This window comes from Urtica dioica, chromosome 9 (assembly GCF_054948205.1).
Source record: "Urtica dioica subsp. dioica isolate 48M chromosome 9, U.dioica_male_clone48M_v1_H2, whole genome shotgun sequence".
NCBI lineage: Eukaryota > Viridiplantae > Streptophyta > Magnoliopsida > Rosales > Urticaceae > Urtica > Urtica dioica.
In genome coordinates, this window is record NC_142764.1 from 24,298,998 (window position 1) to 24,413,993 (window position 114,996).

At 38.2% G+C, this 114,996-nt stretch overlaps 9 protein-coding genes and 1 pseudogene across 15 annotated transcripts; 7 read left to right on the forward strand and 3 right to left on the reverse strand.

The window, feature by feature from the left end:
* Window positions 1-28,264: 28,264 nt before the first annotated feature.
* Window positions 28,265-33,095, reverse strand: LOC149386038 (internal alternative NAD(P)H-ubiquinone oxidoreductase A1, mitochondrial-like). The gene is made up of 9 exons (XM_089627476.1): window positions 32,651-33,095; window positions 31,760-32,306; window positions 30,234-30,450; window positions 29,848-30,008; window positions 29,721-29,786; window positions 29,475-29,638; window positions 29,074-29,188; window positions 28,799-28,978; window positions 28,265-28,689 (listed from the first exon to the last, which is right to left on the reverse strand). The coding sequence occupies exons 2-9, from the start codon at window positions 32,288-32,290 to the stop codon at window positions 28,534-28,536; spliced, it is 1,590 nt and encodes a 529-aa protein (XP_089483602.1). The 5' UTR covers window positions 32,291-32,306; window positions 32,651-33,095; the 3' UTR covers window positions 28,265-28,533.
* A 3,723-nt stretch (window positions 33,096-36,818) lies between these two features.
* On the forward strand, window positions 36,819-39,689 carry LOC149386039 (folate synthesis bifunctional protein, mitochondrial-like). 5 transcript variants are annotated; one of them, XM_089627049.1, is made up of 6 exons: window positions 36,819-37,040; window positions 37,189-37,222; window positions 37,365-37,472; window positions 37,583-37,907; window positions 38,006-38,780; window positions 38,959-39,689. In XM_089627049.1, the coding sequence occupies exons 4-6, from the start codon at window positions 37,826-37,828 to the stop codon at window positions 39,644-39,646; spliced, it is 1,545 nt and encodes a 514-aa protein (XP_089483175.1). In that variant the 5' UTR covers window positions 36,819-37,040; window positions 37,189-37,222; window positions 37,365-37,472; window positions 37,583-37,825; the 3' UTR covers window positions 39,647-39,689. The 5 variants fall into 5 exon arrangements, with proteins under 5 accessions (XP_089483175.1, XP_089483173.1, XP_089483172.1 ...); XM_089627047.1 differs by having other exon boundaries at window positions 37,153-37,222; window positions 37,365-37,907; XM_089627046.1 differs by having other exon boundaries at window positions 37,365-37,907.
* An 844-nt stretch (window positions 39,690-40,533) lies between these two features.
* On the reverse strand, window positions 40,534-44,117 carry BFN1 (bifunctional nuclease i). The gene is made up of 9 exons (XM_089625417.1): window positions 43,862-44,117; window positions 43,516-43,696; window positions 43,332-43,439; window positions 43,192-43,247; window positions 41,930-42,013; window positions 41,737-41,832; window positions 41,578-41,642; window positions 41,403-41,476; window positions 40,534-40,886 (listed from the first exon to the last, which is right to left on the reverse strand). The coding sequence occupies exons 1-9, from the start codon at window positions 43,976-43,978 to the stop codon at window positions 40,762-40,764; spliced, it is 906 nt and encodes a 301-aa protein (XP_089481543.1). The 5' UTR covers window positions 43,979-44,117; the 3' UTR covers window positions 40,534-40,761.
* Window positions 44,118-44,266: 149 nt separating this feature from the next.
* On the reverse strand, window positions 44,267-46,855 carry ENDO4 (endonuclease 4). Of its 3 annotated transcripts, XM_089625416.1 has the most exons (9): window positions 46,600-46,849; window positions 46,338-46,512; window positions 46,107-46,217; window positions 45,955-46,010; window positions 45,416-45,499; window positions 45,230-45,322; window positions 44,951-45,018; window positions 44,790-44,863; window positions 44,267-44,592 (listed from the first exon to the last, which is right to left on the reverse strand). In XM_089625416.1, exons 1-9 carry the CDS (start codon window positions 46,717-46,719, stop codon window positions 44,468-44,470), a joined length of 906 nt encoding a protein of 301 aa, XP_089481542.1. In that variant the 5' UTR covers window positions 46,720-46,849; the 3' UTR covers window positions 44,267-44,467. The 3 variants fall into 3 exon arrangements, with proteins under 3 accessions (XP_089481542.1, XP_089481539.1, XP_089481541.1); XM_089625413.1 differs by having other exon boundaries at window positions 46,107-46,512; window positions 46,600-46,855; XM_089625415.1 differs by having other exon boundaries at window positions 45,230-45,499; window positions 46,600-46,854.
* Window positions 46,856-48,209: 1,354 nt separating this feature from the next.
* On the forward strand, window positions 48,210-50,577 carry LOC149386042 (oxidoreductase, zinc-binding dehydrogenase family protein). Its single transcript, XM_089625179.1, has 6 exons — window positions 48,210-48,613; window positions 48,790-48,969; window positions 49,414-49,495; window positions 49,568-49,675; window positions 49,949-50,107; window positions 50,207-50,577. The coding sequence occupies exons 1-6, from the start codon at window positions 48,359-48,361 to the stop codon at window positions 50,401-50,403; spliced, it is 981 nt and encodes a 326-aa protein (XP_089481305.1). The 5' UTR covers window positions 48,210-48,358; the 3' UTR covers window positions 50,404-50,577.
* A 14,338-nt stretch (window positions 50,578-64,915) lies between these two features.
* Window positions 64,916-67,549, forward strand: LOC149386043 (organic solute transporter ostalpha protein (DUF300)). Its single transcript, XM_089625180.1, has 5 exons — window positions 64,916-65,029; window positions 65,531-65,842; window positions 65,929-66,051; window positions 66,459-66,749; window positions 67,105-67,549. Exons 2-5 carry the CDS (start codon window positions 65,579-65,581, stop codon window positions 67,309-67,311), a joined length of 885 nt encoding a protein of 294 aa, XP_089481306.1. The 5' UTR covers window positions 64,916-65,029; window positions 65,531-65,578; the 3' UTR covers window positions 67,312-67,549.
* Window positions 67,550-70,485: 2,936 nt separating this feature from the next.
* LOC149386044 (uncharacterized protein At4g26485 pseudogene) lies at window positions 70,486-72,485 on the forward strand (annotated as a pseudogene).
* An 852-nt stretch (window positions 72,486-73,337) lies between these two features.
* On the forward strand, window positions 73,338-75,553 carry LOC149386045 (uncharacterized protein At4g26485-like). The gene is made up of 4 exons (XM_089626456.1): window positions 73,338-73,494; window positions 74,338-74,536; window positions 74,730-75,385; window positions 75,459-75,553. Exons 1-4 carry the CDS (start codon window positions 73,338-73,340, stop codon window positions 75,551-75,553), a joined length of 1,107 nt encoding a protein of 368 aa, XP_089482582.1.
* Window positions 75,554-76,364: 811 nt separating this feature from the next.
* Window positions 76,365-76,955, forward strand: LOC149386046 (uncharacterized). The gene has a single exon (XM_089626457.1). The coding sequence runs from the start codon at window positions 76,365-76,367 to the stop codon at window positions 76,953-76,955; it is 591 nt and encodes a 196-aa protein (XP_089482583.1).
* Window positions 76,956-79,677: 2,722 nt separating this feature from the next.
* Window positions 79,678-82,121, forward strand: LOC149386047 (heavy metal-associated isoprenylated plant protein 41-like). The gene is made up of 3 exons (XM_089626747.1): window positions 79,678-80,005; window positions 80,723-80,921; window positions 81,015-82,121. The coding sequence occupies exons 1-3, from the start codon at window positions 79,849-79,851 to the stop codon at window positions 81,880-81,882; spliced, it is 1,224 nt and encodes a 407-aa protein (XP_089482873.1). The 5' UTR covers window positions 79,678-79,848; the 3' UTR covers window positions 81,883-82,121.
* The last annotated feature ends 32,875 nt before the right edge of the window (window positions 82,122-114,996 follow it).

Sequence of the window (114,996 nt, forward strand, 5' to 3'; positions counted from 1 at the left end):
CTTCTCTCCTACGAAATTGCTTTGTTTTATTTTGTAGTCGGTGATTAGTTCTGTTGTAGTATTTAGTTCGCCGGAGAAGTTCGTTTGGTGTACCGTTCTTCTTATCTTCCGCCGTTGTATCCTGGGAGGTAAATTGCTCGTCGATTCCGACACCCGTGAGAGGACAATATTACTTTAAGGAGACCGTCGAACGGTCATCGTTCATAATATTATTTTGTTGTATTTCATTTATTCTAATATCAAAGTTGTCGTTTATTTCCCGAAAATAAATATTATTTATATAATATTTCTAACAATAAATAATGTATTTTTTCTTAATTATTCTTGTACTAAAGGGGTTCAACTTTCATGAAAAAAATTAGACCCACTAGTTAATGACAATTGAAATATCTACTAAACACATATTTTGACACATCAGATTATTTTTAAGCCTAAAGTGCTATTAAACTGGTCTTCTTCCTAGAAGGCTGCTTGGTAAGTCCAATAATAAGACAAAAAATAATATAATAATCCTTGCATTTTTAAAATTTCAGGAAGATCTTACAGTTCTTTTGTGTTTGATTTTGGTCGCTTGAATTAGGAAACATACAAATTGATTTCGTACTACTAATATGTACTTTTATGGTCCATTAAATCGTCACTTTTAGATATTGACAAACGTAAATTTTAGATAGATAGTCACTTTTATTTGTTAGATCACGTCATTTTTATGACTATTTATTTAAAATATACGAAACGTTGACTATATAACAATTTCAAACGTTTTAGTTGGTTATTTACCTAATTTTTTTATTTACGAATACGGTTAATATATTCAAGTTATATTACAATAATTATCTCTATTATCTTTTAATTTAGATCTTTTGTAAAAACTAGGATCTGAACATTTTTCTTAGGAGAACAAAATTGACAGGATCTTAAGAAATATATTAAAGATAGAATATCAAAATCTAGGGAGCACTGAGACAAGCCACTGGCTTTTTGAGGTTCATTGAACGAGCACTATATGAGTACAGCACAACAAATAAAATATAACAAAAATCACGTGAATCATATGCAAAGTGACATTACCATTGAAAAAAATATATATATGCCTTCAAATTCAGGTGGACCCCTTAAAGCACAAATTAGCAGCCTCATAATTGTCATTATTTTATTGGCAAAAATTGCTGACAAAATCACCGATTTGTGCTTACCTAACGTCACTACACCATTGTGACTGACTACACATTTGGGAAATGACAAAATTGTCAATAAATTGAATTCCCTTACAGGTCAAGCCTTTATAAAGAGATCCTTTGGCCAATGTATTTTTCACAAACAAACTAATAGCGCAAAAGACTTCTACAACTCTCTCTCTCTCTCTCTCTAGAAATTTTGAGGTCACAGGAAATTCAAGTGAAAACAAAAGAAGACATGGAAGGATCAAGGAGGAACATGATCATCAACGGTGGGAATTTGTCGCCGAGATCTTCTACTGGCCGTCCGATCCCGAGGAGAGGCCAAGTGAAGGTTGGGATCGTGGTCGGATTAGCCCACTCTGTTGCTTCCATCTTCTCTCCTAGCCGTCGATGAGGATGCACTATCGGATCTATTAGCTCCAATATGTTATCAATCTCATCAATCAAAAGACTCAATTTTATATGGTTTTTTTGATTTGTATAGAGAATTTTGATGTTTGTAAAGTGTACTTTGCCTTTAGTCTTGAATGAAAATTATTTACTTTTTATGCCATCTAGTTAATGTCCCTTTTCTCAGTAGTTCTCTAAGAACATATGTTGTGCTGGAATGGTAGTCTAGTTTATTTATGGTAAAGAAAAAGCAAATCTGGAAATTACTTTAATAATTTTGGTTCACTTGAGCTCAAACAGCATGATTGTCATGTCCGAATCATTTCTTAGTTGTAATGAATAAAACTCATTAAATTTACTTAAACGAATTGGTGATAGAAGAGATTATGAGGCAGTTTTATTAAGAGAGAGAGTGGAGTCGTTCACACGCACATTTTTTTTTTCTTCCTCTCTTCTTTCTAAATTGAATAAATGCAATCGGACAAAAGTCATGTTGATACATGTTAATGATAAAATCTCGTTTTTTTTTTTTTTTTTTGAGGACAAAACAACTTTATTGATTAATGAGAAGACGCGGCGGACTCCGCCAAAATAATATCCGCAATACAACTCGGGGGGACCGAAGTCCAAGTAGCAGGAAAATTAAAATTAAAAGAAGCTTGCGCTAGAGTATGAGCTGCTTTATTGCCTTCCCTCTTAATAAAGCTAAGTTTCGACCCTGACTCCCGAAGTAATCTTGAAATGTCGGCTATGAGAAAGCCACTCTCGTCCTGAACCTCGGTCTTACTGAGAACCAGCACAGTCGCAGTTTTGGCATCTGTCTCCAACTCACACGGCCACATCCCCCACTTCGAAGCGAAGACAAGCCCCGCTCTGATCGCCTCTAATTCCGCCTGGAGGACAGACCTCGCCTTTGGTTTGACTCTCGTAAAACCAGCAACAAACCTGCCCGTCGCGTCGCGGCCACAACCTCCCAACCCCATTGCCGCTCCCGATTGGGGAAAAGCAGCATCCACATTGATCTTCCACTGGAGCCGTCGAGGCGGGGTCCAGGCGTCGCCGACCGCCTCCTTCTCTCTCACTGTCGCTGTAGAACTGAGGCGCCGGAAATCCTCCAATAAATTCACCGCCCGCGTGAACACAGAGGTAAAGTCACCCCGACCCTCGTGGAGAAGCCTGTTGTGCTGGTTCCACACCTCCCAGATAAACATCCCTAGGAGAGCTAGGGATGGTTTCCCGATGGCTTCCAGAAAAAAATCTCTCAGCCCTTGTTGTGGGTTCCTGTCTCGGAGGTGATCAAAAGGTGTGTTTGACCACGCCTCGTCTACCGAGGGGCAGAAGATGAGGGCATGGCTGGAGGACTCCTTCTTACAGTTGCAGAGGGGACAATCGGGTTGGATCGGGACATGACGGCGTTCAAGATTCGCTCTCGTCGGAATAATGTCCTCACTAGCCCTCCACAGGAACACTTTGACTTTGGGGGGAACCTCTAGTCTCCAAATCTTACTCCAGAGCTCATCGGGTGAGGTATTAGACGGGCCAGCCTCCTCCTTATTATCGCCGTTTGTTCTTGCAAAATGGTATCCGCTGCGGACTGAATAAACTCCATGAGGCCCCGCGTGCCACACCAGACCGTCTTTCTGCTGCAAATTGGGTCGTGCCATGGCTAGAATGGCCTCTGCTTCGAAAGGTAAGAACACCTCTCTGATCAGTTGGACATTCCACTCTCCTGACTCGAGCAGTAACTCACTGACCTTGGCTTCCGGCCTAAGTCGCCGTGGTGACTGGACAGCGAAAGAAGATGGTGTCGGTAACCATTTATCTTCATAGATACGCAGGGATTTACCATCTCCGACTCGCCATCTGCATCCCGCTTTGAGCAGCTCCGCCCCCCACACGAGGCTTCTCCACACATAGGAGCACCCCGATTTAACTTTCCCATCTAGAATCGAGGAATTGTAGAAATACTTTCCTGCCATGACCCTCGCCGCTAAGGTTTGTGGCTCACACGCCATTCTCCACGCTTGTTTGGCTAAGAGAGCTTGATTGAAGTCGGTGAGTTTTCGGAAGCCCATCCCTCCTTGATTCTTTGGTCGACATAGCTGATCCCACCGTTTCCAGTGGATTTTATTCTTCGACCCCTCCATTCCCCACCAATAATTGGCGCACTCCTTCTCAATTTCTTCACAAACTCCTGTAGGAATTTTGAACGAGCTCATGGCATACGTCGGAATGGATTGGATTACAGACTTGATTAAAGTCTCTCGCCCCCCCATCGAAATCAACTTCTGGCTCCACCCCCCAATTTTCCGAAGGGCTCTCGTCCTCAGATAGCCGAATTGGAGATTCTTTGATCGGAGAGTAAAGGTGGGTAGTCCCAGGTAGAGCTCGAGTCCCTCGGCCACACGCACCCCAAGCAACTCTTTGATCAGGCCAATGTGGTAAGGGGAAGTGTTGGGCGAGAACGAGATCGTCGATTTGTCGAAGTTGACCACCTGCCCCGACGCCTTCTCGTACTTGGAAATGCATTGGCGGAGGGCTCGGCACTCATTAGCTTCCGCTTGGAAGAAGACCAGGCTGTCATCGGCGAAGAACAGGTGCGACACCTCCGGTCTCCTACTCGATACGCGGATGCCATGGATAGCCTCGGAGTTGACCTGTTGGTGAATCAAGGAGGAAAAACCTTGGGCGCATAGCAGAAAAAGATATGGGGATAAAGGATCACATTGGCGAAGGCCTCGGGTAGCGTAGAAGGACTCGGAGGGCTGTCCATTAACTAGAACCGAGAACTTAGTAGTGGTAACACAGTCAAGTATTCTGCCGACCAGCTTTGGCCCAAACCCCATGGCCTCCATCATTCTTCTTACATAAATCCATTCTATTCTGTCATATGCCTTGCTCATATCTAGCTTGAGGGCGGCGTAACCCACTCGACCACGCTTGCGAGCCCGGAGCCAATGGTTGCATTCGAAACCAACCATTATATTATCCCCAATGTTCCTCCCTGCGATGAACGCACTCTGATTGTCGTCTACGACGAAGCCTACAGCCTCCCGAAGGCGGTTAGCAAGAGCCTTCGCCACTATTTTATAAAGAATGTTACATAGGGAGATAGGACGGTAGTCTTTGACGTTCGTGGCCTTCTCTTTCTTTGGGATTAGAGATATGAAAGTATCGTTCCAAGCCGCGACACTCACCCCATCATTAAGAATCCGAAGGCAACTTTGGATAACTCTTTTCCCCACCAAATCCCAGCAGGTCTGGAAAAAACCCGCTGTCCAGCCATCCGGGCCCGGAGATTTCGTTGGGTGCATGTCGAACAAGGCCTTTTCAATCTCCTCCGGAGTGAAGGGATTCTCCAGCTTCTCTTTTGTCTCCTCTGGCAGCTTCGGGACTGAGCTCGGTATCCCCTCAACAAGATCAGCCTCCCCCGGCTCGGTCGATGTGAAAAGCTCGCTGTAGTGACTCGAAAACACTCGCATGATTTCCGAGTTCCTTGAGCGATTGACTCCCTCCGCGTCCATAATCGATGTAATGGTGTTCGTTTTGCGTCTCTGGTTGGCCTGGGTATGGAAGAACTTGGTGTTACGATCTCCGTGAGCAAGCCAGTTGACCCGGGCCCGTTGCTTCCAATGTATCTCCTCCGCTGAGAGAAGCTTTTCGAGTTTTGCATTGAGAGAATTGATGAGGGGAATGTTCGAGGCGTGCCTCCGGTCCGTCTTCAAACTCGCGACCCGTCTCCGTAGCTGAACTATTCTGCGGGGTAGGTTCTTGAACCTCTCTCGGTCCCACTCAGTAAGGGCGTGACTCGTGCGAAGAAGATCAGCCGATACTTCCCCTGGCATTCCGCCTCCCTCTGCGACCCTCGTTTGTCGAATCTTTTCTTTGAAATCGTCCTCTAGCCTCCATTTTTCCTCAAAATGGAATCGGCGTCTGGGTCGTCTCTTGGTTCTCTCCTCTCCCCTTCCCAGCCGTAGACGGATCGGGCGGTGGTCCGATCCATTGAAGTCCAGGTTGAAGGCTTCGAAGTCCGGGAAAGTCTGCACCCATTCCACGTTGGCGCAGAATCGGTCGAGTCGTTCTTGGATAAAACCCGGGGGAGCCCACCCATTGGCCCACGTGAATTTCTCTCCTCTGTAGCCCAAGTCCTCCAGCCCCGCCTCGTTAAGGGCCTCGTGGAACTCACTCATGAGACTCCAGCTCCTCCGCGCTCCCCCCTCCTTCTCTCCGTCGTATAAGATTTCGTTCCAGTCTCCTCCTACAAGCCACGGAATTTTTTTATTCCCGTGAGCCCCAGCCAGTCTCTTCAGAAGTTCCCACGAAAACCGTCGTTCGTCAGATTTTGGGTTCCCGTAGAATCCCGTAAATCTCCATTCTTTTTCCTTTTTCCTGATGGTGGTGTCGATGTGCCCTGTGGAAGAGGAATGGACCGTAACCGATACCCCCTCCGCCCAAAGAAGCATCAAGCCTCCGCTTCTTCCCCGACTATCAACAACAAATAATCCAGACATACCAAGAGCTGCCCTCCACTGCTTACATTGCGTGGACCTCAGTCTTGTCTCGGACAGGAATAGTACTTCAGGAAACTCGTCCCGGACGAGCCTCCGAAGGTCGCGGAATGCACCGGGGTTGCCCAGTCCCCGGGCATTCCAGCAGAGGAGATTCATAATGACCGGCGGGTCTGGCTCACCTTGCCAGTCCCCGCCGATCCCGAAGAGGCACCGCTCTCCGATTCATTTCTCTCCGATTTGTCCTCTTCCTTCCCCGTCTGGATTTCCTCCGATCTGGATGCCCCCTCCTCCGTAATACCCAGGCCGTGGAGGAGGCCTGTGCTTGGTTTATTCTCCACCAAGCTAGTTGCCTGAGTTGATTTCTTCGTGAAGCTACGCCGTGCTGCCTTTTTTATCGACATTTTCTTCCGGTTCTGAGGTTGTTCCCGACTCCCTTCTCCTTCAGCGTCCTCAGACTGAGCCACCAGGCGTCTCTTCTTAACTCCAGCGCGGTCCAGGCTTCCCGACGAACAGATCGCATTTTCCCCCTCCGATGGTTGCAGAGTCGTGGGAAAAACAAGCTCATCGCTGATTCTTTTTTCAGGAACAGCCTTATTTGGGTCTGGGTGGAAAATCGGCCCATTTTTATTTTTAAAACCCAACTCTTTGGGCTTGGCGGTGCTGGGAGCCCGAGGCCCATATACTGGAGGTTTCTCAATATTAGGCTCCGATAAAATGGAACCCGCCCCGTTGACACGTGTCTCCTTTGATCCTGGGATATTAATTCTTTTTTCGGGAATTTTAAAATCGTCCTTCTCTCTCTCCAACTTCCCAGGAGACTCATTAATGATATTCTTGGGTGCCTCGGGACCTTCCACCTCTTCTGTGATTCCCGATCCACTATCGTTCCCGAGCCCGCCGGCTTGTCTGGGGTTCTGTGTTGAAACCTCCCCTTCGAAACATGAGCGCCGCCCCACCTCTGCTCGCATCCACGATCCCAGCGGGGCATGGATATTTCCCGACGAGTCCTTGACCCTCACCACCGGCAAATTGCAGGATTCTGTCCCATGATTTAGCCTTCCACATCTAAGACACACCATCGGGAGTTTCTCATATTTGAACGCTATCCAAACCGGTTTTCCTCCCACAGGAATGAAGCGTCCTGGGCTAATAGGTTGATCGAACTTCACCTCCACTCGACAGCGAAAGAAATCGCTGAGGACCGACCGGTAAGCGTTGTCCCATTTGAAGTCGACCACCATCCCTGCAGACGCCGCCAACCTTCGGAGATTTGCCTCACTCCTGGCCTGAACCGGGACCCCGAACACTCTAAGCCACAGTTTTGCCGATGAGAACTGACACTCCTCCCATCGTTGAGAATCCGGCCATTTCTCCAGCAGTAAGACACCCCCGTTGAACACCCATGGGCCCTTATCTATCATCTTCTTGCAGACTTCCTCAGACTTGAATTCCAGGCCTACCGTCATATTTCCTTCTGTCTTTTCTAGTAGTTTAATTCGCCACTCCGTCTCGTTCCACCAAAGTCGTTTAAGGATTGAGGAGAGGAGTTTGGTGGATCCAATCTTAGTCGCCACGACCTTCCCTACCGCCGCATTCCCACAGAAAGAGGAGAGCTCCTTCCTATCCATCATTTCTAACTCCGTTCCCCAGTCTTCTTCATCCATGTTGAGCCCCTCAGCAAGGTCCACCAAAAGGTCTACCTCCTCATTGCTCATCTTGCCCTCTTAACGCTGGCTACTCTCTTCCACGTCCGTTGTTGCCGCCGTCAGACTCTACCTGCCCAGTACTCTTCCACGAAAAGCGACAAAGGACAGGAAAGGGATGACAGAGACAACACGTCCAGAATAATAGCTCGAGAAAGTGTCTGAAAAGACAGGTCCACAGAGGAAGGGCTCTTCTAGAAGCTAGAGAGCATTCATAAGCGTTAATGATAAAATCTCGTTACCATAACGATTACCAGTTAACATAACAACCGAGGAAAACTAGAATCCAGGTCGAATTACCTTTACATTATATGTATCTAACTATAAAGAGAAGAAGTAAACAAATTGTGAGTTGATGATAGATGAATAAATAAATGGTCAAATTGCATATGTGTGTGTGAATGAGAGCGTCATATATTTATCTTGTTATTTTGCCTTTATAGTGCTCGATTTTGTCGGGATTGATCATACTCATGACTCGTCCAATGTTGGATAAGCAGCTATCTCATGCGGTTTAAAGAGGACTCAGCTCGAAGATTAGTCTCTATCGGACCTATGAGCTCCAATTTGTTATCAGTCTCATTAAACAAAAGACTCGATTTTTATATGGTTTTTTGAATTATGTACATGATTTTAATGTTTGTAAATTAAGTGTACTTTGTATTTTGTCTTGAATGAAAATTTATCTACTCTCAAGGCCATCTGGTTAATGGGCCTTTTTCTCAATACTCCTCTAAGAACTTATGTGGTCTTGGAATTCTAGTCTATATGGTATATAAAGAGCAATGCTGTAAATAATTTTAAATTTGAATTCACTTTAGCTCAAACGGCGTGATCCCCATGTCTATTATTTCTAAATAGTAATGAAAAAAAAAACTCATTAAAAGTACTTAAAAGCTGTATCGGAGTCTCACTTAAAAGAATCCTAGCCATTCTCTCTTCCCATTAAAAAAAAAATACTTGAGTTATAAAATTTATAGTGCCGCCACCTCCCTTGGAGCTTGAGACTCGGGTGGTCTTAATTATCAAAGGGCTCTTGTTTTGAAGGGAAGTGTCTATCTTTTTTCTTTTCTGTGTCTTCATCGATTTTCGTCAAATTCGTTGTCATATGGAGCTTCTTGACTCATCACGCTCGCCGTCCATAGCTCAGATTCGTAGCCATTCTCACCACTGGTCTCTGCCATGCACACCAATCAATAGAGGATTTTTATTGATTTAGTTTTCTCTAATTTTTATGTTTTAATAATTCAGAATTGAATATGAATTTTGTACCACCGGAAATTTGATAAGAATTGTTTTTTATGGGTCCGTTAGATATATATATATATATATATATATATATATATATATATATATATATATATAGCATTATTTACATATCTGGTTTGCTATTTAGCCAAAATTTAGTAATTTTTTTTTATAAATAGTCATTGCCATTATTTATACGTTCAAAAAGCTTAACTGCAAGTCTGCAACAACAAAAATAGAAATAAAAATGTGTAAATATGTCAAAGTCTGTGGTTATTTATCTAATATTTACTGAAAATTTGCTAAATATCAATTTCGAAAGTCTAAGTGGCTTAGTTCATTTATTTATTAATTATTTAAATCTGAACCTTAGATCTGAGATATAATTGTTTTTTTTTTTTTGCGTAGATCTCAATCGGGCAAGATCCCCTAGAACGCAATATGCAATATGTGGTGATCCGTGTTACTAGAAAAGACTAGTAATCCACTATTCTTAGTGTATTATTGCGATTATATTTGTATTTGTGATCCACTTTCCATTTTCTTTTTGAATAAATTTTGAATTTTTCGTTGAGCTTAATTTTTGTAATCTAAATCTTTTATGCTTTTATAAAAATAAAAATAAAAAGCTTTACCGGAGTTTATCCCAACATATTGGCTTGTTCCTTTTAACATATAAAACATAAAATTTATCCTCTAGTACTGGTTTATAAAAACACATTTATTTTGTTACGAATTATTATATATACAAACCAATCTCAAAATGAGGCAAAGTCTTAGTCTAAATTATTTTAATTGCTTTTTGTTTCTGTGTGTGTGTGTGTGTGTTTTTTTTTTTTAATTAAACCTTGTAGGTTGTTGACTATTGAGTTTACATCTGTGTATTTTGTAACTCTACCTTATTTAATTGGTCAATCAGATACTCAGTTTTGATTCCATAAATTTCTCATTCCATGGAATAAATAAAATTATTTTGTTTAATCTTAATTGTGTTCAATTTTAAAGGATATAATTTTATTTTTTTAATTATTCTTTATTCAAAATTAGAAAAGGTATATTAGTTGAATTATGAACGCTATTTATTAAGTCCACTATTGATTATTCATTTAAAAGTAAAATATTATGACTATTTCGCAATAACCAAAAGCTAATATTGCTATTCTATTAATCAATTTCATTTTGATTTTGATTAGCGAAGAGAAGACTCAAATAGTCTATGATCAGCTTTGAATGTCGATTGCAAGAGACGGAGCAATAAGATATCTTGGTGCGTATGACAAAGTAGTTTCTCAGTTTGTGCACTTTTTTTTTTTGGTTGAGAAAATGGCAAGAAGCTTTCTATTAGATATAGGTTAAATCACTCATGAATACAAGGGAATAACATCTTAGTACAAAATACACCACATAACTAAGTCGAAGTGAATATAACACTAAATTCAGATGATTGTTCATCTTGTGCATACATCCATCAAAAGGAGTGGCATAAAACACATTAAAATTTGAGCACACATAAGACTCTTTCAAAATATCTGTGATGGTTGATTGAGAGATACAAACAACCGTGGTCCGATAATCATGAAGAAGATGATACTTCAACTTATATAGACAAAAACCTAACAAGAAATCCACAATGAGATGGTGGAAGACAGTTAATCCATCTCCAATCCGAAACAAAACAATCAACATATAACAACAAAACATGATGTTAACAAGCACCATAAAACCATAAAAAAAAAACAAAATTAAAATAGGATCTCGTCACCAATTGGACCGCCGCCAATAAAAGGGGTGTCAAAACACGCAGCACCACGAGCGCAGACATCCTCCCACTGATTTCTACGATGTCCACTGGTGTCGATCCATTTCTGCGCCATCGTGGAACCCCATTGAACCTCTGTCGACGACCCTCGTCGGACCTTCATCGCCGGTGATTGCCCCCTCGCCTCCACCAACATAGAACCTTGACTTTCCATCGTAATATCTCGCTGCACCACCTGTCTCGCGGTAGCCGACACACTTCACCACCGTCACCACACCTGAAACAAAAAAAAATGGCAAAACCTATACCGAGAATTCGTTTTTATAGGTCGATCTGTTAATAGTTTAATACCTGACAACTGTCTATATCTTCAATAAATCAATCCGAACACTGCCTCTCAGGCCCCCGACTGATTCTACGTTCAAGATTTAAGAGGACGTTGGACAAAGTGTACCTTCGGCCATTGAGAACCGTCATCGTCTCCGCCAAAAAACACCCAGAGAGACAAGGGCCCAATGAAGCGTGACGGATGGGTATTTTTTATGCCGTGAACTACACTTTCTTTGTTTAAATCAACGCCGGAGAAGGAAATGATTCCGATAAAAGTAACACAAGAGTAGAAATAAATAAAAAAAAATATAAAGATACAATAAAAAAAATTAAGAAAATCATAATAGAAAATATAAATTTCTTATTCCGCTCTCCGTGAGGTGAGAGAGGACGGCTTGAAGATTTTACATATCACTCATTCTTTTTAAATTTACTAAACTGGTTTTGTTGTGCTAAAACAAATTGCAGTCACACTATATAGTGTTTTGATCCTGCAAATTTGTTATAAGTAATCTATGTGGAACTTTATTTTTACATATTGTATATTATTTTTATTTATCTAAAAAAAGGGTTTATTTCTAATTATATGTGGTAATTTATTCCAAAGGCTTTTACATACCTTCTTTGTTACACATAAAATTAGCAAGGTCAAGAATGTACTCGGACCCTTGTGCTCGGACCCATGTGGTCGGACCCTCCGAGTATGTGGTCGGACCCTCGTCGGAAGACTAAGAAAATGTGGTCATATCATTATTTAAAACCACCTGAGAACACGTACTCGATGGTTACTCTAATAAAAATAACTACAAAGCGGTTATGCATGATAACCACCCACTCACAAGGATAATGGGGAAGTTACAAAGTAACTTCTAGATCATGGGTTTGAACTCCCCATTATCTCCAAACTCAACTCTATAAAAGGGAAGCAAATCAACAAAGAAAGGGAGAGGAGTATACGCCGGAAATCTCACCTATCCAAAAGCACCCTCATCCACATTATTGAACTACGTCATGACCTGATCCCGCAAACGCGGGTACGTAGGCAGCTCATCAAGAGCACGGTCACCCCTGCTCTCTTGTACTAGATTCGTCTGTATATAGAGAAAATCCTACCTGGAACCTATGTGTGGTCGGGGCTCCCTACTCGGACCCTAGTGTTCCTCGCAGGACAATTGTTGTACCATTTTCGTATGTCAACATTTTGGCGCTAGAAGGAGGGGATAGCGTTGAGATTAAAGGCAAGTACTTTTTGAACATCGTAGACCGTGTTTAGATCAACATCTCTTCGTGAAAAATCATCGAAAACATTAGGGTCCGTCGAAACGTTGTCTCTCCGTCGAAAAAAATGGTTTCTAGCACGTCTAGATGCTTGGATGACTAGAAAAAACAAAAAATGCCTAACACGCACCGAAAGGCTGGAAGGCTTTAATATAGCATAATTTAAGGGCATCTGGCACATTAAAATGGCTAGATGGCCATAACATCAAAACAAATGCAACTTATAAAAATAAGGAGCATGGATATGGATGTCGAGAAGAGGGTCCGAGCACATGCTCTAACCCACGAAAAACGCATAAAAAGGTACTATTTTAAATATATTTTCATTAATTTACAATAGTCTAGATATATGTTTCTATAACTTGTAGGTATGGACGGATAGATCTCGCTAAATGAAATTTCAAGTTTGTTCTCGGCCTCGGTACCTTCTACTCGGCTCGGTACGAGAACAACATAAAAGAAATTTTCAAAAGTCATAGTCTTTGCTCATAAGTTAAGAGCAAAAAGACATTAATAAAATTTCAAGTTTGTTCTCGGCCTCGGTACCTTCTACTCGGCTCGGTACGAGAACAACATAAAAGAAATTTTCAAAAGTCATAGTCTTTGCTCATAAGTTAAGAGCAAAAAGACATTAATAGAATATTTCAAGTTTGTTCTCGGCCTCGGTACCTTCTACTCGGCTCGGTATGAGAACAAAATAAAAGAAAATTTCTAAAATAATAGTCGTTGCTCATAAGTTAAGAGCAAAAAGACATTAATAAAATTTCAAGTTTGTTCTCGGCCTCGGTACCTTCTACTCGGCTCGGTATGAGAACAAAATAAAAAGAAATTTTCTAAAATCATAGTCTTTGCTCATAAGTTAAGAGCAAAAAGACATTTCAAGTTTGTTCTCGGCCTCGGTACCTTCTACTCGGCTCGGTATGAGAACAAACAAAAAATAAATTTTTTAAAGTCATAGTCTTTGCTCATAAGTTAAGAGCAAAAAGACATTAATAAAATTTCAAGTTTGTTCTCGGCCTCGGTACCTTCTACTCGGCTCGGTATGAGAACAAAATAAAAATAATTTTTTTTAAAATCATAGTCTTTGCTCATAAGTTAAGAGCAAAAAGACATTAATAAATTTTCAAGTTTGTTCTCGGCCTCGGTACCTTCTACTCGGCTCGGTATGAGAACAAAATAAAAGAAATTTTCTAAAATAATAGTCGTTGCTCATAAGTTAAGAGCAAAAAGACATTAATAAAATTTCAAGTTTGTTCTCGGCCTCGGTACCTTCTACTCGGCCTCGGTACCTTCTACTCGGCTCGGTATGAGAACAAAATAAAAAGAAATTTTCTAAAATCATAGTCTTTGCTCATAAGTCAAGAGCACGGACCTAAATGAAATTTCATAAGAATAATAAGTGTTAACTCAAAAAGTATGAGCATACACGAATGAAATTACGGGTAAGAACCGCAACGATTCACTCTCGATAAAAGCAAAATGACACCGTTAACAAAAATATTTGTTTTAAAAGATTCAAGCGAATCTCTTCTCGGCCTAAAGTTGAGGAAGAAAATAAAACGTTCTATAATGAACAAAATTACTTCTCGTGCCGAATCCGAGGAATGAATAAGGTAAAAATGAACACAGTTGAGTTGCAGCGAAATCAAACTGAAATAGTTCCTTACCATTTTTACTAAAATACTAAGAAACTGGAAGGCTACTGTTACGGGATTAATTTGTCTAAGCCGAGTAGGCTGGTCGGAATCCCGAGAAGACGCAAGGAATCCAGCACCGAGCTCAGGAAAAATAGGCATGAGAGCTCACTATTGAGAAGGAACGACCCGTTCATAAGTTAAGAACGAACCCTATCAATCAGAACTTCGAAGAGAAGATAAGATAATAGGTCAAAGACTAGTCAAAACAAATCAAACACGTGTAAATTCCAAAACAAAACACTCGATGAAATAACCACCCATTACGCACAATTCAGGGAACGGTTACTTAATATCTATCAAGGATGTAGGACTGATCACCCTACATAACTGACCATTACACATAAGTAAAATTTCAAGTTTGTTCTCGGAGGCATGAGAACAACATAGAAGAAATTTCATAAAATGAAGTCTTTGCTCATAAGTCAAGAGCAAAAAGACCTAAATGAAATTTCATAAGAATAATAAGTGTTAGCTCAAAGGGTATGAGCACACACGAATGAAATTTCAAGTTTGTTCTCGGAGGTATGAGAACAACATAGAAGAAATTTCATAAAATGTAGTCTTTGCTCGTAAGTCAAGAGCAAAAAGACTTAAATGAAATTTCATAAAAATAATAAGTGTTAGCTCAAAGGGTATGAGCACACATAAGTGAAATCTCAAGTTGTTCTCGGGAGTATGAGAACAACATCGAAGCAATTTCATAAAATGTAGTCTTTGCTCATAAGTCAAGAGCAAAAAGACATAAATGAAATTTCATAAAAATAATAAGTGTTAGCTCAAAGGGTATGAGCACACACGAATGAAATTTCAAGTTTGTTCTCGGAGGTATGAGAACAACATAGAAGAAATTTCATAAAATGTAGTCTTTGCTCATAAGTCAAGAGCAAAAAGACTTAAATGAAATTTCATAAAAATAATAAGTGTTAGCTCAAAGGGTATGAGCACACATAAGTGAAATTTCAAGTTGTTCTCGGGAGTATGAGAACAACATCGAAGCAATTTCATAAAATGTAGTCTTTGCTCATAAGTCAAGAGCAAAAAGACATAAATGAAATTTCATAAAAATAATAAGTGTTAGCTCAAAGGGTATGAGCACACACGAATGAAATTTCAAGTTTGTTCTCGGAGGTATGAGAACAACATAGAAGAAATTTCATAAAATGTAGTCTTTGCTCATAAGTCAAGAGCAAAAAGACATAAATGAAATTTCATAAAAATAATAAGTGTTAGCTCAAAGGGTATGAGCACACATAAGTGAAATTTCAAGTTGTTCTCGGGAGTATGAGAACAACATCGAAGCAATTTCATAAAATGTAGTCTTTGCTCATAAGTCAAGAGCAAAAAGACATAAATGAAATTTTATAAAAATAATAAGTGTTAGCTCAAAGGGTATGAGCACACACGAATGAAATTTCAAGTTTGTTCTCGGAGGCATGAGAACAACATAGAAGAAATTTCATAAAATGTAGTCTTTGCTCATAAGTCAAGAGCAAAAAGACTTAAATGAAATTTCATAAAAATAATAAGTGTTAGCTCAAAGGGTATGAGCACACACGAATGAAATTTCAAGTTTGTTCTCGGAGGTATGAGAACAAAATAGAAGAAATTTCATAAAATGCAGTCTTTGCTCATAAGTCAAGAGCAAAAAGACTTAAATGAAATTTCATAAAAATAATAAGTGTTAGCTCAAAGGGTATGAGCACACACGAGTGAAATTTCAAGCTTGTTCTCGGAGGTATGAGAACAACATAGAAGAAATTTCATAAAATGTAGTCTTTGCTCATAAGTCAAGAGCAAAAAGACTTAAATGAAATTTCATAAAAATAATAAGTGTTAGCTCAAAGGGTATGAGCACACATAAGTGAAATTTCAAGTTGTTCTCGGGAGTATGAGAACAACATCGAAGCAATTTCATAAAATGTAGTCTTTGCTCATAAGTCAAGAGCAAAAAGACATAAATGAAATTTCATATAAATAATAAGTGTTAGCTCAAAGGGTATGAGCACACACGAATGAAATTTCAAGTTTGTTCTCGGAGGTATGAGAACAACATAGAAGAAATTTCATAAAATGTAGTCTTTGCTCATAAGTCAAGAGCAAAAAGACTTAAATGAAATTTCATAAAAATAATAAGTGTTAGCTCAAAGGGTATGAGCACACATAAGTGAAATTTCAAGTTGTTCTCGGGAGTATGAGAACAACATCGAAGAAATTTCATAAAATGTAGTCTTTGCTCATAAGTCAAGAGCAAAAAGACATAAATGAAATTTTATAAAATTAATAAGTGTTAGCTCAAAGGGTATGAGCACACATAAATGAAATTTCAAGTTTGTTCTCGGATGCATGAGAACAACATAGAAGAAATTTCATAAAGACACCTCAGTCGAATCTCGGCTTTTAAGCCGACAAATAATCAACCTCGGAACATCACGAGGAATAATCCAAGAAGAGCATTCCATGAATAATTAAATCAAAGATTGTGCAATATAGTTACTTATCATTTTTACCAAAATAATAAGAAACTGGAAGGCTGCTGTTACACATAAAATTAGCAAGGTCAAGAATGTACTCGGACCCTTGTGCTCGGACCCATGTGGTCGGACCCTCCGAGTATGTGGTCGGACCCTCGTCGGAAGACTAAGAAAATGTGGTCATATCATTATTTAAAACCACCTGAGAACACGTACTCGATGGTTACTCTAATAAAAATAACTACCAAGCGGTTATGCATGATAACCACCCACTCACAAGGATAATGGGGAAGTTACAAAGTAACTTCTAGATCATGGGTTTGAACTCCCCATTATCTCCAAACTCAACTCTATAAAAGGGAAGCAAATCAACAAAGAAAGGGAGAGGAGTATACGCCGGAAATCTCACCTATCCAAAAGCACCCTCATCCACATTATTGAACTACGTCATAACCTGATCCCGCAAACGCGGGTACGTAGGCAGCTCATCAAGAGCACGGTCACCCCTGCTCTCTTGTACTAGATTCGTCTGTATATAGAGAAAATCCTACCTGGAACCTATGTGTGGCCGGGGCTCCCTACTCGGACCCTAGTGTTCCTCGCAGGACAATTGTTGTACCATTTTTGTATGTCAACATTCTTGAAAAAAATTCCCTTTAATATTATTATGTGAAATATCTCTTGCGCTTATTAGTGTCGAGTTTCCTATTTTCATGTAAATTCGTATTTTGTTGACAAGTTTAGGCATAAGCAAGTAGATACATAGAGTAACTACATTAATGTATCTTGATTTTTGAATAAATTAATATATCTTTATTAAGTGTAAGGAATTTTTAAAAAGAAATTTGTTGATTCTACTCACTTCCGATATTTATTCTAAGAATGAAAAAAAAAAAGAGTAAAGACTAGAGAGATGAGTGCTTGAGAATTGTAGTGTTGAGTAAATCTTGCACTTCACTAAGGGAAAATTATCACTACTCAATTATATAATCATATACAAGACGGTTGTCTAAATTTTACTAACAATAGTTAAGAGTATCTTAAGTTGATTTAGAAAAAAAAGTATTTTAAGCATACCGTACGTCTACTGTACTCTAATACGGTTATTAATACATCTCTGATACCCGACATTTTCAAATTCAATCAAATCAAATTATTTAATATTATCATATGTATATATTACATGGTCTTATAAAATAAGAAGGGAAGTAAAGAGAATATCTTTCAATTCGGGGACACTTTAAATAGACCACATTGGCACTTAGTGCTGCCATGCCAGAGAGATTCATGTAACCAGATCTATATGCGACTCCAATTAAATTTTGAACAATTAAACACGTGAATTATTTGCAAAATGACAAATGACAAATGGCAATATTATAATCGTTTATTTCTTTTTTCATAAGGTAGACCCCATAACGCACCTTCATTATTATTGCATTGACAAGAAATAAATATAAAGCATTTCCATTATCCAATTCTCTATCTCTTCTTTTGCGCTGGCTAACTGATATGTGTTGGTGGTTGATTAGTACTTTTAATATATTATTGCACATTCCCAAAAGGGCAAAATGGACAAGAAATTATGGCCCCATCTCTATGGCATACCTACTTGTGTCATTTTGCAATATGAAAGAGTATATAAGTGAGTCATTAGCTAAATGCATTTTTGCACCAACAGAAGCACCATAGTCTAAGCTCAAAAAAGTCTTCTACTAAAATTCTATGTTCTAATATTTTTCTTAGCTCACAAGATATTTAAAGGCGAACTAGGGAGAAGATATGGAAGGATCAAGGAGGAACAAGATCATCAACGGCCAAAATTTGGCGATTCAATCTCTTGGCCGTCCGATCCCAAGGAGAGGCCAAGCAAAGGTCGGGATAGCGGTTGAATTAGCTCATTCTATTGCGTCTATATTCTCTCCTAGACATCGATGAAATTTTGTCCAAGGATATTACTACCTCGAAAATCATCACTAGTACTCTATTATCAAAAGACAAAATTTGTAATGTCTATGGTCTCTCCAGTTGTATATGATGTCCTTTTGTTCATTAGACTTTTGGCATTGTTAAGGAAAATTAATCTATTTTCATTGTTAATATTGTTCTTAATGGCGTCTACTCTACATATCTTCTTTTTTCCCATACGTAAAATATAAGGAAAATAATAACGAGTCTTACTTCAGAGTTAATGACATGTTTTTTAGAGTATATATACTAATATTAAAAGCCGCAATTTAATATAATGGTTCGTACGAATTTAACAAAAAAAAAAAAACCAACAAATTATTTAAATTGTCATTGTTCATATCCTACAATAATAAGAGTCTCATTCGTTCAAAATCCGTGCTAACAAATTATGTGTCACTTGAATGTATAGTTAAATATTTCACTTATTAAAAGGTTAAAATTTCATTTCAAAGTATAAATCATATTATGTATTATCATTATTTACATCTCGCATTTAGATTTTGCGCAAGTCCAACATATTTATGACCTAGTTTGTAGAAGACACTAGTTGAATATGTTAAACATAAAAATTCATTCGAATGTAATTTTCTTGTAAAAATAATATAAAATATAAATCAAGTATTAATAAAAAAATTCCATATACAAGCAGACATTACGGAAATAATGATAATTAGCATAAATTAATTTTTTTTTTTTACAGAAAGACACCATAACCTAAACATGGCTTGTTGGAGACGGAAATGTGGAAACCGTCCTTCCTTCCGCGCGTGGCCCGGTTTAGCTGCATTGCGGCTTTCGCCTATACGGAAATTCGGCTTCTGCGGAGCCGTTTACACGGAAAGTCGGCTTCCACGGCTTCCGTCAAATCCGTTGGTGATATGTGACCGTTGGTTGCGTTTTAATCTCGGCCATTGATTTTATTACCGTTTTTTAATCAATGGTCACAAAAAAATGGCCGTTATTTTACTGTTTATACACGGATTTATTAAATTTTTTACACTTTCATCATTTTCTCTAGAAATATAACTCATTTCAATCCAATTTTTCACAACATATCCATCAAGTTCTCTCTACAATTCTCTCTACAATCTCTATGTAATTTATATAATATAGTTTCTAAATTAAATTTTCTATATAGTAATTCAACTTAGAAAACATGAGGATATAATCATGTTTCTTGAATTTTTGTAATCCTTTCGTTTTATTTTCCTCCGCCACAAGTGAGGGTTCATTAATAAAATTTTCGTGGTTCCGTCCACGTTTCTTACTTAAAACAAAAACGTCTCGAAAATATTTTTATTATATAGTTTGTATGTAAAGATAAAATTTAGTTTGCATATTAACTCTTTTTATTAAAAACGTAACATATTAGTCCTTTTGATTTTACATTTTAATTGAAATCAAAACGGCTTATTAGCTTAACGGAATAATGGCTTCCAATAAGAAACGGAAACGGCTTAATGACTTAACGGAAGAAAATTTCCGTTAAGCCATTAAGCCGTCCTTATTGGTTTATTGGAAGGCCGATATTTCCGTTAAGCTAGGTTGACCATAACCACACGAGAGCCGTAAGCAAAGATGGCTCTAAATGTAAGAAAATTCTGTCAAATATTCTATATTGGGCAACATATATTAATTCAATTATATTTTGCTATTTGAATTAATGGGTTGACATTCTGTGGTCTAATTTTGGATGCCCATTGATTTCTAATTAAATATGGAATTAATTGAGTAGATACTAATATTGCCTAATAAAGGGATTATGGGAACCCTATTAAGCACTATATAAAGGCCTATTGGTTATGGTCCCCAATACACCAAATCATAACACAGTTTCTCTTCTCCCCATCTGGAAGAGTGACGACGGTCCCATAGAGGAGTTAAGGCGATTTGGTTGAGGAAGACCACCTACCACCCGGTTCGTGTTCGTCCTACCACCGATCATCAAAAATTTTCCGCATCAAGTGGCGATCGACCAAGATGGATCCAGGTATTCTTTTAATCCTTAATAATCTGATAACATGTTGATTATGGGAATACTATTAGTATATAAGTTTTCCTTCACTAAAAAGTAAAAAAGGTATGTATCTTCTTGATATGCACAGACAAACATGATATCTACGTGGCAATATTCCCACTTGCAGCCGTGTGTGATCCGAAACTACCCAACATTATTGCACATGCTAAAAAGGGCAAAATGGTCAATATACGATTGTAGAGTGCATTTTTCTAGAGCTCGAGCCTATTTAAGAGAACCATTACCACTAAAGCATCATTATATTTCACTCCAAAGCCAAAAAAACACATTCGCAAAACACTCGCCTAACTATAATTTAGCTCCTCAACAAGAAATTTTAGAAGAACAGAAACCAAAGAAAAAGAAGAATAGAAGATATGGAAGGCTCGATGAGGAGGAACATGATCATCAACGGTCAGAGTGTATCGCCGAGATCTTCTACTGGCCGTCCGATCCCGAGGAGAGGCCAAGTGAAGGTTGGGATTGTGGTCGGATTAGCTCACTCTGTTGTTTCAATCTTCTCTCCTAGCCGTCGATGAGGGTTTTGATTTGGTGGCGGATATTATTAGCCCAAAAATTCTTCAATTTTGCTTTATCAGTGTTTTTTTTTTTCTTACCTCTTTTGAAGTGTATGGAAAGAAGTGTGATATCTTGTACAGTGGATCTTTGTAGTCACAGAAATGAAAATCAGTTTGGTTAAATTGTTCCATTTACCTTCTTTTTTTTTTGTTCGACTTCGTTAATTAAAACTCCTTCCAATGAAAATTGTTGGTAATTATATGACAAATTAAAAGTAAGAAGAAGGCGATTTGTATTAGACATAACTGAGATAAGAATGACGAGTCGTTTACATATGAAACTAAAAAAAAAAAAAAAAAAAAAAAAAAAAAAAAAAAAAAAAACTGCGGAAATCTTATGAAGAAACTTTGCCATAAAATTTTAGATGTGCGCATCAAAGTTCATCAATTTTTTTTTTTTTTTTAATTTAACGATAAGAACTTTACCAGCTGGATTTTTATTTTCAACATTCTTTTATTTAATAATGGAAATCCATATGCATATTAAAACAAAGCCATGGAAAATTAATCAAGAAAAGCGCTTTTTCAAATATCTGAATAAGTTTTGGTTCATTGTAATATGCGAGGTCATTTTTAGTTTAAAAAAAAAAATGACAAAAGCATATGCCACAGTTTGTACCATTGCCAAAAACAATAGATATCTCTAACTTTGATGCTAAAAACAAAAGTGATTAGGATAAATTTTCCCTAGGATAAATCATATCTTCATCAAATATGAGAAACAAAGATATACTATTATTACGACTGTTTTTCATCTGTCGTTCTTTATACTTAGTCGTTTGTGACTGTTTATTGTCGTTACTTACTTTCAGTCGTTTCTTTTATTTTCGTCGTTTTGAAATATAGCCACGTTGGCTTTCTTCTTCGTTGGACTCGAAAAATTGACCGTATAAATACCCTCAAATCCGTTTTTGTTGCTTCTTAATCAGAAAATGAGAATGGCCTCATCTTCTCACAAACAATCTCTCGTTCTCATTTCTTGATTCATAGATTTCGTTGGTATTAACTATCAAATGATAAAAGTATTTTTTTTAACGTATTTCATGTCTTTTGAAATGATACGAATATTTTTTTTCTTAAATTATTGTAAATAAGATTATTTTCAAAATTATTCTTAAAAGTTTAAAATAATATACTATAATATACAAGGAATTTATTTAATTTCAAAAGGTGAAAAAGTAAATTAATTAAAGTTAAAAGTGTAATAATTAAAAATTTGAGAACACATGTGCATATAATATCATTCATAGTTGAAAACCAAAAGTATATTGGTGTCTTTTCCATAAAACTAAATAAAGATTTGGTTATCAAGTTTAGGAGATTGTTTTAGAACTATTAAAACCTAAAAATATATCAATGTCATTCCGGTATAACTTAATGAAGATTTTTGTTTATGAATTTGCAAGCATTACATTGGATAATTTTATCATCATTGAAAATTGAAATATATTAATGTAATTTCAGTAATCCACCCATTCATATTTCTGATCGCGAAACAACATAAGCAACGATAGTTGTCAAAAATTGCGGAAATGGATGTCTCGTATCCGTAAAAGCAACCTCTAATGTGATATCTTAGGCCTAGCCTCGACACTTAATCACGTCATTAAAAATTTAAAATAAAATAAAGCGAAAACAACTAACAACCAACCTATGACAAAAGTAATTCTTTTATAAAATCCCTCTGCATCAACCTGTCCATAATTTTTTTTTTTTTACAATTAAATCAGTAGCTCAATAGTCCAGGTCTCTTCTTTTAAAAAATAATCAATTTTAATAAAAAAAAATAGTTCATCGGGCCGAAATATTGAATTCAGTGTTTTAATTAATTTATTTTACTTCTGTCTAGTGAGCTTTTTTCTTAATAAAATGAAACTTTTGTTAGAATTTTAAGAAAAATTAGGAGATTGACTAGTTGAAACAAATTTTTCATTTTTCCTTCTTCTTTAGTTTGTTAAAAATAAAAAATTGATTATTTAATTGTAATAGCTTAAATATTTAATCCAACATGATGTTGAATATCTTGGCTATATACTGTTTTTTTATTGAGAGTATCTATCTTCTTTCTAAACAAAATCTGACACTATAATTGAACTAATGTCCAGAAGTATTATAATAAGTTCATGAACCAAGGTCACGATATTCGTTGTATTGGATAGGTTTTGCTCATCGCGACAGGTATGAAATGGACAGCATAATTGTACGTTTTTAGATAAATTAATCATTCAAAACTTCAAATATAACGATTGATAGTTTTGAAATATATACAAATTGTCACTAGATACAATAATTCGGTAAAATATTATAAATTATTGCTACTTTGGAATGTGAGTGCTCACCTTCTCCACTTTATCTCACTAAAGTTTTCTTCTAAATTTGAATGAAAAGGATTGACATTTGAAAGTAGAGTCTTTATTTTATCATTTCATAAAGGAAAAGTGTTACGTTTTCGACCCTGTTAAACACACAAGCCTTCGAGACTGAAGTGCCTTGTGATGCAAGAAACAGATCAATACAAACACAATGTACAAGAACGTAAAAGATAAAGTAGGAGCACACCGGATTTTATCCTGGTTCGGTCTTAAATGACCTACGTCCAGCCTTGGGGTAGTTCCACTATCAACGATGATGAACAATACAAACCGAAATACAAACTGAAACCTCCAAAACTGATCTCAACCCAGTTCTCTCTCACTCGATGTTTTCTCTCAGTCTTTTCTCTCAGATGTATATTCAGATAGTTTGTGAATGTGTTCTATATACAAAGATCACAACAAGCCCGTATTTAAAGACCTCTGCTACGCTGACGTGTTCTTCAAACAAACTCTCGCTCTAACGGTCTTCAGAATCCGAGCTACTTGAGTCACGCAAGCACCAACCCAGCTCGAGTTACATATTATTACATATTACAATACAGCTAAAGTTAAATTTTTGTCAAATATAAAGTTATTCCCACATGTTTAGGCAATATTTGTATTACAGTTTACTTTTTGGTTTTTTTTTTTCTCTCTAATTTAAAGACGAAAATTTGCATCCCGAAAAGTAATCCTGATCAATAAACATGCTATTGTTATTGGTTTGTTAATTTATAGTTTGATATATATATATATATATGTTTTTTTTTTTTTTTTAAAACATAAAATGTAGATTTCTAAAGCGTATTGTTTGTTTGTTTCTTCGTATATGAAGCTTTGATTAATGGCTTGATTAGGCTTTATTTCGTTGGTTTCTAAATAACCTTGATTATGATTGTTTGCAAATCAACATATTGTTTTTTTTTAATTTATTTGTTGCTACTCAAACTTGTTTGTTTGCTTATAACTAAACAAACTTTTTATCTCATATTTTTATAAACTAACGAAACGTGAGATTTGATGTAATAGTTGCCAGACAAAATATATGAGATTCATAAAGGAAAATTCATAAATTAATTATGTCCAAATTTATTTCTTATACATATCTTTTAATACTGATTTAAAGGGTATATTAGACATCTCAGACTCATTATCAATACATGCGGGTAAGTACTTACTTTTTTTTTTTTTACAAATTATGATTACTTTGCAAACTGCCAAACTAAAATTGAAATTTTGTTTCGTTGGCCTCATTTTAGTGAAACTATGCATTAGTTTTTTTTTTTAATATTTATTTATTCTGCTGCTCATATTGTTAACAGCCTAACAAAGTTGAGACTTTAGTTCGCAGCCTAACAAATCTGAAAACGACAAACTACTTTCCATAGTATTTTGATCTAATAACGAATTCCAATACACGGCACAAATAAAGAAAACGAAAGAAAGCGAAATAAAGATATATGAAATCTATTAATATATTGAAAGTGAAACGTGGGAAACAGTTGAACATGTCAATTCAAAGTCGCTTTCGTTAAAGATAGAGGACGACTATGAAGTCTTTTGAAAAGGTCGAATACCTTGAATTTTTCTCCTGTTTTTATTCTAGTAGTGAAAACGGACATTTAATTTTTTATTTAGGCATATATAGAAAGCAAACAAACTACTACAAGTTTGTAATAATAGTTTTCAAGGTCAACTTTATGCACGTTCAAGTCTACGATCTTCCGGTGCAATAAAAATAATATTAAAAAATAAAGTGAAAAGAGACTAAATAGAGTGCCGTCTACAAAGTACAAATGAGTGATATGTGGTTCAAATTCCATTGACGTAGCTTTGCGAATCAAGTTGTTCGCTATAGAGACTATAATATATCGTATTTGTAAGTTGTACGTATATAATTATTGTTTAGCTAAGCTATTAAAGAATTTTAACTATAATAAATAGACAAGCGCGCACAAATGCTCATTAAAATATCATGGAAATTAGTCATTTTAAATTTACTTTTGCATGATGCCTTTTCTTTTGAGTTCAAGTAATTGGTGTGTATCTTCTTGGTATTGTACTTTAAATCTCGGGTTACTGTTTAAAAACGAAAAACGTATTAGCATAAGCCAAAAATGATAATTTCTTGTTTTAACATAATTTAATAAGTTGCAAGAATACGTACATACATGAGACCGAATATTCCGCTTCTGCCTAAACATAATCTGACTCGCATGCATGATTAAAAAATATAGTGTTCACATTGCATGAACAAAAGGTTATTTTCACTAATTTATTTTATTCATTGAATATAATTTTTTTTAGAGATATTCATTGAATATTTGAATGGTCTCTATCTACAGCATTATAAAAAAGAAAAGTAAAGTTACAATTATGTCACTATAATCATTACTTCTCTGTTATTAACAAAACATGTGATTCTTATGCAACATGGTTTTAATCAATTCCGTTAAATTTTGGGTGGTTTTACTTTAAGATGGTCCCCAGTTCATATGGAAAAACCTATTTGACAAATTGTTTTTTATTATTAAAAAAAACACATATCCATCCGAACTTATACTATTGAGTCTTGACTTTGATTTTATTAGAGAAATTTTATAAATTGTTGATGTCTTGCATGAATCTGTTTCATAATTTGATAGTGTCTGTTTTTTTTGTTTCTATGTGTATTTTTAATATTTATAACAAAGTAGTATTACCTTAAAATTACTATATCTCACTCTAATTTTCAAACTCATTTTCTTCTAAAATTTATCTTCACCCGATAGAATTATACTATAAGGAAATCAATTAAATTCTTTGTTTCTCAGTCACGAAGAGCATATCTTACACAAGTTGTGCGAAGTTTAAATTATTTTTGGGTCGTTTGGTAAATTTTGCGAAGTTATTTCTCAATAGTAAGTTCATTTTTATGTTATTGTACTTTATTGCATGTTTTGAAATATTTTGTATTATAAAATTAAAGATTTATAATACTTTTCAGATTTGTCGTTGAAAAAATACAGTTTTTCCGTTCCTCGTTGCATTGCCAATGCATGTTGCTAATAAAATTTAAAAATCGCTGCCAGCTCCTATAATGTGCTGCGACCATGGAACGTATTAAGGATACTTTTATCCCTAATATTGAAGATACAAAAGGGCAAATACACGAAATTTCATGCTATCTTAAACACAATTTATGAAATTTATCTTTTATCATAAGAGAAACAATGTCATAATTTTTTGACAAAAATTATTTAACTTTATTTTTAATTTGAAATGGTTTTTATTTAACTAAAATAATTCAAGGTTTTTTTTATTGCTTGATATTGCTCACAACATTATAATAAGAATTGCTTTATTTATCTTTTTTTTAACAATAATTTATCAATATAGTTGTTATTTAAGGTAATTTTTTTGGGCAGTGCAACTTATTTACAAAAAAAAAAAAAAATCACAAAATGACTAATGTTTTATTTATATTACAAAATAGCAAGAAATCATTATAAACAATGTAAAATGAATATTCGTTTCAAGTGTACACTTCTTCTCCTCTCTGTCTTTCTATCTCTATCATATGTGTTCCTGCCCTAGTTTGAATTCCACTCATTTCAAACATTAAGCTAATCGAACCTTGCGACATATTTAAAAAAAAAATCGAAGAGATTCGAGAGGTGCAAATGATACTATAAAGAAAACACATTTGATGTGTAATTCAACTCCCTCAATAACAATAGACGTCATCGATCTCAACTAAATATGTAAATCGTATAATTTGGTTTGGATTGAATCTATTAGTCGAACTAAATTTCAGTTGATAGTGTGACAACAAAAGTTTGATCCAATTCAATTCCCTTTCGCTATTCAGTTTAACTTGTAATAATAAATAATAATAAAATTACAACCGTGGCTTACGTCATTAATTATTAAATATTTAAATGTTTGCGGCGAAAGCGACTCGGCGGCGATGAATACAAGAGAATAATACGTTTGAAGCCTGTCTTGGAAAGACCTAAAAGACAAAAGTGTGTGTGAACACACACGTAACAGATAATCTTCAATTGTCAAGATCGTCAATATGAAGTCAAAATTCGAAAGAGAGCATCAGTAGTACACATGTTTTCTTGGTAATAAATAAAAAAGAAAAAAAAAAGAAAAAAGAAAATACAACGAAAGAGAAGTCTGGTTGTCCAACAACTCTTTTCTTCTAGAGACTCTATATAAACACTGTAAAGACACCAACACTAAACATCAAAACAACAGCAACACATAAACATAAACGTTCGAACAAGTCACTCGCTTCCGATTTCCATTTCAACTCATCCTTTCCCAAAGAAGAAGAAAAGGAAATGGCGGTTGATCGGGGGGCTGTGAGTGTGAGCGTGTCAGGGAAGATTTCTGGCCGTCTGATCCCAAAGAGAGGCCAGGTCAAGATGACTGTGGTGTGTCTTCTCATTCACTCTTTTTCTTCAATCTTTTCACCTCAGAATCGCTGCTCTTGAGCTCTTCAACACACACTTTTCTCTCGGGAAAGGAACCAAAAAAACATGCCGTCCTTTTTTTTTTTGTTTGGGCCACTTTCAGGCTATGAAAAAAAAAAATTGTACTTCGTAGGCAAAATGAAAGTTCTGAGGGTTTCATGTGTTTTTTTTCTCCTTGTTACGTGATGAAAATTCCAGTGTGTGTTTTAGTTGTAGGAACCAGGTTCATATCGGTTTAATAGATTTTTCCTTTTATTTCTTTACTTATTATTATCTTAAATTTTGTAACTTTTGTCTTAGTTATGTTCTTTCTTCTTGGATGTGTGGTTTGAATGGAATCTCAAAAACAGAAGTCGAGAATTTAAGCGTCAGTACTAATATTGTATGAGATCAAAAGATTTAACCGGCAACATATTATTTCAACTCATCAAATCCAACAATAAAAATGAGCTAATGTACATGTCATGTCAATGATATCATTTATTTTGAACTGTGTATAAAACTATAAATCAAATAGACCAAAAATCCAAGAACTCCATATCTCGGAAATTAATAACAGAGCAGCTCTGCATTTACTAACTCTTAACCGATTCTGGTGTTGTCTCTGCCGAACACAAGAGTGGTCGCCCAATTCACCGCCACGTAGAATCGGTTCCTCCAGCTGACGACACGTGTCAGGTAAGCAGAGCGCCAGATCAGCCAGCTGACGAACCCGGCGTGGGTTATCCCCTTCGAGTCCTGCGATACGGTCGGATTAGTTTTGAGAAATTTCATTTTTGTAACTATTTTGCGAATCTATTACTTTGAAATCGGCAAGTTAGCAAGAATATCCTTATATTATATACACCTTAGACTTGCGCAAATCGACCAAAGCCTTGTATCGGCCAACGGAAGCCATGCTTCCGAGGTGGTTGTAGACGAAAGGGTCTCCGAGAGCGACGTCTTTTGCGCTCAACGCTTTGCCTCCCTTTTGCTTTCCGATCTTGTTGAACAGCTCTGCCAAAAACTTTCCCTGCCGCTCTGCGACCTGCAAACGAAAAAAAAAAAAGATTTAAATTAGTGAACCAAATGGTGGGTTTGAGATACACAAGAGAAGGGAATGGAATATGTGGTTCGTCAAACCTGAGCGAGAGCTGGAAGAACGGAACGTCCGGTCTGTTCGAGAAAACCGGCACAGTCTCCGAGAGCAAACACGTCGTCCACCGAAGGGACTCTAAGCCACTCGTCCACGCCAATCCTTTTCAATTGACAAATAAATAAATAAATAAAACTTGTCAGTTAAGTTTTCCATTCATACTAGTTTCAGTAGTGATTAAAATGTTTCCGATGAATGACCAATGAAAATACTGGCATATATATTTAAATAAATTGCAAATTTCGTTACTAAAAAAAAAAAAAAAGATACATAGCCGTAACTTTGGAGTTATTGCCAAAGTTACTGAAATTGTAACGAATAGAAATAATCAACTTTTTAAGTGGTCAGGTTTTCTCTGTAATTTAATCTTTCGTACTAGTGAGTGTACCTTCCTCCTGCAGATTTGGGTAGATCAAGCGATTTCACAAAGCCCGACGGTCCAACTCCGGTGGACCACACCAAGAGGCCGTACGGCACGTCGGTCCCATCGTTAAGAATTATCTTCTCGGCATGAACCTCTCTCACGACCCCGCGCATAAGTCGAACTCCGGACTAAAGCAATAGAGATATTATCTCGGTTCTAATTAAAAGTCTTACAGCCAGAAGAATATCGACTTTGATTCGATGGACTTACTTTGGTCAAGTGGTCCGTCGCATATTGCCTCAACCCAACATCAAAGGAGGACAGGATTTCATTTGCCTGAAAAGAAGATCTTATATACATTGTGATTTTTGCGTCCTTTGAAAAGACCGATTATTACCTCAATGAGCGTTACTCGGACGTAGTCTTTGACATGGGCGTAGCTCTCTTTGACATCTCTCATGATAAAATCGCTCAACTCGCCACTGAACTCGACCCCCGTGGGACCGCCGCCGATGACTACACAGTGAAGGAGACGCTTTTTTTCTTCCGCCGGAATTCCTGCGCCACCGAAAAATGCATTAGAGCCAAAAAGGCATTGGCTGACCAAGAGTTTTCAAGTCAAACTCACCCTAACAAAATCGGCTTGTTAGGATGTTCATGTTCTACCACGCCTTCTCACGCAAACTGTGGAACATACCATACAGCTGCGGATAATAAAACTGAGTGGTAAAATTATATCGGGGATGATTCGAGGAGCATGAACGTGAGCGAATCGGAACCAACCTGGATTCTCGGAGAGCATTAGGTTCAAGAGAAGCTTCTTCCTGATCTCCTGGGCGTGAGTGACCTCGCGCAGAAAAAAAGCGTGTTCCTTCACGCCCTTGATGCCAAAAGTCAACGGCTCGGCCCCGGATGCGATGACGAGCTTGTCATATGCCACCTTGAACTTGTATGGCTCGCCAGATGTCAACCCCCCGGTCTCCACCGTCTCGCAGCATAGCTGAAAAGGGCCCGAACAAATACATAAACAATACTTGACATGAAAAGGTATATTAGTGCACAGAAACATTATCGAAACCTCGTGAAAGTTTAAGGTCATTAGTTATTCATTGCAGTACCAATAGATTTTATGATACTTCACAATGTAGCAGAGCACAGAGCAAAAACAAAAGCAATTGATGTAGGCACACAAACACATAATCAAAACATCGTGAAGCTTAAGACCACGGGTTTCATTATCACAAGTTAATTTAACCAAACAATAGCTAACTAGCACAAAGACATAATCAAAACCACGTGACACCTAAATCACGAGTAAACCACCTAATTACCAATTTTTTTTTCAGATTTTTTTTTCTTCATAACCATGGTATCCGGGTTAAACCCGACTAAATCCACAACGCCCTGACATTATCGACCTGGGAGATTAATCGTTGCGTCAATGACGGAATCGAACCGGGGGCTGATAATGTCCCAAAAATCACCCTTACCACTAGGCCATCTTATTTTTCAAACGAAACCCCCTACTAAACTTTTGAAAATTAAAATTTCACCCCAATTTTTTTACATTTTTAGCCTAACATTATATGATTTTTTTTCACCCTATACAAAATGTAGAATAATTTTTTTAACAAATTTTTGCCAAATCCTAGCTCCGCCCAGTGCATATAACTCATCGAACTAACAAAGCACAAACACATAGTCAAAAGACCCAACCATCAATTACTCTCCTCCCATTACTAATCGAAACAAGTTACCCCCATTATTCAGACGAAACCCTTAACTAAAAACTTTTGAAAATTAAAATTCCACCCACTAATTTTTATTTTCTAACACACCGCATACAAAATTCAGAACAATTTTTTTTTTCTTTTAATAAAATTTGCCCCCCACTACAAAGCACAAACACATAGTCAGTGCAAGGCCCAAAACTCCCAAAAATCGCCTTTACCACTAGACCAACCCCTTAAGAATTAAAATTTCACCCCTAATTTTAATTTTCTTACACACCGCGAACAAAATTCAGAATAATTTTTTTTCTCTATATCAGATTCGCCCCCCTGACTAGGAATCCTAGCTCCGCCGAGTGCATATAACTCATCAAAATAACAAAAGCACAAACACATAGTCAGTGCAAGGCCCAAAAATCGCCTTCACCACTATACCAACCCCTTAAGATTTAAAATTTCACCCCTAATTTTTATTTTCTAACACACCGCGAACAAAATTCAGAATAAATTTTTTCTTCTTCTTCTGTTTATCAAATTCGCCTCCGACTATTAACTCATCAAAATAACACGTTCACAGACCTCGTGGGCATGGGTGTCGAGTGAGGTGCAGGTGGCGAGGTAGAAGTGGGAGGCGGGGGCGGAGGAGAGCGCGGCCTGGATCCTGCCGACGGGCTCGGCCACGGAGCGAAACTCGAGGGTGCCGACGCAGGTGGACGCCAGCAGCGGCGTGAACACCATGTGGTTCCGCGGCGAGACGCACACCACGTCGTACTCCTCCGTGTCCACCCCCTTCAGGAACCGGCATGCCGCCCACCCCGTCCCCAACACCACCACCCGAGGCTTCTCGCTCGACCGCGTCGCCCCCAACCCCGGCACCGCCTTATTCCTCACCGCCGCCGCTCTTTCCTCTTCCCACTCCGACCCGTAGTCCTCCTCTTCCATCGCCGCCGCGGCTGATGAGCTCGAGAACATTGATAATCCCCTCGGCGGCGGTGGCTCGTAACGGTGCTTGGAGATTGTGTTGTTCGTCTTCTTCGTTGCTCTCGCGCCGGTGGTTCTGGCGATTCTCGCCAGTGCCGTGGTTCTTGATAGGAGAGCTTTTGTCGCCATTGTTCCTTTTTTTTTTCTAGAAAAGGAAAAAGAATCAGAGAAAATGACTTGGTGTGCGCTATTATTATATGTAGTGTTGAGAATTGTGTGTGTACGGATGGTTGTGTATTTTTGCGGCGGTGATAACGAAGACTGAATCGTGAAACTGAACTGTGAATTTTTTTAATCGATAAATACCAAAAAAAATAAAAAAATCAGAACGAATCAACAGATCTCAATAAACAGAAGTGAACCAGCTGGACTCAACCTAGCGCAAATTTTAATATACATTCTCGTAGAATTAATGGTTTATGAAACGGAAAAGGAAAAATGGTGGAGAGTTCTGAGATTATGTGAGACGAAGGGTTAGAGAAACGTTACTTTTGAAGAAGAGCAGAGTTTGAATATTGTCTTTGTTCTTCACGCCTCCGATGTTTTAGGTTGAAGTGTTCGACAGAACTTTTGATCTCTCTCTCTCTCTCTTCTGCTCTTGCGGCACTATAAATATCTTCTGTGGTAAGTGTGTAGTTTTCGAAGTTGGTTGAATGTTCACACGCTTCAGCGAATCAGCGACTTGAAGCGCAAGAATAGTTTTGGACAAAATCTGAGCGACAGAAATAAAATATTATTAAATAAATCTGTACGTTTCTAAAGTTCGAGGAAAGAAGCGTACAACTCCGTATATTCTCTTTCATGGTTGGGAAATTCCAAATTGAATTAGAATCCGAAAAACGTGCTAACGCCTAAAAGACAATAATACCCCTGGAAGAGTTGGTCGATGATGTTGAGTATTCTGAAGGGTAGTTTCGAGTTTTCGTTTCAAATATGTTGACTAGCCGCTTGAAGTCAGTGATTCGGTCCCCTGGGCCCAGCTGTATTCATGGCTGCGGAAGATACCCAAATTTGAACCGTAATAAATGTTTAAAAAATGAAGTCCAAATGGTTCTAATTTATTTTGTTTTCCCAATAATATGGGTTCATAATTCAACGTTTCTGTTAGAAGCTTCTGAACAGACTGAATAACTCCTGGTTATTCGGAAATTTTTATTTTCTAAATTCTAGAATCTATGTCTTTATTAGACACAAGGAATATGTATTTATCTTTGAGAAAAAAAAAATGTATTAATAGATGATACTGCTTCCATTATTATCACTTTTCAGTCAATAAATCCTTGTGAATTAATTGTTATAAATTTTGGAAGCATATCAAAAGATTCACGTTAATCAAGATTCGCTAGAGTGTCCATCTTTTATTTTCAGAATTATTGTGTTTATTTCGAAAAGGCAAGGAATATGAATTTATGGTTCATAGTTCCTTTACTTTTCAGTGAATTCTTCCCATGTATTGTTGTGTAATTATTCCTATAATTTTTTGCAAGTTGTAAAGACACACTACTCTCCAGTTTGTATGGTAATTTTTTTATTTTTCTAAAATTTCGTGTTTATTTCTTGGAAGATATAAGGAGTACGAGTCGGAAGGTTGATTTATTTCACTTTTTAGTAAACTAATGTATAGTCTTTTCTTCTCCTTTGAAACGGAAATTTAGGTGCAGTTTTTTTTTTGGAAAAAAACAAAAACAAAATTCAAGTGTAGTTGTATAGGCAAATTTGGTTTAAAAAAATCAAGCTGTTATTCTAACACCAATGATTTCGTATGTTTTTCCTTCGTCTTTTAATTGTTCCGAAAGTTTTGTTTTTATTTTTTAGGGATTTCAAGTTTTTTCATCTTTCTAATCGTTTCGAAGTTTTTTAACAATAGTATTTTGGACGTTTTACCTACCAAAAAATTTAGTTTTCCTAACATATTCAACATGGAGTTTCAAATGTGAAGCAGCATTAAATTTTGTTTATCAAGTTTTATTATTATTATTAAAATTGGGAAAATTTAACTACCACAAATAGGACTCTTTTTTTTTTTTTTTAGATTTACCTTTTCTATAAAAATGAAAAATTTACCAAGACCTTAATAACTCTCTTTTTTCCTTTATTTAAAATGATTTTTAGCTCATTTGGTCTCTAAACTTGTATGTTTGAGCATTATTAATGTATAATAAAAAAAACGGAGTTAAACCACCCTCAATGTTTATTCTTTTGGGGCATAACATCCCCCACATTAATTAATTAACAGAAATATCATGTGCGTAGCACATGAAGATGTCATCTTCGCTTTCAGACCCAAGATTATCAAAAGACAAAGGATTGAAGACAAAGGTTTGAAGACAAGGTTTAAGACTTAGTGTTAAGCACGAGGGTTATCGGAGGCAGAGTGTTGAAGACAACAAGTTTTCGAAGACAAAAGGCGAACGGTCGACCACAATTTCCCCTCAAATGTATGTTGTTTATTTTTCTTCTCGAAGTCTTTAATACACCAGACTTTTTTTTGTTTCATTCCTTGTTTTGACATCAGAATATTTAAAGTAGTTACGTATTCTTCATGTTTATGTAGCTAATGTTCTCTTAACAATTTATTGTTATTTTTAGCTTTATTGCAAGAGCACGATGGAAATATGGAGTGATCCATTTGCAATTGCTAATGAGAGTGATGATGATGATGATGATATTAATGATAACGACAAAGACCAATTTACTTATTCGGAAGAAGAAAAATCTGATCGACTTGCCGAGTACTAAGACCAACTCTACATAAAATTGAGTTGGTTTTCATGACGCAATTGGTGGTCAAGTCTTACTTGAAAGTTGTAGTGGAGATTTAGTAGAGTTAAGCAGTTGTCTCTCCGAAGATGAAACAATTGAAATGGTTGGTGGATTGAAGAAGAAATCGAGATGTGTGTACAACGTTAAGATTGATATGTCAAAACGAGTTATAAAGGATTATGCCATAAAAACTCATAGAAGCGTCTTTGGAAAGTGGAAGCAACTCGTTTTTCATTGTAAACATTGAATCAAGAGCATGGTTGTAGTTTGATTTTTCAAGAAGAAAAGTTGGATATAAGTGGTCATGCAAGAAATACTTGAATCAATTTCGAGCACAATCGAATTGGTTATTTAAAGGATCTAAACAAGAAGTGAAAGAAGATACTCTAATAGACATATCGAAACGACAATTTTATAGAGCAATGAAGCTAGCTCAAGACATAACTCATGGCTCTGTGGTGATGCAATACGAGAGGCTTTGGGATTATGTCAAAGAACTGAAAAAGTCCAATCCTAAGTCTACAATCAAGATTAAGTGTTATCCTCTTGGTCCAAACGAAAACAAAAACCCAAATTCTTGAGGATGTATATATGCATGGCTGGAACAAAAAGTGATTGGTTGGCTGGGTGTCGTCGCATTATAGGGCTTGACGGTTATTTTGTGAAGAGTTCATTCAAGGGACAATTACTTTGTGCAGTTTTCATGGACTAGAATAATGCAATTTATCTCATTGCATATGCATTACTTTGTACATTGTGCAATTGGCATGGACACGAATAATACAATTATTTTGGTTGTGCCCACAAATAGGCTTTTATTTCCTGAATATTACATTTTTCAATTTTCATTACTCCAACGAATTACATTCTCAGTTACATTAACACCATCATTGTTTATAATATATCACAAACACATCGAATTGACTTCTTGCGATAACATAGTACATCAACAAAAAGACAAAAATATTGCCAATATGTTAATGACCAAAATGAAAGATGTCCCATTTCTATAATTCTTTATCTGAGCATGTGTTAGTGTAGATTAAAATAACCATATGCTTAAGTATTGAAAAAAAAAACTCATCACATGTCCAATAAAAGCAAATCGTGTTTATAGTATACATACCAAAATAACAAAGAGAGCAAAGCATTACCATCTTAATTACTGAGCAAAACAAAATACATATGTGAATGTGTATCTTGCCTGGAACTTTAGGTTGGGTATTAGGTCGACCACTCGCCCTTTGTCTTCGAAGACTCGTCGTCTTCAACACTTCGCCTCCAACCTATTTGAAATCGTCATCGATAACCCTCGTCTTCAACACTCATCTACCTCATCTTCAATCTTTTCCTAGTTTTGAGAGTTTTTGGTCTGAATGTTATTTACGCTTAGGAAACAAAGACCCAAATATAGAGGGCATATTTATATTATTTAAAAATAGAGAAAATGACGACAAAAATATCTAAAAATAGAGAAAATGACGGCAAAAATATCTAAAATTTTACGTTGGATACACTTAACTACTCATTTTTTTTTACGGCCAAAATATCTAATGTTAGGTTTTGGTATCACCGTTAAGTATATTCAACATAAAACTTTAAGTATTTTTATCGTCATTTTCTTTTAAAATATGAGTCGGAAATATGAAAAAGATGAGATTTTTTGTTCTATCTTTCAAATAAGTCCTCACGTGTCACTCACGCGATGTTTCCGTTAAATACTAAAAAAAATATATATATATTGAGGCCGATTTAACTCTAAAAAAAAGTTTTAAGGACTAATAACGCTAAAACACAAAAATTCGGGACCAAATGAGCTAAAACGTTTTTTTTTTTTTTTTTTTTTTTTAATTCGCTCTCCTTTTTCTCTCTCACTCTTTTCCTCGTCCTCTCTCAATTTTTTCCTCTCTTTGCGTCTTGTATCTTCCCAAACGAGACTGCTCTGATCGGCATCGTCGTCGTTTCGAATAGAGCGCCGAGAGATATCACCAAAGAAGACGACGATAAGAAGTAGAATGCGTACTCGAGGGAGGCTCTGAGGTTCGCTGACGTGGCGGGGCAAGCGGAGGATTTGAAACGATGTCCACGTAGGACTGAGCCCCACCGTGAGAAAGGAGTAAGAATTACCAATATCCTTCTCTCTTAGCTCAGTTCTTTGAGTCTTTACCGATTTATATGTCTCGTTCCTCTTCCATTTCTGAAAAATAAAAATCGTTTCTTTAATTTAGGTCATTTTTATTTTTAAAGCGTCTTTTGAATTTCAGGATGATATTTGTGTGTCTGAAATCAATGCAACAGGTGAGTCTTTCTTCGTTTTATTTTTCTTTCTGAATTTAGTATGTGTTTTTAAGTGTATTTGATTTTTTATACTTTCTGGGAGAACTTTTTTTTTTAGTTTGGGAATCTGATTAAAGTTTTGTTTGTTTTATCTTCTTCTCAGGTGGTTCGGGACGATTAAGCGAAGTCAGAGTCTGGGCCAATTGAAAGAACGCCATATGGGAAAAGAAGAATTCTCTTCTCTGGCTCTATACATGACCAAAGAAGTCAGGTGTGTTTTTCATCTCGCAAATGTGTGAAGATTTGATAGAGAAGGCTAAAGATGGAGGTTTAGATGTGATTGAGACCTGTGTGTTTGAAATGTTCATGAGCCCACTTAAGGTAGCGTATATTTCTCATACGCGTCTCTGTGTAAGCCTTCCTCGAAGCGTATTGGATCATCTTTTCGAACTTCCGGTGCAAATCGCAGAGCTGCGTTGCCGGAGGCGAGATCGTCGTTGTCGTACAATACACACCAAATCACAAACACCTAAAACACAAATCTCTCTGTAAACATAAAAACCTAAAGTCGCACCAAACCAGAAATTCTGAGAAGCCCAAGCATACATCCGGTAAAATAAAGCTATGAACTTTTTATTCTCTCATCCTCTTGCGATGAACATAATCTCAGCCACGAAACGCGGTCTGTCCTCGAAGTATTGCAAAGGTGAATTTCAGATCACAAGCTCGAATTTTAAAACTTTGCTAATGAGGTGTTTTTTTTTTTTTTTTTTTTAATTCCTTCCTGGTTCGATTTAATCGCAGTGTCATCGTGTCTCTCCTCTTTCCATTCCTCGGTGGAAGCCCAGTCTCCCGACCAAGAAGTGGTGATTGCTTTGGGAAGCAACGTGGGCGATAGGCTCGGCAATTTCGACGAAGCCTTGCGGTTGATGAAAGGGTCGGGAATCCGCGTGGCGAGGCACGGGTGTCTGTACGAGACCGCACCGGCGTACGTGACCGATCAGCCTCGGTTCCTCAACTCCGCCGTGAGAGCCCACACCAAGCTCGGGCCTCACGAGCTCTTGCGAGCGCTGAAGAAGATCGAAAAAGACATGGGCCGGCTTTCAGACGGCGTAAGGTACGGCCCGAGGCCCATCGACTTGGACATCTTGTTCTACGGCAAGTTCAGGGTCTGCTCCGACGTCCTCACCGTACCCCACGAGAGAATTTGGGAGAGGCCTTTCGTGGTTGCGCCGCTGATAGATTTGCTGGGATCGGCTATTGACAACGACACCGTCGCTCGTTGGCACGCTTTCGCCGATAACCCCGACGGGCTTTTCGGGTCCTGGGAGAGATTGGGCGGGGATTCCCTCGTCGGGAAGGGAGGTATGAAGAGAGTTCTTCCGGTTAATAACGGGTTTTGGGATTGGTCGGAGAAAACCTCGGTCATGGGCGTGCTTAACCTGACACCCGATAGCTTTAGCGACGGAGGAAAGTTTATAAGTGTAAACGACGCGGTGTCTCGATTCCGGTCCATGATCTCCGAAGGGGCTGATATGATCGACATCGGCGCCCAATCCACGCGCCCCATGGCTTCCAGGTAAAGGTTGACATTTTGACCGGTTAAATTTAAGAGGTCGATTGATTAACGTTTTAACCGGTTAACCAGTCACCAAGAAAGTAAAATATCGAAACTAACGGTTAATTAGTTAGCCGTTAACTGTTCAGAATAAATAAAAGGTTTAACCGGTTGACCATTTGCCCACCTTTACTTCCAGGGTTTCTCCGGAGGAAGAAATGGAGAGGCTGATTCCGGTCCTCGAGGCCGTTCTGGCGACGCCGGAAGCCGAGGGAAAGCTCGTCTCCGTCGACACTTTCTACTCCGACGTCGCTTCGGAAGCGATCGCCAGCGGGGCCCACATCGTGAACGACGTCTCCGCCGGGAGCCTCGATCGCCGGATGTTCGAGGCCGTCGCGAATCTCGGTGTCCCTTACGCGGCGATGCACATGAGAGGAGACCCGTCAACGATGCAGAGCGCCGAGAATCTGAGATACGACGGTGATGATGTCTGCAAAGAAGTTGCTTCCGAGTTGCACTCGAGGCTCGAGGACGCTGAGCTGGCGGGAATCCCGGCTTGGAGGGTCATTATCGACCCTGGGATCGGGTTCTCGAAGAACACGGAGCAGAGTCTGGATGTTCTCAGGGGCTTGCCGGGTATCCGAGCAGAGATCGCGAAGAAAAGCCTGGCATTGTCTCGTGCGCCTCTGCTCATCGGACCTTCGAGGAAAAGGTTTTTGGGGGAAATATGTTCTCGCCCCGAACCGGCGGAGAGAGACCCGGCTACAGTCGCTTCGGTGACAGCCGGGGTTTTGGGCGGCGCGAACATCGTGAGAGTACATGATGTCAGAGGCAATGTTGATGCCGTGAAGCTCTGCGATGCGATTTTGAGAAGGAATAGGAAGTAAAAAAAACGGTTTTTTTTTTTTGGCCAAGTTCTGCCATGTAGTACTCTTGCAGGTTTAGAATTTTGTTTAATTTTTTATTTATTTTATTATTATTATTTTGTGTGCTTTGTTGGATTCTTTGATGATTATTAACAAGCGTTTTTTTTTTCTTCTTATTTTTCTGTGTGTTATTTATATGTATCTTTCTTTACATAAATTTTGAAGCAGAATCCGATGAAACGTTGCATTTGTCTGTCGATAATTTAATTTTTAGCTTAGTACTAAAAAAAAACTAATCCTGTATTCTTTTTTTGCACTTGGCTAAACTTGGACATCGGAACCAGAATTAACCGGAAGTTCTAGTTCCGTGTGAGGTGCGAAAATACTCGATAAAATTCGGAAGTAATTCATTCAAATACTATTCCTTCTAATTTATATTTTTTTATGTTAACCACCATCGATACAAAACTATTTCGTGACTAAATTATCACGAAATTACGAAACACAGGAATTTGTGACAAATTTGTCATGAAAGTACTGTGTTTTGTGATAAGTTTGTCACAAAATTCGGGGTTTTTTTTTTTTTTTTTTTTTTGGTGACGGATCACCCAATGGTATTTCTTTTTAATCAATGATTCTAACTTACAAAGTACAATATTCTTTGATAGTCTCAGACTCTCAGTTAAAGACATTGGAGACTTTTGTGAATGAGATAAAGTCGCAGTTTTGTAGACTTTCAAAAGGCGATTCAAGCTAGTGTGAGTGAGCTAGCAAAAGACGGCAAAGGTTTGAAAGACGACGGTGTACGGTAGCCAATGACAAACTTGTGGAAGAGTCTGACAAGCAGTTCAAGGCCAAAGAGGAAGACGAGGAGAAAAAGAGGAAAGATGAAGAAGAGACCAAGAAGAAAGAATAAGTCTTAACTAGAACAATCATATAAAGATGAGTCGTTTATTTGTAAGTGTGCACGTAAGTAAGTCATAAGTTAAAGAGTACATACTGTTTTAATAAATATTGTCTGAAACCTAATTTTTGAAAGCTATGTCATCTTGAGAAACAATGGTCTCATGCATGACTAATTTAATTTTGTGTGAAAGACATGGAAACAATTTATGTCCAAAAATCACAACATAGACTTAAGTCGGCGTTGCAAATCCTTGTACGGAGTCGCCAAATACCCGATTCAATAACATTGCTAATCTCACTCCACCTTGAGCTATGCGCTTCATTAAGATGGGCATCCTAGTCTTAAAGTAATCATCTGCAAACATAATTAAATTCCAGGAGAAAAGAAAAAAGGTCATTACTTTCCAATCTTTTCTTTCTTTATAATACCGAGAATGATAGACGGGGAAAAATTTGTGAGTTTTTCTTCATATAGTTGCATAATAATTATCTTGAAATAAAATATAAGTGTTTTGGAATTTTCAAAAGTAAAAAAGTTAATAAAAATTATCTACTACAAATAAATTGTAAACACAAATGTTAATTAAGTGATGAGCAATATACTTTTAAGAAGATTCTTAAAGAGTGAGAAAAAAGAGAGAAAAATAGCAACTATATATTCTCAAAATGTTCTCATAGGACCAAAATTGATGACTATATATTCTCAAAATGTTCTCTTAGGACAATATTAATGATTGCTAAAAGAAGTCATATCTCATATAGAGATGTAACGTGATTCCGTGACGAGAGACAATAGCAGAAATTACAAAAGTGTCACAAAGTAATGGTGAAATATATAAATATGTTTATAGTTTTTGGCTTTTCAAAGTACCTGAAAGCGTTGTGCCAGCCTTAACGCCTTTGTAACCCCATTTGCATGCTAAGCCAATACTCTCCACAGCATACCTGGATAAAAAGAAAAAAATAATTAGAAAGAAGAAAACAAAATGAAGCTAAATAAGTTAAGAATACTATTTTTTAAATGGTCTAATGAAGAGAATACTAACTTATTCACACATGAAGCAAGATCGTCACAATCTCTCCACGACTCTACATCATCTGTCCAGATTCCCTGGAACATTAAAGTTGAAAATGTTATAGTAGTAAATAATTGAATAATATTTAACGTGGAAAAATATTGGTGTATTTTATTTTATTAATCTTACATGGGTGAAATTTTGTTGGATATGTTCTAGAAGAAGGTCCATGTCCTTGTCGTAGTAATCGGCCATAGCTGTGAGTACAATCTCTCTATCCCATACCTAATTGTTTTCATTACGATCACGACATCGTGTCATGCCAATAATATCTTACGACCAACAATGAAATCGATTTAAAAAAGAATTAAGCTTTAATTACGTGATGCAAATTTGATTTGTGTCTGAACCAACGTAAATCAATGGTATTTCCTCCTTCGTCGCTCGTGAATCCCACGTGCATCGGCTGCCAAAGAAAAGATAATTAAATAAATAATAAAAGAATGTAGGAAAATTGATAGCAATAATATTATATGTTTGACAATTATCAAAAATCAATCAAAACTCAAATATTGACACATCTAATAACAAAACCCAAAGCTTTAATTATTCCTGTCAATTTCCCAATAAGGTATTAGATAAATAGCCACGGTAAAGAAAAAAAAATACAAAATAGCTAAGGCCTTGTTTGTTTCTTCATTTGAAAACTGTTTTTGACTTTTCTAACTTGAACAGTTTTTTGAAAAAACTGAATTGACTGTTTGTTTGATGATTCTCATAATACAACTCAAAAAGTTTTCAAACTGTTTTCTGTTTTAATGAAGAAAATCAGAAAACTGTTTTTAGATGTTTTCTAATTTTTTCACTCAACTTTTTTAACTTTTTTTTTTTAATAAATCCTCTTGACATTTCCTTCTCTCCTATCAACATCATTTCATTTTCCTCACTTTTGATTATCGAATTTGTTTTCGTTTCCTGAAAAACTTAAGTTTTACAATTATGTCAAACTTTAAACAATCGAAACTCCATTTTACAAACTATTAATTGGTCGTGATCCTCTCGTCGAACACATGAGTTTTCACTATTTTTAGTCAACATTAGGTATCCAAATTTGATATTTGTTGTATTGACTACAAAGACAAACGGTGTTTTCCGATAAACTTGTGAACAATCATTATTACTAAAGGTACGACCATTATATTCGCAGCAAAGACTTTCAATTAGTATATATCTCGACGCCTAATTCTTATGTGAATTATTATACTACAATTACAAAAAACTGAATAAAAAAAACTGAAATTCTTACCAAACAATTATTTGAAAACAACTGCAAAAATTTTTTAGACTACAACTATATGAAAACAAAAACAGTTTGAGTGAACTACCAAACAAGCCCAAGGTTCTAAGCTTGTAGCAAAATAGCCAATATTTAAAATAAAAAATAGCACATGTTAATACTTTGTATAGTGTCAAACGCGGTGTTTTAGCTAAAAAATTTAAAGCATGGACTATTTTGCTTAATAAAAATCCTGACTTTAGATATATTCCCAATTAATGTAGGACTATAATTTGTCCCATATTTTTTTAAGTAAAAACCACATAATTTGGATGAAATTAAATACGGTAAATACTAAATGAATATACCTGGTGGATATCTCCCATGAAGTGTGATACGAACAACAAAGCCTCAGTCATGTTATCTGATAATAATTAACACGAGTAAAATCACCATATAGAAAAAAATGTCATTTAATTAATTAATCAATTAACACACAATCAATTACGTCTACGATCAGAGGTGCCATGTCGAAAGTGGGAGAGCTGCGCGGTGTAGTTATGGATGGCACCGGCAACGCACATGTCCTTTAGCCCTTTCGGATCATGGCAATCCCCTAAAAAACAATTGTTTTAGGATAATAATAAAAAAGAAAAATCTATTTTTTTTTCAAGGAAATGAGTAATGCGTACGCGAGTAATCGAAGGTACAAGCTTTGTCAGGAGTGTCGATGAAGTGAAGCGAAGAGGTCCAACGGTATTTGTTCCAATGCCGGATTTGATCTGCCCACACACACAGACTCGACAAATCTCCGTTCACTTCTTGTGGCAATAGATTTTGTACTGCCTCACTAGCCTCTGGCTCCAACAACGCCTGCTCGAATTTCAAATAACCGCGTGAACGGCCCGGGGGGCTAGTTTGGTAATATTGTAGCTTTTGAAAACTTTACAAAAGAAACCCATAAGTTGTGTCTTGTAAATTGCTGATCGGTCAAATGTACTGAAATTCAAGTGGAAACAGAACTGGAAAACTATATACCTGGGCAATACGACATGTCATAATATGTCCCTCTTTGCTCCAGCCTCGAGTCCTCGGAACCATAACGGAGGCAAAGCCCAGCAACATAACAAACCCGTATAAATTAAATATCCCCATCGCAACACAAATTAACTCGAATTTGTTGATTATTTTTGTTATTCTGTCTTTGTAATCTTGACAACCTACTATATCTTGTTTTCCAATGTGATGGGACGTTACATATTTTATAAGCTAAACAAAACAAACTAAAAGCCGTTGAAGATTCAACTTCCCATTGAGTGCAAGTAACACATGTCCACTGCTTTAAGTTTAGTGTTACTTCCATTATTTTATTCATGTACTCAACATGTTACGTGCAAAACAAGCAAGATATAATATATATCTACATATTAAAAAAAGGGAATACCAAAATATTATTTTGGATGGAATCAAATAGGTTTATCTGTGAAGTGTCAATTCCCATTTTGTTTGTCCTTGTCGAAAAGAGTTGACAAGGATCAACATGGTACTCAGCGTATGAGAAACTTCAAGCAACATAATTAACCAAATAAACATGTTAGTGGATTCCACTTTTTTCTCTTTTACCAGCATCCTTTTGTGATCCTCCTATCTTTTAGAATCGGTAATTTTTTCTTCGGACGAGAAGATTCGGTTAAGTATAGCAGCTAAGCGGACCCCACCTTGGGCCAGCCTCTTCTCCACAACAGGAAGCCGGGAAAGGAAATACTCGTCTACAAACAGCACAAAAGAGCTAAAAGCTTTAGATATAAAAACAGAAATGACTTGTTCCAAATTTTGATCAACATGCTTGGCTGGGTTACCCCATGTGCACGAATCAGATGATGAGATTTTTCATATCGGTTTTCGTAGGGGAAAAACAAAAAACTATACCAGATTCTCATCATTTTATTGGAAACAGTGAAAATACCTCCCAGTGTGCTTCCTGGTGTGGCATTTCTGTAAGCAAACTTGCAAGCCAAATTAATACTTTCCGATGCATACCTGAAGAATCGATATGAACTCATTGAGACGAGATATACACAGTACACACACACAACACCAACAAACCAGTAAAGAACATGAACTCACGGATCTGGACAGGCAGTTTGATTATCGTTGCAAATTCCCCACGATGACGCACCATTTGACCAATTGTTCTAGATATACATAAGTGGAGAATTTATTATAGACGATATATAGATATAAATAAGCAACACAAAACAGATTCTAGTGTACATGATGAGTTGACTGATCACTAACAGCCATACTTTTGCACTTCAATTGTAAAGAGTATTAATTTTACTATCAAATAGATTGGACATACTTGAATTGCAAGGAGTTTAATCACGGAAGAAAAGAAATACATACCGTAATGTTTTCCTGAATTGATTGTATCATGAATGAAAGATCCGAGTTGTAGAATGTCTTCATAGCAGATTCAATCATCATGGTATCCCACACCTGAAACAAAACCATATATATTGAATATTTGAATGACAATGATACAAAAACTGAAATTTCACCAGATTGAAACTCTGTGAAATCAAGCCTTACGTGGTGGAGGTTTGACTTCCTTCGATACCAGTGTACAATTATCGTGTTCCCTCCCAAGTCTCCAGTGAATCCAACATGTAAAGGCTGACACCATTAAACAAAAATGTCCAGACTTTTAAGATAATGCCCTTTATAAACCGACAGCCCTTGTAATAACTATGCGATTTGCTTTGAAGAAATGAGCTACTGACTATCACCATTTTTACAAGAGTACACAATGCTCAAACCAACCAAATCAAACACAAAAAGATGGCCACAGAACTGTTATTGTCTGTTCATGTGTTACCAGTGCGATAATCATTTCTTACCAACATACAAACACAAACGATAAACCTATGGCCAAATCAATAATATAACTCAATTCCACTAGTCCACAGTTTTCAGCTTCATCTTAAAAAAAAAAACTAACCCGAAGATGGGAAAAGAAAAATCATGTTCTGCATTATCTATACACAATGAACTGTATCTTACATGATTAGGAATTTTGTATTGGAAAATAGGTTATAAATGATCACGAATAAGAATAAGGAACTCCGAACCTGATGGACATCCCCGAGAAAATGAGATAAGAACATAAGCGCCTCCGTTAAATTATCTGTCATCAGAGTAAAGCATACATAACGTAATCAAAACATTCAGTATTTCCGTTTTCGAATCCAAAATAGTTACTCCTTTGATCAGAGGACCTCACATTTCGATTCAAGTAACGAATTCTGATAACCCTCAGAGAGCTGCTTTGTATAGTTGTAAATCGCCCCGGTCACACACCTATCTTTGCGTCCAGCAGAATCATGGCAGTCTCCTATATCACAAAGCCGAATCAAATTAAATAAAATAAAAAACAACTTGCAATGATTCAGAAAGTAAAAAATCTCAAAGGAGTCGCACAACAGATAGCAGCGAAAATCTTTATTCAACTTACTGCAATATTCGTAGTTACACATGAAATCCGGTGTATCGATGAAGTGCAAATCGCCGCTCCACCGATAATGGAATCGAATCTGGTCGGGCCAAGAGCAAACCGACGCCAGATCGCCCTCTGCTGATTCCGGAAGCAATTTTTTCACGGCAGCCATTGCTTCTTCGGTCAAATATCCCTAAAGCGATTAAAAACCATAAGAACCTAGGTTACGCAGTTTAGTCGTGATTCTACAACAATGAAAAGGAGTTTTTGTGATCTCAACCTCGGCTATCTTACAAGTGGCGTAATGGCCTTCTTTTCCCCAACTGAGAACTCCCGGTACCAGTACGGCCAGGAGGAGAACGAGGCTAAGGCCGATCGGCCATAGCCTGAATCCGTACATCACTGACGTCCAGGAGTCCACGACGAATGGGGAGAACCTCTGTTTGGTGACGAAGTGAAAGGTTGACTAAGCAAGGCTTTGACCACAAAGTTTCCATTAATAGTTGAAGGAACTACCTCAACGTTTCCCTCAAAAAAAAAAAAAAAAAACTACCTCAACGTTATTTCACTTTTTAGCTATTGTTTCATGGAGGAAATTAGCTCTATAAAACTTGGTGGCCCAATGAAAATTTATTGGATGATGTTATATATATTATATAGGACCTATTTAGGTAAATAAGGGTTATGACTTACTAAGGGAGATTCTTATTTTAATGGAAATTGATGTAGCTTGAAAATTTACTAAGTCAAGTAAAGCCAAAGAGATATTGGTTTCACCATTAAAAATGCACTATGTCGCCAAAATTAAAAAGAAGGGAAAAGAGGAACAAATATTGTTTTTTTTTTTTTTTTTTTGAGAAAAGCTCAAGGCATTTAAAGGGTACACTAAAAAAATACAAACATCAAACTTCTTAAAAAGACCTCAAGATATTAAAAATTTTATCTTAATATCCGATGGATGAAAGTATAATTTTAATTTGTGTCAAATTTGGAGAAACAAAAGATAGTTTACACTGTATTTTGAGCAATTCAAAAGTTCATTCAATATAATCTCAGAGGTTAGTGGTTAAATTAAAACACTCGAAGACTATCGCATGTGGATAAAGACGCTCAAAAATCTGTACCACCAAAATATCAACAGAGAACTCGAACTCTTAATACGAAAGACGATGAACTCATCTTTGAGATACAAAAACCACCATAAAATAGTGAACAAAAAAACATCACTCAAACACAAAAAGACTCTTACGAACCCAAACACAAAATCATGAAACAAAAATAAAAAGGGCTAATCCATCAAACCAAATCCTTCTTTCCATGAACACTTCTTTCGGCTCCATCTTGACACCTTCTAGTATTCCGTCACCACGCTTTGCTTTGTTAAATCCGAGACAAAGATGTGTAGAGAAAACACTATGGTCCTCATCATCAAGCAAGAGGACCCTACCTGTTCGGAGGTCTCAAACAACCGGAATAAGAAGACTACCCTCATCAGCATTTAGCTCTTTTTTATTTGTCGCTTCAAGTCGCTGAAAGCTTATTGGCTCCGTCTAGAGTCTTACCGTGACTCATATTTCCGAAATGAGCCAACATCTTCACATTCTACAAATCGAAATAATTTGAACCATAAATTTTTCGATATCAATTTTCAGATGCCATCGCAAAACAACCAAAAATTTTAAGGAAATAATTTATCGAACATTTGATTGTGCACACAAAATCACGATACAAATCCTCAAATCAGAACAATTTCGAGTTGATACCACTTCGTGAAGACGATTCGGGAACGTGCAATGCGAAAATAACTCGAGTTTGGAAGGCTTGCTTACGTGTACTATACGATAGCCATCTCTAGTGCGTGTCACTGCTTTATGGTGTGATTTACTTGTTTTGAACAAAAAAAAAATCCTCAATATTCGAAAACTCCTCAAAAAAATCTGATTCATCTTTATCTACGCAGTTCGCACATCGATTGTAGTGAAAAGTTGAAAACTAGTCAACTCACGGAATTGAGAGGACCGATCGGCCACATATCAGAAATGAAGGCGATAGTGATAAGCTGTCTCGGCGGACCAGAAGTGCTGAAACTCGAGGAAGTGGAAGACCCGAAGCTAATCAACGACGACGAGATCGTGATCAAGATCGAAGCCACCGCTCTGAACCGCGCCGATACTCTCCAGAGGAAAGGCGCTCATCCTCCGCCGCCGGGAGCCAGCTCTCTCCCCGGCCTCGAATGCTCCGGCACCGTCCTCTCCGTCGGACGCAACGTCTCTCGCTGGAATGTCGGCGATCAGGTACATCGAGCCCGAGACTGTAGACTGATTTGAATAGGCATGGGATCGATCGAGTAGATTAGGGGAAAATGTATGATCTGTTTGTATCGAATCAAATTGAACGACTCAGTTACATTTTAGGACTAACTAGTAAACTGTACGGAGTCTGATATGTTTGGTTGTGTTTTTTTTTATAGGTTTGTGCTCTTCTGAGCGGAGGTGGATATGCGGAGAAGGTGGTGGTTCCGGCGGGGCAAGTGATGGCGGTGCCGCCAGGCGTTTCTCTCAGAGACGCCGCTGCTCTCCCGGAGGTGGCTTGCACTGTTTGGTCCACTGTTTTCATGACTAGTCGCCTCTCTTCCGGGGAATCTTTCTTGGTATATGATTTGAATGTTATTTCCGATGTTTTTGATCCTTTGGTAACTTGGTGGTCGTAGCGATTATCCTTATGGATTCACAGTTAGACGCGTTAATTCCGATATTGTAGTTATAGTATGGGGGATTGTTTATGATTGATTGATTTTGGTAATATTAGTTATAATTGTTTTAGTCAAGCTTAAACAGAAATATTTTAATGGTTGTATAAGTGATGGAGTCTTGATGCTAGCAGACTGATCTGAATATTTGTTGTGTACTGCTTTTTTTTTTTCTTCTTCTTTGACTGGATGTTAGGTTACAATTCACGTATTCTTTTGGGATATTTTTGGGAGCACTTCATAACTTGATAGCATTCCCTAACTTTGTTTTGATTTACGAGGAATAATTTCTCACTTTCTACCCGAATGAATGGGTCTTTGTCTCTTTGCCTTACCGGATTGCAGATCCACGGGGGGTCCAGTGGCATCGGAACATTTGCGATTCAGATAGCGAAATCCCGAGGAATAAGAGTATTTGTGACAGCAGGTCCATCTTAAAACATTTTTCACCTCATTATTTAACGTAATATTCATGTAGTAGAATTTTTGTCATCACCAGGTAGCGAAGAAAAGTTGGCTGCATGCAAGAGTCTCGGCGCTGATGTTTGTATCAATTACAAGACCGAGGACTTTGTTGCCCGAGTAAAGGAAGAAACAGACGGCAAAGGTGTGTCTTTTTTGTAGGTGTTGAGAAACAAGTTTATCTTCTCTTCACGTTATTGACTGTTCAGTATTTTATACGTTCGATTAGGGATCCCTAACATGGAAAAGATATGTCTTTTTGGCTATAATACCATTTTAAGTATCATGGGTTTCATCTCATAACTGATTACAATGAGAGGAGTAACCTATGACTTTTTTTTTGTCTTGCTTCTTTCTTCGTCTTTATTATGTAAGATCTTTTAACATTGAGAAATCAACATTCATTGTCAAATGGTAGGTGTCGATGTTATTTTGGATAGCCTCGGAGCTTCCTATTTCAAGAAAAATCTCGAGAGTTTGAACTACGATGGTAGGCTTTTTGTGATCGGCCTCATGGGTGGAGCGGTTACAGAACTTGACCTCCGCTCTCTGTTTGCAAAGCGCCTCACTGTGCAAGGTTTGTTTTTTTTTTTTTTTTTTTGGTATTTTTTTTTTTAAATGGAATAAATCCTGTTTCTTTGTGATCACATCTTGGGGTTTGTTGTTTCATACACAGCGGCGGGGCTGAGAAATCGGACCACAGAGAACAAGGCTCAAATTGTTAGAGAAGTGGAGGAGAATGTTTGGCCAGCTGTGGCGGTTGGAAAAGTGAAACCTGTTATCTATAAAACGTTCCCGTTATCTGAGGCCGTAGAGGCTCATCGGCTCATGGAAACCAGCAACCATGTAGGAAAAATACTTCTTCTTCCTTGAATTCTTGTTTTTTAAATACACTGTTTTTATATCTGCTTCATAATAAATTGAATAGATATTTAAAGGTCTATTCTTGTGCATAAGTTTGTAGCTTCGATTTTATTTTATTTTATTTTTTTATCATTATTATTATGTCGGACGCTTGAGAATAAAAGTGTGCTAAATGTTGGTGTACTTTCAACTTAGTTGCAAAGATTAAAACATTGAAAGATTGGAAACAATAGAGCTAAGGTGAATGAAAAATATTAATGTATTTTGTGCACTCAGTCAGAAACATAAATTCTGTTCTTTAATGGATTGGATCGATCCATTCCACATATGGCCGGAATTCCAGTAAAACCGGAACGGAATATACCTTTTTGGTTATTTCCGGTACTATTCACCTAATAAAAAATTTAAATATAATATTTTTCCGAAGAAAACAAAATTGTTGATGAATAGTGCCGGAGCGATATCGGTATTTTTTTAGTTCTGTGAACTGTACAGAACAATAATTTCGATACCAAACTAATTTATGGTTTGTTTCGTTCCAATAGCTTATAGCCTATGTTCCGGTGGCCCCTAAATGAATTAGTAGTATTTTAACTTGGTGTGTCATGAACTTTTGAATATTATATTTTCCTCATCTCTATTTTGTTTACAATAATTTCGATACCAAACTAATTTATGATTTGTTTCATTCCAATAGCTTATAGCCTATGTTCCGGTGGCCCCTAAATGAATTAGTAGGATTTTAACTTGGTGTGTCATGACCTTTTGAATATTATATATTCCTCATCTCTATTTTGTTTAGAGCGTGGACAAAACTGAGGTAATTTTATTCAGAATCCTCACATAGATGGAGGAGAACCGTGGTTACAATTTTATTAAAAAAAAAGGGAAAACGAGGAAAAATAAGAGAGCATGGGAGATAGATTACACAAGACTATTGTGATATCCATACTCATTGCTATCTCTTACAATTATACTTCGAATATATTTAAGGGAATGTCCAACAAATTAATTATCGATAAATAATCTAAAAAATGATCAAACTTGCTTAAAGCATCCTCCGCAACATTACTTTCACGATAAATTAGTTAAACCCAATATTCTTCATAGTTTCAGAAACAAAATCCCATTGACACTGAATCGACCACGGAGGATGTATGGTTCCTATAAGATGAAATTTGATGGGAATTGATTGATTGGTGATAGATATTAATCTCCAAATAATTAATGACTATTTCCTAAAGAATTAAATAATTAATAATTAAGTTAATCTCCTGGTGAATTGGAGTTGAACCTGTCATGGTTTCCTAAAGATTTTTTTTTTTTTTTTCACAACTGACTGTTGGTCTGTTTCCAAGGCATATATATAGGTAAAAAAATGCGAGATGCGATAAGTAAGAAGTAATGGGTTTTCAAGCTTTTAGTGGTATGGTGTTATATTTGTTTGGGTAGTTGGGGATTAATAAATGAGGAAAACGTGGTAGGATGAAATTATTTGGTGTCACATACGGATTGATATGGAGCCCCATTTTTGCATTATTTGTGGCTGGATAAGGTATAGCCGGAAGAAAAAGAAAAAAAATCTGTCACGGATTACGCTGACAAATAATTTATTTGCCTTGTTTTCAGAATATTATTTTTTATTCTGTGTACAAGGCGATGATGTTCTTGTGCGACGAGGTAGTGTTGCTCATAAATCATAATTAATGTACATGGATTTGAACTAACATATTAGTATCATATAAGCATATTATCTGATATCTCACTTCCATATAAGCATCACAAACATATTAGTATCCTTGTGTTACGGGATAAATTAGTCAGACTCCGACCTGGCTAGTCGGACCGCCGAGCAGAAATACGAATCCAGCACCGAGCTCAGGTTAAGTAAACCCAAGGGTCATCCATTAAAAAGGAACGAACCGTTCATAAGTTAAGAACGAAACCCACCGATCAGAACTTCGAAGAGAAGAGAAGAACGTGGGTCAAAGACTAGTCAAAACTAATAGAAAACATGTTTCAAGCTCTAAAACGCACACCTCGACGGTTCAGGAACCGCACGAGGAGCATTAACCGCCTACCTCAGAGAGAGGCGAAAAGCAGTTACCCATAACCGTCCAGAACGTGGGATTGATCACCCCACGTTCCTCAAAATAACCGTCAAAGACACGACCAGACGAGGATAAATAGAGGCAGCAGCACAGAACGAAGCACGGACTTTTTTAGACACTTTTCTGTCACTTAGAATCTCTAGAAAACATTGCTCTCTTGTATTAGATTCGTCTGTATAAAGAGAAAATCTTGCCTAAATCACCTCTGTACTCGGAGGCCTTGTACTCGGAGTCGGTATATTTTCGTGAGATATTGTTGTACTAATTTTACAGGTCAACAGTTGGCGCTAGAAGGAGGGGGACCAGCTGAAGAATATGGCTAGTTCGTCCGCACCCGTGAACGCTGTCTCTAACCAGGAGACGGAGATAGAGCACCATAACCGCACCCTGCCTCTCACCTCGGAAGAAATAGCTGAGCTCCTTCCGGAACCCAGCCTCGAAGAACAATTCAGACAGATGCAAGAGCGTCTCTCGGTCTTAGAGGCAAATAACAGGGACTTGAAGAGAAGGTTACAGGCAAAAAGGGTCACACTGCGAAGTGCAATAGTGATCCCAGATGAAGAGCCTTCGCACCGATCAGGGAAGGAACCCATCGGGCAAGATCCGCAGGTTAAGAAACCTCGGAAACATGCCAGAGATCGGTATGAGAGGATGGAAGATGTTTCTGAGTCCGAAAAGGAGCAGTACAGTCAGGAAAAGATTCCTGATCGGTACCAGCCCAGCATGGACAAAGGATATTCAAGCACTTTCAGGCATAGCTTAGACAGCTCGGAGACTGAAGACAGTGCAAGCACCAACAAAACAAACCTTAGAAGGTTGGAACGTCGGATTGAAGAGGTAGCTCTAGGTCAGAAGGAGTCTGTTCCGAAGGTTGGAGAAGCTATCTCCCCGTTCACGGCCCGCGTGTTAGAACACCCGTTGCCTGATCGGTTTAGGATGCCAAGCATCCCAGTATACGACGGAAAGACCGACCCGGGAGACCATATAGACACTTTTTCCTCTTGGATGCTGCTGCAAGGAGCCGGACCAGAAGTTATGTGCAGAGCTTTCTCTATCACTTTAACTGGCTCAGCCAAAAGATGGTACAGAAAGCTAAAGCCAAACTCCATAGGATCCTGGAAACAGCTGTCTAGAAAATTCATGGAACAGTTTGTCGGCTCCAGTTCAGGAAAAACTCCCAAAGAAAGGCTGCTGGCGGTAAGACAAGCCCATGATGAGTCCCTAAAAGATTTTATTAATCGATACTCGGAACAAGCACTTCAGGTTGACGATCTGAACGAAGACTTTAAGCTCTTCGGCATCTCTTCCGGCGTCCGAACAGAATCAGAATTCTGGTGGTCTCTTCAGAAGACTAGTCCAAAGGACTACAACGATTTCTTGAAGAGAGCTCAAAAATATATCAACGCGGAAGAAGCAAGGCTGGCGGCAAGAAAAGCAAAGCCGCCGAAGAGCTACCGAGAAGAGCATAGGGAACGACATTCTGAGGACCACCGCCCACCAAAGAAGAGCCGGTCAGGAGCAGGACCTCTGAAACCTTTTTCCAGTAAGTTCGACAAATATCATAAGCTCAATACCCCGATAGAGGAGATATTTAGTCTTACACAGGACAAGGAAGATTTCCCCAAGCCAAAGCCGATCAAGAAAGATATCTCGAAGAGGGATAAAACAAAATATTGCGCTTTCCACGCGGACATCGGTCACCGTACTGCCGATTGTTTCAACCTCAAAGAGGCCATAGAAGCCCTGATCCGAAGAGGAGCATTGAAGAAATTCAAGGCCGAGCAAGGGGAGCAAGAGGAGCAGAAAAGAGAGGCATATGCCGAAATCTCACTCATAGTCGGAGGACCACATGTGGGAGGAACATCAAGGAGCGCTCAAAAAAGCTATGTGAGGGAAGCCTACGCAGGACCCCGGCAGATCTTGTTTACAGCCGAGCAGAGGCCTAACAAGATAGCCAAGTCTAGCTCGGAACCTATCACCTTTACAGCAGAAGATGCTCGGTGGGTGATGTATCCTCACAACGACCCATTGGTCATTTCGGCCTTAATCGGCAACAGGAACGTACACCGGATTTTGGTGGACACTGGAAGCGCTGTTGACGTACTCTATGAAGACACATTCAACAAGATGGGTCTTAAGCAAGACGCGTTGGCTCCTTCCCCCGAGAATCTCTATGGCTTCACGGGAGATTCAATCCAGCCCAAGGGATTAATCTCACTCCCAATAACTGTGGGAGAAAACCCGAGGAGTAAAACCATCAACACAGCATGGATAGTGATCCCCGGGAAATCTTCATTCAATGCGATCATTGGCAGGCCCACCTTGCAGTCCCTCGGGGCCGTTGCGTCGGTGGAGTACTTGAAGATGAAGTTCCCTACCGAGCACGGAATAGGTGAAGTAGTCGGAACTCAGGCTATCGCAAGGAGCTGCTATGCGAATTATCTCAAGGAGAGTCAGGACAAAGATGTTCACAAGGTTATGATGATCGATCCAGATTTTGACCCACGCCTCCCGAGCCGAGAAGAAATTGGCCCAGGAGACGAGGTCGAGGAAGTCGCCCCAGACCCAAATCAACCTGAGAAGAAGCTCAAGATTGGAAAGTATCTTGAATCAGGTACCAAAAGTGACTTAATTACTCTCCTATCTAATAGTTTAGATATATTTGCTTTGTCGCAGTCCGACATGACAGGGATAGATCCTCAAATAGCATGTTATAGGTTAAATATAGATCCTAAAGAAAAACCTATCAGACAGAAAAGAAGAGCTTTAAACTCCGAAAGGTATACTGCTCTGAAGGAAGAAGTAGATAAACTAATTTCTAACGGATCAATAAAAGAAACTAAATATCCTAAGTGGGTGGCCAACCCCGTCTTGGTTAAGAAACCCAACGGGAAGTGGAGAACTTGTGTGGATTTTACAGATCTGAACAAGGCTTGCCCAAAGGATAGTTTTCCTATGCCGAGAATTGATCAGTTAGTAGACGCCACAGCAGGTCATGAAATCCTAAGTTTCATGGACGCCTACTCTGGCTACAATCAAATTCCTATGTACGGTCCCGACCAGGACCACACGGCATTCATAACTGATCGGGGGCTATACTGTTATACGGTAATGCCTTTCGGGTTAAAAAATGCTGGAGCAACATATCAAAGATTAGTAAATCGAATGTTCGCCGAATTACTCGGGATCACAATGGAAGCATACATTGATGACTTGTTAGTTAAGAGCCGAAAAATAGTTGAACATACGAATGATCTTAGAAGATCATTCGAACTATTAAGGCAATATCGCATGAAATTGAATCCTCTAAAATGTACATTTGGTGTGTCCGCAGGAAAATTCTTAGGTTTCATCGTTCATGAACGAGGCATTGAAGTGAATCCAGAGAAGATCACAGCCCTATGGAACATGAGACCACCACGAAATATCAAAGAGGTGCAAAAATTGACGGGATGCATAGCTGCACTAAGTCGCTTTATCTCTCGGTCTACCGACCGAAGTATTCATTTCTTCAAAATACTCAGAGGCTCCAAAGAATTTGAATGGACCAAGCAGTGCGACGAGAGCTTCGAATCTCTAAAGGAACACTTGGCATGGCCTCCGACTTTGAGAAAAGTACAGGAGGGAGAGCCATTGGAGATCTACCTAGCCGTCTCGGAGCATGCAGTAAGCTCAGCACTAATCAAGAATGAGGGAAAACACCAAGTCCCGGTTTATTATACTTCGCGGCGTCTTAACGAGGCAGAAGGAAGATACCCGGAACTCGAAAAGCTAGCTTTCGCCCTCATCACTGCCTCTCGGAAGCTAAAACACTACTTCCTTGCACATCCGATTACGGTCCTCACCAATTTCCCACTGCGTCAGGTGTTGCAAAAGCCTGACGTATCCGGAAGGCTAATGAAATGGTCAATTGAGTTGACACAATATGATATACACTTCAGCCCCCGACCAGCAATAAAAGGACAAGCAGTCGCCGACTTCATTGCAGAGTTCACATACAGGCCAGTCGAATTCCCGATTTGGGACATGTATGTAGACGGAGCAGTCAACGAAAAGGGGTCCGGGGTCGGAATTGCGCTATCCAGTCCAGAAGGAGACAAGGTAAAATTCGCTTTAAAATTCAACTTTAATACTTCAAACAATGAAGCTGAGTACGAAGCTATGATACATGGGCTGCAAATAGCAAAAGATTTAGAAATCAAAAAGCTCAAAGTATATTCGGATTCTCAGTTAATTGTTAATCAAATGAAATGTGAATTTCAGGCAAAAGGCGAAAAGATGTCGCTATATGCCGAGAATGCCAAAAACTTAGCAAACGAATTCGAACTTTGCGAGATCACTCAAGTCCCAAGAGCCATGAACGTAGAGGCCGACGCGTTAGCAAAGCACGCCACTCAAGGATCAGACTCAGAGTCAATCCCAGTGATCAAAATTGGGCAGCCCAGCATCGAGCAGGCCACCCACGTGCTTCATGTCGAGCAACGAAAGTCTTGGCAAACTCCGATCAGAAAATACTTGCAGCAGGGAACCCTACCCAACGACAAGAACGAGGCTAGAAATTTGAAGTTCAGAGCTGCCCGATATTTCCTCGAAGGTCAGAATCTCTACAAAAGGGGATTTTCCCAAGCTCTACTCAAGTGCCTAGATGAAGACGAAGCCGAGTACGCTCTCAAAGAAATCCATGAAGGGATATGCGGAAGTCACATCGGAGGCGGAGCATTGGCGCAAAAGATCATCCGACAAGGACTCTACTGGCCGACATTAAAGGCCGATGCACGGCACATAACGCAAAGATGCGTCAAGTGTCAGAAGTTCTCAAACATCCCGAGGCTTCCACCTAATCCGCTCATCACCCTCTCATGCCCGATCCCATTCGCAGAATGGGGAATAGACCTAATCGGAGCTTTGCCAACAGGCCGAGGAGGATGCAGGTATGCGATTGTAGCCATCGACTATTTTTCAAAATGGGTTGAAGCCGAACCCTTAAATAAAATAACGGCCCATGCAATTGAGAAATTCGTATGGAAAAATATCATTACTCGTTTTGGAATACCAGTCAAAATTGTATCCGACCACGGAACCCAATTCGACTGCGATTCTTTCAAAAGCTTTTGTGACAAATATGGCATTAACAAAGTTTTTTCTACACCAGTCAGACCACAATCCAATGGATTGGTGGAGGCCGTCAACAAAACGATAAAACACGGCCTGAAAACAAAGTTAGACGAGCAAAAGTCAGAGTGGGTGGATATGCTTCAAGAAGTCCTCTGGTCATACAGGACCACCGAGCACTCCACCACAGGCGAAACACCTTTCTCCCTCGCATACGGTTCCGACGCGGCCATACCGACCGACGTCTTGATACCAACAATGAGAAGGGAAAAATACTCAACAAAGGTAAACAACGAAATGCTTGAAATTAATCTAGACCTGTTAGAAGAAAAAAGAGAAAACGTCAGATTAAGAAATCTAGCTAACCAGCAAAAGGTTTCTCGGTATTTCAACAGGAGAGTCCGACCAAGGTCATTCAAAGTCGGCGACAAAGTCCTCAGAAGAGTTTTTCTCCACACCAAAATCCACCAGGAGGGAGCCTTCAACGCAAACTGGGAGGGACCTTACATCATCCGAGAAGACTTCGGAAACGGGGCCTACCGACTACAACAGTTGAGCGGCGATATGGAGAAAAACCCCTGGAACGCTGAGCATCTTCGCCGATTTTACGTTTGACTTGTTTATTTGTTAATCTTTTAAAAAGCGGCTTGGTCGCATGTATCGCGTTTACAATTTCAAAAAGCGGCTTGGTCGCATGAATTATGTTCACTTGTTAATTTTTCGAAAAGCGGCTTGGTCGCCAAACTTATGATTTCAAGTAATTTTCTAACTTTCAAATTTTCTACTCGGAGTTTCGAGTAATCACGCGCTTATAATTTCAAGTATTTGTTCATCTTTCTTTCCTCTGTTCGCAATTACTTATGTATCGCATTATGTAGTACTTATCATAAATCATCTTTCAAAAATTTCGACAAAGTAAACTGGGCGGCTAGATAACTAACGAACAATTTTTAGAAAAATTACCTAGTAATAGTAGTACTTTACTTTACCAAATTTTTGAAACTAAATGTACACAAAATATAGATCCGACCAAGGATCACTTGTTCAAATCCCGAAAGGGAAAAACAAAAATTACAAAATGAAGATCCGACCTCGGACTGATTGTTCAAAACCCAAGCGGGTTAACAGAAATATAAAAAGAATATATAAAAACAACAACTATAAATCCTATTCCTGGTCGCCTTCTTCGCTAGCCCTTGACTCCGAGTCGAGATCAAGATCCGTCGCATCCAGATTAGGATTCTTCGGACCAAGAAGCCGAACAGCCTCGGTCATCCCAGCGGTATAGAGATCATCGCGCATATCACGATAATCGTCGGAAGCTTTGTACTCTTCCACCGCCGCTAGACGAGCAGCCTCGAGGTCTTCTCGGAACTTTCGAGTTAACTCAGACCTGACCTTGGCTGTCTCATCCTTGGCAGCATCTCTCTCCTTGAGAAATCGATCATTCCTTTGTCTCAAGGAGGTGAGCTCGGAGCCTAGCAGTCCGACTAGCCCGGTCATACTGACAAAATTCTGCAACGATCAAACGATCAGCCACAATGAGTTATCAAAAGAGAAGAGGTACCGACTAGACGAGTCAAAACTTACCGAAATCGCCAAGTCAGTGGCCTGGTTAAGCCTCTCCAAAGGCTCGAGCCTGAGAACCTCCTGAGCCTTCTCGGCAGGGAAACGCTCGCGGAAGAAAGAAACGACCGGAGCCAAAGGATCGGAGGTAGATGAAGGCTCGGCCAGACCCTTAGCGGGAGAAGAGCTCAGAGGCTCCGGAACCTTCGAAATCGACGAGGAAGCCCGTTTGCCGGCCGTCGAAGCCTTAGAAGCCTTGACGCGTTTCGGATTGGGAGGGATCAGCTCGGGAGCAGATTTCTTTTTTGCCATCTGGGCGATCTCTGTTAAGAAACGAAAATGAAAATGAGAAAAGAACATAAGTAAACTGAGAAAGGACAGGTAAAATACTTACTTGAATAAGGGTAATAATAATATTGGTCGAGCAGGTCCGGGTCCGATAACAGGAACGTCGACCGATCAGCCTCTGAAAGATAAAAAATTTCCGAGTGAAGTGGTCGCTCCTCCTCGGAATATTGCGGAAGGGGACCTGAAACCAAACATAAAACATATAAAAACCCAGAACAAAAGCCCGGCTCAGATTATCAAGCAAAAATTCTGGACCAAAATCACACCCAATTCCGAGAACGGAGCCCTTATGGGGCATCTTTCATAAGAGGCGTTCCCTTCGACCCAGAAGAAATGATCTTTCCAATTTTTCTGGCTGGTCGGCAGGCGAGTAACCACCTTAGACTGATCGTCATTAGCCCGAGCATAATAGTAACCATGCTGCCCTGGGGCCGACTTAAAAGAGTAGTATTGTGAGAAATCTTGCAAAGTGACAGGGCGATCATAAATCTTCGCCCACAACACGGCCATCCCGACAAAGATTTTATACACGTTGGGGACGAGCTGGGTAGGAGAACAACCCAGGTCGGACACGAACTGGGAAATGAGTGGATGCATTGGCAACCCTCCGATCACGTTCAAAATGGCCCTATTGAACGCAGTCTTTCCGACGGGAGGCTGATCGGCTCTCTCGTGTTCCAAAGGTGCCGAGAGAGTAATTCCCTCAGCTATCTCGAATTCCTCCCTCAACCCTTGTAGATATTTCTCGGTAACCCGAGAAGTCCAAACTTTGGCCGAAAACTGGCCCTCTTTCCGTTCAAAGACCAGGGCCTCTTCCTCTTCCTCTGGAAGATCAACCCCAAAAGTCCTCCCACTTGGACCCGGAGTGCCTTGAGAGCAACCCTCTCCTCGGTCTTGCGAAAGAGAAAGGCTCGTCGTATCACGAGATTCTGACCCGCTCTCCTTCGAAGAATCGGACGAGGACGATAACTCCACGACCATAGTGTCCCTACACGACAGGGAAGACGAGTCAATAACCTTTTTCTCGTTATCAACCCCCTCGGACTCAGGATTGGGAGGCACGCATGACTCATCATATGCCATTACAGGACGGTCCCATCCGATCTCTGGGATATGATACCACACGGGACTTCTGAGGAAAGGAAACTTGGACCCATCCAACAAGGTAACACTATCGGGATCAGGTACCGATCGCCGAACGACGCGAGGATCAAAGCTCAGATCAGGACGCGCAAGTCCACCCATAGCCCTAATGAAGTTGAGAAACTAAGATTCCTAAAGTCCGAAGGGTCCGAATACAATAAATAAAGAAGATACCGATCGCCAAACAACAATCTCAAAACAAAAGGAAGATATCAAAAACAATAAAACAAAAGAGAACAGACCTTACCCGCAAGATTGGAGGTCGGAAGATCCGAGCAAAAACGAAGAAGTCAAGAGAAAATCTGAATAAGCAGATCAAGCCGAGAACGCTCTGAGATCAGAATTCAGAAGAAAAAAGCGAAATGAATTCGAAAGTTGAGGATAGGCCTTATATAAAGACTTCATGAGCGGTGGAGATTAAGCTTGTCCAGGAAGCCAAACACATCTGACCGTCGAAGCAAAAGACGCTACGGTTCAGAAAGGCCCGATGACAAACGACGTCGTCCTGTAAAAAAGAAAGAATGAAGAATTCTACTCGGATCATCCCGAGACAAGTAAGCAAAGATGAACACGGTCACGAAGCAAACCGAAATAGTTCCTTACCATTTTTGCTAAAGAAAAAACCAAGAAACTGGGGGGTAGCTGTTACGGGATAAATTAGTCAGACTCCGACCTGGCTAGTCGGACCGCCGAGCAGAAATACGAATCCAGCACCGAGCTCAGGTTAAGTAAACCCAAGGGTCATCCATTAAAAAGGAACGAACCGTTCATAAGTTAAGAACGAAACCCACCGATCAGAACTTCGAAGAGAAGAGAAGAACGTGGGTCAAAGACTAGTCAAAACTAATAGAAAACATGTTTCAAGCTCTAAAACGCACACCTCGACGGTTCAGGAACCGCACGAGGAGCATTAACCGCCTACCTCAGAGAGAGGCGAAAATCAGTTACCCATAACCGTCCAGAACGTGAGATTGATCACCCCACGTTCCTCAAAATAACCGTCAAAGACACGACCAGACGAGGATAAATAGAGGCAGCAGCACAGAACGAAGCACGGACTTTTTTAGACACTTTTCTGTCACTTAGAATCTCTAGAAAACATTGCTCTCTTGTATTAGATTCGTCTGTATAAAGAGAAAATCTTGCCTAAATCACCTCTGTACTCGGAGGCCTTGTACTCGGAGTCGGTATATTTTCGTGAGATATTGTTGTACTAATTTTACAGGTCAACACCTTGGATTTTATCCGTTAAGTTTAAGTATTATGCTTATGCGCTGTATGCCATTTGAGAGAGAGATTCAAAGACACACTTGCAGTTTCATATATGAATTTTTGAAAGAAAGAAAATTATATCCATTAGTCAAATAGTTATTTTTCATTAAAATTATAGCCAAACAATTTAAATAATTACAAAAATAGTTCAACGTATGCATATGTCTTCATTATATAATGTCTCGTCATGTTTTAATTTTGACTAATTTCTTAATTTTAAAAAAAAAATGTAGCTAGAATATGAACGTGAGGGGTTTGAATGTATCATGTCGGACTTCCCTTTTTAAAATGGTATATTCATCTTCAAATTGAGGTGTATGATTCTTTAACCATTATAAACCCATTTTTTCAATTATAAATTTCTTAGATGCTAAAAGATTACTAATTGGTGGTTTTCGATTTTTCTTGAGAATTTTAAAAAATTTCTGAACTTTAAGTTTAATGATACGAAGAGCTCAAGTGTGTTTAAAATACTAGTAGCATTTATGTGAGTGTCTTGTGGAGGTTTGTAAATTTTTTTTGAGAGGTGATGTAGCTAAATAGGCAATTTAAAGTTATGAATTTGCAAAATAACCAAAATTTATTTTAATTTAGTAAAATAACCAAAATGTGCAGTAATCTAGTTTCAAAATTTTTTTTACCTCAATATTAATTATTTTGAAAGTGATAAATTGCTTATAATAATCGTTAAAAAAAAAAAAAAAAAAAAATCTTGGTTGGGAAAAATTATGAAAACGTAAATTTGTCTACTTTGCTAAAAATTGAAACTTTGGCTATTTTGCTAATCAATAAGCTTCAAATAGCTATTTTTACAATTATTATTACAAGCTAAGTCATTTAAAAAGTTACGATATGAATTACCTTTCGTGAAATTTGTTGTAACTAGCCAAGTTTGTCATTCTTATTGGGGGAATAACCCTAGTTTCATTTTATTAAGCAAATAGCCCATATTTTCGGCTCAGACCATAACGCCCTTGGTGAATTCGCGAATAGGTTCATTTAATTAACCTATTGGACTGAGTTAGGTTAATTAATTAACTTATTGGTTGAATATTAGTTTAGGTTCTTATTTTTTTGTGAGTAAAGTTAATTTACTAAATGATTGAATTCGGAATTAGGTTAATTAATTGAATGTTTAGAATATCAATTGACTTAAGTTATGATTTTTGTAAATTTTTTGTGAATTTCAAATCCTTTACGAATCAGTTAATTAATTAAACTAACTAACTCCAGTATGATTCGCGAATTTACAAAGTGTCTCTCCTCAATCCCCTCCATCGCCGCCGATTTCCTCTCCGCCGCCGATTCCTCTTCCCCCGCCGATTTTCGAGTCAATCTGAGCCGTCGATTCTCCGAGCATCGCCGCCGCCGGAGCTCGACGGAATCGACGCCGTCTATGGCGGATCTTGACGGCGTCTATGGCGGATCTCGCCGGCGACATTAGGGATCAGCAACGAGGATGGACGACGATTGGCGACGATGCGGCGGCGTGAAATGGATCGGCGGCGATCGGCGGCGTGAAGTGGATCAGTGGCGTGAAATGGACGAAGATGAGAACGAGTTTAGGTTTAGGTTTTGGAAAAATTGAGTTTTGCTCTTATATATGAGGGTAATTTAGGTAGTAAAATATTAATTGAGCTATTCACTTAATTTATTCAAACTTTGGCTATTCTCCTAATATTGGTGGGTTGATTGGACTAGTATGCTCACACTTCCTTTTTCATATATTATTATTTATTAATTTATGATTATTAATTTTAATTGACTTGTTATTCTCGTTGATAGGTGGATTGTGAAAATTAATTAATCAAACATCAATTAACTTGTAAAAGTAATGTTTGTTAATGACCACTTTGTTAAAATGCTCTTCTTATTAAATAAGGTTTACTTGTTGAGCATAAGCTTAGAGCATCTCCAATAAAGGTCCTCAAACTTTCATTTTGAGAGTTTTTTGATCTCCAATAGAGAACTCTAAACTTTTAATTTGAGGCTTTTAATACTACACTCTCATATTTCAGGGGCACTATTTAGATCATAAAAAAATATTGTTAAATGATTTATTAGTCATATTCTTTATAAAATTGTTAAAATTGACAATATTTTACAAAATTCAGTAAAATCTTTTTATTTTTTGGTACATAAAAATAAAAATATTTTAATTAGATCTTTTTTTTAATATAATCAATTGATATATTTACTAGTGGATGAATAAAAACACACATACTAGTAATATTATAAATTTAAATTAGCACAAACTATAATTGAAGAGTACAATATTTAATACACTATCACTCAGATTAAAAAAAAAATACATCAAGACTAATATGTAACTTCATTATTATTTGTGTGCAATTTTTTTTAGTATATGTTTTAATTAAAATGTAAATTTTTATTTTATTATTATTGCTGTGTAATTTATGTTGTAATCCATGTTTAATTAAAATCTGACTTTATGTAGAGTATGTTTTAATATTATGTATAGAAATATAATAATAATATTATCAAATATTGAAGACTAATATGCATTATCTAAAAATTTATAAGGATAAATTTGAAAGCCCCATTGGAGTAAATTTTTTTTATTAAACTCTTATTTTAAGGATAGGCCCTTCAAAATGAAAGTACACATTAGTCTTATGTTTTAAATAGGGAACTTAGCCATGCAACCCTAAAAAGAATATGGTATATTCAATGTATGTTGCTGATAAATTCGAAAGTAGTTGAAACATATTCATGACTAATTAGACAATTGTGTGGTTTATTGTAAAAATAAAATAAGAAATAAAAAAATATTCACCGATGCAATGAGTTTGTTTTTTTTTTTCTACACCTTTGTTAAATGATTGAAATCTCTAAATATATTTTCTTTTCATATGATAAAATATCTTTCCATCGTTCCTGGTCCCACTGAATAACTACTCGAAATCTGGCCCGTCCACTCAATCCAGAGGTCAAAAAGTCAAAGTAATTACGCTGTGAAAATTAATTCTATGATTGATGAGTTCTTGTCTGCAAATAAAATCACTTGACACTCGAACCAACTTCAAATTATTGGACTTGTTCGATCAATTCGCTCTATCCCGGTGAGTTTCGACTTTCTCATTTCCTCAATAACTTCATTGAATCTCTGCCCGGAGAAGATATCGATTGTAATTATAGACACCATTGCCGTTATGTACTTGTTTTGTTTGTCTATTACTTCGCTCTCTAAAAGTTGTGAACTTTGATTTCTTATCTAGATTCCGTATCCTCTTTGAATTTCTTGAACACCGATCTAACGCGTAAATCTTTCTCTCCGTGTAGTTTATTCATATACATTATACGCATGTTTGCTCTGTGCTGCTTGGTCTCAATTGATTGTCTGTTGGTGAACTCCTCATTAGTCTGCCAAATTTTATTGTTGTTTGGTATCATATAAGATTTGGTAGCTTCTGGTGTCAATTTTCAAATTAGGTTTTTGTTTATCTGAGATAGGAACGAATTAAATGATTCGACAAGTTTCTTTAATCTTGGTAGCAATTGGTTATTTGATTCTGACCTGGGTCTTTTTTTTTTTATTTTTTTTTTTTTATTTTTTTTTGCAGGCTCTGCGTTTTTGGTACGGATATTGGAAGCTAAATAAATAAATAAAAATGGACTTCAGTTCGTTGACTCGTCCGCAAGTGACCCTGATGGGGTCCGCGTTTTGCACGATGCTTTCGATGCATTTCACGGTCCAGTTGGTTTCGCAGCACCTGTTTTACTGGAAGAATCCCAAAGAGCAGAAGGCCATTCTGGTCATAATCCTCATGGCTCCATTATACGCGATAGTCTCGTTCGTGGGTTTACTGGACATTCAAGGAAGCAAAGAGTTCTTCACGTTCTTAGAGTCCATCAAGGAGTGCTACGAGGCTTTGGTGAGAGTTGTGACTCATCGTCTTGGCTTTGCAAACAATTTTTATTACTGACTTAGCTTCGTGTTTCTTTTCTGTCTTATGTCCAGGTGATTGCTAAGTTCATGGCGTTGATGTATAGTTATCTGGATATATCGATCAGCAAAAATATTGTTCCCGATGGGATCAAAGGGAGGGAAATCCATCATTCGTTTCCGATGACTCTGTTTCAGGTATAGAATTATCCCGTTTAGTGTTCTGGTTAAGAGAATTATTTTATTTTTTCTGGTTGTAGAATCAGCAATGAAAAGCCTAATTTGCTACAAGTAAAAAATGAACAATGTTGATGAATGAGTAGTGAATCGTTGTGCTCTTGTCTCTTGATTTATTTTGCTGTAGTCAGATTCCTTGTTCTCTCTCCACCTTTTATTCTCTATCTTGTGTTCTAAGTTCATCGGTTACATCTCGTTCTTAATCCAACATTTTAAGTCAGGCTAAGAACTTTTCTAGAGATTCAGGTAATCACTCGATAGTTAAAATCCCCGAAAATTTGCAAGATATGCTGTTCACTGAGCATTTACATGATGATGTGGAAATCATTTGTTTCTAACGATTCACTGTTTTCCATCGCTAATCGCAGCCTCACACAGTACGACTGGACCACCACAACCTGAAGCTTTTGAAATACTGGACATGGCAGTTTGTGGTGATCAGGCCAGTATGCTCGATATTGATGATAACTCTACAGCTAGTTGGATTCTACCCGGACTGGCTGAGCTGGACTTTCACAATCGTTCTCAATGTCTCGGTCTCTCTGGCTTTGTACTCTCTCGTCATCTTTTACCACGTCTTTGCCAAGGAATTGGCACCTCACAAGCCGCTTGGGAAATTCATGTGTATCAAGGGGATCGTCTTTTTCTGCTTTTGGCAGGTAAATCCTCTGTAATAAATAAATTAAAAACAAAGATAATAAGCTATTTTAAGGTAGGAATAATATGCAAATATGGCCTATTGAATCGAGTAACCAGGCTTTCCGTGTAGCCTGAGTGGTAGCTACAAATCAAATAGATCATAGAGACCACTTGGGTTTGTCAAAAACTCATCTAGTTTATTATTGTAGCTTTCCTCAGTGGTTATGTGGTGTAATCGGAGACTCCCAAATTCTGAGCCGAAACTGTTGTGTTCTTAATTTTCCTGGGTCCTGATGTGGTTCATTTTTTTTTGGGTAGATCTCATATTCACATGATATAATCCACACTTCACAATGTTGAATTTTGTGTTTGCAGGGAATTGTGCTGTCGGGACTAGTATCGATGGGCGTAATCCGATCCCACCATTTCTGGCTAGATGTGGAACACATCGAGGAGGCGATTCAGAACGTGTTGGTGATTTTAGAGATGGTCATCTTTTCGGTTTTGCAGCAATACGCTTACCATGTTGCACCTTACAGCGGAGAAGTGGACGCCAAGATGAAATCTAAGAAGCAAGAATGAGATACGAGTAAAAACCAATAAATAAGATTGAGATGGACAGAGATGATCTTATGAGCTCGTCTAGCGACAACTGATCGGTATTGCTCTTTGTTCATGTTGGTGAGAATTTTGGAGATGGTGTGGGCTGTGTAAGAAGATTTTGTAATCATGTGAACGCTCAAGAGTCGGTGATTTGTAGTTGCTTGTTGCTAGGCTGTGCTAAATAATGGGGAATTTTGCAACTTAATGGTTTTTTTTATGTTCATTCTAAAAATATCGACTAGCAAAAAGTTTTTCAAAATTGAAACTGCACGTATTCTAAAATAAACTGTAAATAGTAGAAAGGGATTGAAAAAATAAGTTAGCAAAGTTTGTACGTCAAAAGAAAGAAGAAGAAGACATTTAAGCTTTCCATTTACCATACTGATATCAAAACTATTACGAATTTTTTTGACCGATTTTTGTTTTTGTTTTTGAGTTGCTGATTAATCCTACGAATCATTTGAAGATTTTTATTTTTTTTTTTATTTTTTTTATTTTTTCATTTGAAGAAATTCGTTTGAAGATTTATTGATATTATGCTAATTTATTGACAAAGATGTCAATAAATCTTCAAAAATTATGGTTATCAATAAATTTTTTAGATGTTAATAAATCTTCAACAGACTCATAATCTTCAAACGAATTAAATTTTTTTGAAGATTTATTGACATCCATGTTAATAAATTGACAAATTGTTAATAAACTTTTAAACGAATCTCCAAATTCTTCAAATTAAAAAACAAAAAAATCTTCAAATCTATGGGGAACAAAAATGAACGTCCGGAAGATTCAGCAACTCAAAAAATGCAGCCACGCTAGAGAGAGAGAGAGAGAGAGAGAGAGAGAGAGAGAGAGAGAGAGAGAGAGAGAGAGAGAGACCACAATTGTACCTCATAAACACCACAATCCAAAGATCCGACTCTGATTTATGTCGTTATGCAGTGAATTCCAAATCCAACTCTAACTCAGATTTATGTGCGTGTTGAATTGTATTGTGAGCATATATATATATATATATATATATATATATATATAAGATGCTAATTAGTTGAGGCAATGATTTGGTGCAAATAGAGAGATGGCTGCTTCGACGATCGGAAGAAAATGGCTACCGAGACTCGAACAGATTTTGTTCCTAGACGACATTGAATCTTTCATGATTCGATATTCGTTTTTCAACGATTTCCTTGCGCCGATTTGGGAGAAACACCAATCTCGACTCATACCCTCCATAAGCGACTTCTTCTTCTTCAATCCTAAGCATTGCACCAATACTACTACTTTCTCTCGTCTATTCAATCAGTTCTATGCATTTACAAATAAATAAATAATTAACTAACTGATTAGCCCGCGTGCATATGTTTTCTCAGGTCTCGTGGCAGACCAACGCAACGACGAATCGAACGCCGTCGAAGCCATGTTGTTCAAGTCTTTGTGTTTGTGAGAAAGCTGTATTCAAAGTCATGATTATCTAGGTGAGCTCCGACTTTTATATTTGTTATGTCGGCCCATCCGTAATTTGATATACCTTATTTATGTATATCAACCTGGCCAACCATTCATTCATCAAAATTCTATACAAGTATAAGGCTTTAAATTCGAATCTAAGCCCATAATCTTCTAAACTAAAAGGCCAATAATGATTGATGACAATGACAGCATCTCCACCTCTTTTTATACTATATTTCTCTTATAAAGTTTGTACTCTTTATTTTATGTGGGACAAATTTTCTGTCTTTTCCTTCCTGTTCTTGTTGTTCTTTGTTGCTAACGTGGATACCACAATGCAAAATTATTTCATTCCATACGTGTACAGTATATCAAACATTATAAGTATATCGAATTCGTAACTTGTTTCCTTTTTTTCTTTGTTAGTATTTCATTTTTTTTTTCAATAATTTTTATTACTTTATTTCTATTTATTCTTTTATCTTTTTTATTCTTTATTCATTTTTCTTAGTGTTCTTAACCTTTCAACACTATTAAACATAAATGATAATTCTATATTATTGTAAATTCAACACTATTAATAATTCTTAAATTTTTCATCTAATTAATTAACAATTTGATAATTTATCATCAAACATAAATACAACCACATGTATTATCATTAAATTTTATAAGGTGATAATATTGATAATAACTATGTAAATATTTTGAATTTACATTAATATTGATAATAATTATATATATATATATATATATATATTTGTATTTATTTGTTTACTGGATACCGCCTCGGTAAATTCGGTATTTGCTGGTAAACTACGTCGATAACGATAAATTCACCGGTATAGTTTACCCTTACCCTCACTGGATACCCCGGTAAACCAATGGTATCTCTTAGTAACCCAACAAAATCTGAGCCTCGGTATGACATCGGTAACGATATTCGAATCCTTGGTTTAAACGGGCCGGACAATACCCATTATATATATACAAAACACTGTTCAATAAACAATGTTTTGTTTTTTTTAGAAATTTTTTTTTTCAGAAAAAATAAAAAATTGGACACTAAACATAAGTAGTGTTTATTCGTATGTATTTTTTTTTTTTAAAAGATAAAAATGTCTCTAAAAAACTTTAAATACATTTTTTTAAACTTAAATATTTTTAAATATGTCTCTACATATTTCTTCTCTCAAACTAAAATATTTTAATTATTCTGCGGAAACCCGCGGAACGTTCTTATAAGATAACCGGGTAGGACCCTTTGAGATTATAGCTATTTGTTATAGCCACGTGAGAGCCTCCGGAGTCGAGTTGAGAGCCTCATGAGTAAAGTTGAGAAGATTATAGTTATATATTAACTATGTTATAGATTATTATGGATATGGATTGATAGATTATGAAAGGAAGTGTACTTTTGGAGTGACGAGTGAGTGAGTATTATCAAGTATCAACCTTGATCATCATCATTCAACTTAGATACGTATCAATTTCCTTTTTGTTTTTCAGAACAATTTTACGCATAAAATCTTTATCAAAATAAAATTTACCCATCAAATCAAAGGCTTTATGGACTAGCCTCCAAACAGTCACTTCACACTCATGGCGAGAACTAAAGCGACAATGTAGCTTTTTTCAGTCTCATTCAAAAAGAGAGATATCGCTTTTATTTTACAGTAATACATAGAAAGCACAAAGATGATAATGGTTGACGAGAGAGTGAGATGGTTGACACATTACTCATCAAATCATCAGATACTTTTAGTTGGCGATGGAGATTTCTCATTTTCTCTCGGCTTGGCTAGATCTTTTGGCTCCGCTTTCAACATTGTCGCTTCTTCTCTTGATTCTTACGGTAACGTACGATTATTATTATTTTTAAATATCATTGTTCTACTTCCTTTACCGGTTTGTTTGATTTTTGCTTGTTTATTATGATAGAAGCGAATTTGTGGGGCATCTGAAGACTTGATCGCCTTTATTCCATCCATGCAAATAATTTTTTTATATTTTACTTGGGTTGAAGAACGCATGTTTTAAAATTTGGCCTTTAAAGTTTAAAGTTTGAACTAATTTGTAAAAACAAAAAAAAAAATAATACTTTCTTGTGGGGTTTAGTTAGTTTGATCAGAGGCAGAGGACATTTGCTTTGTCCTTCGGAAACAGTCGAAAATCCCTTCTATTATTGGTGTGACTTGGGTAGTAAGAATGGGAAGGAGTGATAATTTCTTATTTATTTATTATAAATGTGGTGGTTGTGGTGACAAAGTTCGCAATCTATGATTCTGCCTCAAGTAGTATCTATCTTTGTATGTACTAAATTATCCATGTTGTCTTGATGCTCATAGCTGTGTGTGTGTCGTGTTTTTTTTTTTTTTTTTTTTTTTTCATTTTTAAAGATGGATCTATAAAAAAAAAACCCAAGTATGTGCTTGTAATTCCACTCTTATCTTTCAGGTTTTTTTTTGTCATCGAGTAGTGTATATAAAAATGGATCCTAGGTTAGTGACACTTTGGAGCTTGTTGTATTAGGCTTCTTCATTGCTTTATTGGGAAGAAAGGAAATCGAAAAAAATGAAAAAAAACCCGCCAAGTCTCTAATAAAACTCTTTCATTTCCATTCATATATTCACTGATCAGACGATGTGATCAAGAAGTACAAGGAAGCGAAATCAAACTTGATGATACTACACGATCTTGGGGCCGATGTCTTACACAGCGTTGATGCGACGAAAATGAGACTCCACACCGATTTGAGGAACCGGAGATTCGACCGAATCATCTTCAACTTTCCTCATGCGGGTTTTCATGGACGTGAGAGAGAAACCCGCTTGATTGAGTGAGTAAAAAACTGATTCCATATTTTGATTCTCGACGAATATCTCTATATTTGCCAATATTCATTTCTGTCTTTTTTACTTGATTTGTGGTCGTTAAACCTGCTTTGACACAGAAAGCACAAGTCTTTGTTGCGTGGCTTCTTCTCGAATGCAAAGGGAATGCTCCGAGCAGACGGCGAAATCCACGTGAATCACAAGACCACAACTCCGTTCTCTCTCTGGAACTTGGAGATTCTCGCTTCGTCAAACTCGTTGGTGTTGATCAAGCTTGTGGATTTCAAGATCGAAGATTACATGTCTTACAGGCATAAAAGAGGGGACGGAAAGAGGTGCGACAAGCCTTTTCATTTAGGAGAAGCGAGCACATTCATGTTCAGGCTCTCTCCGAGGCTCTACAAGAAGCAAGGAACGGCTTCGCGGTCGGTTTCGATTCTAAGGACCTCCGATCAAGGTCAAGCACGGGATTCGATCAATATCTTTCATCCGGGGCGATCTCAGAACAGCCGTTGTAATGGTACAGCCAAGTTTGAACTAGAAAATGGCACTAGAGAGAGGCGCGGTTACCATAGAGACCGGAGAGCCAAGTATGTCTCGCGGCATAAACTCGATCGGAGAGCGTTTCGTTTCACAAGCTCGAGCCGAGACACTCTGATTGCACCCGTGTTCCATCAGAGATCCTCTTATTATATAGACTCTCGAGCGCCTGATTTTTATCGGGCTTGTTGCCGTGATTTGGCCTCTCCGGAGGAGACTTGTAACCGAAGAGACTCTCGCGCGTCTGATTTTGATCGTCCTTGGAACCGCGATGAGGATTTAGACTGTAAGATGAGTTATAGGCGGCTAAGGCTATGTCGACCGAGCTGATACTTTGGCGTTTCGTGAGGGAATATCAAGACCATGAAGAGCCATTTTCAAGTGATAATAGTCTTAGAATTTCTAGATTGCTATGACTTGAATTTGCTGTTGTTTTGTTGGCTTTTTTGGGCATATTTTGGGGGTTGAAAGTAGCTCTGGTTAGACTTAGAAAATGTGTTAATCTCTTCAGAAGGTTTTTTGTGCCATAAAACTTGTGGGCATTGGAAGGAAGATTAATATATAGGGAAATGGATATATCTATAAGTAAAATGATTACTTTTTTTTTTTTTTTTTTTTTTTTCAATTCAGAAAATCTTCTAATTCTATGATAACCTTTTAAATGAAATATTTTGGATGGTTATTAGCGGAATAAAATAGACTTACTCGTGTGTTTTCTAACGCTATTCATTTATAAAAGTTTTTTTTAGTTATATAGTCATTTGATTTATAACGTTTTATATAATAGTCAATTTTTTATTAATTTTCTGTAAATAATCATCTCAATTTATTTACGAGACTAAAAAAAAAAAAAAAAAAAATAGACGGAATGTTTTCAGATAATTTTTTTTTTTTAGTGTCGTTAATAAGTTGAAGTGATTATTTATAAAAAAAAAATTATAAAATGTTTTGGCTAATTTTTTCTTTATAAAAATAGTACGTCAGGAGTGAGTGACTTTAGTGAGTATCAACCGAATGTTCAAATTAGATACGTGTCAATTTCCCACTTTTTTTTTTTTTTTTTTTTTTTGATGATCAATCTCACACCAAAAATTGTCAAGGCTTTACGACGAACCAGTCCCCAATAGTCTCTTCACCGTCAGGAGGGAAAGTAAAGCTTCGATTTTTTTTCATAACGCAACGATGATAATGGGTGGCGAGAGAGAGAAATGGTTGACACACTATTCATCGAATCATCAGATACTCTTAGTTGGCGATGGAGATTTCTCCTTTTCTCTCTGTTTGGCTCGCTCCTTTGGCTTGGCTTACAACATTGTCGCTTCTTCTCTTGATTCTTACGGTACCGTACAGTAATTTTTAGTTCTAGTGCAATAAGTTTTTAAATAATCCTTGTTCTGTTTCTTCCATCAGTTTATTATTATCGATAAATTTTTTAAAGGTTTTTTTTTTTCTTGGAAATGAGGCGTCTTGAGACTTGATCACACCTTGATTCCATTCACGCAATTAATTTTCTCTATTTACTAGGGTTGAAAAACGCACGGTCGAGGAAAAAATAGCATGGTGAAAAAAGGGTTTTTAATTTTAAACTAAATTTTAATAAAATACATGTCGTGGGGTTTAGTTAGTTTGATCAAGAAGTGAGATTTCTCGATTTTGGACAAGAACCAGAACTAGTGGACATTTTTGTACCGCTTTACCCTTAAGAAACAGCCGAATATCCCTTCCATTTTTTTATGTGACTTGGGTAGTAAGATAAGGAAAGAAGTATAATGATTTTTTTGTTCATCATAGCCTTTTTGTTTCGTTTTATTTTGGTAGATTTTGGTTTAATAGTGGTGGCGGTGATTTATCTAGATCATCCTATTCATGACAAAGTTTGCTACTCAATGTTTCTTCTTTTTTATTTTTTTTTTATATATATTTATAAAACTCCATATTTCTTCTTTAAATGGTATATTTTTTTTGTATTTATCATTTTGTCCTTGTTTGCTTGATGTTTATGTAATTTCGGGGTTTTTTTTTTATCCATGTTTGCAACTCTGTATTTTCTGCTTTGGAAGCTCAAGTATGTGCTTGCATTGCCACTTTATCTTGATGCCACTTTGGAGTTGTTTATGTTAGGAAAAAATAATGTTAAATCTCTGATAAATGCTTTTATTCTCTTCTCATATTGTCTGATCAGACGATGTGATCAAGAAGTATAAGGAAGCAGAATCCAACTTGATGATACTACGCGCTCTCGGGGCCGATATTTTACATGGAGTTGATGCGACCAAAATGAGACTCCACACTGATTTGAAGAACCGGAAATTCGACCGAATCATCTTCAACTTTCCTCATGCGGGTTTACATGGAAGTGAGAAAAAAACCCGCTTGATTGGGTGAGTAAAAAACTGAATCCTTATTTTGATTCTCGATGGATCTCTGTTGGTTTCATCTAGAGAACCCAGAATTTATAAATTAAAAAAAAAAAAAAACAATTTGGTTCTTTGGGAACAATTAAAAAAACAATGTGCCCTTTTCTTTTCTGTAATTTTTCGCTGATTTGTTGTCGTTAAACCTGCTTTGACACAGAAAGCACAAGTCTTTGGTGCGTAGCTTCTTCTCGAATGCAAAAGGTATGCTCCGAATAGACGGTGAAATCCACGTGAATCATAAGACCACATCTCCGTTCTCTTTATGGAGCTTGGAGAAGCTCGCTTCGTCAAACTCGTTGGTGCTGATCGAGCGTGCGGATTTCAAGATCAAAGATTACCCGTCGTACTACCAAAAAAGAGGGTTCGGAAAGAAATGCGACGAGCCTTTCCCATTGGGAGCAGCGAGCACGTTCAAGTTCCGACTCTCTCCCAAGCTCTACAACTACAAGGAGCAAGGAACGGCTTCACAGTCACGTTCGATTCTCAGGACCCCCGATCGGGTTCAAGTATGGAACTCGATCAATCCCTTTGATCCGGGTCAATCTCAGACCACTGAGTTTGAACTAGAAAGCGGCACTAGAGCGAGCCGCTGGTTTGACAAAGAGCCGAGATCCGTGTCTCGAAAAAGAGAACCGAGCCCCGAGCTACTACGAGGATACAGCCGAGTGAAACGCCGTGGCTTGAACATTTGCATCGGGTTTGATTTGAGCAGAGACGGTGAAGAGAAGCGTCTCGGTAGAAGCATTAGCCACCGAGGAACGCACGTCTCACGACCTGAACTCGATGATCAGAGAGTGTTTCATTTGACGGGAAGTAATGAAATGTCCTCGAGCCAATACACACTAATTACATCTATATTCCATCAGCAATCCTCGTCTTATCATAGTGACTCGCGTGTCTGATTTTGATCCGGCGGAGGATTTGAACCGTGAGATGAGGCATAGGCTTGGCTATGTCGACCACGCTGATCCTCTGCGTTAAGTGAGGGAATATCGAAGCCACGAGGAACCTATTTCAAGTGATAATACTCTTACAATTTCAAGATTACTTTGACTTGAATTTACTGTTTTTATTTATATAGGCCTTTTATTTTTGGAATATTTGGGGGGTTGAAACTTGAAAGTAGCTGTGGTTACAAGGAATGTTAAGGTTTAGAGGGCTTTTTTGTGCCATAAAACTCGTGGCATTTTGAACTTGTGGCATTGGATGCCAGATTAATATTTACTCTGCTCTCTAAAAGATTTATCTTATTTTTGCAGTTATCTTCAATATAAATGTTTTCAGTTCTTTTTATTTATTTTTCTTTCTTGTCCTGAGAGTAAGTGAAAACGGACCAAAAAATTGAAAATCTTGAGAGTAAGTGAAAACGAACAAAAAAATTGGATCAACTGATGAATGTCATCGGAAACGATCAAAGTATTGGTTGCATTTTTTGCGATTTATAATTTTACATATATTTTTTTTTATAGTAAATTTGCGATATTTGAGATATTTACGAATTTTATGCTATATTTATACGATAAGTAAGATAATTTGTGAAATATATTTGAATGTTAATGTTACCGTTGTAGACATCTATTACACCCTTACACGGTGGCTTGGCTGGCGACACGATCAAAGTATTGGTTGTATTTTTTGTGATGAATTTATAATTTTACATATATTTTTTGCAGTAAATTTACAGTATTTAAGATATTTACTTTTATGCAATAAATACGATAAATAAAATAATTTGTGAAATACAGTCGAATATTAACATTGCATTGTAGACATTTGAATCAAATTGAGGACAATGCTCAAAGAAATCGGAAAACACAATGTCGTCCAAGTTGTGACCGACAACGGTTCGAACTACAGGAGTGCTGGGTTGAAATTACAACGAAAGTACCATGTGTACTGGACACCTTGCGCCGCACATTGTCTAGATCTGATGTTTGAAGATATTGGGAAGAGATATAGTGTTAAGCATACTATCAAAGCTGCGAGGGATGCGACTAAGTTCATCTACAACTACAGCACTGTGTTGTCCAAGTTACGGGAGACATCCCCAGGTGAAATCATCCGTCCCGGCGCAACAAGATTTGTCACGAACTATCTAGCTCTCAGAAGTCTCCGAGAGAAAAGAGCTGCGTTGAGGACGATGTTCAGTAGTCAATGGTGGGATGATTCCAAATTGAGTGCAACTCTTACAGGTAGATCCGTATCTGAGACTTGTTTAAATCCCAGATTCTGGCATTCGGTGGACGAAGTGTGTGCCATATTCGAGCCGATGTACACCACTCTTCGATTAGTGGACACTGAGGTGCATCCCACGATGGGATTACTATACTACGTCTTCCACGAGATGAAAAAGAAGTTGGAAGCGATGAGTGGGAAGAAATGAGTTGTCGACATCGTGAACCACAGATGGAGTACTCAAATGGAACATTCACTACACATTGCAGCTTTCTTCCTAAATCCAAAGTTGCTGTTTAACCCCGATATAACCATGAACAATACTCACATGGCCGTTGTCACAAAGGTTTTCGACTTCTTGCATCCGGATCTTGATGGGTCAACTCTTGGGAGAGAGGTATAAAACTATAAATTGTTACAAGCAAGGATTTAAATACCGTTACCGTTACCGTTCCGAGGTTCAGAATTTACTGGTAACCGCTGGTACCGTAAAGGAATACCGAGGGAAGCAGGAAAAAAAAGGAAACCGGTACCATTGAACTTACCGTTACCGTTGAGGAATACCGTCAAATACCGTATTTACCAAGAGGAATCCAGAAAAAATATACAAAAAAACATACATAGTACGTAGGATAAAATTCATAAAATTAAAAATAGTGTACAATATTTCAATACATTACCAAATTACAAATACAAAGTTCAATAGTACAAACCAAAATGATAAAATTCAATAGTACAAACCAAAATGATAAAGTTCAACACAATCCACTAAATACCATAGTTCAAATTCAACATAAAAGAAATAATTTGAACTAAATCATCAAAAACTAACGATAAATTTCGTGAAGAATACTAAATATCATCAGATTTTAAGAATTGTCGGTATTTGACCGGTATTTGACCACTTACCGGTAAGCTTCCGTCGGTATGCGTAAAAATTGCCTAAAGAGTGTCGGTAAGTGGACGGTTTCCCCGAAAATCGGAACGGTTTCCTCGGAATCCAAGAAAAAAATGGAAAGTGAACGGTTTTGTACATTCCGGTACCGGGACTTTGAAAAAAACGGTTTCCGGACCGGTTTCCGTCCGGTTTCCCCGGAATTTCAAACCTTGGTTACAAGCTATATCACATTATGAATATATGAGTCTTATTTGATTTTCTAATTACAGTTAATCGCATTTCGAGACGCTCGAGTGGACTTCTCACAAAGAAGTGTTGTTTCGGCACGAGGCACCCTTTGTGCAAGTAAGCTTGTGAGATGAATTGTATGCATTAACTATGTCATGGAATGGTAAGAAATTACATGATATGATTTATGTCACATGATTACAGGTGAGTGGTGGGAGCTTTACGGAAATTGGACCCCGACTTTACAGACGTTGGCCATTCGAATTTTGTCACAAACTTCATCCGCCGCCGCTTGTGAGAGGAATTAGAGTACATTTGCCCTCGTCCACACAAAACAAAGGAACCGTCTAGCGTACAGCAGACTCGAGAAGCTTGTTTTCTGCTCATACAACATGAAGTTGCAGCTCCGTGAAGCAACTCGGATTCACGACAACAACCTCAACCCGATGGATCCTTTGGATATCATCGAACGAGCTTTCGAACGCTCGGGGAATGACAATGAGGGAGACGACGAAATGCTCCGCTGGATTGACGAAGTTCACATGGACGACGTCAACCAGAACCCGAATCCGGCAGTAGTTGAAGCGGCTCGAGAGCATGGAGTTGATCCGGAGTGAGTGCTGAACGAGGACGTCCAACCTTAACACGGATCCGGAGACAGTTCGGATTCAGATGACGAAGGTTCAAGCAGTAGATCAAGCGGAGCAGGTGGAGGTGCAGGTGACGGTGGATCAGGGGGAGGTGATGGAGGTTCCTATCGGTCTAGGGGTTCTTTTACTGCTGGAGGCACCTCATTGATGTCGGCGGTGCTCAACTTGGATACGCACCATCGCAAGAAGATTTTGATCGTCTTCATCACCCTGCCTTTTTTGATTCAGGATACGGGCGCGGAGGTCAGGGCGAAGGTATGAATGGTGCCATGTCATTTACGTCTAGCAATGACGTTGATGACTTGTCCTACAACTTCGGATCGATATCAATTGGTCCTCAAAGCACAGAGTCATTTTATGATGACAGATCTTCCAGTTACAACCAGGACGCCTATGCATCAACTCACGCTCCCGAAACGGTGCGACCATATCCAGGTTATCCCATCTACTCCATGTCTGTTGGTTCATCTCAGTATGAGTACGACTATCACTTGGACAGGTACTTTCGTGCATGTGCTCATTATATGACGTAGTATGATTACTGTATGACCGGTGCATACGGTCGCTTTGAGTAGTCATTTGTATTCCTCCTTTGTTGAATTTGTTGAACTATAGTATTTGGTGGATTGTGTTGAACTTTATCATTTTGGTTTGTACTATTGAACTTACTTTTTGTTGTGTTTGTAATTTACTTTGTTGAAACAGTCTACACTATTTTTAATTTTATGAATTTTATCCTACGTACTTTGTATGTTTTTTTGTATATTTCTTTTCTGAATTCTCCTCGGTAAATACGGTATTTGACGGTATTTCTTTACGGTAACGGTAAGTTCAACAGTACCGATTCCCTTTTTTTCTCGTTTCCCCCGGTATTCCTTTACGGTACGGGGGGTTACCAGTAAATTCGAAAGGTCGAAACGGTAACGGTAACGGTATTTCGATCCTTGCATTTGATATGCGGAATTTCGCGCGGTACCATGATATTGGAAACCTTTGTCCAAATACATTTTCATACGTCATACCATCGGTCAATGAGTCAATGCAATTTCAAATATTTTGGTATTGACTTTAGACACGTGTCAATTTCCCTTTTCGGAACAATTTTTAAACAAGTCAAGGTATCAATATTACGATTTACGAGTTGTACGAAGTACGTTTCGATAAAATAAAAAAAAATTGTACGAAGTACGAACTAGTGCCAAACAGTCACTCGACTTCCGGAGAGTGGAGAATCAAGGTCATCTTATAGCCTTTTCAATTAGCGTTCTGAGAAAGCCTTTCTCATTCTCATTCAAATAGAAAGATTTGTGCTTTCGTACTCAAAGATGATCATTTTTTACGAGGGCGAGAAATGGGTGACACACTATTCATCGAATCATCAGATACTGTTGGTTGGCGATGGGGATTTCTCTTTCTCTCTCTGTTTGGCTCGCTCCTTCGGCTCGGGTCACAACATAGTCGCTTCGTCTCTTGATTCTCATGGTACCGTACAACAATCATTTTAAAAATATTCTTGTTCTAATTTTTTTCATTATTTTTTTTTTTCAATTTGTTTGTTTATTTGTTTATTATGATTGAAATGATCTGTGTGTCCTCTCGAGGCGTGATCGCCTTATTTACTTGGGTTGAAGAACACATGTTAGAGGAAGGAAAGAAAAATGGAAAAAAGGGGGTTTGAAATTCAAACAAAATTTTAGAAAATACATTTCTTGGGGTTTAGTCAGTTTGATTTAGAAAGTGAGACTTATCGATATCGGACCAGAGACAGTGGATAATTTGGCATCGTTTTCCCCTTAAGAAATAGCCTAATTTCAATTTCTACTTTCGTGTGACTTGGGTAGTAAGAAAGGGAATGTTTTTTTTATTCATCATAGCCTTTTTGTTTTTGTAGAATTTAGGTTTTGGTTTGATGGTGGTGGAGATTTAAATAAATTATCATATTCTGAACAAACTTCGTACTCATGTTTCGGCTTCAAATGGTATATATGTTTCTTGTGTCCATTCTAGTTCTATTTAATATTTTTCTCTAGTATGTGCTTCTTTCGCCACTTTATCTTTTAATTTATGCGTCATCAGTTAGTGAATATAAAATTGACTTCACTCTGGAGTTGGTTTTGTTAGGTTACGTCATAGCTTTGTTGGAAAAATGTAAAATATCTTATAAACTCTATCATTTCCGTTCTTATGTTGACTGATCAGATGGTGTGATCAACAAGTACAAGGAAGCAAAATCAAACTTGGTGAAACTACATGGTCTCGGGGCCAATGTTTTTCATGGTGTCGATGCGACAAAAATGAGACTCCACACTGATTTGAGGAACCGGAGATTCGACCGAATCATCTTCAACTTTCCTCACGCGGGTTTTCACGGGAGAGAAGACGACACACGCTTAATTGAGTGAGTTCTATTTCCCATTCACAGCGTTCTTTCGAGCCGCGTTAAATTTATAGAATATTCGATGTTCTTGTCCTTAAACCTGCTTTGACACAGAAAGCACAAGTCTTTGGTGCGTGGCTTCTTCTCGAATGCAAAGGGAATGCTCCGAGCGGACGGTGAAATCCACGTGAATCACAAGACCACGCCTCCGTTCTCTCTCTGGAACTTGGAGGCTCTCGCTTCTTCAAACTCGTTGGCGTTGATCGAGCGTGTCGATTTCAGGATCGAAGATTACCCGTCTTACAGGCAGAAAAGAGGGGACAGTAAAAGATGCGACGAGCCTTTCCCTTTAGGTGCAGCGAGTACCTTCATGTTCCGACTCTCTCCGAGGCTCTACAAGGAGCAAGGAACGGCTTTGCGGTCGGGTTCGTTTTTCAGGAACCCATTCGACCCCTTTGGCATAGTCGCATTTGAAAATGGAATCAGAGCAAGACCTGGTTTCTTCGGTGACCGTGTAAGAGAGCCGATCCCCGATTTACGAGGATACAGCGGAGCAGATCGCCATGGCATGAACGTTCGCACTGGGTTTGATCTGAGCAGAGGCTGCTATGATATGGCTGTCGAGAGAGGCTTGAGCCACCCGGGAACGCACGTCTCGGGATTTGAACTCGACTCGAGAGCGTTTCATTTGATGGCCGGTAATGAGGAACGTGGTTTCGGTTTCGGTTTCGGTAGAGACTCGAGGACGGCCGTGTATCGACCTGAAATGAACTCGAGCCGCGACGCTCTGATCGTTCCTGTGTCGCATCGGAGATCGTCGTATCACGTAGACTCTCGCGCGTCTGATTTTGATCGCCCTTGGTTCCGCGATGCGATCCCTCCGGCGGAGGATTTAAACATGAGGCATAGGCTAGGCTATGTCGATTGTCTTGATCCTTTGCGTTTAGTGAGGGAATATGGAAACTATGGAGAGCTCTTTTGAAGTGATAGCAGGTTTAGAATTTCCAGGTCGCTGTGACTTGAATCTGCTGTTGTATTTTAGGCCTTTTGGAATATTTCACGGTTTTAAAATAGCTCTGGTTAGAAGGAATGTGGAGCTTTCTGAGGACTTTTTGTGCCGTAGCTTATGGCATTTTGAACTTGTGGCATTGGAAGCTAGAATAATGTTTCCCTGCTCTCTAAAATGTTTGTTTCTTTTTCAAAGTCATCTTCCCATTTAAATGACCGCTTTTTTTTGGTTTTTTTTTTTCTTTAAAGAAAGAAAAGAAAAAAGAAAATTGTTAGCTGGATGGTTACCTCATTAAAATTAAAATTTTGGCTTAATTATTCAAATACTAAATATATAGCGTAATTTATGTTTCACTTTGAATTATTTTCTTAATTATTAGATAATTGGACAAAATTCTAACTTAAAAGGTTTTAAGTAGGCCATGTACCTAACTCTTTTTTTCTCTTGATTTTTTTAATTTCGGAGTTCAATTTGGTAATCACCTATAAGGAACTCTAATAAAAGGCGAAGCAGCTATCTAGTCATTTTTAAGTTTCAGTTTGGCAAAATAATCCAACTTTTCAAAGTCGAGTCAAAGTAGCCAAAATTTTAAAAACCTCAAAAAATACCCCTAAATTGTCCGTACTCTCTTCTTCTTATTATTACCCAAACACATAACAGGTTGACGACCAACTCTACACAGACTTAGCAAAAAAAGATATTTGCAAACCATATGTGGCGGCGCATCGATATTCGAACATGGACGGTGCTGACAATCGGCCGTCCGATTCTGGTGATGGCGACGAGGCTGAGCAGCGCGGAGGAGAGCCATATTGAAGACATCAACGTTGAAACCCTAGATCACCATTTTCTATGAATTTAAAATCCTAAACCTCAAAAGCTAATCATCGTGCCTAATCAGAGATTCTGTGTGTGAGAAGGCGGATCGACTCAGTATCAAAGCCATCACTGTCTTTCTTCTTCTTCTTCTTCTTCTTCTTCTTCTTCTTCTTCTTCTTCTTCTTCTTCTTCTTCTTCTTCTTCTTCTTCTTCTTCTTCTTCTGTTTTCGGTTTTGAGTGTTCTTGTTATCAAACAAGGGATTAAAAATTTTAAAAGCAAGATTAAATATTTGACACTTTGTTGCTTTCTCGTTGCAGATTACTAGAATTCAAACATTTTGTTGCTTGTTGGAGGATTAAATATTTTGAAGGCCCGATTAATTTTTTTGAAATAATGTAAGTGCATTAAAAATAGTGGATTAAATTTTGGACACCTAGATTAATTATTTTGAAATACTAGAAAAACGAGTTCATTCACATATTAAGGGTGTATTAGTCTTTTAACAGTATAAGTGACTATTTTGCTAAACATTAAGTTTGAAATGGTTATTTCATACAAAAAAATATATTAAAATTCATACAAAAAATATATTAAAAATAATTACTAAAATTTTGAAATGACATGTCGTTTGAGCGGGAGTATTAGTCACAATATGTATGTCGTTTATTATAGCTCACTAACGTGTAAAGTGTCGTTTCTGGTAGAGTGTCGTTTTAGTCATGGTATTGCCTCATCTGGTATTCTGGTGTGCATGATTTTTTTTTGCCAGTTTTGTGTTGAGTTCGTGGTGTTCTTTACATAATCAGTTTAGGTTTTGAGTTTTCTCGGTTGCAATACTTTTCTAGTGTGTTTTATAATTGCACTGCGTGCCTTTTTTTTTTTTTTTTTTTTTTTTTCATAGGCAATATCTTGTGTGCGTGTGTGGTTGAGTTATGATGTGCGTTTGTGATTGAAATGACCAAAGTTACGTCTTTTATGTCTCAAAACTTGTCCAACTTCTGTTTATATTTTATTTTTTAATATCTCGTAATCCTTTACTATTCATTGTGTGAATGGTGTTCATACAAACAAATTCTTCTTCCTAAGAGCCTAATTTAGATAACACAACTTATTTTTTGTGAAGTCCTTTCAAGTCTCACCTTATGCATAAATGTTTGTTTTTTTGTATTTGTTTCTGCTTTGTTTTGTACGTAATGTAAGAATAAGGATGGCATACGTGGTTTTGTTAAATTGTTTGTCGATTTCACATTTGTTAATATTTTCTTTCCCCTTTTTAATAGTGATACGCTAAGCTTAATATTATTATTTTTAAATACCATGCTCTATGATTCGGCTTCATATATTTGAATTTTGAACACATTTTTATTAATGCTAACGTAAAAAGAATAGATTATATTTTACCTTTCAGTAAGTAATTGAATAATACACCGGATAGGCAAATGCCATGTAAAAAATTAGGGCCCTCACATTAAAGAAAAAAAAAATTAAGGTTGGGTATCGCTATCCTGGCGATAATCGTATGTGACGAGGTTTCTGTGCACCCAAGCGTTGCGTTGGTCCCACCAGTTGTCTGTGGTCGTAGATACGCGTTTCGTGGAAGTAAAGAAAAAATAAATGAATGAAGAAGAAATTTTTTCTCTGAATCGAATGTTCAGAGAATTTGAATTAATGAAGAAAATGATTTGTTTACATCAGATATAGGTAAAAGCTGTCCAATTCAGCTTAGACGACAAAGTGGAATAAAAAGAAAGAAAAGAAAAGAAGACCGAAGTTTGATTATGTATCAACACACTAATTAGAAACAAACTAATTCAGAATAGGAAATAAATTAAACTATCCCAGAGACTAAACAACTGAACTAAACTGAACTTTGTTACATCTGATCTAACCAATGTGTTAGATATGTTTAAAATTTACTCATAGCTTCATTAAGTAATTAAATAGCAATTTACATGATTGTTCCTAACATTTTTATAATTTAATTTTGGTAAATGACTAATTCATCAAAATCAACGAAACGTTTTTTTTTTTGAATCGAGAGTGCCTTTTCATTAATCTTTAGCAACCAAATCGGAAGCTAGAACATGCCAACAAACAGCGTTGGAAAAAGAAAAAGACAAACGCGCTAGAGTGTGAGCCACTTCATTCCCCGTGCGAGGGATGAAAAAACTCGAGCAGTCTCCAGCGTCGGCGAGGAGAAGGCGAAGGTCAGTGATGAGGGGTTCGATGAGGAGCGGAGGATTCCGAGAATGGATAGCGTTAACCAGGGATTGGTTGTCGCTTTCCACCACATCCACAGAAATACCTTGAGTTTTGGCAAACAAAAGGCCTTCACGGAGAGCAAGACATTCGGCGACGAGAGGATCATGGGTCACAGGAACACGGCTGCAAAAAGCACCAATAAAGGACCCAGTAGCATCTCTGATTACACCCCCAAACCCGGATCCCCGGCCATCGTTAGGAATCGAAGCGTCCACATTCATCTTCAGTTTTCCAGCATTAGGCGGCGTCCAGCCCGGTTTTGCACGGGGCTTTCTGGGTGAAGCGGGCCTTGTTGCAGCTTGGAACTCATGAACCCAGGAGCTAGCCAATTCCGGAATGTCAGCGATGGTGGTGGAGATTGAGCTGTACACGAGGTCATTTCTGGACTTCCAAATGAGAAAGCATATGGTGGCGACTTGGGGACGTTCATCTCCAGCTAGCTCTGACCAAAGAGATTTCAAAAGATTCTCGAAGCCAACTAGGTGGTACCTCTGAAGACGATCACCGATAGTGGAAAGCCGCCACATTTTCCTGACAGGAGGGCAGAGGAAGAAGATGTGCTCAGAGGATTCGAAGGCACCACATCGAGGACAGGAGCGCGGAACAGGGACGTGCTTGCGGGCAAGGCCTTCAAAGGTCGGGAGAGCGTCGTTAACAAGCCGCCACATGAAGATTTTAATCTTCGGGAGAATGGGGAGATGCCAAAGGGATTTCCAGAAAGTCGTGGCCGGAGAGGAAGAAGAGGTCTCGGGCGTGGACGACGTGAGCAGCCGGTAACCTGATTTAACAGTGTATTCTCCCGAGCGATCGTAGTGCCAGAGGAGGGAGTCCGGGGCAGAATGGAGGCCTAAGGGGATGGAGAGGATCGACTCGACATCTGGTGGCCAAAAGATCTCCTTCACCAGGCCTTCATTCCAAGTGCGCAAGTTGGGGTGGATAAGCTCAGAGACTCGGAGATTGGCATAGTTCGGCGGAGGAGAGGTCAGAACTGAGAGGCTGGGTTCTCGCGGGAGCCATTTGTCGGAGAAGGCCCAAGTATTCGCGCCATCTTTAATCTGCCAACGGAGGCCTTTATCGAGAGCCTCTCGTCCCCACAAGATGGACCTCCAGAGATAAGAAGCCCCTGATTTAACTCGAGTAGACATAAAAGAGTCAGCTTGAAAGTATTTAGCCTTTAGTACCTTAGCGGCGAGCGAGGAGGGTCGAGATATGTTGCGCCAGCCCTGCTTAGCCAAGAGAGCCTGATTAAAACGACCAAGGTCACGAAACCCGAGCCCACCATCAAGTTTCGGGAGGCAGAGTTTATCCCAGGATGCCCAGTGGATTTTCCGGTTATCAGGGTCCCCACCCCACCAAAAACGGGCCATAAGTGCCTCCATCTCCGAGCAAAGGGAAACAGGGACACGAAAAACACTCATGGCATAAGTGGGGAGCGCAAGAGCCACTGCTTTAATCAGAGTTTCGCGACCGGCTTGAGAGAACATCCGACTCTTCCAAGAAGAAAGGCGGGATCGCACTTTGTCACAGACCCCTTGAAAGACAATCTTTTTTCGACGACCAACGAATTGAGGGAGACCAAGGTAGGAGTCAAGCAGAGCTGATTCAGGGATGCCCATGAAATCACTGAGGGATTTCCTGTCCTCACATGAGACATTGGGGCCGAACCGGATGCTGGATTTCTGGAAATTAATAATCTGCCCCGAAGCCTCTGCGTAGCTCTTCAACACCCTTTTCAAAGTCTGGAGGTCAGAAGCTCTGGCTCGGCAGAAAATAAGAGAGTCGTCCGCGAAAAAAAGGTGATCAATCCGAGGACCCCTAGGTCCACTAGCGAAACCTGTTAACTGTTTGGCCATAGTCGAGCCCCGGATAAGAGAAGAAAAACCCTCAGCACAGATGAGAAAGAGGTAGGGAGAGAGAGGGCAACCTTGTCTAATCCCTCGGGAAGGAGTAACATTGCCAACAACTTCGCCATTAATATTGAATGAGTACGTCGGGGTCGAAATACAATCCATAACCAAATGCCTCCACTTGTCACTGAAACCGAGCCTCCGAAGCATCGTATCGATGAAACACCATTCCACGCGGTCGAAAGCTTTGCTCATGTCTAACTTCATACAAGACCAGCCCCTATTACCTTTCTTCCGACGAGACATCGAGTGTAGAGTTTCGAAGGCCACGATAATGTTGTCCGTGATAAGGCGACCCGGGACGAAGGCACTCTGAGTCGGTGAGATGATGGGTTCGAGGAAATGCTTCAATCTGTTAGCGAGGGTCTTCGTGATGATCTTGTACGTCACATTGCAGAGACTGATTGGACGGTAGTCTTTTAAGTTCCTTGGCATCTTCACTTTAGGGACCAAAGTGATCGTAGTTTGGTTAAAGGGGCTGACCGAAGCACCATTATTGAGGACTGCCAGACACACCTCGGAGACCCTGGGACCAACGATACTCCACGCATTCTGAAAGAAAGCTGGGTGGAAGCCATCCGGGCCTGGGGATTTATCGGCACCCATATCAAAGAGAGCTTGCTTTACCTCTTCAGGAGAAAAAGGGATATCCAGGGCTGTTCTACTATCTAGATCAAGGCTGACCATAGGCGTATCCTCGAAGACAAGCAGGTTGTCGGTGGATGGGGAGGAAGAGCTGAAGATGTCGGAAAAGTAATTTTCAGCGAGACGGGCTATGTTATCACGATCCTCGAACCAAGACCCGCCATCATCCTCCAGCCCCTTGATGAGGTTTTTTTTCCGTCGACCCCGAGCCTTGGCGTGGAAGAATTTTGTGTTAGCGTCACCAAAGCGCAGCCAATCTACCCTCGAGCGTTGTTTCCAGTGGCGTTCTTCGAGAACAAGCAAGCGGGAGAGGGACTTCTCAGTATCCCTGATGAGAGAGACATTGGCAGCAGAACGACTCCCATTTTGGAGAGAGGAGAGCAACTTCTCCATGGCACGAACTTGCTTAGGGATAATTCCAAAATTCTCGCGACTCCAGCCCCGGAGAGAGTCGCCACAGTTTTTGAGACAAGCCACCAAAGAGTCTCCAGAGATCGACTGGTCGCCGGAGTTCCAAGCTTGCTCAATCGTCTCCAGACAACCATCCTCTTTAATCCACCAAGGCTCGAATCTGAAGGCAGTGGAAACGGGGGCCCTGGAGACTGTCTTGGGGTCCAGGAGGACCTGAATGACCCGATGGTCAGAACCGTGGAAGCCTAGGTGAGCCACCTGGGAGAACGAGAAGAGATCCAACCAAGCATCGCTTGCCACCACGTGGTCTAACCTCTCGCGGATATTAGAAGAACCACTCTGACCATTATCCCAAGTCAGCCGAGCCCCACTGAAGGGGAGGTCTCTGAGCCCACAATCGTCGAGGCAGATACCGAAGTCAAACATGCTCGGTCTTGGTCTTGAAGAACCCCCAACTTTATCCCTATAGTCAAGGATTTCGTTGAAGTCCCCAAAGCAGCACCAAGGAAGAGAGGAGAGAGAGAAGAGGCGGCGGAGGAGGTCCCAGGAGTGGGAACGCTGATCCCGACAAGGGTGGCCGTAGAATCCCGTAAGACGCCAAACGCGGTCAAGCGGGTCTGTAATGACACAATCGATGTGCCCATGAGAGTAGCTTTTAACATCCACAATCCAATCAGCTTGCCATAAGAGAAGAAGACCCCCACTCAGACCACGACTGTCCACGGCGAGGGAGTGAGGGAAACTAAGCCTGGGCCCGAGATCACGAGCACGTTTGCCATGAAGTCTAGTCTCACTAAGGAAAACCAGACCCGGGGAAAGACCTTGGATGAGGCCTTTGAGTCTCAGGAATGACTCGGGGTTCCCCAAACCCCGAGCATTCCACGCCAGGCAATTCATTGGACCCGGCGGGACTGCGAGGCAGTCGCCGCCGATCCTGGGGTGGAGATGGAAGCATCATCCACTGTTTTCCTGAGCTTTTCACCAGTAGAAAGAGAGACGCCCGATGGCTTGCGTTTCTGAGCTTTGGCCGTCAAGGAACGAGAAGCCTTTACCTTACCCACTTCCTTCGCCACTTTCTTCCATTTTTTCGCTGGGAGAGGAAAGTCTGTGGACGAGAGACCCACAGAGAAGGCTTGGGAGTCCTTATGGAGGGGAAGAGGGGTTGAGGAGGGATGGGGAAGGATGGGAATTTGAGGATGGAGAGAGGTTAGGTGGGGAGGGTCTGGCGAGTTAGAGGGGATGACACTGGGAGTTGGTGAGGGAGGGCTTTGGGACGGGGAGTGGGGAAAGTGAGATATGGGTATATCATTAAGGGTAGAAATGGAAGACTCAAGACCTGGGGGTATAAAGGGAAATTGGACAGAAGGGAACTCAGCGGAAGTTTGGGAAAGAATTTTAGCCGCATTAGAAGGGGGTTGACCCTTAGGGTTAGGGATAGGAGTAGATTTTTCGGAGAGAGAATGAGGGGCATTTAGAGAGCAGATTTGATTGGAATCGTTGAGGCGATAAGAGGGGAGGTCAGGAGGGAAATTATCACGAGGAAAAGGGGATGGAGGAGTGAGACCGAGATTTTTGGGGGCGGGTTTAATGGGGGAATTCAAACTGGTGTTTGTTGGGAGGGAAAGTTTGGGTGACGTGGCAGCGAGGGTTACGGGATCAGGAGATGAGGATCCCGGAATTTCTGGGGGCGAAGGATTCTGGACCAGCGGGATGTGGTGGCCAGTGGGGGATGGGGGCGTCAGAGTGACGGCGGGGTTGGGAGAGGGCGGAGTCATCCGACCCCGGCGAGGCTGGGTTGGGGAGCGACCAGAGGCAAGCCGGAGGGAGGAGCCATTAAGGAAGAGACCATATGGCAGAGCTTGCAGAGGGTCTGACTCCGGAGACAAGCAATCGCGGAGAGAGTGCGATAAGAGTCCACATCTGAAGCAGAAGAGCGGCAACTTCTCGTATTTAAAATCGACCCAGCGAATTTCACCGTCACCCCCGAGTTTGATTTTAGATCCGCGCCGAAGGGGGGTTCGAACATCAAAACGGATGCGGACTCGGATGTAACGACCAAAGCAGAGATTATTGCCGTCACTGTCAACGTGGAGAACCTGACCCACCTGGTTACCAAGGAACGAACTAATAGCCTTGGTCATAGCAAACACCGGGAGACCGTGGATCTGAAGCCAGAGGCTGGTGAACCATAAATCGTCGTCAGCTCCCGGGTCAGGGGAGGGCTCCTTGAGGATGAGCAACGCTTTATCAAAGTTCCAAGGTTCATTTGAGAGCACCCTCCGTTTGTCCGACGCATTGGAGAAATTAAAGAGGAACTTGTCTGGTGAGATTTGGGAGATGGATAGGGAACCAGAAGGATTCCAGAGGGTATGGAAGAGGTCTTTAAAGAAATTCAGCCGTACCGGCTTAACCGTGAGAATTTTCCCTAAGAGGCTGAATTTGACCTCAGCCATACCCGCCTGAACCAGATCATCCTCGATGCTCACCACCTCATCTTCACCGGCGAGGGAGAACCCCTGAAGCTTTCCAATCATCTCATCCATAGAGAGGGGAAAGAAAAAACCACAGTGAAGGGAAAGGAAACACTCTTAGACCGAGAGAGCCTAGAGAGAAAAAAGCCGCAACTTATTTTGTTTATTGAGCATAAAGGAAAGAAAACGTTTGATAATCTTAGGTCTTGTTTAAATCAACGAAACGTTGCTAGTTCCTTACAATCAAATTTGAAATTGGTTATATAACTACGGTGTCCATTAATAAATAAAATTAAAATTGATCGAATAATTAATGCAAACTACGACTTATTGGGAGGTCGTTGAAATTCATGTGAAATATTTTGGGCATGGACTGAAATAAATAAATAAAAATGAACAATAGTGATTGGATGGAGGCTGCCCGCCAAATGAGCATAATAATTAAAAAAATATATAAAAAAAAAAATTATATAGATTAATTGCAATATCGAAAAATTATGCATTTTTTTATATAAAAATATTAGTAAAATCATAGCAAGTCATCCTAAGCTATTGAAATCATCCCAACCTATCTCAACTGAAATTTTAAAGCTATCTTGATCATTTTTTTTATTAAACTACCTAACATCTAATAAGTGAAAGTTTATTTGAAAATCTTACAAATTACTTATTAATCTAAATTACCAAATGACCACCTCAATGGCGGTTCCAGCGGCCACCACCACAGAACTAGCCTTGTGGCCTGAGGGAGGCTTTCTTTTCCTAACACTTTTGATCTTGTGTTATATTTTCACGTCGAGAACTATGTTTGTCATAAGACAAAATTAATTGAAAATGTAAATATTTAAATGAAAAAGTGTGGTAAACAAAAAAAAATGAAAAACTGCAGAAGAAATATATTTATATATTTTCATAAGAATAAAAAAATTAGAAGATGAACATATAAAAGAATGTACGGTATGTACCTCAGGTACTTTCCAATTTTTTAGCACTTACTAAATATATTAGTTTTAAAACGAATGAAATGATATTTCTTACTAAATTATTTCTAACTAATTTGTGTTTGAGTTATTGCTAAATAACACTATTAGTTAAACGTTACCAAATTTTAAAATCTCACTTCCGAATTTTTGTAACAACCGTGATCTATCATATTAGAGACGTGCCCAATTTCCCATATTTTTCGAACACTTTCAAAACAAATCAAGGCTTGACGATTAAGAGCAAGCATAGCTGCACGAACTAGTCCCCAACGGTCACTCCGCTTCTGGAGATAATCAAAGCCTTCGATTTAGCTTTTTCCCAAAGCCATTTCTCATATTCTCATTCCAAAAGAGATTTTTTTTTTTCTTCATAACGCAACGATGATAATGGGTGGCGAGAGCGAGAAATGGTTGACACACTATTCATCGAATCATCAGATACTCTTAGTTGGCGATGGAGATTTCTCCTTCTCTCTCTGTTTGGCTCGCTCCTTTGGCTTGGCTTACAACATTGTAGCTTCTTCTCTTGATTCTTACGGTACCGTACAATAATTTTTTTAAAAATATTCTTGTTCTATTCTTCTTTTATCATTTTGTTTGTTTGTTTATCCATTATGGTACTGTAAAATAATCTGTGGGTCCTCTATTGACTTGATCACATTCATTCCATTCGTGCACTTAACTTTCTCTATTTAGTCGCGTTAAAGAACACATGCAAGATAATATAATACATTTGGAGTTTAGTTGGTTTGATAGAGAGAGTGAGATTTCTCGATTTTTTACCAGGGACAGTGAACATTTCGGTACCGTTTTCTCATAAAAATACACCCTAATTTCACTTCTATTTTTGTCTAACTGAAGGAAAGAAGTTCATTTATTTATATAATTCATCATAGCGTTTCTTTGGTATTTGTATTATATTATCCATGTTTTTCTTTCACTCTTTCTAAGATTAATTCTACCGAAAGCTCAACCATGTGCTTGCAATGCTACTAAATCTTTCAGGTTTTGTGTCATCAAGTAGTGTATATAGAAACTGATGCCAGTTTGGAGTTGGTTGTGTTACTTTCTTCATTGCTTTATTGAAAAAATAACGTCAAATCTCTCATATAAATTCTTTCATTTCCATTCTTATATTCACTGATCAGATGATGTGATCAAGAAGTACAAGGAAGCAAAGATAAACTTGATACTACTACACAGTTTCGGGGCAGATGTTTTACATGGCGTTGATGCGACCAAAATGAGACTCCACACTGATTTGAAGAACCGGAGATTCGACCGAATCATCTTCAACTTTCCTCACACGGGTTTTCAAGGAAAAGAGGATGAAACTCGCGTAATTGAGTGAGTTATATTTCCCATTCAAAGTGTGCTTTCAAGTTTCATCTAAATTCAAAGTTGATAAAGAAAAGAAAGTGAAATTACGTGATCTGTGCGTATGTTACAGAATATGTTATGACGGATTCTGTGACAAACACCAAAATTCGAGTGAACAAAACAGTGAAGGCTGTAAGTGCGAGAATATAAAGAACACAGAGATTGGTGACCCAGTTCGGCAATCCCTGCCTACGTCTAGGGGGCCTTAGCCCGGTGGAAAGCAATCTACTATGATAACGTGGTACAATAAGGTTTTACACTAAACGACTCCCTCGCTAGCTACCCAACCTACGTCTATCTTCTTCAACAGCAACTTAGGCTCCCCCTAAGCACGAGATCCCCTCGATTCCCACAGAAGCTCTCTCCCGAGACTTCTAAAGTGTTTCCCAATCAATAACAAAGGAAAAACCTAACCTCTTGTTTCTAATACAATCACCCGTATATAGGCAACAAAGCAGAGGTAATTGACACCTTAAGAGCTTGAACACAGGTCGTTCAATGCTCAGCTAAAACACTCGAAAATAAATCTCTCAAACAAAGTGTTTCCAAAAGGGTCGAAGAGGTGTGTGGAAGGAGGACGCCTTATGTAGTCTCCGAAGCGAATTAGGGCGTGTGATTCTGTTGCTGGCACCAGGGATATCATATCTTCAGATCCCTAAAAAATCTCGCAAATATTTGATGATTCCGAGAATGTCGCAGAATACGTCGTAACAAAATCTGCAACAAATCAAATATTCTCTACCGCGTGAAGACTCCACATCAGCAACAAATACCCTCCTTTTGTGCGCTATTTTGCCAAATAAACATCGCCAATAAATGCAAAGTAGTTGCATCAACAATCTCCCCCTTAGGCAAAATCAATGCGAGGTTCAAGTGTAACTCGCGAGCGTGCCAAAATGACCATCAAAACCAACGCGAGGTTCAAGTGTAACTCGCAAACGTGCACGCTAAAAAAAGCTAAGACAAGCATCAGTACAGATTACACAAAATATAAGCGCAACATAGTTTCAACATATTCATGAACCTCGTTTACTACTCCCCCTTTTTGCCTGAAGACATGCTTGATACGGGAGACAAGCAGAGCCAAAGTCTGAGACAAAAAGATACAACGCAGGGCAATCAACAAAAAGACATAAAGCTCATCACCTCCAAAAGTTGAGCCATAGTCAATACTCAGAACTCAGCAGAACCGACGAAAGACTCGTATGCAGAATCAACAGCGGCTGAGGTCGATGCAGAGGCGGTTCCAGCACGTGTAGGGGCAGCGGAAGTGGATGGTGGTGCTGGTGCCGATATTCCCCCTTATTTTCTTTTTTCTTTTTTTTTTCTCTTTTTTTGTTCTTTTTTGTTCTTTTTTTTTTCTTTTTTTTTCTCTTTTTTTTGTTTCTTTTTTTCTCTTTTTTTTTTTTTTTGGTAAGGGAAATAACTCACAAAGGTGATGACTCAAGATTCGATAACACATAGACCCAAGGCGGATCTAGGTGCTTCGAACACATGCGACCGGTTCTTACGCTCCACAATACCGTTTTGTTGGGGAGTGATTGGTGCCGATAACTCATGGGAGATGCAATGGTCTTCACAGAATTCAGCCGAGGCGTTGTTCTCGAACTCACGACCATAATCGTTGCGTATTTGTATCACCTTGCCTATGTCACAAGCTTTCTCCTTTTGAAGGCAGAAGCAGAGAGCCTTGAAGACTTGGAACGTCTCTCCCAGGCTTTCAACCTGCATAGGACCCATGAGGTCCATATGGAGCAGATCCAGAACACGTGTCGTAGAAAGATGTTGTGACATATTGTGTGACATCTTGGTCTGTTTGCCTATCTGACAATCTCCACAGATCTTTCCACCCTGGTACTTCAGTGCAGGAATACCACGAACAGCTTCCTTCGAAATAACGTCATTCAGGCTGCGGTAGTTGAGATGTCCAAGACGCTTGTGCCATAAGTCCGTCTCCTCGAGTTTGGTCTTCAAACAGGTTTCTGGCAACACATCTAGAGGCACCCATAAGTAGCAATTATCGGAGGAGCGTTTACCTATCATAACATGATTATTGGAGGCATTGGTCACATTGCACGTAGTCTTGTTGAAGTGGACATAGAGCTCGGCATCACACAATTGGCTGACGCTGATAAGATTGGCTTTAAGGTCTTGCACGTAGAGGACTTTGCCAAGAGGGGGCAGACCATCAACATTCAGTGTGCCTACACCGAGGATTTTCCCTTTGACCCCGTCACCAAAGGTAACATGGCGACTAGGACAAGTCTCGATATTCTTCAAAAGATCCTTTTGACCGATCATATGGCGGGAGCAGCCACTATCAAAGTACCAATCTTCGGTCGCCATAGCTCTGAGTGAAGTGTAAGCAACATTGCATCGGATGTCTGGTTCACGAACTCTCCAAATCTTCTCGGAAGGGGCAACGGTCTTTTTCTGACTCTGAGACTGCTTTTTCAAATCTTTCTGGAGTCGATAACACCAAGGTCTGATGTGGCCAGGTTTTAGGCAGTAGTGACAAACCCGACGTCGCCGATTGCGTCTTGTCACAGAAGGTGTTTCAGCATATTCTATGACATCAGCCTCCTCTGGTTTTTTGCTGCCTTTTACAAACGTGGTTATGGAACCAGGTTGTCGAGCATCATAGCCTATGCCGTGATGATTTCCTGCATCTTTCCCCAAGCAAAGAATATCATCAAGATTGGATGTTCCTGAATTAAGCATACGAATATTTCTTTTAAGAGCATTAAATTCAAAGAGTAGCTTATCTTGCTGTGTCTTTTCGGACTGAAGTGATCGTTGAAGAGAAGCAACGGTTGAGACAAGCAATTCTTTTTCCTTAGAGATTACATTAACCTTTGTGCGAAGGTTTTCATTCAGCCGTATGACTTCTGTCCATCGACTAAATAGTTCACGATAGGCTTGTGAGACGGACTCTAATGAGATTTCAACATCACTCTCACTGGAAGAAGCATTGTCATAGAATTTGTCAGAGACATTTTCTGTGACATCCTGATGAGACTGAAGATCGGTCGCTTCCTGAGTGGTGAATGCAAGGAGGTTGTTGGGACTATCTTCATCATCTGACTCTTCATCACTCCAAGTGGTATTGTAGCTCTTATTGTTCTTCTTGAGTGTATTTGCACATTCTGCCTGTATGTGACCGAACCCTTCGCATTCTCTGCACTGTATCCCCTTGGATTTGCCTCTCTGGTCAAAAGATGTCTCAGCAGCCTTTGGTTTTCTCTGAGGATTTAGAGCCCGGTTGTTGTTATGGAATTTGTCTGGGGCAGATTCTGTGACATCCCCGCTTGAATTGTGGCTGAGCTTCTTCATGTACTTCCCAAACTTCCCGAAGTTCTTTGCCAGCAAGTCAATGCTTTTAGCCATATCATCATCGTCGGAGGGTGCAAGGTCTCCATGGACATCCGCTTTCAAGGCGATTCCCTTCATTTTGGGCTCCGGATCAATCGTCATCTCAAAGGTTCGGAGAGAACCCATGAGTTCTTCAAGTTTCATGCTTCTTATGTCTTTGGCCTCCTCAATAGCAGTGACTTTGTAGATAAATTGTTTGGGCAGCGATCGCAACACCTTCCTGACAAGTTTCTCCTCGGGAATTTTCTCGCCAAGGGCAAACGATTCATTAGCCAGATCACAAAGACGAGAATTGAACTCATTTATAGTTTCACTTTCTTCCATTCTGAGATTTTCAAACTTTGTGGTCAATAGTTGAAGTCTCGACATACGTACCGTATCGGTTCCTTCATGGTGGACTTGAAGGATTGTCCATGCGTCTTTGGCAACCTCGCAGGTGTGGATGAGTTTGAAAATGTTGGCGTCCACAGCGAAAAAGATGGCGTTGAGAGCTTTAGAGTTGGAGTTTGCAAGCCTCTCTTCAACGACGGACCAACGTTCTTCAGGCTTGAGAGTCGAGCTACCATCGGCTTCCTCAGTGGTCGGATGAGTCCATCCAGTGAGAATTGCTTTCCAAGCCTTTTCATCCAAGGACTTCAGAAACGCCTTCATACGCGCCCTCCAATAGGAGTAGTTACCGCCGTCAAGTAATGGAGGTCGGCTAATCGACGCACCTTCCTTCATGAAATCCATCTCGAATACCAGATCAGTAAACACCACGGATCACACTCAAGGTGAGGAGTGAACCGCTCTGATACCAATTGAAATTACGTGATCTGTGCGTATGTTACAGAATATGTTATGACGGATTCTGTGACAAACACCAAAATTCGAGTGATCAAAACAGTGAAGGCTGTAAGTGCGAGAATATAAAGAACACAGAGATTGGTGACCCAGTTCGGCAATCCCTGCCTACGTCTGGGGGGCCTTAGCCCGGTGGAAAGCAATCTACTATGATAACGTGGTACAATAAGGTTTTACACTAAACGACTCCCTCGCTAGCTACCCAACCTACGTCTATCTTCTTCAACAGCAACTTAGGCTCCCCCTAAGCACGAGATCCCCTCGATTCCCACAGAAGCTCTCTCCCGAGACTTCTAAAGTGTTTCCCAATCAATAACAAAGGAAAAACCTAACCTCTTGTTTCTAATACAATCACCCGTATATAGGCAACAAAGCAGAGGTAATTGACACCTTAAGAGCTTGAACACAGGTCGTTCAATGCTCAGCTAAAACACTCGAAAATAAATCTCTCAAACAAAGTGTTTCCAAAAGGGTCGAAGAGGTGTGTGGAAGGAGGACGCCTTATGTAGTCTCCGAAGCGAATTAGGGCGTGTGATTCTGTTGCTGGCACCAGGGATATCATATCTTCAGATCCCTAAAAAATCTCGCGAATATTTGATGATTCCGAGAATGTCGCAGAATACGTCGTAACAAAATCTGCAACAAATCAAATATTCTCTACCGCGTGAAGACTCCACATCAGCAACAAATACCCTCCTTTTGTGCGCTATTTTGCCAAATAAACATCGCCAATAAATGCAAAGTAGTTGCATCAACAGAAAGAATGGCTGATTTGTTGTCATTGAACCTGCTTTGGCACAGAAAGCACAAGTCTTTAGTGAGTAGCTTCTTCTCGAATGCAAAGGGAATGCTCCGAGCGGACGGTGAAATCCACGTGAATCACAAGACCACGCCTCCGTTCTCTCTCTGGAACTTGGAGGCTCTCGCTTCGTCAAACTCGTTGGTGTTGATGGAGCGTGTGGATTTCAAGATCGAAGATTACCCGTCTTACAAGATGAAAAGAGGGGACAGAATAAGATGTGACGAGCCTTTCCCTTTAGGAGAAGCGAGCACATTCATGTTCCAACTCTCTCCCAGGCTCTACAAGGAGCAAGTAACGGCATTGCATCAGACGAATCCATTCGGTACAACAACAACAGCGTTTGAACGGGAAAACGACATTCCAAAGATAACTGGTTTCGACAAAGATCCCCAAGGAACAGACGACACTACGCTCGAGGAGACGAGCTCAGAGAGTGCAGTGAGTTCTCCGATCGCTCCTCGCGTACCCGATGGAGGAGAATCCACCGAGGCTCCTCCGAGGAAGAGTGTGACACGCAGAAAAAGGCGTTCGGGTCGCAATTTCGTCATTCAAAGATCGAGGTCACGCGTTCAAGATTTGCCTCTCCCTTTCAGGATAAAATTCAATTACTACGAGAACAAGCCCATCTTCAAGGATTCCCCGGCCTCCGCGGCCTTGTTAAGGCAGATTAGACACCCGACAGCTCATCTTTCTTCTGTTAAACGCTTGGCCGAAGCCGGCCAGTATCGGCAGCTCTCGGCTAGCTTTGCCAAGGTATATATATATATATATATATATATATATATATATATATATATATATATATATATATATATATTATGCACCACTTTTATCATGCTTTATCTTTTAAGTTGTTTATAAATTTTGTCTCCTTTTTTTTTTTTTTTTTTTGCAGGCCATCGCTGATGCTAACCGGCTTGTGTTTTCGTATGAGGAGAGGCTACGAGAAGCTCAGAAGGAAGGTCGAGATTCCGAGGATGAGGACTCCATTGAGAATATGAAGGCCGAGCGGGCCCGTCTGGGATCGCTGCTGATTGAGCGTGAGGGCGAACTTGAGAGCTCGCAGAAGCTTTGCCACATGTTGTTGAACTCGGAAGCGGAGCTCGAGAGAAAGCTCGAGGCTGCAAAGACCTCGATCGCCGAGCTCATTGAGCAGAAAGGAGAGAGTGTGATTGCTGTCGTCCGGGTCCAGTCTGAGAAGGAGAGGCTTGAGGCTGAGCTTCTTAAATCTTGGGCCGTGTGGGTCTCTGAGCTAGCCGAGATTCGGGGTAAGTACGAACGTCTTAGACGGTCCTTCGATGAGGAAGTCTCTAAGAGAGTTGGATTGTCCTTCGAAGTCAAGCCCGAGGTGATTGAGGTGGAACATACTTCAACGTAGGACATCATGGGCTAGCTCGCACGGTCAACTCACCTTAACATCTCGTGATGGACCTTTTTCGTCGCCGTGATCATTTTGGTCATCGAGCAGGGCTTTACTTTATTTGTTTTGCTGCAAGTTTTTTCAGGGATTTATATTTTATTTTACAAAGTCGAACTAATGGTCTTTGAGCTTCTTTCTTTTTTTGTTATCCAAGTTATGAATGAAATTTTCCTTTCACTATATTTTTGGTCCTGGGAATTCTATGTGCGAGCTCATGCTCGGCTTATTCGATGTGCGAGCTCGTGATTGACATAAAAGATGTGTGAGCTCATGCTCGGATTATATGATATGCAAGCTTTTGCTCAACTTAATTATTAGATGTACGAGCGCGTGCTCAACTTCATGTGTATATTTTTTTGGAATGTTACTTCAAAATAAACCTCGAGGAGGCTAATTCTGTCACTCGTCTAATGCAATAATCTCTTGTAATACTTTAGGAGATGTTTACTATTCCTAGCTAAATCTGATATAGAGTGTCAATGTACTCATGTTTGGGATCAAGCATTGACGTAGTTCGATTGTGTTCACATATTTTAGTACTAGTAGTAGTATTTCTGCGAATGTTGTGCGAATATCGTGATCGTAGAACTGGTACTTCGTCTAGAACTTCCACCATTAAAGGCGTTCCTAGGTTGTTGGATCGTTACTTCAGATCCCTCATAGACATTCACCATATTGATGATATCTATATTGTGTTGTTGATGAGTTTGAACCTTGGATAAGCTAATATATAGAAACTTGGTTTCAGATTAACATGACTTTGGGACATGGAAATTTTAATATTTTGTTTGCCCAGTGTTGTCAAATATTTGATGCATACCTTGTGATGTATTTTGCTCGGTTGAGAACTAAACCACGAGCCCTTGATTTTATATTCATGATTGTGTTTTGGTGTGAACTTAGATCTCACAACTCTGATAGTATAGATTTGTTTTCATGTTTCGATTCAAATATGTGACCGGACTTTGGATGCATAATTTTTAATGTGTGTTTTCCTAGTCTAGACTATGAATGTTAAGTTTTCATTTTTTTTATTTGTTTGATGTGTTGTTATTTGAAGCTTAGGTAAAAATTGTTTGCGATGTTGGTTTGGTCCCTTGAATCTATGTTCGGATTAAAGCATAAATTTGAGAACAAAAGCTGAACATAGTTCTAGAATAACTAAGAGTCAAAGACGTGATCATATAGGAAATGTTGGAACATATGTTTAAAATATATTCAAAGTTAAGAGGAACCAACGGTTTAAACTTTAAACTTAAATTTGTTAATTGATGCTCAAATCGAAACGGTAGAATATGTATATTATACAGTTTCATTATATATATTAACTTAAGAAAAAAAAATCGAACATAATTGGTTTGAGAAAATATTATATGGCTTACTTTCGAGAAGCCCTTGGCTAATTGCCTGTCCTCTGGCTATGATCGAATTCATATTAAAATTACTCAAGCCTTATTCATTTAAAAAAAAAAAAAAAATCAGAGAGCAATTCTCCTCTCATTTTTATTCTTAGAATACCTTATTTTATTATGAAAATATCTCATTTTTTTTTTATCTTATTTCTTCTTATTTACAGTTTTATTTAACTTATTTTATTATTATTTATCGTTTCATTCAGATTTTTAGTAGTTGTTACAGTTTCAAGGTATTTATGAAATGTTAAGAATTACAGATAATGTATTTGTAAAATTTTCTTAAGAAGAATGTGCTTGCCAATTTGAGTTTAGTCCCTGCCTCTCTTGTCTACAAATGGAATCGAAGATATGCAACTTCCAATATTAAGCAGGAATCTAACTGAATCTACTAATAAAGTCTTTTACCAAAAGTTCCACTATGTCCTAATTCCTAATCCTAAACAATTAATAATACAAACCTTCTCATGCAAGGAAGATTGAGAAAAGGACTATAAATAAGAAGAGAAGCCACTATTTCAAACATGATAATAAAAAGGAAAAAAAAAAAAAAAAAAAAACATAGTGAGATGTTACATGTGGTGGACAAAGGAGCCATGGACGGTGCTTCAATAACCAAATTGACCCCATTTATCCATTTCTACTTTTGACTTCATAAATCATACCAACCGTTACTCTTATCCATATTTTCTTCTCTATTCAAACAAACGTACGTCACTCTCTATTTAGTATTTACTCGTTCTTGATCATATAAACGTCGTCGTTATCCAAACTTCCTCCGTTACTTGAGCTTTATTTGGAAAGTCCATGGGAAAATAATTGACAATTGCTACACGGAATTGTTTGAATGGCTCTCAAAACTTTAATTTAAATGGTGAATTTAATTTCTTTCATCACTCGGGGCATTTATCTTATTTTGTACAGAAATTTCTCGAAATAGGTAACTACTATGATTTCTATTATAATCTGATTTAGGTAAAGATTACCCATAAACTGTTTGTTTTATAATAATTTGTGTCTTATTTACCAGTTACCACCATGTGTTGAGTTATATAATGGAATCTTCAATGTATCTTAACCACTCAAATCAGAAAATTTCGAACAGTAATCAGCTTAATTATAAAAATAAAGCTAAATATAATATCTAAAGTAATTCATATTTTTCAAAGTCTTAATTAGGTTATAGTTTTTATGTATGTCTTAAATTCTGTTAGAAAAATATCAAACTTTCATGATATTTTTATTTTATTAGCAGATGTACATCTCAGCTGTGCTGACGTGGCACTGGTTAGAGAATTCAGTTTTGTATGAAATCTGTTGTAACAACCTCACATGATAATATATATATACAAATCAAGCCACTGATCAGCGAATCAAGCTTGACAGTTTCCCAAACAGAATTTCTCTTCAATCTCTCTGAGTATTCACAACTGTTTTCATGGTATCAGAGCATTCAAGCTCATCCATGGCTTCTCCTCTCGATCAAACTCACTCTTCCGCACAAAACTCCATTAGATCTACATCCATAACCTTCAATCCATCTCATCATCCAATTTCGGTCAAGCTTGATAAAGAAAATTACCTAATCTGGCATCAGCAAATCAACGCTGCGGTTCGAGGAAACGGACTCGAAGGCTTTCTCACTGGAACAATCGAGTGTCCACCGGAGATGATTCGCGATGAAACAGACAATGCTCAGAATCTCAAGCGCTCTGTGAATCCAGAGTATATTGCATGGAGTCGCCAAGATCAATTGCTCGTGTGCTGGCTTCTCTCGTCCATGGCGGTTGAAGTTCTTCCTCAAATGATCGGTTGCAACACCGCATCGGAGATTTGGAACGCTGTTCAACAGCTGTATGCAACTCAGTCAAAGGCGAAAGTGATCCAGTACAAATTGAAGCTTCAAACTCAAAAGAAAGGTGATCTTTCAATGAGTGATTACCTTCTGAAAATGAAGTCGTATGCAGATTGTCTCAATGCGATTGGAGTCAAGATCTCTGAAGAAGATCTAATTCTGCACATTCTCACTGGATTGGGAAGCGACTATGATTCATTCGTAGTCTCGGTTACATCAAGGACGGATTCGTATAACATTCGAGACATGACAGCTTGGCTCACCGCTCACGAGTCAAGACTTGATCAGCACGTCAGCGATAGCTCTCCATCAGCAAATTTCGCTCAGAATCGATCCGGAAATCAGTCGCAAAACTCTGGCAACAACAGTCGTGGCAGAGGAAATCGAGGCCGTGGAAGAGGACGTTCTAACAACAACAATAATCGTGTTCAGTGTCAGGTGTGTGGAAAAATGGGACATATGGCACTAAAATGCTATTACAGGTTCGATCAGAGTATACAACAAGGAAATTATGGTTTCAACAATGGCAATGGAACGCCACAGAACAACAACAGCAACAACAATGGATCCTACTCTGCGAATCTGGCTTCCTCTTCTCAATTCTTCAACAACAATGCCACCAACAGTGCAAATGTGGCCTCTTCCTCTCAATACTGCAACAACAACAACTTCTCCAGTGCACCAGATGCGAACTGGTTTCCTGACTCCGGAGCCACAAATCACATCACCAGTGATCTGTCCAACCTGGCATTGAGCTCTCCTTACCATGGGAATGACACTCTTCACATCGGTAATGGAGCAGGTTTGAAAATTCTTCATGTTGGATCAAGCGTTTATTGTGTTAAGATTGAAAATAAACACAAGATGCTGGTTTTGAAGAAAATGCTACATGTTCCTAGGATAGCTAAAAATTTACGTAGTGTATCTCAGTTTGCAAGAGATAACCAAGTTTATTTTGAGTTTCATTCTGGATATTGTGTTGTCAAGGATCTGGATTCACACAAGGTTCTACTTCGAGGGAGTGTTAGGAATGGACTCTACGTGTTTGACAATTTTACAAGTCAGCTCTCAAGGAAGCATAAAGATTCTACAAGGCGTTTTTCAGCAGCTACACCAGGGAATAAAGCTGCACTTCTATCAAATAAGCACTCCACAGATAAGCCTTCCCCAACTATCCAGCTGTGGCACAGAAGATTGTGTCATCCTTCATTAGACATTGTAAAGTCTGTTTTAGCCACTTGCAATGTCAAATTTGAACCTCATGGTGATATGTTTTGTGAAGCCTGCTATCTTGGAAAAAGTCATAAAATGAAGTTTGCTCATTCTGAAACAAAGTACAATCATCCACTTGAGCTAATTACTTCAGATGTATGGGGTCCCTCACCTGTTTTGTCCAGAAATGGTTTCAGATATAATGTGCATTTCATTGATGCACACACCAGATTTGTATGGATTTATTTTCTCAAGGCAAAGTCTGAAGTGTTCAACGTTTTCACTCAGTTTAAAGCTCAAGTTGAGAATCAATTCAACAGTAAAATCAAGATGTTTCAGAGTGATTGGGGAGGGGAATATAGAGTGCTGACAAAGTTTTTGAAAGAGAATGGCATTCTACACAGGAATTCATGTCCAATGGTCCATGAGCAAAATGGCATGGCTGAGAGGAAGCATAGACATATTGTTGATACAGGATTGTCTCTTTTAGCACAGGCTGGTCTACCACAACGTTTTTGGTGTGATGCATTTGCTGCTGCAGTTCACACTATCAACAGACTACCTACTAGAGTTCTCAACAACATTTCGCCATGGGAGGCACTGTATCATGTCAAGCCTGACTACTCTCACATGAAGGTGTTTGGATGCCTCTTCTTTCCTTATCTACGGCCCTACAATCAGCACAAGTTTCAGTACAGATCACAAGCATGCACATTCATTGGCTATAGTAGCAAACATAAAGGGTACGTATGCTTATCCAAACCTGGGAGAATTTACATTTGTAGAGATGTGGCTTTTGATGAAAACAGCTTTCCCTATGCCTGTGATCATGAACACCTAACCAAAGCTACACCTACATTAGCTCATTTTCCCACATCAGCAATACCTCTTACACAACCAGTATTTCCACAACACATAATCCATACACAATCAGCCTCTCCACAACACATAAACCTTACACAAACAGCCTTTCCACAACACATAACCCTTACACAAACAGTCTCTCCACAACACATACCTATTGCACAACCAGCCTCTCTTACACAACCTTTGAGTGACCCACATATGACTAGCTCTACCTCTCAAACTCCACCACTAAACACAAATGACTCATCAAATACTAGTAGCACCAGATATATGCTTGCTAGTCACCACACTGAATCAAATATCCAACCTCAGACCTCACATCAACCCATCCAACCCTCAAACCTGAACTCACATATCATGATCACACGTGCAAAGGCTGGGATATCAAAAGCTAAAGCTCTCCTAGCTGAAGTTCCAGAATCTGAACCATTCACAGTCAAAGAAGCCTTGGTAAATCCTAAGTGGACTCAGGCTATGTCAGCGGAACTTGATGCTCTAGCCGTGAACAAGACGTGGTCTCTTGTTCCTATGCCTGCAAACGGGAAGCTGATTGGGTGCAAATGGGTGTATAAAATAAAGAGACAGGCTGATGGTTTAATTCACAGATACAAGGCGAGGCTTGTAGCTCAAGGAAATACACAAGTTGCAGGTTTTGACTATGCTGAGACGTTTAGTCCTGTAGCAAAACCAGTAACCATACGTGTCTTACTTTGTGTTGCTGTGTCTTTTGGTTGGTCAATTCACCAATTAGATGTCAACAACGCGTTTCTACATGGTGAACTCACAGAGACAGTGTACATGGCTCAGCCACCTGGTTTTGTTGACTCAACACGTCCAGACCATGTGTGCCATCTGCATAAGGCTTTGTATGGCCTCAAGCAAGCTCCAAGAGCCTGGTTTCAAAAGCTTTTTCACACACTAAGTGCCTTGGGCTTCACAGCGTGCAAGTCTGACACCTCTCTGTTTACAAAGTTCTCTGCTACATCAGTCGTCTACCTTCTCATCTACGTTGATGATATACTCCTGACCGGCAGTGATCCGAGTGAAATTCGCGAGCTAATTTCCAAACTTCACAGTTCATTTGCTCTCAAGGATCTGGGACCACTACACTACTTTCTTGGAGTCGAGGTACAAACCACTGAGTCTGGTCTTCACTTGTCACAAACCATGTACTTAAAAGAGCTACTTCACAAAGCAAATATGGGATCAGCAACTTCAGTGCCAAATCCAACCTTGAGTTCAGACACTTTGTCAAAGCACGTGGGAGATCCGGTTGACAACCCGTCTCTCTATAGAAGTATTGTTGGTGCGCTTCAGTATGCATGCATCACAAGACCAGAGATAGCCTACAGCGTAAATCGTGTCTGTCAGTTCATGCACCAACCATTGGTTCCTCACTGGAAGGCTGTGAAGCGTATACTCAGATACTTGCAAGGCACGTTACATCTTGGATTGACTATCCGTCCGTCAAAGGTGCGAGATTTGGTGGCCTTCTCCGATGCTGATTGGGCGTCCAATCCAGACGATCGACGCTCAACATCTAGGTGCTGTGTTTTCTTCGGTGGGAACTTAGTCTCTTGGTTTTCAAAGAAGCAAAGCACGGTCTCTCGTAGCAGCACTGAGGCTGAGTATTGAAGTCTAGCTCATTCTACCGCGGAAATAACATGGATCCAGTATCTACTTCGAGAACTTCGCGTCAAAATACCAGCTGCTCCCATATGCTGGGTTGACAACCTCAGTACAATAGCACTGGCGTCGAATGCAGTACTTCATGCTCGTACCAAGCATGTTGAACTCGACTTGTATTTTGTCCGCGAAAAGGTCCTCTCTGGGCAACTTCGGGTTCAGCACGTCCCTACGCTCGATCAAGCTGCAGATATCTTCACCAAGCCATTGACCACGCCTCGTTTCTCTGCCTTGCGGTCCAAGCTAACTTTGGCTCCGCCGCGTTAGGCTTGCGGGGGGATATTAGCAGATGTACACCTCAGCTGTGCTGACGTGGCACTGGTTAGAGAATTCAGTTATGTATGAAATCTGTTGTAACAACCTCACATGATAATATATATACAAATCAAGCCACTAATCAGCGAATCAAGCTTGACAGTTTCCCAAACAGAATTTCTCTTCAATCTCTTTGAGTATTCACAACTGTTTTCATATTTTATATTTAAGTTTCTCTAAATACTCTATTATTATTTAGATATATCGATAGTAACACTTAAATAGATCAGCCAGTCACTATAATTTTGGGCTACATATGATCGCAATCTTTATTTTTTAACATAACTATCGTGACCTTGATGAAAGTCTAGCGAGGGTTGTAAACTATCGAAGAAACTTCTCTATATATGCTCGATAGGTAATGCGTGTCTAGACTCTAGAGGACTGGTATATATATAATTAGTTCATTATAATAATACTATAATTAGTTCATGTTGGTTTTATAATAATTTGTGTCTTATTTACCAATTACCACCATGTGTTGAGTTATATAATGGAATCTTCAATGTATCTTAACCACTCAAATCAGAAAATTTCGAACAGTAATCAGCTTATTTATAAAAATAAAGCTAAATATAATATCTAAAGTAATTCATATTTTTCAAAGTCTTAATTAGGTTATAGTTTTTATGTATGTGTTAAATTCTGTTAGAAAAATAGCAAACTTAATCATGATATTTTTATTTTATATTTAAGTTTCTCTAAATACTCTATTATTATTTAGATATATCGATAGTAACACTTAAATAGATCAACCAGTCACTATAATTTTGGGCTACATATGATGGCAATCTTTATTTTTTAACATAATTATCGTGACCTTGATGAAAGTCTAACGAGGTTGTAAACTATCGAAGAAACTTCTCTATATATGCTCGATAGGTAATGCGTGTCTAGACTCTAGAGGACTGGTATATCTATAATTAGTTCATTATAATATTACTATCTATTTGCGGGGATCAAAGTGACGTTTTTCATGCGTTAAGGAATATAGATAGATATATCACTTTCAGGTCATTTTTTCCCTAAAAAATGAAAACTAAACAGATAATCCACTTGCAAAACATTTCCGAATTTCTGTTTATGTGGTCAAAGTTTTAATGCTGATCATCAATTTTTAATATTATAGTTATTTGCATCAAGGGTTTGGTAAAACAGATATATACCAGAATTTAGAAGAGATATATTGAAGGCTAATTGTGGGAGGTTTGATCACATTGCAAATTAGTTGATGGTCGACTGCGGATATAGAAGCAGCCAAAAAGACCCGTCTTTGTCACACATTAATTCATTTAATTTCTATTTTAAGACAAAAATCTGAGCCCATTTTCTGGACACAAAACCGAAACTCTATACCAGTCAATGTGGGTTAATCTGTTACGTGGCTTCTTTCTCACATATTATAAACACTAAAACTTCCAATATATTATTTTCTTCATTTTGTGGGGTCACTGTGCACCACGTATATATATACATATATGCATGCACATGCATATACCTTATCCACGATAAGAAAAAAATAATAATTAATTAATTAAATTTAGAACAACTTATTGCTTTCGCTTCTATTTTTCCATTCTGAGGATATAATAATGAGGTTTAGGTAAGAAAAAGGTCAGAGATTAAATAAGAATTTCGGAATTTGAACCACTCACTCTTGGTCTTTTGTTGGATATATATTGAGTTAATTTTTTCCGCTTTATATTGTTAATACTTTATTATAATCCATAGTTGTTGACTTGTATATGGTAGTGTTACTATTCCATTCACAGTATACTCAATTTCTAGTTTGATTTATTTAATAACTTAAACTTACGACTTAAGTTTGTTGTTAGCTTTACAGGCTTTACTTGATTGGATACTCAGCACCGACTCTCTCTCTCTCTCTCTCTCTCTCTCTCTCTCTCTCTCTCTCTCTCTCTCATGAGTCATGGCTATATAAATAATTTTTCTACATGAGCTTCCATGAACTTTCACCTCTACGTGAAAATGAGGTCATCATGGTGGTTTTTGTTCTTTACTTGGACCGTTGGACGGGCTATATTCTGCTTTCACTATAAATATGGCATGGACTAACCAAACTACCACAAAACGACGACGCTCAAATGTTAGTTATAACGTAAAATAATACTTCATACTACCCTAATACTAAATAATTGTAATGTATTTAATTTTGGTGAATAGAATTGGATGCGATTATAGTCGCATCCAATACTCCGTAGCTAAATTCGACATTTTAGATGCGAGTAATCACATTTATATCAATTCCGTCAAAATATATATGGCGGGAATTGATATGTTTAGATGCGATTAGTCACATTCAAAGGCTTTCCCGCCAAAATGCGGGAACCCTTTGTCGCATCCGAAAATCATTTCCGTGCTTTGACGGGTTGTTTTTAAAAGCGACTTTGTCGCATCTATTTTAATTTTTTTAATTAATTTATATATTAATATATAAGTGATTTCAAAAATATTAAAAAACAGAATACAAATTGTTTGTATAAAATAGTATAGAAATTGTTCTATATAAAAAAATTCATCAAAGAAAATAAAATAAAAAAGAGTCGCTAAATATAAAAACGTTCTAGTCGCTAAACATAAAGACTACTATTTCTGACGTGATGGCAAACAACTCTGATATTTGTCTTCTTGCGCTTCTCTTTTCTCTTGCGCTGCTGCTGCCGCGACCGCTTGGACGATCTCGCTGGTGTTTTACAGAAGTTGGCGTAGTCGATTCTGCTCTTGTCGCATCCAAAGGTTAAATCTCTCACTCAAACTAACTTAATTCTGATAAAGTTCGGTGGCTCTTTTGAATTCGACTTGTCACACCCAAAAGTTTATTAGATGCAACTTTTGAATGCGATTAGTTGCATCCATAAGTATTCAAAAGTGTCCCGAAACTAAAAAATAAATCAATTTATATATATATATATATATATATATATATATATATATATATATATATATATATATATGCGCGCGCGCGCGCCCTAAAAAGCTAAAAGCAATAAAGAAAAAAAAAAGTAACACGCTTCGATGAGAAATTGACGTATAGAATAATGAAATGATCATCCTATGTAACTATTGTTCTCGAAAAGTATAGCTTAGTTTGCACAATCCGAAAAGTGTGATTAATCTAGCCTTTTCTTTGTCTTAATTTGATTGTGGAAAATATATTTAAAAAAATAGATTGTGGAAAATTTATTGGAGCCAATCTTATATTTCTTCGAAAGTATCGAGGAAATCAAAATTCAAGCGAATTTACTAGTGTGTGAGATTTAATAACTGTGTACTATATAATATAAGAATGAAAACAAAACTAGCAAACAAGTAGAGCCCCCAAGGGTCAGATCAAACACACATAAAATTTAAGTGCTTATAATCGATCTTAAGTTTGCTCTTTTTTCAACGGGTTAAAGTTCACTTATTTAGTATATAAAAAAAATATTAAAGTAGTCGAAATTATAAAAATAAATAATTAAATCAATATCAAAACTCAGAATAATTCAAGTTTGGATTGTCATTTCCTCTCCATTGCTCGCCCAGATGTAAGGTAGCGTAGTGTCTTTAATTCTAGGATTAATGATATTTAACACTTGGAGAGGAAATTTGTGTCTTAATAGATTTCTTTTGAAGGAGATTATATATTAAATAAGCTTTTGAATTAAATATGTAGTGCCCATACTCTTTAGGTGTTGGCAAGTTAAGATTATTATTTGGGCGTATTTAAGACATATATACTTCAGGGTTTGCTATCTTTTTTTACTGGATTAATTTGAGTAGTATATATATACAAGTATACATACATATATATACGTACATATATAACATCATATAACAAAAAAAGTGCATATAGCTTTTTTCAGCTTCTGATTGATTAAGGTTTTACTTTTTTATTTTAATTTTTTTAAAGATGGTATCTTATCCACGAACGACGGCTGATTAAGACTGTTACCTGTCCACAATATTATACAAGAGATAGTACGGGTGAACATTCACATGCGATGTTTCCTTAACTTCAATATAAGTCAATTTATATTTTCTAATTATTATGACTCAATTAATTTTGTTAAGCAATAAATAAAAGAGTCTTTAGGAGTCCACAAAATCTCACGCGTAAGCTACTAAGTAAGGGCCACATATATCCTTTTGCTGGCAATTGGAGTCACTGTTTGTAATTAAAAAAGATCAAACCGATCAATTTGGATAAAAAAAAATAATTCAAAGCAATAAATAATCGAATTTAATTGATGATGTAAATTATTACGTTCGTGGTGCTTTATTTCAGCTGAATTGAATTCATCACCCCCCATTATGCTGGCGAATTTTGAAGCAATATATTAATTTGACATACTCTAAAAGACTAGAACAATAATGTCGTAATAATTAAACACAGTGAATATGTGTGCATCGGTACACGTGTGTTCCTGATAGTAAACATCATTTATTCATTAAATTAGAGCGGTACAAAACTGAACCGAAAATATGATAAAATCGATAACCGAATCGATCCAAAATCGAAAATCGGTGTTACGTAAGATAACCAAAATTCATATTCGAATAATCGATTTAGTATCAAAATCTGGACCGGATATCGATTTTAAATTTTGAAAAAATCGGATATCGGATATTTAACCGATTATTTTTGTTAAAAATTAAATATTAAATAAACAATCACGCTAGCATTGTTATGATTCATTTTTACTCGGATTTTGATCACTGTAATAATTTTATAAACATATATGGATTTAAAAATTAGTTTCAAAGTAATTATGAATTATAAGAACTTGATAACCGATTTTTTAAAAATTTGTTTTAAAATTGGATCCGAAATTTAAAATAATGGATAACCGATTTTTTTAAATCGGTTTTAAAATTAGATCCGAAATTTAAAGAAATGGATAACCAAATTTTGAAAATCGGATATTAAAATTGTATATTGGATTTAGAAAACTGGATAACCGAATTTTGATTTTGGACTAAACTGAACCGATCATTGAACTCAATTTTTTAAAGGAAAAATGATATGAAGTAGCCAATTCAAACTATGACTTTTGCAAAATAGCCATAGTTTCATTAGGTATAGCAAAATAGCCAATTGAAAGTACTACGGCTTTTAATCCTGACTCGATTAATTTTAATCCAGTCTTCATAAAGCTTAGATTCTGTCTTTATAGTTCGTTGGGATTAAATTTAATCCAACCTAGATTAATTTTACTTAGGCTAGTTTGCTTATAGTTGGCAAACTATGATTATTTTGCAAAAGCTTAAGTTCTATTTGGTTATATAGCCGCTAGACCCTTTTTTAAAACCGAAAATTCGAAATCGAGTAAGAAAAATGATCAAAATCGAACCTGGTTCAGTTTCAACCCTACATTAAACTATTAAAGTACCCAATATATCGTCTTGTTCTTGGCTATAATAAGCGGGGAAAAAAATGAGATTTCAAAGCGTATTAAATGGATCATATTTTATGATAATATTACTTTTCATCTTATCTGCATTCGCTTTATATTGCAATCCGTAGAAGTCTTATTCTTGATAAATTCACATTTATACTTTAGGTTATATGTAGTAGTCGGTCTTTTGTTTGTTTAAAATATTAAAAACGGTATTAACGATAATAGTTCTAGATATCGTTGGTGTATATTGTCGCATTAAAATATTAAAAAATCACACATAGGTAGTTATGCATATATTTACGTCAATTAGTACACGCATTGCACACGTCTAGTATTAGTTATATATTTTTAAGTATCTTTAACAGAATTTAATCACTTATACAGCGTCTGTTTGATTTGGTTTAAATCTTTGCTAACAATGAAACAACCACTAAACTCATAAATTATAGACTATTATTAATAAAAACTAAAAAAAACGTTAAATAACAATACATTTTAAGAAAATTTAAAATTTCATAAATAGGTCACAAACTCATTGTTATAATTTGTGGGTTACCCGTATTTTCATATAACACTTATTAATGTCGTTGGAGTTTTGACAACCGTTGGGCCTGAGCTGGATAAAATTCACCTAAAGCTTCGGGCGTCTATTTGCGAACACAATTAAAGGTGGTTAATGAGCTTTTACTAATTCAAAGCTCGTTTACTCGTTTATGGTTGTAAATGGAGAAAAAGGTTTTGAATCAAGGTGAGTACCTTTGTGGTGGTTTTTCTTACCTCTCATGTTTATTGTTCGGACCTTAAGTAGGAGTCGAAAATTTCCCATAAGCACCAAAATAGTCGATCGTTTTGATAACTATCACATTGCAAAGCCTTTAAAACGTTATTTTATTTATTTTCTTTTACGTTTGAGAAGTTGATGCTTTGCGAGTCTACGGTTCGATAGACCCTTTTGAGCATCAATCGAGATTGTATGTATTGTCATGTATACTAACTCATGCATAATCAATCATTATGAATCGCATTAGTACCAAAAAGTAGGGACAATTACCTACATATCCCCCATTTATTTAGTCTCACAGATTTTTATTCTTTTTTATTCAAGTCTCACAGATTTCCTTTTGACACACTACCACACATTTCTCCTTATACATCATTTTATTATTATTTTTTTTCACAAATCTGTATCTTTATATGGTAAAATTTATCCACTCAGCGAAATTTTAGTAACTTTATCATTGATTTTTATTTAAAAGATACACTTTAATATATGTATATTTTCCATTCATCAAATCATCAATGACAAAATCAATAAAACAAGTTAAATGGAAACTTTACCCAACATATAATTGTTTTAATAATAAAATGATTGCATGTTTGTAGTAGAGTGTAAAACTGACGAGTTGTTTACATTATACATAAAAATAATAATAATAATAATAATAAGGTATATATACATGTGCGCGCGGGTCATTTTTCATTTAATCTTTTTTCTTTAAACAAATAGATTTTTTTTTATTAAATCTCGGATAAAATTCTCATAAATATAAATATCAAATATCAATCTACAAGAAAATATAAGATCTTAAATTAAATAAAATTCAAAACTATAATCGATTGATTGATGACACATAATGTGTGTACGCATTATATTTATAGCAACTTTATTGCTCGTTAAATAATCCCTCTAAAGTTTATGGATAAATCCACACACTCAAGGGTCACAAAAAAAAAGAGTAAAATTACAATAATAATATTTTAAAGGTACAAAATTTCTAAATAGTGAGTATTTTAAATCATTTCAAGAACAATGTTTTGTCAAAAAAAAATTTAAATTATAAACAATTTTTTTTATTATAAATAAAACTATAAATGATAAAAATTAAATATAGTCTAAAACAGCAACCAATTTTTTAAAAAAGTATGTAAGCATAAATAAATGACAGTTTTATAATATGAAACATACTATTTTGCAATAAAAACTTTGGACTCACTATTTATGTGCTTAATTTAAAAAAAATAAACACACACACAACTTCATAAAATTAAATAGAAAATAAACTCCGCACAATTGTCAGTAGTTTTTGGTTTTCAAATTTTTTTATATATAAAAGTAGCTCAATATTTTTTAATATAGATGGTCTAGAGAAGATGACCAAACCCTCATCTCCCCCAATATCAGAGAACACTAAAGAGTAGTGTCTCATTTTCTACAGGGAGGGTAGTGGCTGAGAACCAAGAAATTTTCACTAGACCAAGCTGGATATTAAATGCCAAAATAATTAATATGCTTGTTTATTACGCTAGAAAATTTTAAAAAATTGCTAATTTATTACGTAACACATTTATCAAAGAGCTATTATTGCTTCAAATATAATTGATTTCTTCTTCTATTTGGATATTTACTAACAGTTTATCTAACACAGCATTTAAACAATTATTTCGCTCCTGCGAAAAGTGAATATGTGTGCAGTGTATAACCCAAGATGTATTAAAATCTTATGAAAGTGAGATGTTTATTAAGTTGATGTTAGACTTAGACCTAACTTGGATTAATTAAATCCATGAATGAGATATTTTTAAGTTGATGTAACTTGGCCTTATTAAATGCAGGCTAATCTTTTGTCAAAAAAAAAAAAATGCAGGCTAATCTAGAATATGCTACCAAGCCCTACGCCAGAAACCAAAACGAGTATATATGTTGTATCTTAGACTGTTTTTTTAAACAAGTAATTAGTAAGGATTTAGATAATTTTAAACTTTGGATGTCGTCACTGTTTAAAAATATGATAACGTGTCTATGAGAGTCACCACGGAGAAATTACATGACTTTGTTTCGAGAAAATTACATATTAATAACAAATAAAAATAAAGGTAATTAAAATGTAGCGTATGATAAAATTCAAATAATGTTCTTCTTTTCTTCGACACTTGCCACATATAACAACGGCTTATTTTTTTTTTCTTTTGAAGATTTATAACAAAAAGGCTTTAATAAAGCATATTTCACACCCACATTTCC

Coding starts and splice junctions, on each gene's coding strand:
- LOC149386047 (XM_089626747.1), top strand. CDS start 79,849: ATGATCATTTTTTACGAGGGCGAGAAATGGGTGACACACTATTCATCG. Junction 80,006..80,722: donor TTCGTCTCTTGATTCTCATG/GTACCGTACAAC, acceptor TTGACTGATCAG/ATGGTGTGATCAACAAGTAC. Junction 80,922..81,014: donor GACGACACACGCTTAATTGA/GTGAGTTCTATT, acceptor GCTTTGACACAG/AAAGCACAAGTCTTTGGTGC.
- LOC149386038 (XM_089627476.1), bottom strand. CDS start 32,290: ATGGCGACAAAAGCTCTCCTATCAAGAACCACGGCACTGGCGAGAATC. Junction 30,451..31,759: donor TCGACACCCATGCCCACGAG/GTCTGTGAACGT, acceptor GGCCCTTTTCAG/CTATGCTGCGAGACGGTGGA. Junction 29,189..29,474: donor CCCAAATCTGCAGGAGGAAG/GTACACTCACTA, acceptor TCAATTGAAAAG/GATTGGCGTGGACGAGTGGC.
- LOC149386043 (XM_089625180.1), top strand. CDS start 65,579: ATGGACTTCAGTTCGTTGACTCGTCCGCAAGTGACCCTGATGGGGTCC. Junction 66,052..66,458: donor TTCCGATGACTCTGTTTCAG/GTATAGAATTAT, acceptor CGCTAATCGCAG/CCTCACACAGTACGACTGGA. Junction 66,750..67,104: donor TCTTTTTCTGCTTTTGGCAG/GTAAATCCTCTG, acceptor TTGTGTTTGCAG/GGAATTGTGCTGTCGGGACT.
- LOC149386042 (XM_089625179.1), top strand. CDS start 48,359: ATGAAGGCGATAGTGATAAGCTGTCTCGGCGGACCAGAAGTGCTGAAA. Junction 48,970..49,413: donor CTTCCGGGGAATCTTTCTTG/GTATATGATTTG, acceptor ACCGGATTGCAG/ATCCACGGGGGGTCCAGTGG. Junction 50,108..50,206: donor AAAGCGCCTCACTGTGCAAG/GTTTGTTTTTTT, acceptor TTTCATACACAG/CGGCGGGGCTGAGAAATCGG.
- LOC149386046 (XM_089626457.1), top strand. CDS start 76,365: ATGCTCAAAGAAATCGGAAAACACAATGTCGTCCAAGTTGTGACCGAC.
- LOC149386039 (XM_089627047.1), top strand. CDS start 37,826: ATGAACTTTTTATTCTCTCATCCTCTTGCGATGAACATAATCTCAGCC. Junction 37,908..38,005: donor GTCCTCGAAGTATTGCAAAG/GTGAATTTCAGA, acceptor ATTTAATCGCAG/TGTCATCGTGTCTCTCCTCT. Junction 38,781..38,958: donor ACGCGCCCCATGGCTTCCAG/GTAAAGGTTGAC, acceptor CTTTACTTCCAG/GGTTTCTCCGGAGGAAGAAA.
- BFN1 (XM_089625417.1), bottom strand. CDS start 43,978: ATGGGGATATTTAATTTATACGGGTTTGTTATGTTGCTGGGCTTTGCC. Junction 42,014..43,191: donor TCATGGGAGATATCCACCAG/GTATATTCATTT, acceptor TTTCTTTGGCAG/CCGATGCACGTGGGATTCAC. Junction 41,477..41,577: donor CTTGCTTCATGTGTGAATAA/GTTAGTATTCTC, acceptor CTTTTTATCCAG/GTATGCTGTGGAGAGTATTG.
- LOC149386045 (XM_089626456.1), top strand. CDS start 73,338: ATGATAATGGGTGGCGAGAGAGAGAAATGGTTGACACACTATTCATCG. Junction 73,495..74,337: donor TTCTTCTCTTGATTCTTACG/GTACCGTACAGT, acceptor TTGTCTGATCAG/ACGATGTGATCAAGAAGTAT. Junction 75,386..75,458: donor AGTGTTTCATTTGACGGGAA/GTAATGAAATGT, acceptor GTCTTATCATAG/TGACTCGCGTGTCTGATTTT.
- ENDO4 (XM_089625413.1), bottom strand. CDS start 46,719: ATGTACGGATTCAGGCTATGGCCGATCGGCCTTAGCCTCGTTCTCCTC. Junction 45,500..45,954: donor TTCTCGGGGATGTCCATCAG/GTTCGGAGTTCC, acceptor TAATGGTGTCAG/CCTTTACATGTTGGATTCAC. Junction 45,323..45,415: donor GGAAGTCAAACCTCCACCAC/GTAAGGCTTGAT, acceptor GTTTTGTTTCAG/GTGTGGGATACCATGATGAT.